Source organism: Triturus cristatus, chromosome 2_1 (genome assembly GCF_964204655.1).
Source record: "Triturus cristatus chromosome 2_1, aTriCri1.1, whole genome shotgun sequence".
Classification (NCBI taxonomy): Eukaryota; Metazoa; Chordata; class Amphibia; order Caudata; family Salamandridae; genus Triturus; species Triturus cristatus.
In genome coordinates, this window is record NC_140581.1 from 85,775,900 (window position 1) to 85,920,078 (window position 144,179).

The 144,179-nt window shown below is 45.7% G+C and overlaps 1 protein-coding gene across 1 annotated transcript; it reads left to right on the forward strand.

The window, feature by feature from the left end:
• Positions 1–16,038: 16,038 nt before the first annotated feature.
• Positions 16,039–92,087, forward strand: LOC146863800 (vomeronasal type-2 receptor 26-like). The gene is made up of 5 exons (XM_085636863.1): positions 16,039–16,114; positions 26,150–26,181; positions 26,307–26,543; positions 81,104–81,227; positions 91,183–92,087. The coding sequence occupies exons 1-5, from the start codon at positions 16,039–16,041 to the stop codon at positions 92,085–92,087; spliced, it is 1,374 nt and encodes a 457-aa protein (XP_085492989.1).
• Positions 92,088–144,179: the final 52,092 nt, after the last annotated feature.

A 144,179-nucleotide genomic window follows, 5' to 3' on the forward strand; every position in this document is an offset into this window, starting at 1 on the left:
CATTTTGTTCCTTTGTAAATTCAATGTTTTAAGTGTTACCACTTTATTCCAATCAAGATGGCTTCAGGTGTGCCATACTTTTGGCATAAGTAAGACTGTTAGCGCTCTAGTTGTTCGTTAGAACACTCTGTGACATTCTGTTATTGGGCTATACTTGGGCTACATCTGGGTGATATGTGTGCTTCTTTTGGGCTCTTTTGTCTCTGGTGGCCATTTTCGGAGACTTATTTGTTATGAAGTTTCCTATTTTCCTCATTTACTACAGTCTCCTCAGTAGGAAATACTTTCAGTTTTTTACTTTGATTCCATCAAGAAGACATTCAGATGTGTCACACATTCAGAATGTTAGCACTCTAGTTGCTTATTAGATCACTGTAGTAAAGCTACTGCTCACCAGGGAAGTCTGCTGCTGGTATTGAAAGTGCATGTTTCAGTCTGCATGTCAGAAATTTTTAATGAAATAGAAGAGGATTTGAGAAGTCAATCAAAATGTGACCTAATTTTTCTTTCTGCAGCACTAATCATACTTTCTATGGCAAAATGAACCCCCTCATTTTGTTCCTTTTTAAATTAAATGTTTTAAGAGTTACCACTTTATTCCAATCAAGATGGCTTCAGGTGTGCAATACGTTTGTCATAAGTAGGACTGTTAGCGCTCTAGTTGTTCTTTAGTACACTATGGGAAGCTGCAGTAGAACACAACGGAATCAATTGACAGTCTCTGCCCTTGTTGGATGTACATGTTTTACTGAGAATGTCAGACTTCATTCTCACATGACTGACAAAGATAATGTGAATTTAAAGAAAATATGCTCTCAGTTTAGCTTATAGATCACCTTCCAAACCTCTGTGGGAAAAGCATGAGAAAATAGTTTTCTCTCAAACATGATTCATGATATCACAGCAGAAGGCTTTTTCACATGGTAAGATCACCTTAGAACACACCACAATTCCTAAAATGAGTATGGTACCATCAACAAATGATTTATAATGTAACTACAGTCTTAAAACCTTCTATTAACTGCAATGCTTTTTTTATGAGGTGCTATCATGTATATTGGTCCCAAGATGGCTGCCAACACTTCTTGGATGAAGTACTGACAGACAATCAGATCTCGCGATGAGATGTGTGGTTAGGCTCCGCCCAGATATATCTATCTTTTTAACTCTAATTTTCTCAGGAACTACTGAACGGATTTACACCATTTAAGCAAATGGCACGAGTCTGAACTGAGGACTACCTCTTTGCCAAATTTGGTGTCATTGCGTTCAGCAGTTCGGGCTGTAGCTGCGTCAACAGGTCCTATGGGAAAATGCATGGGGAAAATGTGTTTTGGGACCCCCCCCTTTTGTCTCGGCCCCCGCTTGACGAATCACTGTGAAGTTTTCAGGATAGGAGCAGACTGGAGCTGGCCAAAAGTTTGGAAAATCTCGCGAAGATTCGTCAACCGGCGCCAACGTTATTCCAAATAGAATGTTGCGGATTTCCTATGGAAAATAGGTCCTAACTATAACTACCTACTGGCGACTGCCAGTAGGTAATATATATATGTATATATATAAATTCACTGAAAAAACCAAAGGTTTCGGGGGCGTTATAGTTAGGAATTGGCATTTAAAAAACCTTAGAAATTCACTAAAAAAAACATAGGTTTCAGGGGCGTTATAGTTAGCTGGACATTTCCCTCGTTCAAAACCCTAGAAATTCCCCCGTTATAGTTAGTTCAGCTAACTAATACTTGCGCCCCCGCAATGCACTGCTGATGACTTCACATATTACATCACTCATGACATGGTCAGTGACATCACTGATGACATCACTGATGACATCTCAAATGACATCACTGATGACATCACTGATGATGTCATCCATGTGATATATTAGTGCATCTTCTCACACCCTAATATAACCTTTGATACACTCACTCAAAATTTCAGATGGCCATTTTGAAAACCATAGATACCCCAATACCAATAACTATATACCCACTCATTGACTTTAGGTCTACATACATCTCCACTCACTCACCTGTACAGTCACTCATACTTACAGTCACTCCATACAGGACTATCATATGCATTTATACACCTATATAGACACTCACACACCGCCAATTATCCATTGAGGTACTGACACACCTAGTCAGTCATGCAAATAATTAATCACAGTCCAATTTACTCACCTATACAGTTAAACACACTCAAGTTCACTTACTCATAAAAATACTAACAAATTCTGACACTCTTATACAATTACTAATACAAGCACACACTCATCCATACAGGCACTCCCTCAATCACACACTCTCACATATAGATAGTTATATACTCTTACACACATATACACTACGTTTCACATATGTAGTTACTGACACATGTACAACTGAGATATACATTCAATCACTAACACACTCATACATACACTCACCCAACCATACAGTCCATCACAGTTGCACTCTTAAAACCATGCACCATAGAATCACCCACTCACACATCTATGCACAGAGTCACACACACCCTACCCACACAAACACTCAGGCACCCATACAGATACTGAGACAACCAATCAATAACCCATATATACACATTCATATAGGTATTCACAAAACCATGCAGCCACTTATACACCAACACACAGACACATACAGACATTCACACAGTTTAGTCACTAGTCTGCAGTAAGATACATTTAATGACTCACTTATAGAGTCAGTTACGCACCTAGAAAATCATCCATTCACACACTTGTACACCCACTCATTCTTCAACAGGCCTTTCAATATATATATTAAACATATTAAAACTTTACAGAAACACAGACTCACTGGATGACGTCATCAGTGATGTCATCAGTGATGTCATTTGAGATGTCATCAGTGATGTCATCAGTGATGTCACTGACCATGTCATGAGTGATGTAATATGTGACGTCATCAGCAGTGCATTGCGGGGGCGCGAGTTATAGTTAGCTGAACTAACTATAACAGGGGAATTTCTAGGGTTTTGTACGAGGGAAATGTCCAGCTAACTATAACGCCCCTGAAACCTATGATTTTTTAGTGAATTTCCAAGGTTTTTTAAATGCCAATTCCTAACTATAACGCCCCTGAAACCTTTGGTTTTTTCAGTGAATTTCAAAGGTTTTTTAAATTCCAATTCCTAACTTTAACGTGCATGAAACCTATGGTTTTTTCAGTGAATTTCAAAGGTTTTCTAAATGCTAATTCATATCTATAACTTATCTCTGAAGATATCATGTTTAATGATTTTGATTGGATTTCTATATTTTTCAAATTCATTGTGTCAATTTCATTAATTATCTTTTTTTTAAAATACTTTTTTATCACCATTTTTTAAACTTATTTTTTCAATTAATTCTTTTAAAAATTAAAAAATGTTATTTGAACTTAATGGGTTTTACAAACGTATTTTTTTATATTTTTCAAAATATTTTTTTAACTATATGTTCAAAACTGTATTTTATATATTTTTTTCAATGTTTTTGGATCCGCGCACCCTATGCGCACCGTTCTCGATCCCTATGTGATAGCATCCGCGCATGGTACGAGTTGGGTACGTGTTTAGTGCGCATTCGCAATGCGACAGGTACGCGACTCCCAGCCTATACGCGACACGTTCGATGTACGTAACGCGACGTTTTCGCGCTTCCGCGATGCGTCATCTGCGTCTATGACGCGGTGGGTGAGCGGATCCCGCGAAATATTTAACATTTAAAAAAACATATATATATGTATTTCATGTGAATATTAATTGAAGACAAACTCTAAACTAGTCTTAAAACTAATATATTTTTACATCTAATCCTAGATTTCTTTTTAATTGAATTTCGCGGATGCGTGCTGGGTGCGTGCTGCATAAGCGCAGGGTGCGCGGACCCCATGTGACCTGCAAAAAAAGAGATTTGATTGGTTCATTACACTTCCTCTTCTAACTATTGAAAGACCCCACCCATTTCAATCATTCTTCTTTGACCTTCTTTAGAGCACCATCTCTTTGGAGAGAAGAAGATTTTTTAGACTAAGTTTACACTTAACTCTAACTTTTTTCAACCAAAAATGGCTTCAGGGCAGCAGACATCACCTGCATCACCTCATACTTCTGAGGATGAATTTTTGCCGGAGGCACCACCCAAAAAACGTTTTTCTTCAGTGGTGTGGAAATTTTTTACTTTTCCTGAGGGGCAGAATAAGACCAATGCCACCTTGGTCACGTGCAAGATTTGCAAAAGAGTCCTATCAAGAGGGGATCCTAACAAGAAATACTCTTGCGGCACGGCAAGTATGATGAAGCACATGAGGACCCTTCATCCGAACAATCTTGCACGAGAAGAGTGCCGACGGATGAGAAACACTCCTGCTCCTGTGCCATCCACCTCATCGCAGCCGAGCACATCAAGAGTGCATCCATCAGCCCAAACCTTGGACATCCGTCCTCAATTTCAATTTTTAAAAGTGCTCTGCACTAACTGCAATAAGACTTTGTGCTATGGTGAGCAGTCGATCGATCTGATCTGCCGCCGGCAAGAAAGTCACATTTGCTAGGTTTTTTTTTTGTTTTTTTTTATTGTTCCCTGAAGTTCATTGTTTGGTTTCTCCTGGGTTTTTTGGGGTTTTTTTTTTTTGCAGAAAAACCAAAAAAATTAAAAACTGTTCAGAAAACCCAAAAAAAATTATAAAAGAAGAAAGAAGAAAAAAAAAGTTCTTGTAAGAACTAACTTTCCTGGTTTAAAAAAAGAGCTACATTTCTTTGTTAGTGTTAGTTTAGATGAATATATGTGTAGTATGTAATTGACTGAATGAATGCATTAGTAGCGTATGGTGAATGTTTAAGTGCAGAACTATGAGGAAGTGCTGCAGCATCACACAGTAACCTCTTTAACTGCAGTGTGCTGTAGTACTTCCGAAGCACAGGGATGCAACAGATGTACATAAATATGTTGCAAATCTATGCTTCTCTCTGCACGGCTGCTTAAATTGCAGCCATGTGGTGACACAGGTACCCTTGCACCATAGTGCAAGGATATCTGTGTCATGTGCTGTATGTTTTTCTGCAGGAAGACACACCTTCCTGCACAAAAACATTGAGAAAATGCATTTTTCTTCTTCAATGTATGCTGAACATTTCAGCATTCATTGAAGATATAAAAATGCGGAGAAATTAAAACAATTCTCCTTGTTTTGCTTTCCTACACCAATTTTAGAATGGTGCAGCATTCAGACACATATCGAGATTTATGATTTATGATAAATCTAGACATGTGTCTTGTTCTATGAGCATTAAGTGAAATCATGCACAACAACACTTATAGAACACCCTTTCAACACAAAGTGGTGTGCATGATGAGGTTATATTTACATGGAGTATAAAAAGTGCACAGAGTGCCTTTTCCTCTCTTTGTAAATATAAAAGAGTATCTTGCACAATAACTATGTTACCAAAAGTGACATATTTCCATTTTTAAATTTCCTTGCGAATGATAGAAGGTAAGCACAGAGTTTTGTCTGCAAAGATGTTCAAAGAATAATGATTGAAATGATTACGGTCCTTCAACAGCTAAAAAGGTGAAATACTATGAACCCCTCAAATCTCTTTTTTTGCAGGTCACATGATATCTGATTATGGTCAGATTTCAAAACTACATAAACAGAGTGTTTTTAGAAACGTGTTTCAACTTTGTAGCTTCTTGCAGGCCTCTTCATTCTGCATATTGAGACTTAGTTAAACTTACCTTCACAGTAATAGGAATAAAAAATGGTAGACATTTTTTTCTCTTTTTCATTCAAATATTAATTCATATAAATTGCTTATTTTAAAATTTGGATCTGTGAAAGAAAAGGAAAAAAAAATTATAACATGTAATAATACATTTTATACAACACAGCATAATTTCCACAAAGTCATTTTTTTGCCTTTTTTGCTGTTCTCAGAATATATTAAATTTCACTAAAAATAGTGATTTCAATCGTACTCATCACTTAACAGCGGGCAAAAAAAACACAATCTCAAAGATTGTTAAAAAAACCCAACATGCCATTCTCAAAATACAAATCACAGAAATATAAATATAAAATGCACACAGCTAACAATTTTTTTTAACTTTAACTTACAAAAACTGTAAATGATGTCGCTATAAAATATTCACCAAATCTAAAGTTGAATTTTTGGAGGATGCACCACGCCCACAACGTTTTCAGTGATGTGGAAATTTTCTACTTTTCTCGAGGGGCAAACAAAGACCAATACCACCTTTCTCATGCACAAGATTTTCAAAAGAGTTCTGTTACGAGGGGATCCTAACAAAAAATACTCATGCGGCACAGCAAGTATGATGAAGCACCTAAGGACCCTTCATCCAAACAATCTTGCACGAGAAGAGTGCAAACAGATGAGAAACACTCCTGTTCTGTATCTGTAAAAAAGAATCACAAATAAATGTATATTAATAACTTTCAAAATGATACTATTCCATTACTGTACAAACACATTTTATATAAATACTGACTAAGAAACTATGTCCCTGTACCACAAGTGTGACGATGGTTAAAACACTACATGCATAGTGCATACTACTTTGAAGCAGTTCATGCCTTAAAGCCTACCTCACTAAAACTCTACATGCTAACTGACTAAATGATTACAGTACTATAAGGAGACACACTGGGTGAGTGACAGGGTGTTTGCTAGAAGAGTATGAATACTAACGAGGGAATTGAAGATGTGAAACACAACTGTGTAGGTGATTAGAGAACTGCATCCATACTGCAGAGGCATTTAAAGCAGTCCATGTGCTAAGGCCTGGCTCACTGCATGACTACTTGGGTACTGACTGAATGATTAGAGTACAGCAAGGAGTGTGCCTTGGTGAATTTATAAGTGCTAGGCTTTTCGAACAGGGAATGGATTAGTACTTGGTACTGAATGGGTCACTAGAGGAGTGCAAAGGCAGTGACAAGATGTTTGCTGGACTGTATGGATACTGACTAAGAAATTGAAAGTGTGAAAGACAAGTGTCTAGGTAGTTAGAAGACTGCATGCATAGTACATAGGGGTTTCAAGCAGTCCATGTGCTAAGGCCTGGCTCAGTGCATGAATACTTAGGCACTGACTGAATGATTAGAGTACTGCAAAGATAATATCTTGGTGAATTTATAAGTGTTTGAGTTTTCGCACAGTGAATGGATTAGTACATGATGCTGAATGGGTCACTAGAAGACTGCGTAGGTGGTTAGAGGACTGCATGCATAGTGGATAGGGGTTTGTAGCAGTCCATATACTAAGGCCTGGGTCACTGGATGAGTACTTGGGTACTGACTGAATGATTAGAGTACTGCAAGGAGAGTGCCTGGGTGAATTTATTAGGGTTTGGCACAGTGAATGGATTAGTACATGATGCTGAATGGGTCACTAGAGGAGTGCAACGGGAGTGACAGGGTGTTTGCTGGAAGTGAATGGATACTGACTGGGGAATTGAAGGTGTGAAAGACAAGTGTGTAGGTGGTTTGAGGACTGCATGCATAGTGGATAGGGGTTTGAAGAAGTCCATGTGCTAAGACCTGGCTCCGTGCATGAATACTTAGGCAGTGACTGAATCATTAGAGTACTGGAAAGAGCGTGTCTTGGTGAATTTATAAGTGTTTGGGTTTTGGCACAGTGAATGGATTAGTACATGCTGGTGAATGGGTCTCTAGAGGACTACAAAAGGAGTGACAGGGTGTTTCCTGGAAGTGTATGGATACTGACTAGGGAATTGAAGGTGTAAAAGACAAGTGTATAGTATGTTAGAACACTACATGCATACTGCATAGACATTTGAAGCAATCTATTTGGTACTTAGAAACTGACTAAATAATCAGACTACTTCTAGGACAGTGCTTAGGTAAAACTTTTAAATTTTCAGTTCTGCCACAGTGAACAGAATAGTACATGGTACTGCACCTTAGTGTCAAACCCTGACTCATTTTATCAATGCATAAGCAAAGACTAGCTTCTAATGCTACTAAAACTTGACAACATGACAGGTTTTAAAAGAGTTATCTGCTAAAATATACACGATGTTACCAAATGCTTCTCTCACAGTGGTTCCCAAATGCACACAGACTCACAGTGTGATTCTAGACAACAACCACTATACCTAGGAGTTTACCAAAAATCATTCACTACTGTGGAAGTGGTAAGGGAACTGCACACAATCTTCATATTTCAGGACTGCACTTTTGTGTCAAAGCCTGACTCATTTAATCAAAGCATAAGCAAAGACTGGCTTCTAATGCTAATAAAACGTGTCAACATGACGGGTTTTAAAACAGTTATCTGTCACAAATGCTTCTCTCACAATCCTTACCCAAATGCACACAGACTCACAGTGTGATTTTAGACAATCAACACTATCCTAGGAGTTTACCAAAACTCATTCACTAGTCTAGATGAGTTAATGGTACTGAACACAATCTACATATTTAAGTATAGCACATCAGAGTCAAAGCATGACTCATTTAACCAACGCATAACCAAAGACTGGATTCTAATGCTACTAAAACTTCACAACATGACAGGTTTTAAAAAAGTTATCTGTCAGCAAATACATGATGTCACCAAATGCTTCTCTCACACTGATCCCAAATACACACTAACTCACACTGTGATTCTAGACAAGCACCACTATCCCTAGGAGTTTACCAAAACTCATTCACTGCAGTGCAAGTGGTAAGGGAACTGCACACAATCTACATATTTCAGGACTGCACTTTTCTGTCAAAGCCTGACTCATTTTATCAAATCATAAGCCATAACTGTCTGTCAAAGCCTGACTCATTTAATCAAATCATAAGCCATAACTGTCTTCTAATGCTACTAAAACTTCACAACATGACAGGTTAAAACAGTTATCTGTCAGCAAATACACAATGTTACCAAATGCTTCTCTCACAGTGGTTCCCAAATGCACACAGACTCACTGTGTGATTCTAGACAAACAACACTATCCCTTGCACTATACCAAAACACATTTCTTCATCTAGAAGTAGTACCACATTTTAGTATAGAAACATAACATAACTCATTTCACAAATTCATAAACAATGACTGGTTTCTAATTCTACCAAAATATAAAAACAGCACAGTTATCTGTCTGCAAACACATGAAAAACACAAATGCTTATCACAGAATGGTTTCTACATGCACACACACTGTCAATAAGATTGTAGAGAAAAAAAGTACCCCCTACACTTTAGCAGGAAAAATACATTAGTCTGATTAAAATCAAAATAGTCTACATACATCCCCTCACAATTAAATAACTAATCTTTCAAGTTCTTTTGTAGATTAAGAAGTACATCAGTCACTCACCATATTTTCTTTTACAGAATCTCTGCACTGTGCACCTCTCTGCAAAAACAAAGAATGGAAAAGTTTCCCTTTCATTTTCCACACATATACATGTAAACATCAAATCACAATCCTTCACATATAAACTCAAAAGCAAACACACATTTCTATTGGTTTAACATTTCAACCCTTTCCAACTGAAAGACATTTCAACCCTTCCCCCAATCTGCCTTCTGCCTGTTACCATAGAAACAGGTCATGGAACACTGCTCTAAGCACACAGGTCAGAAGTTCAGCACACAATGTTCCTACACAAGAGAGGAAGTGTGCTTCACTTTTCAACATATCAGCTAATCATATATAATGTTCCTTACAATCTGTTTTTGTTAACCAATAAGAATCATACCTTTAAAAAACAGAAATATACACCCTACCTTTCAGTGTACAAAGTAGTCATACAGCCAATGATTTCTTGTCTTTTTAAAAAAAAATTCAGTGGATCCGCGTACTCAACGCGATAGGATGCGCGCACTGTGCGCGCATTTCGCCGTTTTTTTATTTTAAAAAAGGGGGCCCCAGGGGGTCCTTCTGGGACCCCCTAAGCACCTCTAGAGGGTCAGAGTATTTCCACTCTGCCCCCTTTATATGCTTTACACACTTATTCCCCTTGCTTCTTCAGCCTCGCTTCTACCGAGGCAGAAAATGGCCGTCAACAGTTCCTGGTTTCGAATGTAGAGAGACACTCGACAGCCAATTAGCATTCAGTGCGCGATCGGGAGGGTGCCCGCTCGGTTCGGGGAGGGTGCGCGTACGGTGCGTGTACGATCCGCGGATCCTCCGCGGCCATAGATATTTATGTACTTTTAACTCTAATTTTCTCAGGAACTACTGAACGGATTCACACCATTTATCAAAAAAGGCATGAGTCTAAACTGAGGACTACCTCTTTGCCAAATTTGGTGTCATTACGTTCAGCGGTTCGGGCTGTAGCTGCGACAACAGATCCTATGGGAAATTGCATGGGGAAAATGCGTTTTGGGACCCCCCTTTTTTCTCAGCCCCTGCTTGACGAATCACCACAAAACTTTCAGGGTAGGAGCGGAGCGGAGCTGGCCAAAAGTTTGGAAAATTTCGCGAGGATTCGTCAACCGGCGCCAGACTTATTGGGAATAGAATGTTGCGGATTTCCTATGGAAAATAGTTCCTAACTATAACTACCTACTGGCGAACGCCAGTAGGTAATATATATATATATATTGTATTGCACCCAAAATGTACTTCTTTTGAGCCCACTCATGGCATTTTTCCCTCTTTTCCCCTCTACTACTCACATAGAAATGCCAGGATTGGGAATTTCCTTTTTTCACACATGGCACTCCAAATAAGAAGTAATATATATTCTTAATGCACATCCCATGTACCCAGGTCTGGCATTTTCCCCAGCATTCACAATCCAATTCATGAGTACTGCGTGTAAAGAAAACATAATTTTTTTAAAAAGCACACAACGTTACCACGGACACACTGAAAACTACAAATCTTCAGCTGCCTTCACAGTTGAATAGTTCACCACGATTACGTAGTGCGGCTGCACGCTACGTGTCATGTGGACGTGTCCACGCAGGCGCGACCTTGCCCCTCTCCAACCCGGAACAACTTCCAGATGCCCTTAACCAATATCGAGGGCGATCTGAAAGTGGCGCGAAAGCCTGGTAACGCAGATCGATTAGGTGTGCATACGTGGCGGGATCCTTGGTGTAGTAAGTATGCAGCAATACGGACGGCTAAGTACACACCATGAAGGTATGATGTGGCTCTGACTACCATCACAATTCTTAAGTAGCACGAGCGGCTTTCTTTTGTTTTCCCTGATTTTTTACTCACCTCATCGCCTTCATCGGACCGACACCAAAGTTTGACTAAAGGGCTCCCCTGCAGTGCTGTGATCCCTCATGAAGCAGGCACTCTCCCGAATTGGGCTGAGGGGATTGTGTAAATTATAAGTGTAACCTTGGTGACTGACCACACTGTTTGGTGTGTAGTGTGTGGTATAAGTGATAAGGATGTAGTGTGGAGGTACAATTCAACCGAATACACTTTCACTGCACTTGGACTAGTGACAGAATGCAAGTCATATCGCCACTTCACTGGATATTTTACAGAGCAAATTGCCCTGTTAGGATTTTGAATCAAGATCACGTATGAAATGGGTATGAAGTGTGATGGCTCCTACACACCCTCCCTGTTGGGTGTACAGAGCACATCACAGATGGGAGATATAAAATGCAAGAATTCTTTCGACATTTTTCCCTCTCTTCTTTTTCTCACAGATGGAGTAATGCAAACCTACAGGAAAACAAGATAAGTTGTCTATTTCCAGTATTTTTCACAAAGGAGCAGCTACCTGCCCTTGTCTATCTGTATATAGAGATAAGTAATATCCTGATTTGACAATAACCAGGGAGGACATGTTTGCCCTGAAGAAAGTCTGGGACCTTATTAGGCCATTTTTTTGGACTGAAACATGTTGGTACTAGGGTCATAGGACCATCAAACTCCATGTGACCCACATATTTCTTTTTATATTTTAATATCCCCTGCGGCTTCAGTAATAAAGGGATACCAGGATCTGCAGGAGGATATTTAATCTTTATTCCCCGGGGCCATTCCTTCCTAAGTGCTCCCTGAAACATGGTCGAGCCCACCCTGACCTTTAGGAGCCAGGGTAAACCGATGATGAAGCATGACACTACTAGAGTGTGTGAGGGTTTATATTAATAAAAAAGGAATTGCTTCCTTTCCCACAATCTAGTGGGTAACAACTGAGAGGTCTCCTTCATTCTTTCCTATTTCATTGCTTGGGGCTTTTAGACTGTGTCTATAAGCCCGTGGGGCACTACTTGTGGTATAAGATTTAGTACGGGAGGACGTATCCCCACAGGAATATCCTCTCTGCCCTTGCGACTCTGGAGGAGGTCCCCTTCTCTAGGTAGCTATAGTTTATGGATGTTGCACGAATGGCAGGCGCGAATAGTGTCTTTTACTAGGGTGTCTTTTCCAGGGAACCACACCTTGTTTCGGAGATGGGTCTTCGTTTTGGCTATCACCTGGAGCAAGGTTGACTACTCTCTTCTGCAGGCTCCGCGGAATCACTATAGTAGAACCACGCAGAATTACTCCGTGGGATCCTTCACTTAGCTTGCTCTGAACCCCCCATTAGTGTTCGCGCGACATTCTTTCATCCTCTGTCAAGCCCCGGGAACTGCTGCCAGCTGCGGTAGAGCAGCGTTCTCTTTAACCTGGTCAGCCCCTCATCGGCCGAGCTGGCATTCCCTACCTCTTTTTTTAGCGTGAGTGCTTTCGGGCAAGCTTCTTGAGACACCATCCGGACGAATTCCTCGGTGTGTTCCTCATCGGTGTCCGGCCAGTGCAGGCCTGATTGGATGTCGGGACAGGAGATCAGCGGGGTTGTTGACCCCACGGCGGAACACCACTTCAAACCGGTAGGCCTGAAGCTGGACTGCCCATCTCTCGATTTGGGGAGGTGCCAGCCAGGTGATACCCGCAAAGAGGGGTATCAATGGCTTGTGATCCATCACCACACAAAGCTCCTGCCCGAAGAGGTACAGATGGAAGCGATGGCATGCCCACTTAATCGCCAGTGCTTCTCTTTCAATTTTGGGCATAACTCATTTCGGTATCTGTCAGGGCTATGCTAGCGTAGGCTACCGAGACCCACTCCTTTGCCTACGTTTCTTGAAGTAGACGGCCCCTACCCCCACTGGACTGGTGTCCACTACCACTTCGGTGTGTCTGCTGGGCAGAAAATAAGCCATGACCGTCTTGTCAATGAGGGCTTCTTTGACAGCATGGAACAACGCGTCTTCTTTTGCAGTCCACTCCCACGGTGTTCTGGTTTTCGTGAGTCTTCGGAGAGGTTCAGAGCGGGACGCCAGGTTAGGGATTAAGCATCCACAGTACGTGGCCATGCCCTGGAAACTGCGGACCACCATGGGCGATGTGGGTCTCGGAGCAGAGCGTATGGCTGGGGCCTTTTTTGGTTCGACTTGGAGGCCGTTCCATGAGAAGATGTAGCCGAAGAACTCCACGGACTCCTGATAGAATGAGCACTTGGCTCGATGAAGAGTCAATCCACTGCCTTCAAGCCACTGGAGTGTGTTCCTTAAATGCACGTGGTGGTCTTCCAGAGTTTTTGAGAACCCAGGATGTCGTCACTCAGGTTGATGACCTCTTGTAACCCTGAGAGTGTCTCTCAGATGGCGTTTTGAAACACCACTGCGGCTGACGACACCCCGAAACTCAGCCTCTTGTACCTCCGCAGCCCCACGTGCGTGGCGAATGTTATGATGTTTCTGCTCTCCGGGTGAAATTTCAGTTGGTGGTAGCCTGCGTTGAGGTCCAGTTTCGTGAACCACTTGGCCCCATTGAGATCCGCCACAATGTCATCCATGGTGGGCGTGAGGTGCCACTCCAGCTTCACTGCCAGATTCGGAAGCTGCATGTCAACACTCAGCCAAATTGCTCCGGGTTGCTTTGGCTTGGGAGCAACAACCAGGGGCGACACCCATGGGGTGGGTCCCAAAATCTTCTCAATCACACCCAGCTGTTCTAGCTTCCACAATTCTTCCTCAACTTGAGGGCATAGATTAAATGGCACCCTCCGGTGCCGGAGCGCAGTTGGTTTGATCTTGGGGTCGATGTGTAGCTTGAACAGCTTTTCCTCAAGGCAGCCAAGCCCTTTAACCAGCATAGGGAATTTCTTGAGGATGTCGTGGGCATGTAGGTCGTGTACCTGGTTGGCAAAGAAGACCAACTCCAGGTCCACCGCCATGTGACAGCTAAGGAGTGTACCCCTCTTTACCTCGGTGACATGGAACCACATTAAGATGCGGTGTCCCTCGATGGCCACTTCAACTTCGATAACCCCTCGCAGGGGAAGCGGCTCGGTACCTCCATACGTATAGATTTTTGCTTTCGAGGGTGACAGTGGTGGTCGCGGGGATAGTCGTTCGTACTGTTACTGTCCGTGACATTTACCGAGGCTCCGGTGTATGTGAGCGCCTTGACTTTGAATCAAGCCACCGTGATGGAGCACATGGGTGGGGGTTCACAGCGTGGGCCATCCCGGCTCACGAACTATACTACGAAGACGTCATCAGCATCTGTGCCCAGTCCGTACCCCGGCAGGGCGGAATCCGTCTGCTCGCGTGGGTCTTCCAACGACAGCTGTCTGACTGCTGTCAACGTACCTTGCTGTCCTGAGGTGTTGGTTCTTGTTCTTCTGCTCCGACACACTTTAGCGAAGTGGTTTAGCTTCCCACATCAGAGCAGGTCTTGTCCCTTGCAAAACACTGGCCAGCTGGCGGGTGCTCGAGGCTGCAGTTGCCGCACGTTCCACTTCTCGCCGGCCTTCCGTCTCCACGAGGCACTACTGGGCGTCTCTGAATGACGTCTACTCTCTCTTCCTTTATCGCCAGTGGCCAAGTTGGTCCTGTGGGGTTTGGATGTCGGTTACGGGCTGCTTCCATTTCATCAGCCCGAGCATTCGACAGCTTGTGGGATCTTGCGAGCAACAAGATCTCATCCAGTGATATGCCCGGTTGCCTGTGTATCAGGCAACACAGCGTTACTGATTTGCAGCCCTGTATGATTTGTGCCCTGATTTCTTTCCTATGGTCAGGGACTGTACAGGAGCTCACCAGCTTCTGTATTCGGGTGTAGAAGACGTCTATCGATTCCGTCTCCCCTTGCCTCGCTTGGCGGAGCTTGAACCTCTCAAAATCGGGGTAAATGTGAGGGTCGAAGTGCCTGTTCAAGGCCGCCACTGCTGCGTCATAGTTGTCATCAGTCCAGTGTTCGGCCAGGTTTCGAACAGGTCATATAATTCGCCTCCCCCGTAGCACATGAGTAGAGATCTTTTCACCCTTCCACCGGTTTCTCTCATCCCCATGAAATAGTGGTCTAAACGGCCAATCCACGACTTCTAGTGCGACACGGCCGTGGCAGGATCAGCTAACTCACTGAACTGGGGCAGGGGAGCTGCTGTGGTGTGGCCCAGCTGCTGGGGGGCTGGGTGCAGGGCTTGCTGCGGGGCTTGCTGCGGAGCTTGCTGTGGGGATTGTTGCAGAGGTGCGGGGGCACCCACCCCATCACGCTTGGTGCACATGTGCGCTCAAGTTGGCTTGTGCTTGTTTTTGCCAATGCTTGATGGGGTCACTACACTACCTTCAGCGCTGTGGGACAGCATGGGATCTGGCACACCTGATGTGGATGTCCCCTCCTCCACGCAGTATTTCCAGTGCGCTTGCCTTGGCCAGTGCTTGTTGCCATGCACCTGACAGAGCTTGCTGTCATGCTCTATCCGTGCTGTCTTCAGGCTGTGCAGACTGTCATTGGAGGTGCTGACTCAGGGCAGGCGCGCATGTGACTCTGGAAGCGGCGTAAGGATACAGTTTTGTACTGCGTGTCCTTGCACCTCATCTCCCTTTGCCTGGGATAGACACGCTCGAGCGGGCCGCTCACTGATGAGCCAGGCCGTGCGCTAGCTCCCCGCGCCTCACTAACAGTGAAGGCACCGCAGCTTGAGCTTCTTATCACCGCTGTGCTCGCAGGGTGGGCACTTACAATCTGGGCTGTCTGTCGAGGCTACGCAGGGCCTGGGGCACGGCATCATGTGCACGCGGCAGACGATCAGTGCTGCACTTCGCCGCAACGGGCTAGATGATGGGCTCAACCTTGATGGCAGAGGTGTGGGTGGGACCAGCCTCGTCACCAATGTGGTGCTCCAGTATACCTCTGGGCCTCCGCCGTGGACAACGTAGGCCTAACACTCTGGACACACAAAGAACGCCACACAGACACAGTATTACAGTGTGGCCAAGACTGCGAGTGGTCATGCACCCTTTTATTTATACCTTCGGGCGAGCCTGCCCTCCAGGTGCATGCAAACTGCAACATGGTATAGTGCTGGCCAGGTGGCTCAGTCACTACATCTGTGTCTGAAAGTGCTACGAAGTGACTTGTTGGCACTATATTTAATTCTTATTTTTATGCTTTCTGTTTTTGATACGATATTCATCATAGTGACACACCTTTACTGTACACCTTAATGATCTCACACCTGTACTGCACTGTTTAATAATCTCTCACCTTTACTGCATGGTTTAATAATCTCACACTGCAAGTACCAGAATACTGGCAAAACAAGCATTTGCAATGCAATAGGTCTTGCATTTACGCAAGTTTAAGCTAATGGCATTGTAAATGACAATCCCTTTTATTTATGTTTTAAAAACTAAAATAAAAATAAAAGGAATTGTCATTTACAATGTCAATAGCTCAAACATGCGTCAATGCAAGACCTATTGCATTGCAAATGTTTGTTCTTCATGGGCGGCTAAATAAAGACCTTCTTCACACTATGTATCAGGCCTCCATTTAGACTGTGTCTGGCTAAACAGCAGAGGTTATGTATTATTTTAACGGCCAATGGATAAATAGCAGAGATTATGTACTATTTGGTTAACGGATGGGTAAACAGCCACTTCCTATTTTGACCAGCGCCTTTATCTAATAATTCGCCTATTAAGGAGCACCTTCAACCCTAGCCCAAGCGTCAAACATCGTCACCCCTGCTGTTCACTCTTTAGCTATAGGCATCTCACTTCCATTTCTACTCTATCAAGCTTAAACATAAGCTTCATCCCTCGAACACTGTTCTGTGTTTACTGCTGCGCCCTATTCTGGAAAGAGGATGGCGTGCAGGGCTCAACAAAAGCCGACATGTTATACTCTTAAACCAATTCAGCTACACACAAACTTTGCACGTTATGGCTGGCTTGTCTTCACAGAATGCACTGTATATATACACATTCATACATTAAATAAATCTGAAATGTGAATAACTGCCTAGCTTTTCTTCGTCAATGAAAACCGTCTAATTTCTAAGAATGCATTAATGTGCTAGGCACCAGCAAAACTATAAAGGCAACATTAAGTTGCCATATCGCTTGTAACCTAAAAGAGGATTGTTAAAAAAGAGGAATGTCTTCATGTACGGTTATTAGGTATCATGTGCCATTTTTGGCCCTAGATTAACTTATTTACTTATCTGCACCTATTCTCTATATCTTTGTTTATAATTGTGTATTCAGCTGCCCTGTCAGAAAAGAAGTTCCCACCTCTTTTTCTAGGCTCCCATATAGTTTAACCCTTGTGGGCAGTTGATGATAATCTTGTACTTTCACATATGCTAGTAGGCTTGGAACTGCTTTTAGGTTGGGGCAGGTTTATGATTTCTGTAAAGTCTTAACTTTGGGATAATTAGAATTCACCAGGAAACTTGACAAACCCAATACCATCACAAGGTTCACAAATTCATTGACAGTCAGAATTTTAATATTTTTCTTGCAAACATTCACAAAGGTAAACTTACACTTTTTTGTAAGTTTAGGATTGTTTGCTAGTCATGAAGGGATTTGCGAGTAGTGTCTTTAGCGCGGAGTCTCGTTAAGGTACTGCATAAAATGTACAGAGACTCAGCACTCGTAAAGATACTACTCGTACGTCCCTTTGTGAATAGCGAACTACCATAAACTTACACAAAAGTTTACATTTACCTTTGAGTATCGGGCCCAATATCAAGTGGCGCGACAATTACCCAGTGCTTTTTCAAATCACCATAAACATCATGCCGTTGTAGAAAAAATCATTTGCCTATCAAATTAAAATGTTCTCTTCTTTGCACACCCAAACTTCAGGCCCAAGCTGTTCAATGCAGTTTAACTTCCTACTGCCAGTTGATTGACAGTTTGTAAACCTGATGAGCTGTGTGCTTACGAGTGGGGCAATTTCACCCAGAGTAATAATTTTGCCCGCAGGTTCGCAAACTCCGGCACTGAAAATTCCAGGACTGGAGACCCTAAACGTTCTGGCAGATGCAGGGGCAGCAGGAAGCAGTACAGCCTAGCTCCCACCCTATCCTTGCAGCATTAGGGGGTGACAATGCTACCTCCCCGGTGAGACTCAAGCCTGCCGTCACTCCACCCTCGCTATCAACCCTCCCACCACCATACCACATTATCCATTTTCCTGCCACATTCGGTCAGTGCAGAGCTTGTGTGAAACGGTCTGTTTTTCTCACTGGAATCAGGGAAAAACACACTGGAAAGAGCACTGAATCTCTGGGTCTAAGTTACCATTCTTCATCCAGGGGCCAAAACTTGCGATCAGCAGATTTGGATGTGGGAATACAAGATGGATCAGAAAATCCAGCCAAACCGTATTCGAACAGGAAAATCTGTAGAACAAGTAATGTGTGTCAGATTCGTCAGTCACTTAAAAAGTCAGACAACTGAATCTTTTAATTTCAGCAGACAAGTTGATCTGTTCTGATCATTTTATTAAATTTCAGCTCCTAAAATCTTGAAGATACCTTCTATAAGAAGGCCTTTGATGGCTGAGCACAACATAGGGACCCAGTCAAAGTACACCATGAAGAGGAACTGCAGGTACCTCAGCTGTGATTTTTTCCAAATAGAGCTCAAAAGCACGACCGAAGATCTAATCCAGAGGTCTAACCCAACCTTTTATAGAGTGAGAGCTGCTTCTGCTCACGGCTCAAGGACTCAGGTGCTACTGTTGTTAAACAGTGACCACATATCTTAACATTACACTATGAACATCCTAGCCGGCCTATCAATAGTCACCACCCATGCATTTCAGACGAGGTTACCAGCAGAAATACCAGGAAAAACGTTTATCCTTATTAAATGCCTCCACCTGACTAATGAAGTAATAGCCAGAGCATCACATTCCCTTTGGCATAAAGGACATAACCTCACACACAAATGCCAACATTTATAGACACACTAACAGATGAATGCACATGAGGCTCTTAAATGTCTCAGCTCTGGATCCATACCCTGCTCGCCTTGGCTCTTTCGCTGATCTTGAACACAACATCTTTTCACTGGCTTCTGCAGTTCAATACTACAGCGGGTCAGCACTGCTTACTGGTCAGGGACTGCTAGCATCTTCATGGCCTGCTGTTCACACACTATGCCTGATTTTTAGAGTAGAGCCTACCACATGTCCAATCTTCTTCTGATTGAGTGAAGACATATGGTCATGTGGCACACCCCATAGGCCGACACAGGGTGCAGGATTCTTATCATGAAGTCCTGCCTTTGGTTTGGCTGGCTGACACTGTAAAGGCCATGAGATGAGTAGTGCTGCCATCTTTATAATTCACAGACCCTCTGGGGCAGATTTACAAGCCCCTTGCAACACTTTTACACCGCCGTTGCGTCACAAAATGCATGTAGTGATTGTTTTTGTGCAGGAAGGTGCCCCTTCCTGCACAAAAACAATCTCCCCACGATGCAGGCATCCTTGCACCAGGGTGCAAGGGTGCCTGCGCCAGCGCATGGCTGCAGTTTGTGTGCCAGCGGAGGGGGAAGCACAGAGATGCAACATATTCTTGTAAATATGTTGCATCCCTGTACTTTGGAAGTGCCGCAGCATTGCACAGGCAAAGGGCTTGCGGTGCCACGCTGCGGCACTTCCTCGTAGATCTACCCCTCTTTATATTTAAAAATCAATATGTCTATTTTTGGATGATATTAGTTTTAGAGATATTTTTTTCCTGAAATTTTTGTACTTTCAATTATAAGCATAAGAGCACGATATTGTGGTAAAATATTTTTGACATGGTATCTTTGTCAACGATATTGTTTACCAAAATATTGTACAAGCCATCCCTTTATATAGCACACAAGCTAGCTGAGAGGCAGCAGAGTGCTGTCCAAGTTGGAGTACAGTCAGTGTGTGATTGGAGGTCAGCGATTTATTACAACTTCTAAGAGGCATTTATTCAGCTCTTTGTTAAACTGATGCAGGGTTGGGTCAGTCTTGATGCATATGAGGATTTTGTTTGAGATCCTGGTTCATAGATGGATAAGACCTGTTGCTTTGTTCTTTCTCTTTTGCACTTCTTTATCTTCAGCCTGATGGTGTACTGACCACAGGCATGCCAAGAGACAATAGCGATGGTAAGCTCACCAGCCAAATAGGCAGGGTGCCAGTCACAATGGCCTATTATATGCGCAACTGGTTTTGAAGATGATGTGGACTCACAAGGGTAATCAGAAAAGTTCCATTAGTGTGGGGATGATATGTCTATAAGTCTTGCTGCTGCATTCAGGATGCCCTCAATAGGGGGGAATTCGTATTATGGGGTCATAGAGGGGGCATTTGTCACTATCCAGAAAACAGAATAGAAGGGCTTGAAAGGTGGCTTTGAATTTGCTTTCTGGAAGGAATTATGTCACTTTCTTTTGGTACTGGCTACCTTATTTTTCTGGTGAAATGTTTTTTGAGAGTGTCCAGGATAAATTTGTGTGACTTTGCATTGGGTGAAAGTTGGGGCTCAAATCCTCGCAGGTTCGCATAATTGAGCCAGGCTTTAAATAGTTGTTGTTTATTGCTGAGTAGGTTCCTCGCAATAGTTTCTTGCCGCCATCCCTAACTTTGCTGCTATTACATTTTTAACTTTTGTGGTTTTAAATAATTGAACTTTCATTTAATCTGTGTTTTTGAAATTAATTGTTGCCTTATTTGTATTTTTTGAAAACCGACTGACTTGACTGCACTTTACGGGGTCTGTTAGCCCCGGGTGGCCATTTTTCTTTTGCCACACGCTCCTCCCGGTCAGCGGTCTAGTCGCTGCACGCCATCCTGTTTCCTCTCTACTTAAGGGACAGAGATCGGACGTGCAGCGCCTGAGTAGGTTCCTCGCAATTGTATATTGCCGCCATCACTAACTTTGCTGCTATTACATTTTTAACTTTTGTGGTTTTAATTAATTGAACTTGCATTTAATCTGTGTTTTAGAAATTAATTGTTGCCTTAATTGTATTTTTTAAAACCAACTGACTTGACTGCACTTTACAGGGTCTGTTAGCCCCGGGTGGCCATTTTTCTTTTGCCACACGCTCCTCCCGGTCAGCGGTCTTGTCGCTGCACGCCGTCCTGTTTCCTCTCTACTTAAATGGCCCCGGAACTGACGCGCAGCAGAAGCGCGGAGCGGGCGCACCGCCGGCGCGCCGAAGGCAAGCCCGTCTGCGCCCGTCCGCGCCCATCTGGGACCAGGGGTCACGACCCCTGGCTAAATGAGTAGAGGATGCATATGTTACACTGCAAAAACTCTTTCTGAGTACCGCACTCTGTCGGCCCATGAATGTGTCCTACTTCATCCTATAGAAGCTGAAGCTGAAACTCTGTGCCCTGGCTGTAACTTTTCGTTTCGTAAACAGCTAGGTAAGGACTATAGCTCTCCTAATATGGGTACTGTTACAGATCAACTCGGGGGTTCTCAGTTTAAAGGCTATCCCACAACTACTATTTTTTTTTTAGTATCAATTGCTGCTCTCTTCCAAAACATAAATCCGACATTTTTGACTTCTTGATCAGTGAGCAGCCTGATGCCCTATTTCTGATAGAAATTTGGCTACAGGCTAGCTCGGGACCGGATATAGCTGCAGCTTTACCTTTTAACTATGTCATAGTACGGAGAGAGAGAAAATTTAAAAAAGGAGGGGGTATTGCCATAATTTTCAAAAAGTGCTACACATGCAAGGTTTATCTTCTTTGGGTTGTGAAGTGGGCGTATTACAGCTCTCTTTAAGCCCTAAATTCACCCTCTCAGGGATATTGGCTTATCACCCCCCTGGGCCATCCGGTCCATGGGCCTTATCAGGTCCCAGAGTTAATTGCCCCTTTTCTGCTTCCAATGCCCCCACCTTTAGACAAATGTCAGTCTCAGCCGTGGGTGCCATTCAGAATTGGATTCTAAAAGCGATTGAGGATTGTCTCCCATACTCAATCAAGAGATTAAATAACCATAGCCCTCCGACCCCCTGGTATACGGAGAGACTTAAAACTGAGAAAATTAAATGCAAAGTCTCAGAGAGACGTTGGAGGAGGGACTATGAGTCTAATGCCAAACTTGCCTATAAAAAAGCTAAAAGTGATTATCACTCGCTCGGCCGGTCAGCCCGGTCGGAATATGTCTCTTCTATGATCACTGGAGCACAGAATTGCTCCAAGACCCTGTTCAATATGGTTAAGGAATTATCTGGCTCAAAAACTCAGCCCATTCGTCCTAGCCTCAATGAGTCACAGTGTGACGATTTAGCTCAATTCTTTCTCAATAAGGTAGAAAAAATGTACTCTGAATTGAATAAGGATAAGCCGGCTAATACCTTTTACCTAGCACCCGTACTCCCGCAAACAGCCGATATTACTGATGCCAGCAAGGATAGGGTGCCGGCACCCTTGAAAACGTTGGCTTCTTGGTTGCCTTTAGACATGAACTCATTCATGCAGCATCTTGGAAGTATCAAATCTGGCTCCCTGTGCCATCCTCTCCCTACCCAAGTGCTGCAGCAGCTTGAGATGCCCACTCTCACAATAATCATGGAGATTTTGAATGCCTCCCTGCAGGAGGCATTTGTTCCCCCACAATGGAAACATGCCATGGTTCTTCCTCTGTTGAAAAAGGCCAAGGCGGACCCGGCTCAGCCCACTAATTACAGACCAATCTCTCTACTTCTGGTCTTTTCAAAAATTTTAGAGAGACACATTAACAAGCAGCTATCTAATTTTGTAGAAACTCAAAACTTTCTACACTTTTCTCAATCCGGTTTTAGAGCAGGTTTTTCGACACCGCCTGGATGGAGGAGGCACCGCTGCTCTTATACTATTAGATCTGAGCACGGCTTTTGACACGGTGTCTCACACCGTGTTACTGAAAGCTTTACACTCTCTGGGCATTACAGGTTTAACATTGAATTGGCTCGCTTCTTTCCTTACAGATCGATCATTCCAAGTTTTTTCCCCCACGGCCAGCTGTAAAAACTACTCCTCTCCCTATGGAGTACCCCAGGGTTCTATTCTTAGCCCGCTGCTTTTTAATATCTATGTCATACCTTTGGCAGATATTGTGGAAGAGGCTGGGTTGTTTTCTTATGCTGACAACACCTATATTATCTTTTCTCTCTTCACGGAAAGCGAGGCTGAGCCTTCGGCTCTCCACATAGGACTGCGCAAAATTGCATCTTGGATGCAAACAAACTTCCTTCAATTGAACGGTGAAAAAACATTCTGGGAAAAATAAAGATCTCTGGAGCAGCCAACATTGGCCTGCGAAAATGGGTAACCTGCCCCAGCCCGTCCATCATGTCCACAACCTTGGCTTCATTCTCAACGACCAACTCTCTATGCATCAACAAGCCGTTAAGGTTGCTGCAACCTGCTTCACCATCTTGAAATGGCTTAGGAAAATTGTGTGGATGCTACCATGCTCTACCCAAAAAACCATAGTCCAGGCCATGGTCACCTCTAGATTAAAAAACAGTACGAAATCTTGGGGTCTATGTACAAAACGTTGAAATGGTGTGACTAAGCACCATTAAGGCTTAGTAAGCCTAACGACACTAAACCAATGGCTATACCTCACGGCAAAAAACTGTGGGCATATCCCTTTTTAGGACGAAATCCCTCACTCACCAGAGGTGACATGCTTCATCATTTGGATTCTCCTCCCAAAGGAAACGCCTAGTTCCTTTGGGGGCTACAACTCCCTCTCTACGAGGGAGGAGCTCAGGGATGTTTTCAAACGTCGGTGGAGTTTGCTAAATCCACAAGTGATGAGTAAAGATAGTGTGAGTGAGGGCGCAGCGCAAAGAATAAAAAAATAAATGTGAGGAAGTGTAATTAAAACTGGCTAGGGAGCGTAAATAATGTACTTTATTCTAATACACCCTCTGCCAGAGTTAAAAAACAGTGCACCAGCGGTATAGATTTAAACCGCTTGGGTAGAGTGAAAAATAGTGGTCAACATGTTTCAGCCTGTAGCCCAACCGTGGGCGTGGCTTTCGTCAGGACCTCTAATGGTGCTGCTGCGTCAATATGTGAGTGATATAATCACAAAAAGGATACATGACCAGGATCTTAAATCAGTCCTTCTGTTCCTCTAGGAAACATTACCTTAGGGGAAAATAAACAAAACACAAGATAGTATATACATTCAGCTGTAAATCCATTATGTGATGCCAGAGGTAAAGTGCGGTAGATATAAACCAAAATCCAAGTCTTACCCGCAGTCTGCTGGGTAAGCAACCCACCTCAACCTGGCGACATCTCAGGAGGGGGGCATCGCTCTAGAAAGAAACGATGTACAAACCATTAGTTGGTCATGCTATACATAGGTCCCATTGAAAACATTGATCCAATTCTTGACCTAATGTAGAGATTCAGTCATGAGCATATTGTATGAACAAAGGAGCCCACATTGTGAGAGTAAAATAAAGAGGATTAATGACTAATCGCTCCCAATTGGAAAAAAGTAGCTCAGTGTGGCTCTCAATCTAGAGTCCAAACAACAGAACCATTAAAATAAGATAGGGAACAATAACAAGGGCATACATCTAAGAGAGATGTTCTTACTGTGAAAATGCACATCATAACCATAATGCCCAATATATTTATCCCTTCATATTGAATTACAATGAACCAATATGAAAGCATTCTTTTCTCTATAAATTTCTTTAGCCAAGAGTGTTAAATGATATGCCAAGTTTTGAAAAAATCAGCGTGCTACCAAAGCGAATCGCCATAGACAAAAAGCCCAAGGGTACAACAAAGCAAACGTCGTGTAGTCCACGCAAAAATTCACACCCAAAGCATGTGGTTATTCCAAACAAACAGTAAAGACTCGAAAGTGAGGACCACTCACCTCTCCGTCGGTACTCCGGGCTTTAAATGAGCTTGTGACCGGAGGTGAGGGTCCTGCAGGTGTTTGCAATTTTATACTTTGCAATAATTGCTAACGAGTAGAAACCGGTGTGGAAAATTCGTCACTTGAATAGCAACGCGCCAGCGCGAATCCGGAGACACTCACGTGAGTGAGGGATTTCGTCCTAAAAAGGGATATGCCCACAGTTTATTGCCGTGAGGTATAGCCATTGGTTTAGTGTTGTTAGGCTTACTAAGCCTTAGTAGTGCTTAGTCACACCATTTCAACGTTTTGTACATAGACCCCAAGATTTCGTACTGTTTTTTGATATATTGTGTGGGTATTAAATCTTGTTGTGGTCTTTAAAAATTCCCTAGGACCCCCTTGCTTTGAACTGTGTTGGTTGTTAGCACCTCTAGATTAGACTACAGTAACATTCTTTTTCTTGGATCCAATAAGGACGTGATCCGCAAGCTGCAGATGGTGCAGAACACCGCAGCCAGACTGCTCTGTCAACTTCCTAGAATGGCCTCTCCACTAGCTCAGGGTGGAGAACCGGATTAAGTTTGAAGCCCTCACTTTTATGTTCAAAATCAAATCTGGTACAGCCCCTCAGTATCTACAAGCTTTAGTACACCCCTATCAGCTACTGCGTTCTCTTAGATCCTCTACCCAGGCGAAAGTTTCAGTGCCAAGGATCAAACTTTCTCGTATGGGGGGCCACTCCTTTGTCTATGTGGGCCCTTCATTATGGAACTCTCTCCCCCTGTCTTTTCGCACTGAAACCACCTATGTGAAATTTCGCAAATTGGTAAAGAAGTGGCTATTTGATCAATAACTGTCTCTGCTTACTGATTCAAAAATCTTTTTATTCAAAATCTTTTCTTGCTCTGTTCTTCTCAGGCTGGCGCCGGGAAACCTCTGGGTAGCTGTTGCGCCTTACAAATTCAAATATAATAATAATAATAATTTTTCTTCGTGAACAGAAGGAATTCAGTTCCAATTTGTTATGTTTCAGGTAGGTCCTAGATATCCATATTAAGATGATGTTCAAGCACTGTTTGGAGCATTAGATGCGTAGAGCCGAGAAGACCTTCAAGTATAGTTGTGCAGCTACTTATCTCATATTTTGTGTTTTTGAAGTTGAACAGGTTTCTCCAGAATGTACATTTTAAGTCTGCTATTGGTGAAGAGATTATGTTCGATGACAAAGGTAACCTGCCGGCAAATTTGGATATTTTGAATTGGGTTTTCCTTCACAATGGGACAGTCTTAGCCAATCGGATTGGACACTTTGATCACTCGGCTCCTTCAGGTCAACAACTTTTCATCAACCAGAGCTCCATCATGTGGCATTCGGAGAGTCCTGAGATGAACAAGGTGAGTATAATATCAATTTGAGCACCATCTTGTGAGATTTTTACTGTTTTTTGTAACGGCTATTTATCTGGCCATCAGGCAAATAGTGAATTTTCTCTGCTACTTACTTTGCTGGCTCAAATGACACTATAACTAATTGAACTGAATGTATTTGGGAAATTATTGAATTTTCCAGTAAATCAGAGAAATATATATAGCTATCAAAGATAAAGAAGAAAATAAATTCACAGATTTGTATTTATTGACTTTATTACAAATGTTGCAAGAAATAAGGCGAGATTGCTATGTTATAGTAATTTGTAAAGTACACTATTACCCGCAAGGTTAATCTGGCGAGGCATTTTGTTACCTCCATTCTTGTGACCTATAGATTGATCATTTCACAGTTCCACTTTAATACCCATTTTCCAGACAGGGTATGTGGATCTATAGAGGTTTCAGAACTGATTTGTGATTCTCTCTCAATTATCATTTTCTGGCCTTAGCTCAGACAAGCCTTTGTGCTATATGATGGCTCTCACAGCAGTAACAATAGTGCTGGCTTCTAGCATAAGTTGTCAAAAACAAGGACATAATGAAGCATGAGATCTCAGTACTAGGCTGCTATCGGCCATCATGAGCAGTTATCTGGCACAGACAAATAGGCAGCCCTGTATAGAAACTGTAATACCTTTAACAAGTGAAACCTATGACCTACCCCCTTACTCCTATCATCTACCCTATGCCATCACTCAGGAAAAACTAATCAGTAGCCCTTTGCTACAAAGAACTTCACAGAATTTCTTTGGTAGTCTTTTCTCTATTATCTCACACTTCAATTCCAGGTCCACACCCTCCATCCACAGGGATGCAGTTAATACACACTCACTACTTAGGGAAGCTGTATCGACTTTCCATCACGTCATGCAAAATGCATCCCACTGGTGCATGCGGTTAGGCTTTCGTCACACAAGGAGTCTTACTACTACGCATTTGCTACATACCCATCGCACATACATGCACATGGAATGTCAGCACAAAGATCAGGGGGTCACTCATAATCCCCCCCCCCCTGGCCATCTGAGGAGATCCATCTGGAGTCTGCATCAACCCTTCTTCTGCTCATCATACCCTTCTTATGATCCTGCATTCCCTTTGCTGACTGCCCTAGCACTTTGGCCCCTCGTTAGCCTGTAACCTTTTTTCCTGATATCAGTCGTCTGAGTTTCTGAAACCCTTTCTGCCATCCTTTGCAGACCACCCTCATTTTCACCAATACACCTTTAAACTCCTATGCCAAATGTCAATCCTACCGCCCTCAGATCCACCCCCAGACTACTGTGCTTGCATCAGACAGCGTCTTCTATAACCCAGAGGTCAGAGTGTTACAGTACTGACTTTTTATTCACTTTGAGTGCTCCGATTGTTCAGCAAATACTTATCAATTCTATACATGGGCTGAAAAGGTGGGGGGGTTCTCAGCACTGGCAGCATAAGAAGTACTAATAAGGACCCTTTAGAAAAAGAATATCCTAATACATGTGGCCTTGACTCACATAGGTGTCCTTTCTCTCCCAGTCTACTTCCTTCTCTTGGTGAGGTCCTTTTCTTTAGACATTGGTCCTCCTCCAAGTCCGCCTTTTCTGGGCTGTGTAGATCCTCATCCTGGCCATGGTGGTCACACAGATACTGGTTTCCTGAATCTCGTGCTCCTGGATATAATCCTTTGTGAGCCTGGTCTTCCTGGCCCATTCTTGTATTAGCCATTCCTGGGATTCATAACATAGCATGTATTTGTAAAGCACACGTTCACCACTGACGGGGTATCATGGCTCTAAACAACAGATATTTATTGTTACCCAACTCAATAGTACTCATTTTATCGACCCCCGATGTATGAAAGGCTGAGTGGACCCACTGGGGTTTGAACCTGTGACCATGACGTCAAACACAGGCCCCTGCAGTGGATGCATTAGTCCACTGATCCACCAGACCCAGCTTCATGACCTTGATACTACTGATCCTCACCCTAATCCTCCTGGTCTTCTGGGTCCTTATGAACCTAGCCCTGTTGTCTTGGTTCTCCTAGGGCTGGAACTCCTAATGTTCCTGCTTCAGGTTATCTTGATTTTCCTTGCCCTGGGCCTTGTGGTTCACCTGGTACTGCATCCACCCCGTGGTCCTGGTCCTCCTCATTATGTGAGATGGATAAATACTCTTCATTCACTTTAAAAAAAACATAAGATGCAAGCTCATACATTTTATACATGTCAGATAAGAATAAAATGTATATACACTGCCACACGTATCAAAGTTTGCGTATCAATTCAATTAATAGTGCTTGTCATAAAATCTAAAAGAAATAGAAATGAAATGTAAATTTAAAAAATACATTGCGTTCAACCAGTGACGCTATAAAACCATGTTCAAGTATTGACGAAATGTAAATTCAAATCATGAATTAATAAAGTGCAGGTGCGACGAAAGTACATTGTACGCTTGCCAGTGTTAATAAAATAAAAGAGTGGAGCAAGGGCCATACTAAGAACTGTAATGCTATAGCATGTTAAAAAATCACTCCCTAGCACTATGCTCTAACAGAGCCCTCCTTCTTTGGTTGTCATGCAGACATGATACATATAAGGTTACTGGTTGCAAGTTGAAGTTGGACATAGATTTAACTCCTGTATGTCTCAGATAGAACAATGGATGAGAGCAAATTGCCTAAAGCTTAATGCAGGAAAAACAGAGGTTCTTCTTTTTGGAAAAGACAAATCCTTTTGGTCACCTAGTTGATGGCCACAGGACATGGGACTTTTACTCATACCACTACGGAAAGGAAGGAATTTAGGAATCATCTTTGATGACAAACTTAACTTTGAAGATCAAGTTAATGCTCTTGTTTCATCTGTGTTTTTTACCATGAATATAATCAAAAAAATCGGTCCCTATATTCCTGAAGATCTTCAAAAAAATGTGGTATTAACTTTAGTTCTAGCTAAAATTGAATATGGCAATGCCCTTTTCATTGGCATCCGGAAAAAATGGCAACAAAAACTTCAAATGCTGCAGAATGCTTCTGCTCTTCTCATAACAGGAATCCCAAAGCACTGCACAATATTGGGCATTATTATTTTCGCGCAATTTGTCCCGTTTAGTCCTCACAGGGCGATTAGATCTTCAGACGCTATGCTACTAACACTTCCAAGGATTAGGCAAGCAACTTGGGGAGGCAGGAGCTTCACCTTGAGGACTGCCAAGCTGTGGAATGACCTTCCAGTCAACATTAGAAAATGCTCAGATCTTTTTGCATTTCAGAAATTACTCAAGATGTGACTCTATAATCGATAGGGTGGCATCACCTAACCTTATCTGTACTACCTCTCCTTTTTTGAATGGCAGAACAACAGCACCAAGAGTCCTCAGGACAATCGAGCGCTACCCATGGCTTCTTTCCTGCCCATACTGCTTACTTTGGTCGTTTGGGTTGTAACTGTAGGAATTTTCTTGAAACCCAGTTGAGTTAGTTTTTTGGGGTATTTTTTATTTTTCAGAATGGCAGGGTTTTTGGGTACTGTCTCAGGTTGTGTCTCCCTCTCGTGTTCATATGTGACCCACAATGTGCCCTTAAATACACCCTATTGCTTCCCCCAACATGAATTGAGCCCTACTCCTTACTTGGGGACAGCCTACTTGAAGGGTTTCTATGTTAGCTGTGTCTGTGCTGTTGTCCTGAGAAATATCTGCCATACGGGGCTACTTGCATTGGCCATGGCTAGAGCTTTTTTGGGAGCATCCAAATTCTCCTCCACAACCCCAATTGCATCATGAATAGCCCCCCATAGTGTCAGTCAAATAGCATGCACTATTGTCAGCTGCATGTCACTTCTTACTTCTGGCACTAGGTGTAGTGGTTTCATCAGATTTCCTCTTGCCCATTCTAATTACCTGGTGCAGCTGGGGCATGCCCGCGCACGGCCTGGGCTATAGGAGTGCCGTTGTCAGTGTCGAGAAGGCTGACACCGCCTACCGCGCCGCATGGTATGCGTGGGGACCGAGTCCCACCCCAGCCAGCTGCCTGGAGAAAGGTTGCGGCATCTAGGGGCCTCTGGCGGCCCTGGTCAGTGTTAACCTTTGTCTTCCTTAATATGACTTCTTGGGTGGGTTATTTTGATTATAGTCTGGCTTCATTGGTTCTCATGGCCTTGGTTGTACTGGTTTCACCAGTCTGGTCCTAATAATACCCCAGCCCACATTCTAGTCCACCTACTCCACTGGGAATTTCAGGTCCTGGTCCCCTTGGTACTTACCTCTCTGGTCACCCCAGCCCTGCTTTTGGTCCTGCTTCTTCTGACCCTTGCAGTCCACCTACTCCTTCCCCATCTGGTCTCTGGTCTTAATGGCCCTAGTCCACGTGCTCTTGACCTTACTATATCTCCGGGTCCTTCTCCAAAAGGCCATCTTCCTCTTTGCCCTGGTACTCCTGCTTGTTGTCATCCTGGACTAACGTCATCCTTTTCTTAGCCATCTGGCTTGGTCATCATGGCTTCAGTCCTATTGGCCTTTTGTGTCCTCGTCCTCCTCGACCTGGTCTTTGCTTGCCCTGGTTTTCCAGGTCCTTATACTCCTGCCCTCTGTGACTTAAGCTTGTTTTTCTTCCCTCTGTTTTGCTTGGTTGTGGTCCCACTTGTCCTCCTTGCCCTGGTCCTCTCAGCACTTGTCCTGCTGTCTCTGTTTGCCTGGCCATCTCACCTTGATTCTTTAGGTCCTGTTCTCCTAGGCTTCATCGCTCTGTCTGGTTTGTCTAGCATTGGTCTTCATATTCCTGCCTCTCAGTCAGTGTTCTCTTCCTGGTTGTTTTCCCACTAGGCGTGATCCTTTTGTTTCTGCCCTTCATTGTTTGGGTTTTTGTGTGCCTAATCCTCTAGTTTCTGGCAATCCTAGTCCTTTCAAGCACATTCTCCTAGCTCTTCCTGATCCTCTTTACTCTCGTCCATTTGACTTGGTCCTTCTGATCCTTCTCATCTGATTACTAGTACATCAGTTATTGGTGCTGCTAGGCCCCTCGGTCTACCTGGTATCTGCATCCTGGCCCTCTTAGCCCTTGCCTACTTAACCCTGGCCTTACTAGTTTGGATAAGCCTTGTCCTCCTGGCACTGAACCTTGTCCTCAAGTTCCTTCTGGCCCTGCACCCAATAGTCTGGGCCCTCTTGTTCCTGGTTCTCTTTGTTTGAAACTTTCAGAGCCTCGTCATTATTATGGTCCTAGTCCTCCTTGACATCGATTCCAGTCTGCTTAGTCTTCCTGGTTCTGGTTGTTCTGGTCCTCCTGATCTTCCTCACCCTGGTCCTGCTACCCCCAAGTCCTGGTCTTTGTACTCCACTAGTACTCTGGGCCGTTGTCCTATGGTTATGCCCCCTCAGCACTCCTAGGCTTGTTCCTGGTCCTCTTGGTGCTGATCATTGCACTTATTGTGGTCCTTGTCCTCCTAGCTCTGGGATTGTTTGCACAACCCCTTTATCTTCCTTGCTTATTCTGGTCCCCTGGTTCTATTGACCTAGATCTGATCTTCCTGGATCTAGTACAGATCCTCCTGGCTCTGGTCTGCCTGCTGCTTGCTTCTACACAAACTCATTGTGGTCCACCTTCATATGGCACTCCTGGGCCTGGCCATCCTGTTGCTCATCAGCCTGGCAATCCTGTTTCTAGCCCTGTGGCCTGAAACCTCCAGGCTGTGATCATCCTTGTCTTGATGTCCCTGGTCCTGATCCTCCTTACCCTGGTCCTAGTACTCATGGTCCTGATTCTCTTTGCCCTTAATCTTCCTGATCCTTCTAGCCCTTTGTTTCCTGGTCCTCTTAGAACCTTTCCTTGTGACTCTGGCTTCCTGCGTCTCTGGTCTCAGCTCCTCGCATTCCTGACCGAGGTCATGCTATTCTTATTTTTTATAGTCCTTGTTCTTCTCAAGATCCTGTGCCCATTGCCCATATCCTCTTAGTCCTGTTATTTATAGTTTGGGTTCTCCTAGGCCCAGATCTCCTGGACCTGGCCCACCTGCCATCCTACTCTTTGTATCCTTTGTCCTGATCCTTCTTTGATCTAGATCCTCTTGCATCCTCCTGAGCCTGGTCATTTTGGTCCTGGTTCTCCTGGTCAGCACTGTCCAGTCCACTAGGGCTTCCAGATTCTGGTTGGCCTTATTACATCTCACCCTGGTCTTACTACTCACAAAGAGTATCTGTGCATAGAATGTGTTATAATGTTTTCTAAGCACGTTCCCACGCTTGGTGGCTGAAAAGGCAGTAGTCTGGTTGACTATAGCAATTCTTCACCCAGAATGTGTCCACAAATCATCTCCACATTCTTTTCAGAAGGAATGTATAATACCATTGCAGTGAACAAAAATTAGTCTCTAGAATGATTTTAATTAACTATGATTTCTTAAAATGCTCTTCTCACCGATAGGAACCGGAATGAGGAAGTACCCAAGAAGGTCTTTGTAAGTGTATGGCATGTCTGAGATGAATGTCAGAATGAATGTGATGAGCACCAAATAGGGGCTAACATAAGCGGTAAATACCCTACAAATGTAATGCTTATTTCTGTGAAGGATCCCAGTAATTTTGGTCATGACGAAAGTCAAGATACCCGGCTTGGCACAGGAAGGCAGAAACATGTTGACCTTCTTGGATATGGAGTGCATAATAGAACTTCTTCAATGTTAGAATCAAAAGTAATACTCTGATTGTGGGCACTCAGAGGCAATTTTGAAGTTCAGATCCCCAACCTTAGGCTATACCGAAAATACCATACAAAGAGCTCCCTCAGGTATACCTGCACAGATACAATACTAGTATAAGTGCAAGGACTTGATGATAAAGCATGCAACTGGTGTAAATTCCATTAGATGAGATTCCATAAAACAAATCAGAATGTTTCCCTTAACAATTAAAAAGAATACATTCGCCCTAGAGGAAGGTGGCCACTGTCTTATGTGATTGGATGGGATGCTACCATTGCCTGGAGTCCGTTTTTGCTTTATGGCCGACTAAATAAAGACCTGCTTCACACTATTTCTCTGGCAGCAGGTCATGTTGCTCATCATCTCTACTATTTAGTTTGTGTCCAGCTAAACAGAACGGATTATGTAGTATTTTGGTGCCTACCAGGCAAATAGCAGGGATCATATACTATATGGACCATGGAGGATTAAATAGTGACTTCCATTCCTAACTGTAAAGTAGGTCTATGCATATGTGTCTTTAATTGCATGTTGTGAGAATCCCACAGCTTGATTTGTAAAAGAATGAGTGCCAGTGCTAGTAAAAATCAGTGCAATTAATACCAATTTTGCATAGTCTTGATTTCATCTCAGGCCTCTTTAACCCACTACCAGTCTAACAGACACTACCACTACCAGACACTGCTGCCCTATATCTTACTCTTGCCGGTCCCTGCGTTCTCCCTTTGTGCTTTGTTCCATCTTTCTCTTCCTCCTTCTTTCTCATTTGTGTGTTTTTATATCACCGGCAACCATCGGTTCAAAATAAGCACTGGAAAATGTTCCTTCTGTTGAAATGGGAGTAACAGGAGACGTGTTTACCTATATTGATAGGTGTGAGTGGCAATGTACTGCTTGAATGACTGTTAGGGGGCCAGAGCTTTTTAGCAGTGAAAGGACATTTATATCTTGTATATACGCAAGAGAGTTGGCGAGGGATCTCACCCACAGTGTACCACTTGGAATAAGTGTGGCTCGCAAAGAGTGCACAGTGGCTTGAAATAAGGTGAGCAACTAAGCAGTGTAGTCATGAATTATGACAAGGGTGTTGGAACCAAGGAAACTCACACGACCATTTGTCTTGTTCTGGATTGGTTTTTCTTCACAGCACTGGCAAGCATAACACTCTGCATAAAAGACAGCACCTGGCATAAGGCTATTAACTCATCTTCATTAATTCCTCAGCTTTTATACATGGCCTACTGATGTGGAGTTACTCTCCACACGTCCTCTTCTCTCTGCTTCCCTTGAGGTAGTAAGAGGGAAAACCAGTGCTTCCTGTCTCCACCCAGGAAGTTCGTGGCATCTCACTTCTGTCTGGGCCAGCTAGACCGCTGACCAACTTATATAACAATGTTCTATCCTAGAGGACATGGCAACCATTGCACACCATAACAAGCAGAAGTTGGAAGCCAAGAAAACATTAAATTATGTCACCTATAAACAAGCATAGTTAAAGTTTAGGCAAATTAGATAACAACACAACTAATGTTTTCTGGAATTCCACTGTGCATGGACAGCTCCTCATTCAAATGTTTCCATTCTATCTGACTGAGAGGTGCATCACTACTCTTAGAGATAGTAGGCCTATGTTGTTGCTCATAGATGTTGTGCCATGAAAGCTTATCATTCACAATGTTTGTGGTACTCACATGCCAGCAGGATGAAGCTGAGATGTTAGTAAGGAGGTGCAGAGCTGGCATACTAAAAATGATGGGATGATGTTGCAGAGCAAAACTGTAACAGGCTGTAGCTCAGCAAGGGGACCGGAAATACAAACTCTCAATAGATGAAGGAGGATTGCCTGGTTAGGAGTTAGCTTGCCATATCTGATTTGAGGAGAGGAGGCAGTACAGCCTGACAACCTTACCATAGTACTACCGCACTAAACATCCTCCTTCCAATCAGTGCACACTGTTAGCAGACCTTTGAAGAAATCAACCCCAAAATAAGCATGCATCATTAGAAATACATAATGGGAAACTTGGTCCTATATTGTCATCTCAGGGTTCTGGTGACATTTACAAACCACTCAGACTTCAGGCTCTTGGTTTATGATGTCACCAGTCGAAAGGGGACACTTCTATTATGTGCCACTAACAATTTTGTACAGATCTGATATGATGCTATCCATTTGGACTCTGGCTATTGGTTTGTAACTTCATGTTTCCCTTTGTAACACATGTCATATTGTTGTCAGTCCAGCTAATCGCATAAAAGACCAGTTCTTTGTCTAGAGCTGCCACTGATTGTGCAGGTGCTGAGTCAGAGCTGTTTCTAGCACACTGATCCGAATTAATGCTAAGAGACAGTAAGAAAAATAGAAAAGTTAGCAATATTCAAACTAGCCAGGGGATGGTAAGAGGGGCATTTTGTAAGCTCTTTTCCGGATAAGAAGAGGTACTTTAATGCTTATCTAGTGCTACCAAGCACATCTATGCATGTTTAGGTGCTAGTATGTCTATTTATGTTCCATACAATTCCACTGGTAACTCTTTTGTTCCTGCGGTTTTCCACATAGCTAAGTCTGTGATTTATTTTCTGATATCTTGTACCATCAGCAGAGTGGGTAATTATTCTTAAATATTTTAACTGTTCAAGCCATATGTGACTCATACAAATAATCCTCCATCTTTTTTGCCGTACTCAATTTTAAGTTGTGTGCTTTTCATTTCATTACAGTTGTCTCAAAAAACTAAATATTGGGATCCACCTTGTGTCTGACCTTTTCTTGTATCCAGTGATGGACATGACAGAGACACAGCGATAGCTTAGATTAACTGCCTGGTGGAATTTGCATCAAGCTAGAGGTGGAGTTGAGTGACATCTGTATACATTTATTAGCCAAACTCATGAGATTTAAAGATCTTTGTGAGAAGATACATGTATGTGATGAAGAGCATTGGAGGGTAATGATAAGCCTTGAGGAATGCCACAGCAGATGTTGGTAAACCTGGATAAGATGGATGCCAGTTTAACCTTGTGATTCAAGATAAATAAGGTGAACCAGGAGATTACTATTCCACAAACGCCTGCACAACATTCAAGCCTATAAAGTAGGATTCAATGCTCAAGGGCAATGAATGCCTCCAAAAGGTCCAGGAGTATTAGACACTGGGAGATCTATTTCCACTCATTGTCCCTACCTGTCAATACCATTTAAGGCATGTAGACATGGTCACAGTAAAGGTTAAATGGCCCCCATATGCAGAGAGAAAGCTCCCTGCACACTGGGGCCATTTATGTTTTGTTCAGAGTAAATAAACCCCTGAACAAAATCCATTTCACTGAGCAAAACAATCTTATTCTTAAACACTCTGAAAGCGTTCACACCTAAAATGGACAGACACCCTGTCAGGCAGCTGGGGGACACTAAGTAGGGTGGATAGTCCTCCACCCAGGTGGTTGTGTGTAAAACATTGAGTTATTGGTTGAGCGGGGTGGAAACCCTTCTCAAGCAACAACCACAATCTTTTTCAGGTGAACCACAAAAGTCACCTAATTGACCTATGCTTAACCCTCTGGTAGCTTGTCACAAAGCAGCCAGGCTTAACTTCGGTGTAATGTGTAAAGTATGTATGCAGCACACTAACAGCAATAAAGTGAAAACACAACAGAAGAAAAATCCCAAAACAAATCCAGAAATTGGTTTAATTTCAATAATTAAAATGAGACCAAAACAACACAAATCCAAACAGTAGCACTGGAGATATTGAATGTGAAACATTTAAATTAAAATAGTGCCAACATGTGCAAATTGACAACTGAGAGTATTTGGTAATGCTGGACCACCACAAAGTCACAAGTTTAGCTTGCCCGAGTTGGAGTGCAGGCTAGGCACTGGTCCAAGTTTGGCCCACTGGGAGGTGGACATTATGTCCTTGGTACAGGGTCTGCATGGCGTTGCTTTGCAAAGCGTTGTGTTGTCGGTAACGATGAGGGTGTGTACCGAGGTTTTGCATCACTCTGCATTGGTTTTGATTAAGCTCTCAGCTGTGCTGCAACGCTTTGCCGTTCTTTTTCTTTTTTTTGTATCTCTTTATTGGCATTTTGTGATTATGTTTACATACACTGAAGGGTATGCAAAAAGAGCAGTAACAGTTCAGCTAATGATAAACAATGTTCAAACATCCTACAAGAATATACACCAAGTTATTTTCCCAGTAGGGCATGTGTCTAAATAAGGACTTCTGTAATGCATGTCAAACTTTCGAGACCCTAGTTGGTCCCTTAATGAAAATTCACAGGCTGATTGTCTGCAGTTGAAAAAACTTGGCCCAGCGCCAGAACACCGGGACAGTTGCAAGCCGGAGATTTTTATGCGTAACAATTCAAACATTAACATTACAGAGTGGCCAAGTCCATTCTCAGTCCTTAACAGCAACGACCCCCACTGCGCTCCAGCTACCCCTGAAGAGGCTTCCCTCCAAGCGCCCACATAGAGAACAAGCGCTGGCACGGGACCTGAGTGCACCCATCTCTTCTCCTGCCCTGTGTCCCCAGCTGGAGAATCTCCCACCGGGTGTGTAGTGAGCTTTAATGCCCCGAGTATGGAATCCCAGAGTTTCCTTAGCCCCAGCGCATCTTCTCTATTTAACGCTATGGTTTCCGCTTGTGCCCACACTAGGAGAGATTGTTTCCATGCCTTGTGATGAGGGGGAAGTTGGTGAGTGATTAGTCACTTGGCTGTGATTAGCCCCAGGTCTAGAAATCTGGAAGTTACTTTGTGCTTCGTGGATCAAGCGAACAGTCCCAGTATACATTCCTCCCAGGAGCCCAGTTCCACACGAGCTGTACATGTGGCAAAGCAGGACGTTATTTCCCACCAGTTTTGTAGTAAAAAGTGACTGGACCACAACATATGGAGGAGGTCGGCCCCCACTAGGCCGCAACGTTGGGCGGCCCGCGGAGTGCAAGCTGGAAGTACCCATTCAATGTATCAGGCGATAGACATGCCCTATGGATAATGTGATGTTGTATAAAGCGGAACCTAACGTTCCATGGAATTTGAGTAGCGCTTGCCAATACCATATCCCATTCTTTGTCCGCCCAAGGCTTTCCTCTTTCTCATCCCACTTGCCACGCAGGGAGGTGGGCGGGTCTTTGGAATGTGCTAGAAGTGCAGTCGTTAACCAGTGTAATATGTGGCGGACCGCCCCATCTTCTGCAGATATTGTACAACTGAGTGAGTCTGGGGCTTGGTGTCCAGGTCTTCCCAGGTTATTAGTGAGTTGTACAGCAGGGAATGAACCCTGGGATAACCTCTCATATGTCAGCAGCGCTCCATCCTCCAATAAATCACCTAGCGTCTGCATCCCTGCCATGTGCCAGGGTGTGAGCTCTAATCCCATTGTGACCACCCTACCCCTTGGTGTGCCGATTAGGGGCAGTGCCCGTGCCTACGGGGTCGTCTCCAGATTGAGATACAGACGACGCCGGTAGCAGCGATGGGCCAGAGCCAGCATTCTGGGCTTTGGTGTGGGTGCTCTGGCCATGCGATGGAACAGATGATGTCTGTGGGCCGGCCGGTGTCCATGTTACTAGCAGCTTAGCCGTGTCATCTAGCAGCAGGCCGCCAGCCATTTTGATACCCATTGTAATTGTGCAGCTAAATAATACAACACCAAGAAAGGAACTGCTAACCCACCCTGCTCTACCAGTGCATACAGTTTAAGTAAGTACACACCGTGTTGCCCCCTGTTCCAAATGGTGAACAGTCATAATATCGAATTTTTAATATCGAATTGCCAAAATATCGAGTTTTTATATAGAATGGAGGGAATATCGAATTGCAAAAAATAGTGGTGCAGAATATCGAAATTCAGGTATGAAATATCGATTGTCATAATATCGAAGTTAGTAATATCGACAGTCATAATATAGTTGAAAATATGTATTATTTTTGTAATGTATGTTTTAATTTTTTGGAAGTAATGAATTTTATGTTATTTAATTTTTGCGTAATTTAATTCCATTACGGGTTGTGGGTTTATAGGGGAATAGGGTGGGAAGTAATTTAATTATACTAAATTATGCTAAATTAAATATTAATTTGTAAGAATTATTAATTATTTTTAATTTAATATTGCGTTTTAGTTCTGTTGCGGCTTGTGGGTTTATAGGGGAATAGGATGGGAAGTAATTTAGTTGTAATTAAGTAAATATTTATTTTTATTTATTAGTATTGATAATTAATTTATTGTTATTTAAATATTAATTGGTAATTACTTTTTATTAATTGGTAATTACATTAATTTAATATTCGGAGTGGGTTGTGGGTTTATAGGGGAATAGGGTGGGAAATAATTTAATTGTAATTAAATAATTATTGAAAATATTTTTGTGTATTGATAATTAATTTACTGTTCATTAATTTTTACCCTCCCGCTATCCAACGCTTTCCTTACTGTTGCACTCACTGGAGTGGGAATAGTAATTTTTACCCTCCCGCTATCCAACGCTTTCCCTACTATTGTACGCACTCGAGTGGAAATAGAAAATTTCACCCTCCCGCTATCCAACACTAAAAATATTGAAAATGTTTTAATAATATTAATTAACATATATATCTATTAAAAAATAAAAATGCATGTTTATATATTTTTTATTTACATTCAATATTTATTAATTTTAAGGTTAAGTATTTCTAAGTAAGTTTTACTTAATTATATTTATTATTTCATTATTTTACATTACTTTTAAGACATTTAAAAAATTCGATATTTTAACAAACTATATTATTTACAACAATATTTTGGATCCAATATTTTTGTGCTTACTTGTTTGTAGATAGGAAGTCGATATTTTGTCATTCTATATTTTGTCATCGATATTTTGGCAGGTCGATATTTTGCTCCTCGATATTCTGTCAGTGATCCGTTCCAAATGAAGTCTCTGGTCCACTGTTCAAATTCTCGAAAGGTTTTGGCAAGGATGTATACCAGTAAGTTGGTAAAGTAATATAACATCCTGAGCAATACTATAATTTTGAACACAGCAATTCGGCCTATAACGGGCAATGGTAATGTTTGCCAAAATCTCATTTGAGATCTGTTATTGCTCTTGTAAGGTTGCCATTGTACTGCTCCTTTGACCATGAGTCCAGGATCCTGCGTTTGCATGAAAAAATGAATATAGGCAGGACTTCCTCCAATTCCCCTCAAGCCCCGACAGCAGCTGCAAGATCTCTGCAACCAAACTCGGCCCATTGTGGACGTCCCTCAAATATAATAACAGGTCATCTGCGTACAAGACACAACATGAAAACCATCTCCCAAGTGAATTTCCCAATCCTCTCCCCTACCTCGCGGTTCTGCTGCTAGGGGTTCCATCGCCAATGAAAATAACAAAGGCGATAGCAGACAGCCCTGTCTGGTACCCCGCCAATGGTTACAGGCTCAGAAATTTGTTGACCGATGCGGACCCTGATGAGGGGGCTCATATATAATAACCGCATGAGCTGCAGAAAACGTCCCTCAAACCCGTACTGGTGGAGAACCGAGAATAAGTAAGGCCACTCCAGCGAGTCAAAGGCTTTTTCCAGTTCAAGGACCAGGCAACCCGAGGCCAGATCAGAGGTGCGTACTCTTGGATTCCGAAGCTCCGCCATATATTGAGTGAAGTCTTATGGGCTGGCATGAATCTATTCTGATCAGGATGGACAAGAGATGGGATCAAGTGAGCCAGTCTTGCTGCAATAGTGCTGGCTAATATTTTGTAGTCGGTGTTGAGCATTGCTAGAGGTCTATACGACCCAGTCCTGTTTTCAGGCTTGGTTAGGGAGACCAGGAGCGCCTATTGCTGCGAGGCCGAGAGGCAGGATCCCAGAGCGCTGATTTCAACTGCGGCACTAAGAGTGTAGCGTAGGCCTTATAGCATTCAGTTGGTAGTGCATTTGGGCCAGGAGTTTTCCCCATAACTAGAGCGCGGATACCGGCATGTATTTCCTCTGATATTATTGGCTTATCCAGCTCTAGCCATTGCTCGGGACTGAGGCGGGGGAGCCCAACTGTGGTAAGATGCTGCTGTATCTCTACCAGGGAGACCATAGCTGTGGACCTCTATAGAGCATGTAATGAAGTGTGAATTTGTGAAGTATCTTGGTTTGAGATTAGAATACACCAGGGTGGCGCTCGGAAAGTGGATTTCTGTGATGGGAAACCAGGTGTCGTCTTGACGAATGAGCCAGGCCATCATGCGGCTTGCATGGTCCACCACAGTGTGCGTGCGGGCAGAATGTGACTTGTAATTTAAACATCTCAGTCTCTCCAGTAGGGAACTGAGCTCTGCTCTTTTAGCATTGTTGCATTTGGATTGTTGGGGATTCCACTATCTGGGATTGTAAGCGATGCAGCCCGAGTTTTATCTTCTTAAGGGCGGCTTCCAGGGATTTACGCATACCTGTTTGTGCTCCGAGACAGTGGCACTGTGTGACTACTTTAACCCTTTCGCTGCGGCGGGAATTCCGCCGCAGCGCTGGGGGGGGTTTGGGGGCAGCGCGGTGGCGCGGTGCTCATGACGGAACCGCTCCGTCATGAGCCGCGGTTGAGCTGTGCTCATGACGGAGTGGTTCCGTCATGACTCCGCCCACTGCGCTAATCGCCCTCACAGGCGGGGAATTAGCACCGCGTGGGCGGCGCGGCCGCCAACGGCCGCAGCATGACGGAACCACTCCGTCATGAGCACACGGCGACCGTGGCTCATGACGGAGCGGTTCCGTCATGAGTGGGGAAGGGGTTAAAAGAGTCGCACTCCAGAAGGCGCGTGGACACTGTGTGCGCGTTATCACTGAAGTAATTAGCGATAGCAGAGCTTAGAGCCTCTCGGAATGGTTGTTCCTCCAGAGTCTCAGGCTGCAAATGCCGTCTAGGAATGGCAGACCAGATTGTGTCCATGACAGCCACAGGTACTGCGGGTTATGATCTGAATGAGTTTTACCCATGTATCCCGTGTCAGCCATAGCTAAGGATATATAATTTGTGCAGCTCAGTCTGTCCAATCTCACATGGAGGCCGTGGGATCCCAAATAATACTCTGCGGTACTTCACGCCATTTCATGCCAGATTTGATTGAACCTTCAGATAGGCCAGGAGAAGTTCTCTCTGATGCCACAAAGGCTAGAGGACTAGCTCCAGCAGAGGACACCGGCATGTATTCCTCAGGCAGGTCCAGTGCAGCAGGTCAGCAGGGCAGTTGCAGGGAGGACTCTGGAGCTTGTTGTGTACCCGTAGCTCAGAACAGTAGGTCAGCGAACTGACCCTTGAAGTCACTCGGGGCTTCCTGGGAATACGGGGATGGTCTTGTTCTCCTTCAGAAAAACAGACTTCAAGCAGCAGGACAGTCCTTTGGGGATCTAGGCAAGCCTCTAGCAGCAGGGCTGCCCTCTGCTAGCAGCAGCGCAGTCCTCTAAAGGTTGAGGCAAGCCTCTAGCAGCAGGGAGTACCTCTGGGAATAATGCTGTCCTAGAGTCTTCCAAAGGTCTAGAAGTGTACTGATGAGTGACGCATGAGGTCCAATATTTATACATAGTGCTAACCTTTGAAGTGAGGGAACACCCTGGCCTAACCCCACATTGGTTCTGCAGATTATGGAAAGTTATTCCAATTCCCTGCTAAGTCTCCCTTTAGTCTGGGGTGACAAAGGCTTGTGTCATGTTCCTTTGTGTGTGTGTGCTGGAGGCAGCTCTTGGAAATGTAAGCAGGGCAGGGAAGGGCTCCACCCCACTGATACCGGCAGGATGGCCGATCTTGCCAACATCTAGTCCCCCTTTCTCTCAGTGTCTAGAAAGACTACACAAAGGTCAACTGCCAAGCTGTTTAGTCATGTGACTCAGGACACAGGCAGCAGGCACTAAATGGTTAGGATGAGAAAATGCCAACTTACTAAAAGTGGCATTTTCAGAATTGTGCCTTTAAACCAGAGTCTTAAATTACAATTCAATTCAATTTTCAATTCAAAAACTTTATTTCGGACAAAATGTCCTAAAAAGTACATCACAGAGCAAACATTTTAAATCTAAAATTCCATCATATTGTCAGTCATAGTTAGTAATATTAAAAAGCAATGATAGTTATACACACAATTTCAGATTATAAATACATTAAGTTTTGGGATATAGGATTTGGACAAAGATGACACAATTAAATTTGGAAAGTGCATGGTGCAATAAATACATACATTAGCTAAAAAAAGAACCTCTGTATAAAAGGAAGCCAAAAGTTCCTATTTATAAAACTATACATGAAGCAGAAAAACGGGTAATGGATTTACACATTTGCTACCGGGCAATCAGTTCATTATTACGAGATCTCAGATAAGCCCTTCTAGTGCACCACATTGAAAACAAAAAACCAGCCACCGAGTATACTATTGGAATGCCTGAGTCAGATTTCAGTATCCTAAATGCTTCAAGGCAGCGCCTACTGCCAAGATTCCTGCAAATCTGAGCCAACCAACGTCTCCTTGCATTCTGATAGCCAGAACAACTAAAAAAGACATGGAGCTCTGTTTCCTCAGGATGGTCACAAGCCGGGCACTGGGTCATTTGCTGGTCTCTCCACTTGGATGTAAAGCAGAGGAGTGGGAGTACCCCATATCTAAATTGTAAATAGAGCTTCCTAGCCGCTGGTGCAGTAATGAGATCTATTGCCAATTCAAAGCAAGGAAAATCTTTTATTTCTAAACAAACACTAGCACATTTCCCGATCCCAGAAGAGGTATTAAGTTGGGTTAGTCTGTAATCTTTGTAGCATGCCTTCATACGACCCTTAGATATTAACGGGCAGGCTGACTCAGGTTCAAGCCAGCAATCCCCTAAACCCATGCTGGATAAGAGGAATTTTATATGGTCAAGCCACGGAATTTTTACAGCACCCCGTGACCTCAGTACCTCTAATAATTCCTCCCTATAGGGTATGAGTTCGGGGAGGTCCAAAGGCGACGCCAATACATTATGGGCTTGAGGCTCGCTACTTCAGCTATTGGTATTATACCTGTGTCCAAACGTAACGGAACCAAAGGGGTACTACGAGGTAATCTAAATAACTGTCTTAAATATTGATTCTCCACCTGTGATAATTTTGTCAAATTTTGGTGGCCCCATAACTCTGCGCCATATAAAGCCCCACCTCTTGCTTGAGCCCTATAAATTTCAATTGCTGGACTAACAATTCTTTTACTGGACTTATTAAAAACCTTCATGATGCCTCCTGAAGATTGTGCTAGTCTTAGAGTAGATTTTGTGATGTGTGCCCCCAATTCCATGGACTCGGTGATTGTAAAGCCTAAATACACAAAAGATGACACTCTCTCAAGGGGTTTACCATTTAGAGATGGGTTGGGACGTGTACTTTTTGGACAATTAAATGCCATGAATTTGGTTTTTTGTAGGTTAATTTCTAAACCTCTGTCTCTGCAAAACATCTCAAATTTGTCCAGAACCCTTTGTATCCCCATAGGTGATTTGGCAACCAATAGGGTATCATCGGCAAACATCATTGCCGAGATTCTACGGGAAGCTAGCTTGGGGGCATCCAGATCTTTTTCTGCAAGCAAGGCATCAATCAGGCCATTGATATAAAGGCTAAATAAAGTTGGCGCGAGCACGCACCCCTGGCGAACACCACGATTAATCGGTATATGGGCTGTAAGATTACCATCATTCCCATACCTTATTTGCGCATAGTTGCATTCATGTAAGCGTTTAAAAAGTCGAATTAAATAAACTGGGACCCCCATCTCGGCCAAAACCAGCCATAATTTCTCCCTCCAGAAGGCGCGTGGACACCGTGTGCGCGTTATGACTGAAGTAATTAGCGATAGCAGAGCTTAGAGCCTCTCGGAATGGTTGTTCCTCCAGAGACTCAGGCTGCAAATGCTGTCTAGGAATGGCAGACCGGATTGTGTCCATGACAGCCACAGGTACTGCGGGTTATGATCTGAATGAGTTTTACCGATGTATCCCGTGTCAGCCATAGCTAAGGATATATAATTTGTGCAGCTCAGTCTTTCCAATCTCACATGGAGGCCGTGGGATCCCAAATAATACTCTGCGGTACTTCACGCCGTTTCATGCCAGATTTGATGGAACCTTCAGGTAGGCCAGGAGAAGTTCTCTCTGATGCCACAAAGGCTAGAGGACTAGCTCCAGCAGAGGACAGCAGGACTCAGGCAGGTCCAGTGCAGCAGGTCAGCAGGGCAGTTGGAGGGAGGACTCTGGAGCTTGTTGTGTACCCGTAGCTCAGAACAGTAGGTCAGCGAACTGACCCTTGAAGTCACTCGGGGCTTCCTGGGAATACGGGGATGGTCTTGTTCTCCTTCAGAAAAACAGACTTCAAGCAGCAGGACAGTCCTTTGGGGATCTAGGCAAGCCTCTAGCAGCAGGGCTGCCCTCTGCTAGCAGCAGCGCAGTCCTCTAAAGGTTGAGCGAAGCCTCTAGCAGCAGGGAGGACCTCTGGGAACAATGCTGTCCTAGAGTCTTCCATAGGTCTAGAAGTGTACTGATGAGTGACGCATGAGGTCCAATATTTATACATAGTGCTAACCTTTGAAGTGAGGGAACACCCTGGCCTAACCCCACATTGATTCTGCAGGTTATGGAAAGTTATTCCCATTCCCTGCTAAGTCTCCCTTTAGTCTGGGGTGACAAAGGCTTGTGTCATGTTCCTTTGTGTGTGTGTGCTGGAGGCAGCTCTTGGAAATGTAAGCAGGGCAGGGAAGGGCTCCACCCCACTGATACCGGCAGGATGGCCCATCTTGCCAACATCTAGTCCCCCTTTCTCTCAGTGTCTAGAAAGACTACACAAAGGTCAACTGCCAAGCTATTTAGTCATGTGACTCAGGACACAGGCAGCAGGCACTAAATGGTTAGGATGAGAAAATGCCAACTTACTAAAAGTGGCATTTTCAGAATTGTGCCTTTAAACCAGAGTCTTAAATTACAATTCAATTCAATTTTCAATTCAAAAACTTTATTTCGGACAAAATGTCCTAAAAAGTACATCACAGAGCAAACATTTTAAATCTAAAATTCCATCATATTGTCAGTCATAGTTAGTAATAATAAAAAGCAATGATAGTTATACACACAATTTCAGATTATAAATACATTAAGATTTGGGATATAGGATTTGGACAAAGATGACACAATTAAATTTGGAAAGTGCATGGTGCAATAAATACATAAATTAGCTAAAAAAAGAACCTCTGTATAAAAGGAAGCAAAAAGTTCCTATATATAAAACTATACATGAAGCAGAAAAACGGGTAATGGATTTACACATTTGCTACCAGGCAATCAGTTCATTATTACGAGATCTCAGATAAGCCCTTCTAGTGCACCACATTGAAAACAAAAAACCAGCCACCGAGTATACTATTGGAATGCCTGAGTCAGATTTCAGTATCCTAAATGCTTCAAGGCAGCGCCTACTGCCAAGATTCCTGCAAATCTGAGCCAACCAACGTCTCCTTGCATTGTGATAGCCTGAACAACTAAAAAAGACATGGAGCTCTGTTTCCTCGGGATGGTCACAAGCCGGGCACTGGGTCATTTGTTGGTCTCTCCACTTGGATGTAAAGCAGCGGAGTGGGAGTACCCCATATCTAAATTGTAAATAGAGCTTCCTAGCCGCTGGTGCAGTAATGAGATCTATTGCCAATTCAAAGCAAGGAAAATCTTTTATTTCTAAACAAACACTAGTACATTTCCCGATCCCAGAAGAGGTATTAAGTTGGGTTAGTCTGTAATCTTTGTTGCATGCCTTCATACGACCCTTGGATAATAGCAGACAAGCTGACTCGGGTTCAAGCCAGCAATCCCCTAAACCCATGTTGGATAAGAGGAATTTTATATGGTCAAGCCACGGAATTTTTACAGCACCCCGTGACCTCAGTACCTCTAATAATTCCTCCCTATAGTGTATGAGTTCGGGGAGGTCCAAAGGCGACGCCAATACATTATGGGCTTGAGGCTCGCTACTTCAGCTATTGGTATTATACCTGTGTCCAAACGTAACGGAACCAAAGGGGTACTACGAGGTAATCTAAATAACTGTCTTAAATATTGATTCTCCACCTGTGATAATTTTGTCAAATTTTGGTGGCCCCATAACTCTGCGCCATATAAAGCCCCACCTCTTGCTTGAGCCCTATAAATTTCAATTGCTGGACTAACAATTCTTTTACTGGACTTATTAAAAACCTTCATGATGCCTCCTGAAGATTGTGCTAGTCTTAGCGTAGATTTTGTGATGTGTGCACCCCATTCCATGGACTCGGTGATTGTAAAGCCTAAATACACAAAAGATGACACTCTCTCAAGGGGTTTACCATTTAGAGATGGGTTGGGACGTGTACTTTTTGGACAATTAAATGCCATGAATTTGGTTTTTTGTAAGTTAATTTCTAAACCTCTGTCTCTGCAAAACATCTCAAATTTGTCCAAAACCCTTTGTATCCCCATAGGTGATTTGGCAACCAATAGGGTATCATCGGCAAACATCATTGCCGAGATTCTACGGGAAGCTAGCTTGGGGGCATCCAGATCTTTTTCTGCAAGCAAGGCATCAATCAGGCCATTGATATAAAGGCTAAATAAAGTTGGCGCGAGCACGCACCCCTGGCGAACACCACGATTAATTGGTATAGGGGCTGTAAGATTACCATCCTTCCCATACCTTATTTGCGCATAGTTGCATTCATGTAAGCGTTTAAAAAGTCGAATTAAATAAACTGGGACCCCCATCTCGGCCAAAACCAGCCATAATTTCTCCCTCCAGAAGGCGCATGGACACTGTGTGCGCGTTATGACTGAAGTAATTAGCGATAGCAGAGCTTAGAGCCTCTCGGAATGGTTGTTCCTCCAGAGTCTCAGGCTGCAAATGCCGTCTAGGAATGGCAGACCGGATTGTGTCCATGACAGCCACAGGTGCTGCGGGTTATGATCTGAATGAGTTTTACCCATGTATCCCGTGTCAGCCATAGCTAAGGATATATCATTTGTGCAGCTCAGTCTGTCCAATCTCACATGGAGGCCGTGGGATCCCAAATAATACTCTGCGGTACTTCACGCCGTTTCATGCCAGATTTGATGGAACCTTCAGGTAGGCCAGGAGAAGTTCTCTCTGATGCCACAAAGGCTAGAGGACTGGCTCCAGCAGAGGACAGCAGGACTCAGGCAGGTCCAGTGCAGCAGGTCAGCAGGGCAGTTGCAGGGAGGACTCTGGAGCTTGTTGTGTACCCGTAGCTCAGAACAGTAGGTCAGCGAACTGACCCTTGAAGTCACTCGGGGCTTCCTGGGAATACGGGGATGGTCTTGTTCTCCTTCAGAAAAACAGACTTCAAGCAGCAGGACAGTCCCTTGGGGATCTAGGCAAGCCTCTAGCAGCAGGGCTGCCCTCTGCTAGCAGCAGCGCAGTCCTCTAAAGGTTGAGGCAAGCCTCTAGCAGCAGGGAGGACCTCTGGGAACAATGCTGTCCTAGAGTCTTCCATAGGTCTAGAAGTGTACTGATGAGTGACGCATGAGGTCCAATATTTATACATAGTGCTAACCTTTGAAGTGAGGGAACACCCATGCCTAACCCCACATTGGTTCTGTAGGTTATGGAAAGTTATTCCCATTCCCTGCTAAGTCTCCCTTTAGTCTGGGGTGACAAAGGCTTGTGTCATGTTCCTTTGTGTGTGTATGCTGGAGGCAGCTCTTGGAAATGTAAGCAGGGCAGGAAAGGGCTCCACCCCACTGATACCGGCAGGATGGCCCATCTTGCCAACATCTTGTCCCCCTTTCTCTCAGTGTCTAGAAAGACTACACAAAGGTCAACTGCCAAGCTATTTAGTCATGTGACTCAGGACACAGGCAGCAGGCACTAAATGGTTAGGATGAGAAAATGCCAACTTACAAAAAGTGGCATTTTCAGAATTGTGCCTTTAAACCAGAGTCTTAAATTACAATTCAATTCAATTTTCAATTCAAAAACTTTATTTCGGACAAAATGTCCTAAAAAGTACATCACAGAGCAAACATTTTAAATCTAAAATTCCATCATATTGTCAGTCATAGTTAGTAATAATAAAAAGCAATGATAGTTATACACACAATTTCAGATTATAAATACATTAAGTTTTGGGATATAGGATTTGGACAAAGATGACACAATTAAATTTGGAAAGTGCATGGTGCAATAACTACATAAATTAGCTAAAAAAAGAACCTCTGTATAAAAGGAAGCAAAAAGTTCCTATATATAAAACTATACATGAAGCAGAAAAACGGGTAATGGATTTACACATTTGCTACCGGGCAATCAGTTCATTATTACAAGATCTCAGATAAGCCCTTCTAGTGCACCACATTGAAAACAAAAAACCAGCCACCGAGTATACTATTGGAATGCCTGAGTCAGATTTCAGTATCCTAAATGCTGCAAGGCAGCGCCTACTGCCAAGATTCCTGCAAATCTGAGCCAACCAACGTCTCCTTGCATTCTGATAGCCAGAACAACTAAAAAAGACATGGAGCTCTGTTTCCTCGGGATGGTCACAAGCCGGGCACTGGGTCATTTGTTGGTCTCTCCACTTGGATGTAAAGCAGCGGAGTGGGAGTACCCCATATCTAAATTGTAAATAGAGCTTCCTAGCCGCTGGTGGAGTAATGAGATCTATTGCCAATTCAAAGCAAGGAAAATCTTTTATTTCTAAACAAACACTAGTACATTTCCCGATCCCAGAAGAGGTATTAAGTTGGGTTAGTCTGTAATCTTTGTAGCATGCTTTCATACGACCCTTAGATATTAACGGGCAGGCTGACTCAGGTTCAAGCCAGCAATCCCCTAAACCCATGCTGGATAAGAGGAATTTTATATGGTCAAGCCACGGAATTTTTACAGCACCCCGTGACCTCAGTACCTCTAATTATTCCTCCCTATAGGGTATGAGTTCGGGGGAGGTCCAAAGGCGACGCCAATACATTATGGGCTTGAGGCTCGCTACTTCAGCTATTGGTATTATACCTGTGTCCAAACGTAACGGAACCAAAGGGGTACTACGAGGTAATCTAAATAACTGTCTTAAATATTGATTCTCCACCTGTGATAATTTTGTCAAATTTTGGTGGCCCCATAACTCTGCGCCATATAAAGCCCCACCTCTTGCTTGAGCCCTATACATTTCAATTGCTGGACTAACAATTCTTTTACTGGACTTATTAAAAACCTTCATGATGCCTCCTGAAGATTGTGCTAGTCTTAGCGTAGATTTTGTGATGTGTGCCCCCAATTCCATGGACTCGGTGATTGTAAAGCCTAAATACACAAAAGATGACACTCTCTCAAGGGGTTTACCATTTAGAGATGGGTTGGGACGTGTACTTTTTGGACAATTAAATGCCATGAATTTGGTTTTTTGTAGGTTAATTTCTAAACCTCTGTCTCTGCAAAACATCTCAAATTTGTCCAAAACCCTTTGTATCCCCATAGGTGATTTGGCAACCAATAGGGTATCATCGGCAAACATCATTGCCGAGATTCTACGGGAAGCTAGCTTGGGGGCATCCAGATCTTTTTCTGCAAGCAAGGCATCAATCAGGCCATTGATATAAAGGCTAAATAAAGTTGGCGCGAGCACGCACCCCTGGCGAACACCACGATTAATTGGTATAGGGGCTGTAAGATTACCATCCTTCCCATACCTTATTTGCGCATAGTTGCATTCATGTAAGCGTTTAAAAAGTCGAATTAAATAAACTGGGACCCCCATCTCGGCCAAAACCAGCCATAATTTCTCCCTCCAGAAGGCGCATGGACACTGTGTGCGCGTTATGACTGAAGTAATTAGCGATAGCAGAGCTTAGAGCCTCTCGGAATGGTTGTTCCTCCAGAGTCTCAGGCTGCAAATGCCGTCTAGGAATGGCAGACCGGATTGTGTCCATGACAGCCACAGGTGCTGCGGGTTATGATCTGAATGAGTTTTACCCATGTATCCCGTGTCAGCCATAGCTAAGGATATATCATTTGTGCAGCTCAGTCTGTCCAATCTCACATGGAGGCCGTGGGATCCCAAATAATACTCTGCGGTACTTCACGCCGTTTCATGCCAGATTTGATGGAACCTTCAGGTAGGCCAGGAGAAGTTCTCTCTGATGCCACAAAGGCTAGAGGACTGGCTCCAGCAGAGGACAGCAGGACTCAGGCAGGTCCAGTGCAGCAGGTCAGCAGGGCAGTTGCAGGGAGGACTCTGGAGCTTGTTGTGTACCCGTAGCTCAGAACAGTAGGTCAGCGAACTGACCCTTGAAGTCACTCGGGGCTTCCTGGGAATACGGGGATGGTCTTGTTCTCCTTCAGAAAAACAGACTTCAAGCAGCAGGACAGTCCCTTGGGGATCTAGGCAAGCCTCTAGCAGCAGGGCTGCCCTCTGCTAGCAGCAGCGCAGTCCTCTAAAGGTTGAGGCAAGCCTCTAGCAGCAGGGAGGACCTCTGGGAACAATGCTGTCCTAGAGTCTTCCATAGGTCTAGAAGTGTACTGATGAGTGACGCATGAGGTCCAATATTTATACATAGTGCTAACCTTTGAAGTGAGGGAACACCCATGCCTAACCCCACATTGGTTCTGTAGGTTATGGAAAGTTATTCCCATTCCCTGCTAAGTCTCCCTTTAGTCTGGGGTGACAAAGGCTTGTGTCATGTTCCTTTGTGTGTGTATGCTGGAGGCAGCTCTTGGAAATGTAAGCAGGGCAGGAAAGGGCTCCACCCCACTGATACCGGCAGGATGGCCCATCTTGCCAACATCTTGTCCCCCTTTCTCTCAGTGTCTAGAAAGACTACACAAAGGTCAACTGCCAAGCTATTTAGTCATGTGACTCAGGACACAGGCAGCAGGCACTAAATGGTTAGGATGAGAAAATGCCAACTTACAAAAAGTGGCATTTTCAGAATTGTGCCTTTAAACCAGAGTCTTAAATTACAATTCAATTCAATTTTCAATTCAAAAACTTTATTTCGGACAAAATGTCCTAAAAAGTACATCACAGAGCAAACATTTTAAATCTAAAATTCCATCATATTGTCAGTCATAGTTAGTAATAATAAAAAGCAATGATAGTTATACACACAATTTCAGATTATAAATACATTAAGTTTTGGGATATAGGATTTGGACAAAGATGACACAATTAAATTTGGAAAGTGCATGGTGCAATAACTACATAAATTAGCTAAAAAAAGAACCTCTGTATAAAAGGAAGCAAAAAGTTCCTATATATAAAACTATACATGAAGCAGAAAAACGGGTAATGGATTTACACATTTGCTACCGGGCAATCAGTTCATTATTACAAGATCTCAGATAAGCCCTTCTAGTGCACCACATTGAAAACAAAAAACCAGCCACCGAGTATACTATTGGAATGCCTGAGTCAGATTTCAGTATCCTAAATGCTGCAAGGCAGCGCCTACTGCCAAGATTCCTGCAAATCTGAGCCAACCAACGTCTCCTTGCATTCTGATAGCCAGAACAACTAAAAAAGACATGGAGCTCTGTTTCCTCGGGATGGTCACAAGCCGGGCACTGGGTCATTTGTTGGTCTCTCCACTTGGATGTAAAGCAGCGGAGTGGGAGTACCCCATATCTAAATTGTAAATAGAGCTTCCTAGCCGCTGGTGGAGTAATGAGATCTATTGCCAATTCAAAGCAAGGAAAATCTTTTATTTCTAAACAAACACTAGTACATTTCCCGATCCCAGAAGAGGTATTAAGTTGGGTTAGTCTGTAATCTTTGTAGCATGCTTTCATACGACCCTTAGATATTAACGGGCAGGCTGACTCAGGTTCAAGCCAGCAATCCCCTAAACCCATGCTGGATAAGAGGAATTTTATATGGTCAAGCCACGGAATTTTTACAGCACCCCGTGACCTCAGTACCTCTAATTATTCCTCCCTATAGGGTATGAGTTCGGGGGAGGTCCAAAGGCGACGCCAATACATTATGGGCTTGAGGCTCGCTACTTCAGCTATTGGTATTATACCTGTGTCCAAACGTAACGGAACCAAAGGGGTACTACGAGGTAATCTAAATAACTGTCTTAAATATTGATTCTCCACCTGTGATAATTTTGTCAAATTTTGGTGGCCCCATAACTCTGCGCCATATAAAGCCCCACCTCTTGCTTGAGCCCTATACATTTCAATTGCTGGACTAACAATTCTTTTACTGGACTTATTAAAAACCTTCATGATGCCTCCTGAAGATTGTGCTAGTCTTAGCGTAGATTTTGTGATGTGTGCCCCCAATTCCATGGACTCGGTGATTGTAAAGCCTAAATACACAAAAGATGACACTCTCTCAAGGGGTTTACCATTTAGAGATGGGTTGGGACGTGTACTTTTTGGACAATTAAATGCCATGAATTTGGTTTTTTGTAGGTTAATTTCTAAACCTCTGTCTCTGCAAAACATCTCAAATTTGTCCAGAACCCTTTGTATCCCCATAGGTGATTTGGCAACCAATAGGGTATCATCGGCAAACATCATTGCCGAGATTCTACGGGAAGCTAGCTTGGGGGCATCCAGATCTTTTTCTGCAAGCAAGGCATCAATCAGGCCATTGTTATAAAGGCTAAATAAAGTTGGCGCGAGCACGCACCCCTGGCGAACACCACGATTAATTGGTATAGGGGCTGTAAGATTACCATCCTTCCCATACCTTATTTGGGCATAGTTGCATTCATGTAAGCGTTTTAAAAGTCGAATTAAATAAACTGGGACCCCCATCTCGGCCAAAACCAGCCATAATTTCTCCCTCCAGAAGGCGCGTGGACACTGTGTGTGCGTTATGACTGAAGTAATTAGCGATAGCAGAGCTTAGAGCCTCTCGGAATGGTTGTTCCTCCAGAGTCTCAGGCTGCAAATGCCGTCTAGGAATGGCAGACCGGATTGTGTCCATGACAGCCACAGGTGCTGCGGGTTATGATCTGAATGAGTTTTACCCATGTATCCCGTGTCAGCCATAGCTAAGGATATATCATTTGTGCAGCTCAGTCTGTCCAATCTCACATGGAGGCCGTGGGATCCCAAATAATACTCTGCGGTACTTCACGCCGTTTCATGCCAGATTTGATGGAACCTTCAGGTAGGCCAGGAGAAGTTCTCTCTGATGCCACAAAGGCTAGAGGACTGGCTCCAGCAGAGGACAGCAGGACTCAGGCAGGTCCAGTGCAGCAGGTCAGCAGGGCAGTTGCAGGGAGGACTCTGGAGCTTGTTGTGTACCCGTAGCTCAGAACAGTAGGTCAGCGAACTGACCCTTGAAGTCACTCGGGGCTTCCTGGGAATACGGGGATGGTCTTGTTCGCCTTCAGAAAAACAGACTTCAAGCAGCAGGACAGTCCTTTGGGGATCTAGGCAAGCCTCTAGCAGCAGGGCTGCCCTCTGCTAGCAGCAGCGCAGTCCTCTAAAGGTTGAGGCAAGCCTCTAGCAGCAGGGAGGACCTCTGGGAACAATGCTGTCCTAGAGTCTTCCATAGGTCTAGAAGTGTACTGATGAGTGACGCATGAGGTCCAATATTTATACATAGTGCTAACCTTTGAAGTGAGGGAACACCCATGCCTAACGCCACATTGGTTCTGTAGGTTATGGAAAGTTATTCCCATTCCCTGCTAAGTCTCCCTTTAGTCTGGGGTGACAAAGGCTTGTGTCATGTTCCTTTGTGTGTGTATGCTGGAGGCAGCTCTTGGAAATGTAAGCAGGGCAGGGAAGGGCTCCACCCCACTGATACCGGCAGGATGGCCCATCTTGCCAACATCTTGTCCCCCTTTCTCTCAGTGTCTAGAAAGACTACACAAAGGTCAACTGCCAAGCTATTTAGTCATGTGACTCAGGACACAGGCAGCAGGCACTAAATGGTTAGGATGAGAAAATGCCAACTTACAAAAAGTGGCATTTTCAGAATTGTGCCTTTAAACCAGAGTCTTAAATTACAATTCAATTCAATTTTCAATTCAAAAACTTTATTTCGGACAAAATGTCCTAAAAAGTACATCACAGAGCAAACATTTTAAATCTAAAATTCCATCATATTGTCAGTCATAGTTAGTAATAATAAAAAGCAATGATAGTTATACACACAATTTCAGATTATAAATACATTAAGTTTTGGGATATAGGATTTGGACAAAGATGACACAATTAAATTTGGAAAGTGCATGGTGCAATAAATACATAAATTAGCTAAAAAAAGAACCTCTGTATAAAAGGAAGCAAAAAGTTCCTATATATAAAACTATACATGAAGCAGAAAAACGGGTAATGGATTTACACATTTGCTACCGGGCAATCAGTTCATTATTACAAGATCTCAGATAAGCCCTTCTAGTGCACCACATTGAAAACAAAAAACCAGCCACCGAGTATACTATTGGAATGCCTGAGTCAGATTTCAGTATCCTAAATGCTTCAAGGCAGCGCCTACTGCCAAGATTCCTGCAAATCTGAGCCAACCAACGTCTCCTTGCATTCTGATAGCCAGAACAACTAAAAAAGACATGGAGCTCTGTTTCCTCGGGATGGTCACAAGCCGGGCACTGGGTCATTTGTTGGTCTCTCCACTTGGATGTAAAGCAGCGGAGTGGGAGTACCCCATATCTAAATTGTAAATAGAGCTTCCTAGCCGCTGGTGGAGTAATGAGATCTATTGCCAATTCAAAGCAAGGAAAATCTTTTATTTCTAAACAAACACTAGTACATTTCCCGATCCCAGAAGAGGTATTAAGTTGGGTTAGTCTGTAATCTTTGTAGCATGCTTTCATACGACCCTTAGATATTAACGCGCAGGCTGACTCAGGTTCAAGCCAGCAATCCCCTAAACCCATGCTGGATAAGAGGAATTTTATATGGTCAAGCCACGGAATTTTTACAGCACCCCGTGACCTCAGTACCTCTAATAATTCCTCCCTATAGGGTATGAGTTCGGGGGAGGTCCAAAGGCGACGCCAATACATTATGGGCTTGAGGCTCGCTACTTCAGCTATTGGTATTATACCTGTGTCCAAACGTAACGGAACCAAAGGGGTACTACGAGGTAATCTAAATAACTGTCTTAAATATTGATTCTCCACCTGTGATAATTTTGTCCAATTTTGGTGGCCCCATAACTCTGCGCCATATAAAGCCCCACCTCTTGCTTGAGCCCTATAAATTTCAATTGCTGGACTAACAATTCTTTTACTGGACTTATTAAAAACCTTCATGATGCCTCCTGAAGATTGTGCTAGTCTTAGCGTAGATTTTGTGATGTGTGCCCCCAATTCCATGGACTCGGTGATTGTAAAGCCTAAATACACAAAAGATGACACTCTCTCAAGGGGTTTACCATTTAGAGATGGGTTGGGACGTGTACTTTTTGGACAATTAAATGCCATGAATTTGGTTTTTTGTAGGTTAATTTCTAAACCTCTGTCTCTGCAAAACATCTCAAATTTGTCCAGAACCCTTTGTATCCCCATAGGTGATTTGGCAACCAATAGGGTATCATCGGCAAACATCATTGCCGAGATTCTACGGGAAGCTAGCTTGGGGGCATCCAGATCTTTTTCTGCAAGCAAGGCATCAATCAGGCCATTGTTATAAAGGCTAAATAAAGTTGGCGCGAGCACGCACCCCTGGCGAACACCACGATTAATTGGTATAGGTGCTGTAAGATTACCATCCTTCCCATACCTTATTTGGGCATAGTTGCATTCATGTAAGCGTTTTAAAAGTCGAATTAAATAAACTGGGACCCCCATCTCGGCCAAAACCAGCCATAATTTCTCCCTCCAGAAGGCGCGTGGACACTGTGTGCGCGTTATGACTGAAGTAATTAGCGATAGCAGAGCTTAGAGCCTCTCGGAATGGTTGTTCCTCCAGAGTCTCAGGCTGCAAATGCCGTCTAGGAATGGCAGACCGGATTGTGTCCATGACAGCCACAGGTACTGCGGGTTATGATCTGAATGAGTTTCACCCATGTATCCCGTGTCAGCCATAGCTAAGGATGTATAATTTGTGCAGCTCAGTCTGTCCAATCTCAAATGGAGGCCGTGGGATCTCAAATAATACTCTGCGGTACTTCACGCCGTTTCATGCCAGATTTGATGGAACTTTCAGGTAGGCCAGGAGAAGTTCTCTCACAAAGGCTAGAGGACTAGCTCCAGCAGAGGACAGCAGGACTCAGGCAGGTCCAGTGCAGCAGGTCAGCAGGGCAGTTGCAGGGAGGACTCTGGAGCTTGTTGTGTACCCGTAGCTCAGAACAGTAGGTCAGCGAACTGATCCTTGAAGTCACTCGGGGCTTCCTGGGGATACGGGGATGGTCTTGTTCTCCTTCAGAAAAACAGACTTCAAGCAGCAGGACAGTCCTTTGGGGATCTAGGCAAGCCTCTATCAGCAGGGCTGCCCTCTGCTAGCAGCAGCGCAGTCCTCTAAAGGTTGAGGCAAGCCTCTAGCAGCAGGGAGGACCTCTGGGAACAATGCTGTCCTAGAGTCTTCCATAGGTCTAGAAGTGTACTGATGAGTGACGCATGAGGTCCAATATTTATACATTGTCGGGTCAGGAAGTGAGCTCCGGAGAGACAAGCCAGGTCCACAGGAGCGAGGATAGGATCCCCACCCGCCCGTAAGGTAGATCCACCGGTCGGTACTAGCAAAGCCCACAACCGGAGAAAGATACCCCTAGGGAGGGAGGAGACGACAACAGGACCACGTGATCAGAAGGGCTGCAGGGAGCTGAAGGGATAATGCTGTAGCACAAAAAATAATAAACAGGAGAGACAAAAGACAAAGGGGACAGGTTAGTTCTGGACTGAGAGACGTCATGTGTGGAGTTCCCCTTTAACTAAAGACAGTTGTGTACCTCCTCATACTCACCGAGCGGGTTACATCTCCCAAATTTAAACAAGGTCCCAAACGCTGCTAGTTCTCCAGATGTAATAAAAAGGAAACAAAAGTTCTTTGACCCGGAGTTGGCATTCACTCGAGGTCTATGAAAGAATTCCCCCAAAACTCAGTCGTTGGGAAGCAGTGTACCGAAGACTCTTGGGAGTGTGATATGTAAACAAATTGTCTTCAGGAATATTAAATGTTCAAGCCACTTTCAGGGCTATCGGCATAAACATAGCACAAAACGTAAATACCGGACTCTGGATTTCAGCAGGCACGAAGGGTCCGTTGAAGACAGGGTTGTCGTCTGAAAGTCCGCTGGAAGTTCCTCTCAAGCAGAGAGAGCGTGTCAACTTCTAGTATGGTAACAGTGCGGGATAGACTCCCAGCGAAGGGGGAAGTGGTTCGCTTGTCGGGATCTTTGAGACGTTGAGGGTGTCTGGAGGCAGCCAAAGGATCCCGCTTTCATTTGCCGAAGCCTCGACAAACGGTCTTAGAAGGGTGCAGCGAAGGCAGACAAGCGTCCCCAGTGTCGGGACAGCGAGCGGCGTTGCAGGGTGCCGCGGAAGGAAGACAGTGTTCCCAGGGTCGGGAGAGCGGAGATGCGAAGGCAGACAAGCGTCCCCAGGGTCGGGACAGCGAGCGGCGTTGCAGGGTGCAGCGGAAGGGAACACGGGGAGAGAACTCAAGGCGTGGTCCAACACAGCGGAAGAAAGCCAAGCGTCGTAGCGAGGGAAGACGCCTGGTTTAAACGGACCGCGCAAGGCTGCATGGGAAGGCACACAACTCCACCCCCAGACTCATAGCATTATGGGTGACGTAGTGCCGAATGCGGGACAGTAGAAATAAGGCAAGAAGCTTGACGGGTAACAGTTCTCCCCCCTAAGGGCCGACCCACAGGACGAGGTTTATTGGGATGAAGGGCATGGAATCTCCTAACTAAAACAGGGGAATGTATATTTTCGGCAGGTTCCCATGATCTATCCTCAGGGGCATAACCCACCCAATCTACCAGATACTGCAACTTCCCTGCAGTCTGCGAGAATCCATGATTCGCTTCACTTCAAACTCTTGCTCTCCATTAATGATAACAGGGGGAGGAGGAGGTTCGGGATGGGAAGGAGGATCATATCGTTTGAGCAATGAGGTATGAAAAACGGGATGTATCTGGTACTCAGGAGGTAGCTCCAACTTAATGGCAACAGGGTTAACAAGACTCTTGACCGGGAAAGGACCTACAAAACGAGGTTCGAGTTTCCTAGGTCCTTCTAGTCGTAGGGTTTTGGTGGATAGCCATACCAAATCACCCTCTTCATAAGCAGGGGCAGGACGTCTACGTTTGTCTGCCTGTTCTTTCATGTGTTTCTTGGCCTCATGTAAATGAAAAGTGGCCGTATCCCAAATCTTATGCAGTTGTGTATGATGTTCTGTTACTGCGGGGATGTGTGTTAGTGAGAGAGGCAAGTGCACAGGTAACCATTGAGGGTGATAACCATAGGAGAAGAAAAAGGGCGACACCTGTGTAGAGGAGTGTTGGGAGTTGTTATAAGCAAACTCGGCCAGTGGAAGTGCTTGTACCCAATCACTAGTGACTGTAGACAGCAAACAGCGTAGGTAGGCTTCCATCGTTTGGTTTGTTCTCTCTGTCTGACCATCAGTTTGGGGGTGATAGGATGAAGATAGACGATGGTCTATTTTCAACACTTGGCACATTCCTTGCCAAAACCTGGAGATAAACTGGGGGCCTCTGTCTGATACAATGGTAGCAGGCAAGCCATGCAGCCGAACTATGTGTGTTATAAACACCTCTATGAGTTCTTTAGCAGTGGGCAGTTTTTTTAAAGGGATGAAATGTGCCATCTTGGAAAGCAGGTCTACTACTACTAGAATGGTGTTAAACCCCTTAGTGTTGGGCAAGTCGGTTACAAAATCCATACTGATGGAATACCAGGGAGAGGGAGGAACAGGCAAAGGGTGCAACAGGCCCGCAGGAGCGCAATGGAGAGATTTCTGTCTGGCACAGGTGGGACAGGCCGTAACATAGTCGCTTATGTCCTGAGTCATTCCCTTCCACCAGAACCATCTTTGACATAATTGTATGGTCTTTTCGCTGCCTGGATGAGCGGCCATAGGCAGGACATGACACCACTTGATGATTGTGGAACGCAGTTCTAGAGAAGGGAGATACAATTTATCCTTATGATAAAACAAGTGATCTACTATCTTGTTCTGTGGATTAGCCGTCCATTCCTCCTTAGGGAGCAAGGCATAGGCAGCGAGCAGTTTCTCTAAGAAGGAACCTTCTACCAACCCGTCTCCCACTGATGCGATCTTATGGTGTGGAATGATGAGAGGGGGGTTCTCTTGGTTGTGTTTTCCGTCTTTCCCTATACGAGAAAGCGCATCAGCCTTGCCTTGTCTTACTCCTGGACGGAAATTTATCACAAAGTTATATTCGCTAAAAAAGGACACCCACCTCATCTGCCTGGGGGTGAGGGCTTTAGCAGACTTAAAAAACTGGAGATTTCTGTGGTCAGAAAAAATAGTAATGACATGAGGGGAGCCCAGGAGATAATGTCTCCACTCCTGGAAAGCCCTCTTTATGGCCAGTAATTCTCGTTCCCCAATGGTATAGTTTTGTTCAGCAGCTGATAGAGTCTTCGAAAAATAGGCCACAGGGTGCAGAACTCCTGTTGTCGGATCTCTTTGGGATAACACCCCACCCACCGCGTACTGTGAGGCGTCAGCTTCGACATAAAACGGTTGGGAACTATCCACATGTCGCACAATGGGGGCAGCCACAAATTTCTCCTTTAGAGTTAGAAAAGCCTGTTCGGCGGCCTTGTCCCACTCGAAAGCAGTTCCTTTTTTCAACAGCCTAGTGATGGGAGTGATCAGGTCAGAGAAGTGATCTATGAACCTCCTGTAGAAGTTGGAGAAGCCCAGGAATGATTGCACTTCCCTAACCGTTGTGGGACTAGGCCAAGAAGTTATTGCAGAGACCTTAGCAGGATCCATGTGAATCCCCTCAGGAGAAATCACAAACCCTAAGAAAGTCACAGTGGTGACGTGGAAGAGACATTTGTCTAGTTTTGCATAGAGGTGGTTGTCTTGCAGGCGTTGGAGAATCTTGGTTACGTGTTGCTCGTGTTCTTCTTCGTTCTGGGAATATATAAGAATGTCATCGATATAGACTATCACAAACACATCAAGATAGTCTCGTAAGATGTCATTAACAAAAAATTGGAAAGCCGCGGGGGCATTGCATAATCCAAAGGGCATTACACAGTACTCGTAGAGGCCAAACTTGGTGCGCAGGCCGTCTTCCACTCATCTCCCTCCCTCACACGAATCAGGTGATAAGCCCCACGAAGGTCTAATTTCGTGAATATGGTGGCCTTTCTCACCTGATCCAAAAGGGAAGAGATGAGCGGAAGAGGGTACTGATTCTTCACTGTGACCTTATTGAGAGCGCGGTAGTCCAGACATGCGCGTAGACCTCCTTCTCGTTTCGGTATGAAAAATATAGGAGAGGAGACTGGTGAGGTGGAAGGGCGTGTAAATCCCTTTTTGAGCATGTCTTGCAGATACTCATATAAGTACTTAGTTTCAGGCTCCGTGAGCGCATATATTCGGCTAACCGGAAGATCTGCTCCCGGAACCAGGTCAATCCTGCAATTATACGTTCTATGAGGTGGTAACGTCACTGCCTTAACCTCATCAAACACGTCTTTAAAAGAACTGTATCTCGGAGGTAACACGGACGTGGAAAGAGTCTCAGTAGCGCAACAGAGCGAAGAGAGATCTTTTGGTGTGTCTTTATAACAATGTAAGATACAGTAATGGGAATGCAAAGTCACCCTCCGTGATACCCAGTCTATGTGAGGGTTGTGTACGTGTAACCAGGGTACTCCTAGGATGGCACCGAATGTGGGGGTATCAATTAAATCAAATGTTATGGTTTCTGAATGGCCATTGTCGCATATCATGGTGAGGGCGGGAGTTTGATAGGCAACTAAACCTGACGATAATTCAGTTCCATCTACCGCACGTACTTGTTCCGGTTGAGGTTTAGGAAGGAAATCTATGCCTACTGCTCTGGCCAATGTGATATCTAAGAAATTACCAGTGGCCTCAGAATCTAACAAAATGGGGAGTGTCTTTCGGTGTTGGGAGGGTGTAATCAATACCACATGCAACGTAAAGTGTTTGGGCACTAGACCCACGGTAGGAGCTATTGAGGGGGAGACTTGCATTACCAGAGGACTTGGAAGAGCGATCTCTTTATCTTCCAAGTCTGCTAGTTTTCCGACAATGTAAAAGCTCCGGTCTTTACCAATGGAGCCTTAAGGGGCGCTTTGGGTTTTGCCACACATTCTCTCGCGAAATGACCTCCTTTCCCACAATACAAACAAAGATTGAGTCTGCGCCTTCGTTCTTTTTCCTCGGGGGTTAGAGGGCCTTTTATTCCCCCTATTTGCATGGGTTCACTAACATCTTTCAACTCCTTCTTCTCTCCTTTCGGCAACACAAACCGTGGGTAATCTGCTTTGGTTTTTTCCCCTTTTCTTTCATTGAGGCGATGATCCAATTTTACCACCAAGTCAATGAAAGAGGCGCAATCTTCAGGAGGGGTCACTATTTGGGAGAGGACGTCTTTCAAGTCTTCCCGAAGGCCTCTATAGAAAAGAGACGTTCTCTTATCTTCGGGCCATTGAGTCTCAGCTATAAGCCTATTAAATGTAGTAATATAGGTCAAAAGGTCTTTGGAACCCTGTTTAAGACTTAAGAGCTCGTTATCGCTGGCCTGCATATACAGATGTCTGGCAAATAGACTCTTCATTCTTTCCTTGAAACCGGACAAGTCATAGAGTATAGGATCATCATTTTCCACTAACGGCACAGCCCATTGTGCAGCGTTACCCGTTAGATAAGAAATGATAAAAGCCACTTTGGCGGCATCATCTGGAAAGGATGCTGCTCTGCATAAAAACTGCAACTGACATTGGTTCATGAAAACACTGAATTTGCTACTCTCACCACTGAATCTTTCCGGCATAGCTAATGGAGTGGGGGTAGGGGATACCACGGTTACATTAACAGGAAGAGCCCCACTCCCCAAAGAAGAAGGAACAGCAGACGAGGGCGTAGGGACCCGAAATTGCGCAGGTTGTATATAATTTCTCTTGAATGTGGGAGTACTCTCTACTTGTTGGCGTGTTTTCATGATGTCTAATTCTGTAAGTAACTGTTGGTTTTCAGTTCGTAGTAGTCTAAGCTCAGATTGCAAGGCTACAACTACGGCCGTCAGGTCGTGCATAGTTGTTTCTGAAGGTATAGACCCAGCCAGAAGTGGGTCAAAGGCGGCTGCCTTATCCATCCTCGCTCAGGGGATTGAAAAACCGTGGGCTTGCCTTTCTGTCGGGTCAGGAAGTGAGCTCCGGAGAGACAAGCCAGGTCCACAGGAGCGAGGATAGGATCCCCACCCGCCCGTAAGGTAGATCCACCAGTCGGTACTAGCAAAGCCCACAACCGTAGAAAGATACCCCTAGGGAGGGAGGAGACGACAACAGGACCACGTGATCAGAAGGGCTGCAGGGAGCTGAAGGGATAATGCTGTAGCACAAAAAATAATAAACAGGAGAGACAAAAGACAAAGGGGACAGGTTAGTTCTGGACTGAGAGACGTCGTGTGTGGAGTTCCCCTTTAACTAAAGACAGTTGTGTACCTCTTCATACTCACAGAGCGGGTTACATCTCCCAAATTTAAACAAGGTCCCAAACGCTGCTAGTTCTCCAGATATAATAAAAAGGAAACAAAAGTTCTTTGACCCGGAGTTGGCATTCACTCGAGGTCTATGAAAGAATTCCCCCAAAACTCAGTCGTTGGGAAGCAGTGTACCGAAGACTCTTGGGAGTGTGATATGTAAACAAATTGTCTTTAGGAATATTAAATGTTCAAGCCACTTTCAGGGCTATCGGCATAAACATAGCACAAAACGTAAATACCGGACTCTGGATTTCAGCAGGCACGAAGGGTCCGTTGAAGACAGGGTTGTCGTCTGAAAGTCCGCTGGAAGTTCCTCTCAAGCAGAGAGAGCGTGTCAACTTCTAGTATGGTAACAGTGCGGGATAGACTCCCAGCGAAGGGGGAAGTGGTTCGCTTGTCGGGATCTTTGAGACGTTGAGGGTGTCTGGAGGCAGCCAAAGGATCCCGCTTTCATTTGCCGAAGCCTCGACAAACGGTCTTAGAAGGGTGCAGCGAAGGCAGACAAGCGTCCCCAGGGTCGAGACAGCGAGCGGCGTTGCAGGGTGCCGCGGAAGGAAGACAGCGTTCCCAGGGTCGGGAGAGCGGAGATGCGAAGGCAGACAAGCGTCCCCAGGGTCGGGACAGCGAGCGGCGTTGCAGGGTGCAGCGGAAGGGAACACGGGGAGAGAACTCAAGGCGTGGTCCAACACAGCGGAAGAAAGCCAAGCGTCATAGCGAGGGAAGACGCCTGGTTTAAACGGACCGCGCAAGGCTGCATGGGAAGGCAAACAACTCCACCCCCAGACTCAGAGCATTATGGGTGACGTAGTGCCGAATGCGGGACAGTAGAAATAAGGCAAGAAGCTTGACGGGTAACATACATAGTGCTAACCTTTGAAGTGAGGGAACAACCTGGCCTAACCCCACATTGGTTCTGCAGGTTATGGAAAGTTATTCCCATTCCCTGCTAAGTCTCCCTTTAGTCTGGGGTAACAAAGGCTTGTGTCATGTTCCTTTGTGTGTGTATGCTGGAGGCAGCTCTTGGAAATGTAAGCAGGGCAGGGAAGGGCTCCACCCCACTGATACCGGCAGGATGGCCCATCTTGCCAACATCTAGTCCCCCTTTCTCTCAGTGTCTAGAACGACTACACAAAGGTCAACTGCCAAGCTATTTAGTCATGTGACTCAGGACACAGGCAGCAGGCACTAAATGGTTAGGATGAGAAAATGCCAACTTACAAAAAGTGGCATTTTCAGAATTGTGCCTTTAAACCAGAGTCTTAAATTACAATTCAATTCAATTTTCAATTCAAAAACTTTATTTCGGACAAAATGTCCTAAAAAGTACATCACAGAGCAAACATTTTAAATCTAAAATTCCATCATATTGTCAGTCATAGTTAGTAATAATAAACAGCAATGATAGTTATACACACAATTTCAGATTATAAATACATTAAGATTTGGGATATAGGATTTGGACAAAGATGACACAATTAAATTTGGAAAGTGCATGGTGCAATAAATACATAAATTAGCTAAAAAAAGAACCTCTGTATAAAAGGAAGCAAAAAGTTCCTATATATAAAACTATACATGAAGCAGAAAAACGGGTAATGGATTTACACATTTGCTACCGGGCAATCAGTTCATTATTACGAGATCTCAGATAAGCCCTTCTAGTGCACCACATTGAAAACAAAAAACCAGCCACCGAGTATACTATTGGAATGCCTGAGTCAGATTTCAGTATCCTAAATGCTTCAAGGCAGCGCCTACTGCCAAGATTCCTGCAAATCTGAGCCAACCAACGTCTCCTTGCATTCTGATAGCCAGAACAACTAAAAAAGACATGGAGCTCTGTTTCCTCGGGATGGTCACAAGCCGGGCACTGGGTCATTTGTTGGTCTCTCCACTTGGATGTAAAGCAGCGGAGTGGGAGTACCCCATATCTAAATTGTAAATAGAGCTTCCTAGCCGCTGGTGGAGTAATGAGATCTATTGCTAATTCAAAGCAAGGAAAATCTTTTATTTCTAAACAAACACTAGTACATTTCCCGATCCCAGAAGAGGTATTAAGTTGGGTTAGTCTGTAATCTTTGTAGCATGCCTTCATACGACCCTTAGATATTAACGGGCAGGCTGACTCAGGTTCAAGCCAGCAATCCCCTAAACCCATGCTGGATAAGAGGAATTTTATATGGTCAAGCCACGGAAGTTTTACAGCACCCCGTGACCTCAGTACCTCTAATAATTCCTCCCTATAGGGTATGAGTTCGGGGGAGGTCCAAAGGCGACGCCAATACATTATGGGCTTGAGGCTCGCTACTTCAGCTATTGGTATTATACCTGTGTCCAAACGTAACGGAACCAAAGGGGTACTACGAGGTAATCTAAATAACTGTCTTAAATATTGATTCTCCACCTGTGATAATTTTGTCAAATTTTGGTGGCCCCATAACTCTGCGCCATATAAAGCCCCACCTCTTGCTTGAGCCCTATAAATTTCAATTGCTGGACTAACAATTCTTTTACTGGACTTATTAAAAACCTTCATGATGCCTCCTGAAGATTGTGCTAGTCTTAGCGTAGATTTTGTGATGTGTGCCCCCCATTCCATGGACTCGGTGATTGTAAAGCCTAAATACACAAAAGATGACACTCTCTCAAGGGGTTTACCATTTAGAGATGGGTTGGGACGTGTACTTTTTGGACAATTAAATGCCATGAATTTGGTTTTTTGTAGGTTAATTTCTAAACCTCTGTCTCTGCAAAACATCTCAAATTTGTCCAGAACCCTTTGTATCCCCATAGGTGATTTGGCAACCAATAGGGTATCATCGGCAAACATCATTGCCGATATTCTACGGGAAGCTAGCTTGGGGGCATCCAGATCTTTTTCTGCAAGCAAGGCATTAATCAGGCCATTGATATAAAGGCTAAATAAAGTTGGCGCGAGCACGCACCCCTGGCGAACACCACGATTAATTGGTATAGGGGCTGTAAGATTACCATCCTTCCCATACCTTATTTGCGCATAGTTGCATTCATGTAAGCGTTTAAAAAGTCGAATTAAATAAACTGGGACCCCCATCTCGGCCAAAACCAGCCATAATTTCTCCCTCCAGAAGGCGCGTGGACACTGTGGGCCCGATTCACAGAACAAACTTAAGACTAAATCCTAAACTTAGTACCATTCTGGTATTCACAGAATGCACTTAGTACTTCTGGTATTCACAGAATGAACTTACTACTTTTGCTATTCACAGAATGAACTTAGTACTTTTGCTATTCACAGAATGGATTTACGACTCCTAAACTTACGTCCACACTCGGGCCGGAAATTCCGGCCCGGAGGCGGAGCTTCCGAGCCGGAGGCGGAGCTTCCGGGCCGGAGGCGGAGCTTCCGGCCTGGAGGTGGGGATTCCGGCCGATTTAGCTATGGCTGAAATCTCCACCTCTGGGCCGGAAGCTCCGCCTCCGGCCCGGAAGCCCCGCCTCCGGCCCGGAAACCCCGCCTCCGGGCCGGAAGCTCCGCCTCCGGGCCGGATTTTCCGGCCCGAGTGCGGACGTAAGTTTAGGAGTCGTAAATCCATTCTGTGAATAGCAAAAGTACTAAGTTCATTCTGTGAAGAGCAAAAGTAGTAAGTTCATTCTGTGAATACCAGAAGTACTAGGTGCATTCTGTGAATACCAGAATGGTACTAAGTTTAGGATTTAGTCTTAAGTTTGTTCTGTGAATCGGGCCCTGTGTGCGCGTTATCACTGAAGTAATTAACGATAGCAGAGCTTAGAGCCTCTCGGAATGGTTGTTCATCCAGAGTCTCAGGCTGCAAATGCCGTCTAGGAATGGCAGACCGGATTGTGTCCATGACAGCCACAGGTACTGCGGGTTATGATCTGAATGAGTTTTACCCATGTATCCTGTGTCAGCCATAGCTAAGGATATATAATTTATGCAGCTCAGTCTGTCCAATCTCACATGGAGGCCGTGGGATCCCAAATAATACTCTGCGGTACTTCACGCCGTTTCATGCCAGATTTGATGGAACCTTCAGGTAGGCCAGGAGAAGTTCTCTCTGATGCCACAAAGGCTAGAGGACTAGCTCCAGCAGAGGACAGCAGGACTCAGGCAGGTCCATTGCAGCAGGTCAGCAGGGCAGTTGCAGGGAGGACTCTGGAGCTTGTTGTGTACCCGTAGCTCAGAACAGTAGGTCAGCGAACTGACCCTTGAAGTCATTCAGGGTTTTCCTGGGAATACGGAGATGGTCTTGTTCTCCTTCAGAAAAACAGACTTCAAGCAGCAGGACAGTCCTTTGGGGACCAAGGCAAGCCTCTAGCAGCAGGGCTGCCCTCTGCTAGCAGCAGCGCAGTCCTCTAAAGGTTGAGGCAAGCCTCTAGCAGCAGGGAGGACCTCTGGGAACAATGCTGTCCTAGAGTCTTCCATAGGTCTTGAAGTGTACTGATGAGTGACGCATGAGGTCCAATATTTATACATAGTGCTAACCTTTGAAGTGAGGGAACACCCTGGCCTAACCCCACATTGGTTCTGCAGGTTATGGAAAGTTATTCCCATTCCCTGCTAAGTCTCCATTTAGTCTGGGGTTACAAAGGCTTGTGTCATGTTCCTTTGCGTGTGTGTGCTGGAGGCAGCTCTTGGAAATGTAAGCAGGGCAGGGAAGAGCTCCACCCCACTGATACCGGCAGGATGGCCCATCTTGCCAACATCTAGTCCCCCTTTCACTCAGTGTCTAGAAAGACTACACAAAGGTCAACTGCCAAGCTATTTATTCATGTGACTCAGGACACAGGCAGCAGGCACTAAATGGTTAGGATGAGAAAATGCCAACTTACTAAAAGTGGCATTTTCAGAATTGTGCCTTTAAACCAGAGTCTTAAATTACAATTAATTTTAGTGTAAACATGACATTCCTACTCCCTGCCAATAAAAGGTAGCACCTATTAAATCTAATGAGGTTGCTCAATGTTATTCTATGGGAGAGAAAGGCCTTACAGTGGTGAAAAACAATTTAGAAGTTTTTCGCTGCCATGGCATGTAAATCTTAAGGGAACATGTCCAACTTTTTAAATACAATTCACCCTGCCAAATGGGCTATTAAGGGCCTACCTGGGAACCACAGGATACTGACTCCCTGTCTTTAATTCAATAAATACTAGTATTTTAACTCCTTTTTGACTCCATGTTGATTTAAAGAACCATCAAAGTTTTTTTACTGACCCTCATACACCCTATTGGTGTCATGCTTCATCATCAGGTCTCACCTCAGTCCCTAAAAACCAGAGTGGGCTCAACCGTATTCCAGGGACAACTTTGAATATTTTTTCTGACAGGGGGAGATTAAAGATACACCTTTAATCACTTCCTATGGAGACATCAACAATATTCCATCCCACACATTGATCATTCCACCAATAGTGGATTTGGTTTTGAAATTAAGAAACTAGTAGACATCATTTGCACCTCCTGCTAGGGCAGCTAACTGCTATGACCAACTTCTAAACTCGCAATTCTACAGAACCAATGAAGAACAACCACCTCCCATTATAGATTACTTTGAAGAGACCTAGGTTAGATGTATGTCCTGTTCAGGGCACCAGATTCCACTGACCCTGGTCGAATGTCTATGACAGTGCACTAAATCACAAAGTAAAAATGAGCCATGCAGTCGAACGGTGGCATAACTTCTTTAGAAGAAGCCACTCCACTCTGTGTTAATTTTTTTTTTTTAAACATATTTTATTAGGTTTTTATAGTACCACTTGGGCAAATGCCCGACATAATCCAATTGGAGACAAAGTATTGATAAGTTACCAGACATGGGAATATCACTGGGTACAGATCGTATATATAACAAAAGGGAAAAAAACGAAATCTTAACGCAGACTTTCTCTCCCCACACACAGTGGCAAGCAAATTTCAATACACTTGAATACCCAAAGGGATAAAACAATACGTCATACATTATGGCCCACAAACATCTCATGGAGCTGCTTCTACGGGGTGTGCGAAGGAAGAGGATAAAGGTCAATGCCCCCGTATGTAGCCTATCAAGACCATATTTTCCTATGTTTTTGGGGGCAACCCCTCGCTTGAAATATTGCCATCTCGGTGCCCATGCATTGGTCTAGCTCTTTTCACCACTTTCCTATTGTTGGTGGAGAAGTTTCTTTCCATAATTGGGCAATATCACGTTTGGCGATTGTGAGGGCAAGGAAGAGTAAGTGATGTTTATATTGGTTCCCGCCTATGTCCTCTGTGCCATGAAGCATAAACAGTCTAGGATCGTGTGCAAGATCCCAGGACAGCATCTCTTTAAGGCAGGCCGATACCCTACGCCAGAAGGGCTGTAATGCTGTGCAACTCCATACCATATGGAGAAATGTCCCCTCCTCCCTGTCGCAGCATAGGCACTGAGGGGATGCAACTACACCCATCTTCCAGACGAATACGTGTGTAATACACATGATGGACATACTTAAACTGAATAAGGCGGTATCTGGAGCCTACCGCGGTGCCCCAGGGACTTGCTATCACCTCTGCCCAGTCATCGTCTGTCAGGTCTGGGATGTCATCCTGACACGCCTTCCTCGTTTTATGAAGAGTTGTGATGGAGTGTGGTGTCAGTGTTTGGTATATCTGTTGTATTTTGTATGCACCTATATCGCCCATAAGGAGGCGGCCTTATATCAGATGGAATTCAGGGAGGTCAGTTAGGTATGCAAGTGAGGGGGTAAGAGCATGGTGTAATTAGAGGTACCTGTAGAACTGGGTTTTTTGGCGATTAAACTTCTCCTGTAATTGCTGAAAGGATTTTAGGGTGGTGCCCTGCATAACGTCTCCTAGCGTGGAAATACCAATCTAGTCCCACTGGCGGAACCCCTTCAATGCGACCATCTGGCATAGATAATTATCATTAATTTATGTGGTTGGGTGTGCACTCCCTTTTTTTTAAAAAAAACTTCTCTTATTGTTTTGCCTATTTTATCCTTCGGGTGCTGCAGCAAGACAAGGGCTGTCAACTCTTGCTGTATTTGAAAGATTTGTTTTTAACAAGTACTAAGACTTGTGTGTGCTGCGCACTATTCACTTGGTGCTAACACCACTCATTTAACATTCAATGTTTGTTCTGATAGTCACTTTATTCTTTTTATATCAAATCAATTTCTTAACTGATAAAACTGTATGACTGTACATCTCATTTGGTCAATGCAATATATACATCAATTCTCATTATGTACTTGTTATACACTTTTTTGTAGAAAGGACCAATGTTCTGTTAACAAAATCATGCTATTTTTAAATTTTGCCCAATGTATTTCGGGACATAAAAAAGTCCCTTCCTCAGGGGACAATCTGTAAATGTTTGTTAACAGAACATTGTTCCTTTATACAAAAAAGTGTATAACAAGTACATAATGTGAATTGATGTATATATTGCATTGACCAAATGATATATACAGTCATAGGGCCCGATTCACAGAACTAACTTAAGACAAAATCCTAAACTTACTACCATTTTGGTATTCACAGAATGCACTTACTCATTTTGGTATTCACAGAAGGCACTTACTCATTTCGGTATTCACAGAAGTTAGGAGTCCTAACTTTAGGACTCCTAAATGCCTTCTGTGAATAGTGAAAGTCTTAAAATTTGGATTTTTCTCAGTTTAGTAGTAGTATAGTTAGGACTCCTAACTTTAGGACTCCTAAATGCCTTCTGTGAATACTGAAAGTCTTAAAATTAGGATTTTTCTCAATTTAGTAGTAGTAAAGTTAGGACTCCTAACTTTAGGACTCCTAAATGCCTTCTGTGAATACCGAAAGCCTTAAAATTAGGATTGTTCTCAGTTTAGTAGTAGTATAGTTAGGACTCCTAACATTAGGACTCCTAAATGCCTTCTGTGAATACCGAAAGTCTTAAAATTAGGATTTTTCTCAGTTTAGTAGTAGTAAAGTTAGGACTCCTAACTTTAGGACTCCTAAATGCCTTCTGTGAATACCGAAAGCCTTAAAATTAGGATTTTTCTCAGTTTAGTAGTAGTAAAGTTAGGAGTCCTTTGGACAGACCCATGCCGCCAGGGGTTCTACCGCCAAGGCAAAAAGAAGAGGGGACTGGCGGCAGCCCTGTCCTATGCCTCGACTGATGGGAAAAAAGGGAGAGCAAGGACCAGTAATACACACTGAGGCCATAGGTTCTGTATAGAATAGGCGCACGTTTGCTAGAAAGCGTGGACCGAAATTGATCACTTCCAACAGTTGGAATAGATACTCCCAGCTAAGAGAGTCGAAGTCCTTGTCTACATCTGCCAGGAGTAAGGCTGTGGGGCGACCCAGCTCTGGGGCCAATGCCATGGTGTTATGGACCCGACGAATGTTGTGCCGAGTGGCTCAATGTGGCATAAAGCCTGATTGGTCCTAATGGACCAAATCTTGGATGCAGGTCCGCAAGCAATCCACTAGAACCTTCCTCAGTAGCTTGAATTTGAAATTGATTAGGGAGATGAGACGGTATCAGGACGAGTCATCTGGTGGGCGGCTGGGCTTTAAAAAGAGGACAATTTCAGTTTGGCGCCAGTCCTGAGGCAATAGTTGCTTCTCGAGGGCCTCATGTATTGTTTCCAATAAGTACGGGCCCAGCGTGGCCATATGAGAGCGAAGGAACTCCATAGGGAACACATTGCGACCCGTAGCTCAACCTGCTCCCATCTCGGTCAGCATAGCTGTTGATTCATCTATTGTAATAGGGGTGTCTAATTGGTCTCTCATCTGGTCTGATAACCGCTGAGGGGGAATATCCCGTATGAACTCTGTTATGAGATCCTCCGAGAGCTGTCTCTCTGGGTGTATAGAGTGGAGAAATTATGAGCAAATTCCTCCACCACTGCTGCAGGGGATGTATGAAAGGCAAGTCACTACCCCTGATAGTTGAAACTGTGGCTGGGGCTTGCCTGGCTTGACAGAGTCTGTGTAACATGTTGCTGGATTTGTCCCCCCACTGATAGATTCGATATTGAGACGCCAACCAGATTTCTTTTGCCTTCTCTGTAAGGTGATGGTGTAGCTGTTGTTGCGCAAGGGACTAGTTTCTCAGAAGGGTCGGATTAGGATCTAGCGTGTATTGTGTCTCAAAGGATATACTCTGTGTTAATTTATTGAAATATTACAAATGAAACACAATTACCAGAATTTACATCAAAAACAATCTTTGACCTAGAATAACACCCTAAACTATCCAAACAAAACAAATTTACAACTTTCAAGCTGAAAACGTACAAATACATGATTCTGAAAATGACCAAGTTAGAAATATTTTAAATAATTAAAAAAAAAGAATAAATTAATCTTCCGAAAAAAATTCATCCTGCATCAAAACATACAACCCAAAATAAAACATTAATTTAAAGGGGCAAGGCGATGGGAAACATGGCTGCTTGAAATAAGAACTCCATGTGATGCAGCTGCTTCAGCTCAATCCAGCAAGTCCCCCGGCACAATTCGCAGGCTGAAATACCAGTCAGTGGATGGCTTGATTGTGCCTCTGTGAAGAAGGTGTGGCAGCAGACTGAAGATGGTCAGGTTATTTATCCCCAACTGAATGGGCAGTGGCAGGGGTGCCCCTTGGAGTTCCAGCACTAACATTGTTTTTGACATTTGTTGACATTGAAGGCAGCCTGTGCTCACGCCGCCGTGATGTTGGAGCAGCTGGTCTCACCAGTCTGACAAGATGGCCGATTAGGACCTTGCTTCTGAAAATGGCGTTGAACGCCTTGAGATAGAAGTGAACGTGATCACAATTAGACCCATCTGCCATCATAGACCGTTTTGGTGGTACATCTTCTAACCGACAAAATAACATCCACCACATCTCTGAGCAGAGCGACACTATCTAAGAGGATGGCCCTGCCCTCTTGCTCTACGCCCTGCATAGGATCCCAGACTCCTTTTTCAGTACTATCGAGGGGGAACAATGCAGCCTACTGTGGGAGGGCGGTAAGCCTTGGATAGCATTGCACAAGCTACAGCGCAGGGTATACGAGGGCGGGCTAGTGGTCTCGGACATTCGGAGCTACTAACTAGCGTCCCAATAGGTGAACATTAATGGCTGGGTCTTTGCGCCACAGACAGAACCAACATATAGGATAGATGGATATGTGATGGCGAGCGAAGGGCACCTAGCGGCCCTCTACCGTATGCAACAGGGGAAACTGCTGCTACCTCACACACAAGAGGTTGTACGAGCGTGACTATCAACCACTAAGCTGCTGGGGTGGGACTCGAGTTTGACTTAACACACAGAACTTTGGGAGAGCAATGGACTAGGCGATGTGGGGCGCCTGCAGGGATTTCACAGGTGGAGCCTGATTGGTCTGGACACCATCAGGGATGTATGGCGGGGTGGGAGATTGCTCACCTTCATGGAACTCAAGACTGTATATCAAAGGGCTGGCACAGAACAATTCTGTTGCTTACAATTAAGGCATGCCCCACACCGCTACATACCAGAAGGAGAATCCCTAACTGACTTTTCCCATCTAGAGGACCGACTACTACTCGACCCTATGCTAGAAAAAGCAACATCCCTAACCTATTGGAAAATTATGAATAATCTGTCAGATCCCCTAGTCTCACTGAGAGCCACCTGGGAATCTGACCTGGGGCTACTGAAAGACGACGATTGGCAGGAGGTAATCAAGATCCCTGGAGAGGTTGCCATTTGGGCAAGATTTAGATTGATCCAACTGAGAGTCCTGCACAGATCATACACCCCTCAGACGCTCCATCACAAACTGGGTTGGTCGGACTCAGACCACTGCATCAGGGGGTGCGGAGGGACAGGTTATTTCTTCCATATTATCTGGGAGTGCCCTAAAATACAACGCTACTGGACTCGGGTCATGGGAGTGATGTCTGAAGTGCTGGGCACACACATACCTCTAGACACTCACTGGCACTTACTGGACATCACAGGTAAGACCAGGTGGTCAGCTCACATGAAAACCTGGCTCGCTTGGCCTTAGGGGTGGCCAAGCGCAACATATCCAGATTGTGGGGGCACGGGAACCAGAAAAGCTCTCCAGCTGGAAACAAGATTTAGATTGGTGTTGCCTGGCAGAAAAAGCTGTCTACCAAAGTTGGGGATGCCCCAAAAAATGGGGGAAAGTATGGGGTCCACAGGAAAAGTACAGATCCTAGATAGACGAAGATATGATTGCTGGGGAGGGAGCGAGCAATAGCCCCACAAAAAACAACTGGGGGACCGGCGATCCCTCTCTGTTAAATGTAATATATCCTTGTTCTAAGAACTGCTGATAGCACCAAATGTGGTCACTGATTATGATGATGGGATGTTTGTTTGTTTAATAAAAAGAATTTAAAATAAAACATCCACCACTTCAGAGGGGAAAGAGACAGAACTCAGGTTGCCCCATTCAATCTCCAGACATGATGGTGCAGGCTTTAGAAGTTTGGGTGTAGAACCTGGCCCTGCGAAAGGAGACGGAGACTGAGCGGAGGGCACAATGAGAGGTGAAGGAGGTCTGTGTACCACACCCTTCATGACTAATCCAGGGCTATTAATATGATTCAGGCCCGGTCTTTGGGATTCTCCCTCAGCACTGGAGAAATCAAGGATAGGATAAGGGGGAAATGCGTAAAGCAGCTGGAAGACCCAATTGAAACACACCCCATATGCTCCCTGCAATGAATACTGGAGGCTGCAGAATGACGGGCAGTGCGTGTTATCGTGAGTGGTAAACAGGTCTATCTGAAGAGTCCACTACAGCCAGAAAATGTGCTGAACCACTTTCGAACGGGGACACCACTCGTGATCGGCTGAATATTGCCGGCTGAGGCTATCCACACATAGATTTAGAACTCCCAGTCAAGTTATTTGCCATGATGCAAACTTGATAGTCCTGAGCCCAGGACCAGAGTCACAAGCTTCTCTACAGAGACAATATGACCCCACTCCTCCCAGTGTGTTTCTGTAACACATTGCGGTAGTATTGTCTGTCAAGACTTGAACTGACTGACCGCAAATGGAAGGGATAAAAGCCTCGAGAGCTACGTGTATTGCCCGCAATTCTAACAGATTGATATGCAACAACCTTTCCTCTGGACAGCAAAGTCCTTTGTCCTCTAGATCCCCCCAGATGAGCTTACCTCTCTTGGGTAGAGGCAACCGTTATTACTGTGGCCACTGAATGTGGAGGGTGAAACAGCTACCCTTGAGACAGATTGCTGGGCACACCTCACTACTGCAGGTCTGCTGCAGTGTCTCTGGAGATCATTGCCTACTATTGAGATCTCCATTGCGCTAACACCACGGCACCACTGAAGCCAGAGTGCATGGTTGACCAACAGAATGCAGGAGTCTAACAGAACGAGCACGTGCAATACCTTCAGGACTGGAACTAAAGCTCTTTTCTGAAACAGCAGAGTCATAGCCTGAATGTCCTGAATCCTCTGAGGAGGAGGGAAGGCAAGATTCACTGTAGTGTCCAGTACTGCCCCTATGAACAGGGTGCGCTGAGCGAGTCTAGGTGAGACTTGCACACATTTATTGAAAAGCCCAGGCTGTACAACAATTGCGTTGCAAACTGCAAATGGCGAAACACCATCTCTGGCGACTTGGCTTTGATCAGCCAGTCGGCCAGATAAGAGAATACTGGTATTCCCCACCTTCTGAGATGTGCCACAACCATTGCCATCACCTTTGTGAAAAGCCATGGTGCGCAAGTTAGACCAAACAGGAGGACCACAAACTGATAATGTTGAGACCCCCACTACAAAAAGGAGATACTCCCTATGCGATTTCAGAATGGGTATGTGAAAATATGCATCCTGAAAATTGATCAAAAACATCCAGTCTTCCTTCTCCAGCTCAAAAAGCACCTGTGCCAGGGTCAGCATTTTAAGCTTTTGCTGTTTGAGGAACAAGTTCAAAATCCTGAGGTCGAGGATCAGCCATAAATGACCATCCTTTCTGTGAATCAGGAAGTATCAGGAATAACATCCCTGACCCCGTTGCTGTTCTGGAACCAATTCCACTGCACCCTTCTGAAGAAGAGTTTGTACCTTCTGTTTTCTGAAAAAAAACCTTGTTGGGGAGGAAAGGGAGGGGGACACACCTGGAAGGGGAGGGCATACCCATTAACTACGATATTTAAAACCCAAAGATTTGTTGTGACAGACCTCCAGTGAAGCAGAAAATAGGCCAATCGTCCTCCCACTGGGAAAGCATGCTCTAAGACTGTGAAGCTAGGGCTGTATTCCTGCAGATTTGGCCGGGGAGGAAAAAGAGGAGGAAGACGATCGTTGATGGGCAGTTCCACACTGACGACCTCTGCCTCATCCCCTATAGCTCCTGTAAAGAGGAATCTATTCTATTTTCCAGAATTTGTAAAGTGCATGGTTACCCAAAATCAGGATTGAAGGACTACTGCTGTTGCTAGTACTGACTTCTCCCTTGACCAAACTCCCAAAACCTAAGGCATTGTCTATAATCCTTAGGTTGGGACTGAAGGCCCAATGACCTCGCATTCGCCTTGCTTCGCTTAAACCTCTCCAGAACAGAATCAGCCTTGGCACCGAAACAGCCTTGATCCCTCAAAAGGCAAACCCAGCAATGTCGCCTGTATATCCAGCGAGAAGCCTGACCCCCTCAACCAGGCATGTCTCCTTGTGGCAAAAGAGGAACCCATTACCCTCGCCACAGAGTCAGATGCGTCCAGGCCTGACTGTATCACCTGATGGGCAGCAGCCTGAGTGTCATTCAAGAGTTCAGAAAAATGTTCCTGGAGATCCCAAGACAATTTTGGTACCACATCCCTTGCTGACTCCAGTACTCCAGTAATGCATGAATATAGCACCCCAATAGACACATAGCGTTAGTGGATATCAGGGCCATACTACCAGAAGAGAAGACTCTCTTAGCCAATTGCTCCATTCTTTTCGAATCCCTGCCAGCTGGAGTTAAAAGAATTAAAAAACAACAAGAAATCCTTGGGTCTGGGATACCTGGGCAAACAGACAGAGGCACTTACAGGTTATCTTGCGGAGCTTGTGGGGGAATCCCTTTAAGGACGAAACCCCTCACACACCGAAGGTGGCATGCTTCATCATCTGGGATTCTCCTCTTGGCGGGAACGCCTAGTCCCACCAAGGGCTACGACTCGCTCTCTGAGGGGAAGGAGCTCAGGGATGTTTTATTCCTAATCCGTTTAGGATATACTAAATCCTGCAGATGAGAGGAGCAAGGATGGCTTGTGCTGATAGTGGGCCGGAAAGCCTCCTAAAGACTAAAAAAGTGGACCCATGGGGCAAGCCGGCATACCAGATGGAGTTGCAGCCCTTGCAAAAATGTAGCATTTAAGAAGGTTAACGGATCTGACCCCGGAGCCAGGAACACCGGATACTCCTGTTCTTATCCAGAAGGCACAGGCGGCGGCTGTGGAACAACCAGATCTAAAGCTGGCTCCGGTTAAGGGCGTCCAGCTGGAGTCACAGCTCTTGGAGTCAAATGTGATGCCAGAGCAAACGCAGGAGATCTCACCTAATTCCCCATGAGTCCGAGGACCTGGGAACATCAACTCTGGTGTAACATCTCTTGAAGAGCGATGGCAAGAGCTATGACGTCGCTTCTTCTTGTGCTTCTTTTTGGAAGTTTTCGAAGAGTGAGGAGACGGTGACTCCGATCGAGGCTGAGACCATCAGCAACATCTCTTTTCCTTTTTTGCCTTTGCCATAAATAGTTTTGCCACCCTTTCCTTCAAGGCTTTCGGATTCATCCACTGACATGACAAACAGGCCTCAACATCGTGATCTGGATAATCATCGTGTGTGTCAGTAATCGACATTTGACCCTCGCATTCCGGTTTGGATCCAGACTTACTCAGAGGAAATATCTTCACTTGCAACATCGTTGAACCTATAACGATGGAAAAAATCTCTTACAATTAGGAGAGCCTCGAAAAACCGTTAGACGTTTAAGGCGCGGAAAAAAGGGAACTGATGTCAGCCCGAGAACGAGGTCTGCTTATGGCTCCAATGATGTCCCACGGAGTTGCGTGCGGAGCAGTAGAAACTTTATAGATTGTAGACAGGCAAACATAGTTTTATATAACATTTCAATACCTCCTACTTAGCCATACACGATACAAGCGGACTAGTGCCACATGCGGGCGTATTTGCAGTGCTGCTATGAGAAGGTAATTACCAGGTATACATGCATGTTTGTTATACATTGTGTTAAGCATGTAAACACAAAATTGACCCACTGCAGAGTCTTGCTACACGTCCAAGTGGCTAAAAAGGACTGTAAACTAAAAGTTAGATCGTGTATGGCTAAGAAGGAGGTATTGAAATGTTATATAAAAACTATGTTTGCCTGTCTGCAATCTATAAAGTTTCGCCAATTCAAAGGCTATTGCAGGCGGTATATACCGGGTGTCATATCGAGTGAGAGAAACTCGCATTGTTTGTTTTCAACATTACAGAAATAAGTACTTGAATATCATTATTTTGTTTTACACTTTGTTTTTACATTGTTTGCACCAAGGTATCATGTATTTATTGATTCAAAAGCATGAGTCTGTGACCCGTTCCAAAATGGCTGCTATGTTGACAGTGTGGACCAGGAAATGCGAAAGTACTTCTTTTATGTTTACATATCTGTATAAATGCACGTTTGGTTAAAATGCATACATCGTGTGAGCAAGACACTTTTTCGTGTCGAAACGCGTAGCGAGTGTTTATTAATAAATAATTGACCTCCGAGAGTGCGTTTTTCTTGGACAATTCGACATTGGTTTAACCGGCTTTGGGTTCGCCGGCCAACGCACCACCTGACGAGGGATTGATCCCAGAAGGACCCGATTTTGACTGTTGCTAGATATATATATATATATATGTATAGAGAGAGAGAGAGAGAAAAAGAGAGAGAGAGCGAGATGTATATATAAAATTTTATTTGGAATTCAGAAAGACACAAAAACATATTAGTATCAAAACTAATCAGAACACGTTACTCGGTGATGTGCAAATGATAAATATTTGAGAAACCTGATTGCAAAACATTATCGTTAGTATGCCGTGTAGTTTTATCAGTACTGCATGTCAGTTTTTGCGACGATTTCAATGGAAAGTGTGCTGAATGCAAATAACTTTAGTAACATATTTAGTAAAAGTGAACATTGTCAAGCATGAACCACACCATGGTTTAGTAAGATATGTAGTAAAAGTGACACTTTTTAAAGATGAACTGAGAAACATTCCTGGCCTGCCCTGATGAAATTGCTGTTAGTGCACTAAGAGGCAAGTCAGGAGTCATGTGTACCTGATATGTGGACAGGATTTGTATTATATGCAAAGGAAAGGTTTAGTCAATTAAATAAAACAAGAGTTTTCGTACAGCAGACATGCTGAAAGTAAATATTTGAAGGTGCTCTCATGTGGCTCTGTAAAATGAGATATTTGCCCAGAGTAACACAATTTGAGACTAGATTATGAGTCAAGAGCATTACAGTAAGGTCAAGTAGATTATTCAAATTACTAGACCTGAAGGTCTGGTAACATTTTTATGATTTTTCGAGACCTGAGGAGTACTACTTCAGAAACTCATAAAGGTCTTTGTAAATCAGCATCCTCATCTCTAAGACAAAGGTGAAACATTATTGTGTTAAGAAAGATATTATGATTTATTGTATCCAAATTGGCAGACAAATGGTATTTCCGTATGCCACTGCTTGGTCTATGCTTTTCTATTCTGGCTCAGTGGAGAACAGTTGCGGTTGCATACCTTAATATTTTAGATCCAAATACACATCCGATTTACCTAATTGTCATCTTAGAAATTACAAAGGCCCTCAGTAGTTATCTTACAAAGTGCCTTGTTTTCACCTGATTTGACTAATAAGGATTGATTAGAGAACGAGGATGGAGCGTTAAAAGGAATATTGATTTATTTGTCATGAAGGAGTGTTCGCCAACTAAACTATTGAGGCCTAAGAAGCAGACTGGTATCCTATATGTGGGTCACAGGGTTCATGTTGAGCAGTTCTTTCACTTGATATGTTGTGTTCACTGAGTTTCATAGTCCTTATTTATTTTTTCTTCTTTGGACCTTTTATTCGAAGATTCCCCGCTCTGTCTGCAGTGAGAGCTGCCTTCCAGGGTCCCGCAAAGTCCCAATAAAAGAGAAGCCTGTCTGCTGCTTTGACTGTGTACCCTGTGCAGAAGGAGAGTTTTCCAACATGACCGGTAAGTGAAACCTTTACATCTAACATCGCCTATCCAGAATAGACATATATAGCTCTTAAAATTCATATACAGTAAAGCAGAGCCACAGGGGCCTACTTCTAATACACGGATACACATATGAATGACAGACTGCATGTCAGCAGTGCGATGGGATGTAGGGTTCGTAATCCGGTGCAGAGGTCTTTTTTGTGGTGATAATAGACTCTTTATTTCTTTTTTTTTATGTTTGAAAAGCTTTATTTCAGGAAGATAATAGTACAAAGATATCAGCAACAATACAAATACAGTTAAATAGCATAAAATGGCCAATATCATAAGCAATGAGCAAAAGCATTTTATAAAGATTTTTAAGGGAAAAACAGGAGAAAGGGGGAAAGGGGAAGGTGGAAAAGAAATAAAGAGGAAAAAAGGAAAAAAGGAAATGATGCAATGCAATATGAAAATACAATAACATGCTTTAAAAGTAAGTGCTGTAGGCGAAAACAATAGTCAAATAGCAAATACAAGAGCAAATATAACAAGAAATAAATCCTGTAGTGATATTGCAAGCAAAGAAGATGTAAATTCCTCAAGGCTGGTCAAAATTTTCTGCATTGGTGCATGATAGTTTCTTACGAACCATCCGGTCCAGATAAGAGGTAAGCGGTAACCAAAAGAGATCCCTATTGTGGGCGGGATTACAGGAGGAAGCAAAAGCAGACTCTTTATTTCTAACCATGGTAAACATTAAAAACCGTGACTACATGCTTTCACAAGCGAACCAGACATATAGGTGGGGTGCTCGAGTCCAGTTGAACTCCTTTCACAAACTCAGCATCTCTGTATAGATCATGTGAATATTCAGATATTTTTACAGCTCTGCATTGATTCTTCTGCCTTTCTCTATAAGGGTTTTCCTGGACTCCAGAAGGAGCCAGGAGAGTTTCTGATATGTAGGTCTGACTGTTCATCACTTTTTTTGTGGTTTTATCTTCACTTTTGGTACTGAGAATTAGTTTTGCTGATATTTTATTTTTCTGGCAATGCATATTCTGTTCTGATTTATTTTCTAGCGAACATTGGGGCAGATTTATGTTTCCTGGCGCATCCCTGCAAATCAGCAGGGATGCACCAGGGAAGATGCGTCACGCAAGTTTGCCCTTGCGCCACCGCAGATGCGCCGCATTTACAGCGCAGTGCATTGTGGCGCAAGGACAAGCAGATGCGTGACGCATCTGCCGGCGTAAGGTTGGCGCAGTGCTGAAGTTGCGTCGCAAGCGCGATGCAACTCCAGCACTGTTCCAACCTACCCTATCCCTAACATGGTGCGTCACGCCTTACGCCTGGATTTGACGCACCAGCGTCGGAAAAGTGACTGCGTGAAATCTTGTAGATTTCACTGCGTCACTTTTCCGAGGCTTTTTCTGACGTAACGCCCACCCTGCATACATTAAACCTGACGCAGGTTTAATGTGGCGCAGGGCTTTACAACGTGACGCATCTCCCTAGATGCGACACGTTGTAAATCTGGCGCAGGATGGCGCTTGCTTTGCGCTGCCGCTGCATCACAAAAGTGACGCAACGGCAGCGCAAAAGTGGCGCACGGGGCTTGTAAATATGCCCCATTGTTTTGCTGTGGGGATTCTCTGGTAGGAGTAAGAAAATCCCTTACTAGCTGACTGACATTGGCAGTTTCTGAACTCTGGTGCACTGCTGTCCAGTCCCAAGTGTGGGCATTCTGACCCCAACAACATGGTAAACTTGGATAATCCTAACTAAAATATTTTACTTTCCAGTAAAGCCATAACATATGGTTCGGGAAAATACATCAATTGACATTTAAGTGCCGCCTGGTGACTGCAGCACATGCTGTGCCATCCACTGGTCTGACAAAGGAGAATATTACTTAAGTATTACACTTGTAGCCTGACTGCTGCAACCTTTAGACCTGGAGGTGACCCGCTACCCTTTTTGACAGGAATGTACCCTAGTAAATATTAACCCCTTAGACGGCATTATGGCCCACAAGTTAGGAACCCAATTATTTTAAAGAGGGACATGCAAGAAATTAATGCTGGCATGTTCCTACAGTGACTGCTCCTATGAAGAAAAAAAGTTTAGATATATTATTAACTCTACTATCTTTAGTTTGGTACAGATACATTATTTTTCTAGTTTATTTTCTGGAAAGGCATTCCAAAATTTGTGACTGTCATCTTGGAACAGTAAATAAAGGATAAGGTATATACAAAATCACACCAAGATATTAAAAGATAGCTGCTCACGCATTGGCTCGTGTGCTGGAGCACAGTGACTATTTTGAAACTATATTTTCAAAAGTACACCAAACATCATTCCAAGGTGGCTACTCGTTTATGTGCATGTATGTGCAGGTACAATTCCATCCTTGGAATTTTTTACTTTGAACAAAAACCATTCACAGATGTCTGCTAAGGCATTTTCATACATACGCATGTACAGGTGGCTATCATGGAATGGTTTGGGCTGTAAACTATGCCTAAACAAACAAGGATTATTATTTTAGTCAAATAGAGTAACATTGGCTGAAAATGTTGTGGAAGACATTTTTATAACTTTAGAAGTATTGGCACCTCTACATCTTCTATGACAGTCAGTCCCTCCCAAGACTTCTGTGATCAGATTGCCTCTTTTCTGAGGAAACAATAACTGTGAAAAGAAACCCAGTTTCCCATAAAACAATGCTTTTTTTGTCCTGAGGGTGGACCCCTCGGGAAATAGTGAGCAGTCCGTGCAGGGTGACGGCCCCAGGGCCATTCAGGGCTACACTCCAGGGGGGGCGGTGACGTGTGGCCCTACTCCTTTGTTATTCTTGGGCCTGACACAGGGAGGTGGTACTCCCCGGGACCCGTATCAGCCATGCAGAAGGTTGCTGCATGCACCCCCTCATCATATATATTAACATATGACCCAGAGACCTCACCCACGTAGGGGCTGAAAAACAAACAAGCGTGGGAGATTGCGCTTTTTTTCCAATTTTGCTGCAAATCCGTGACTTCACCCTGAAATCGCAGAAAAATTGAAAAGAAAAATTATTTTTGGCCAAGACGGAGTCCCTAGGGAACCCCAACACCAGGCCTAGAGAGTCAGGGTATTCCTACGCTGTCCCCTTTCCTTTATTTGCAATTTTCTTTTGGGACTTTGCTGAATCCAAGTTCCAAAATGGCTGCCAACACTCCCTGGTTGAAGTGTTGGCAGCAAATAATATCTCAGCATGAGATATACAAATTTGTTTTTCCTGCAATATCTCAAAAACTACTGAACGGATTTACACAAAATCATACAAATAACTCTTTCTGGACCAAGATCCAGCTTTCTGCCAAATTTGGTGTAATTCTGTTCAGCGGTTCGGGCAGTAGTCGTGTCTAAAATCCCTATGAGAAATTGCATGGAGAAAACGTGCTTTGGGAACCCCACCTCTTTTGCTGGGCCCCCATTCGACAAATCACCCCAAAACATTCCAGGCAGCAGCTGAACTCAGGTGCGTGCTTGTTTTGAAAATTTCCTGAAGATTCATCAAACGGCGCTAAAGTTATTAGCAAAACTAAAAAAGCTTTTCCTGTGGAAAGTAGGCCCTAACTATAACTACCAACTTGCGACGTCAATAGGTGATATATATATAATATATATATCTATATTTAAATCCTGAAAAACCTGAGAGCCATAGTAAATTCTGATCCAACTTATCCTGTAGTTCGACACTTTAAACAGTTCCACAACAACGATCTCAACTGTCTCAAATATTTTGTTATCGACTTGATACCTAGGTTGAGGTGGGGAGGTAAACGAGAAGCACTGCTTAGACAACTAGAAAGTCGATATTTATTGTATCTAGATACTAGAATGCTCAATAGGTTAAACCTTGCGGAGGACTTACATCATTTTTTGTGGAAAATAGGGAGAGGAGAGAGATAAATATTATCAGCAATAATGATTGATCGTGTAACTGTGAACAAGTAAGTAACCTAACCGCAATGCTTTGAATGTTGTAAACATGTTTATGGAAACAGTTGTGAGATAAGTCTGACCACAAATACTATTATTGTCAGTTTCAATATATTCTGCTATTAATTTTTGCATTTCAGCACGTAATGCACTTTTAGCACATATGGTTCTTTATTACAAAGGAAGGAGACCAAAAGAGACTACATAGAAATAACAACCAATTACACAATTTGGATTTTACTGTTGAATCAAAACATTGCCTAGATCAATACCTATTTAGCCAACACATATAGAATTGGCTAACAAACAATGCGTGAGGTACCTCCCAATTTAGTTTAAGATAGCCACAAGATAGGGGTCAATGAAATATCATTGTCCAGTGGCAATTTAATTATGAATCATGCCAAAGCTCACTTTGGGCCCAATTGTCAAAGTATGAGACAACTAACGTATAAAATATTCTTTTTTCAACAAAACATATTTTGGATATCAATAGTGTTTAGGTCGAGCCTCGATCAACCTGTTGTATCCTCTTCTATGGGCCCTGTCCCACCCACTGATTGCCATTGGTTGTTATCTGCGGCATTCAGAAATGCTGACCTGTTATTGGGGCATTTCCGTAAAAGTCCCTCCTTTGCGTGTTTAGCTCTCTTTCTGGCAATTTCACTCAGAGAACATTTTGTATGGCCATCACACAGTACAGCATGTGATGGCTCCTCCTCCTGTATAGACATTGCAGCCCCATACACAGCTTGGTTCCCTCCCACCTCACTGTTCCCAGGTGCAGGCTTTTTTAAGTGCTCCTTGATTTTTCTCATAGCTTGGCACGGCCGCGCCTTTGGTTTATTATGTTTTTTAATTTGTTGTTTCTTTGTGTTCGTGGAAAGCAGGGTTTCTTGTTTAAACATGTCGCTTTGCTTCCAAACTATGGCATTAGATCTAATGAACAGTGCTTTTTTTTATTTGCATTGCAGTGCAGCGCGCTTTCACTGTTAACAATAGCGGCCTTCTCCATACCTCCCGGCCCCGTCCTCCAAACCTTCCATGTTGCCTCTAGATTATAGCGTTAAATAAACAGTGCTTGTTTGTTTTTACAGTGCTTGTTTTTATTTGCAGCACGCTTTCACTTTTAACAATAGCGGCCTTCTCCATACCGCCCGGTCCTGCCCTTCAAACCTTCCATGTTGCTTCCAGACTATAGCTTATAAACAGTGCTTGCTTTTATTTGCAGCACATTGCAGTGTGCTTTTACTTTTATATACGGCCTTCCCCATACAGCCCGGTTCCGCTCTCCAAACCTTCCGGGGCTCGGTCACTTCCTTGCAGTCTGCCTGCTGAAGTTCCTCGGCCCCACCCCTCTGCCAAGCGCATTGTTTACCTTTGCATTTTATGGAAAGGGATGTCCTGGTCTCCGCTCACAGCTCCTGCTTTTGGCCTCCCCCCGGGCACTAGTTACCATATGCTGTAACACTTCATAAATCCCAGACACTGGTCTACATTCTTTGTGTTCTTCCTTGACCACATTTAAAATGCATTTAAAGCATTAATTTGTAGCTATTGTTGCAGGCACAACAGCTACGTACTTCTTTCATCGCATTTCCCTAACCCTAATGGCATTATTGTTTTTTTATTTTATCTTTTATGAATGCAGCTACAAACTTTCCTAAACGTATTTACACGATTTTTTTTCCTAGCTAGTGTTTCAGGCATCACAGCTATATATCTTTGTGTGAATTGTTTACACGCCCCAGCAGCCACGGCCGCTGCAGGTAAGAGGGATGGGATGGTGGGGCCAGGTGAGGGGGGGTTTCGAGATAAGACCACAAGAGAAAATGCATTATTTTTTTAATTTTCCCTTGTGGTCGTCTCTCGAAATCCCTCCTCACCTGGCCCCACCGCTCTTACCTGCAGCAGCCGCAGCTGCACCCCTGGCTCTACATGCACAGTAGCACAATCTTTACCTACTATAATACATTTCTTTTACTGTTTTGGGTTTGTTTATATGGCACTAGGGGTCTCAATGCACCTTCTCATACTTAAATGCCTCCCCAAATATTATGCATTTGAGTGTGTAGCTATGGACTTCCCCAACTGTCTCCGGTGACTTTTTATTAGTCCCGGGTTGTAACTGCACTTTGATATACGTACACCATATAACATTGTTTAATTATGTTACAGTGCGTACCGGCTCTTTAACCCCTTCGATGCTCATGACGGAATGGTTCCGTCATGAGCATCAGTACCCCTGTGCTCATGACGGAATCATTCCGTCATGAGGCCAGGGGCTCGAAATCCCTCTGCTGCAGACAGCAGAGGGATTTCTATTTCACCCCTGTGACCTTATGAGCTGGGGAAGAGCATCCCCAGGCCCCCTCCCTGGTTTCTGTGCCATGAAGATCAGCGTGCACGTCGCGCTGTCGTCATTGCACAGAAACCGAAACTTTCTATCTCAGCCCCCCGGTAACCGTAGGAAGACGGGAGCGGTATCGTTGGAAAGGGGAGAATCTCCCCTTTGCAATGGTACCCCTCCACAGTGGATCCCTGCTTGGGGATCGCTCCAAGAGGGTGATCCCCAAGTAGGGATCCACCCACTAGACACCAGGGAGGGGGGATCGGCCCCTTGGGCAATGGCCTTCGCTCCCCCCATAGAGAAATGGGCTAAATTCAGACTAAAGCCCACTAAACGCCAGGGATTTTTTTTTGCACCATTTTTTTAGGGTGGGGGCTGCCCGAAACGGGCACGCCAATGCCCCCACCCCTCCCCCACAAAAATTACAGCCTTTCTGCCCCCCTGGGGCAGATGGGGGCATTAGCCCCCAATCTGCCCCGCCGGGGTGAGGCAAAAAGCCCACTAGACTCCAGGGTTTTTTGTGGACAAATTTGAATTGGGGTGGGGCTGCCCAAAACGGGCATGCCCATGCCCCCACCCCCGCAAAAATTACAGCCTTCCTGCCCCCCAAGGGGCATATGGGGCAGTAGCCCCCAATCTGCCCCCTGGGGGGGGGCAAAAAGCCCACTAGATGCCAGGGATTTTTTGGGCAAATATTTATTAGGGTGGGTGCATTATTTTCCCGTTTTTGGCAACCCAACCCCAATTAACATTTGCTCAAAAAAATCCCTGGCATCTAAAAGGCTTTCTGTCCCCCCTGGGGGGAAGATGGGGTCATTAGCTCTCAATCTGCAGCCCCGGGGGCAAAAAGCCCACTAGACGCCAGGGATTTTTTTGGGCACATTTTTATTAGGGTGGGGGAATTGGCATGCCCGTTTTTGGCAAACCCCACCCTAATTAAATTTGCTCAAAAAAATCCCTAGTGTCTAGTAGGCTTTCTGTCCCTCCTGGGGGGCAGATGGCGGCATTAGTCCCCAATATGCACCCCAGAGGGGCAAAAAGCCCACTAGTCGCCAGGGATTTTTTTGGGGCAAATTTGAATTAGGGTGGGGGCTGCCCAAAATAGGCATGCCCATGCCCCTACCCCCATATGGGGCAGTAGCCCCCAATCTGCCCCACCGGGGGGGGCTAAAAGCCCACTAGATGCCAGGGATTTTTTGGGGAAAATTTTAATTAGGGTGGGGCCTGCCCAAAATGGGCATGCCAATGCCCCCACCCGCAACAATTACAGCCTTTCTGCCCCCCCTGGGGGAAGAAGGGGGCAGTAGCCCCCAATCTGCCCCCCCCGGGGGGGGGGCAAAAAGCCTACTAGACGCCAACGATTACACTGGCTTTTTTTATGTGTGGGGGTGGGGGCTACCCAGAATGGGCGTACCAATGCCCCAACCCCCCAAAAAATAGCCACAGTGTTTCTGTGCCCCTTGGGGGCATATCGGGGCAACCCCACCCCCAATATCCCCCCCAGGGCGGCAGAAAGCCGACTAGGCACAGATTTGTTTTTAGCAATATGCCTACCTGTCGATTTTGGGCCCTAGCGCAGCTGGCACATAGGGAAACCTAGCAAACCTGTACATTTTTGCAAACTAGACACCCTGGGGAATCCAGGATGGGGTAACTTGACTGGCTCTCGCCAGATTCTGTTACCCAGAATCCCTTGCAAACCTAAACATTTGTCCAAAAAAACACATTTTCCTCACATTTCTGTGGTGAAAATTTCTGGAATCTGCGTGGATCCACAACATTCCACCCACCCCGGGTTCTCCAGAAAAATGGAACTTCACTTGCGTGGGAAGGCCTAGTGCCCGCGACAAGAAACGGCCCAAAACGCAACGTGGACACACCACATTTTCACAGTGAAAACTGACCCTTTTTTTGCAAAGTGCCGAGCTGTAGATTTTGAACCCTAGCTCTGCCGGCACCTAGGGAAACCTAGCAAACCTATACATTTTTTAAAACTAGACACCCAGGGGAATCCAGGATGGAGTGACTTGACTGGATCTCACCAGGTTCTGTTACCCAGAATCCCTTGCAAACCTAAAAATGTGTCTAAAAAAACACATTTTTCTCATATTTCTGTGGGGGAAAGTTCTGGAATCTTCATGGATCCACACATTTCCACCACATAATTTTACTACACAAATACAATGCACACCACACACAAGTACACAACTAACAAATACAAAACACACTTAATTCCACTACACAACACATACATACACTACACTAAAAAACAAAACACATGCATATAAAACAAGACCATTTACGTCAACTTCTCTAACTTTAAACAATGCAAGACCTATTGCATTGAAAATGCTTGTTTATCCAGTTGTTATAGAAGCGTCTTAATATCATGCACACATATATATCTATATATTGTTTTAGAGATTTTGTTAGGTGAATCAACTCGTGCTTATGTATTATGAATATTTATTTTTATATGTATTCATGTTTTACCTGCCAAAACAACATATTTTCTACATTGTCATTTTTTACATTGTAACATTTTACATTGCAATTTATTCTCTAATTTCGTGGTTGTAATATGCATTTCGAAGGACGTGACAAATAGGACACGAACCTACAAGGTAGTCTGTTTTCTACAGCTGAACAAACAATATTTCCAGTGATTATTGTTTACACTGAATCACGTGGGTTAGCTGGTAAAAATAAAAAAAAAGACGCTTCTAGAAACAATGTATATGTGAGCAAGGCCAGGCAACTCTGTAATTTAAATAAATGCATTGATGAATTTGGAGTCTGTGCCTGAACTTATTGAAGGATTCTGGGATGGGACTTTGGATGATCATATATCTCGCAGATTACTCCTTCTCAATGCGCCCTTTTCCACATGCGCGAAGAACGAGCACGAACCACTAAAGTAAAAAGTAAACATTTTTCTGAGGCATTATTTGTACAAATGACCTTAGAAACCAAGGAGGATCTCAAAAGGTTCCCATCACTGTAGGGATGTTGGTTTTTAATGGAGTGGAGTGTGACTATCTAGCCTTGATATTCCAATTCTAAGTGTGTCTCATTGATGAAAAGTTAATTGTAAAAACCATATAGATTTATTCAACTTATTATCAATAAGTTTGTTGTCTAAAGTCATAGGTACATTATAGTCTTATAGGTAAGCTATAGTCCAAACTTATAGTTAGGTGAAATGAGTAATGGGTAATTGGCTCAGATATTGTAGTGCCTGAGTGGCTACAATATTTTACTACTTTGATGGTATCAAATCAAATGATTTGTGTTTTCTTTGTGTGTAATTGTGTTTTAAATTCTAAATAAAAATATAAGTGTTGCAGTTTGAATATAAACATTGTGGTTGAAGTATTCACATTCATATTAATGAACAAGGCAGGCAGTTCAGAAACATACCCACATTTCATATAACTATAATCAATGAAATGTGCCAAATGTGGTTATGAAATGAGTGCACTGTGATAACCAGACTTGACATAAATACTCAAGCAAAGGTCTAAAATGTGCAGCAGAATTCAGTCTATTTCTTCTCAGCAATATCTTCTCACCATGTAATGCCTCACAATCAACAATTAAAATAAGTGAAGTATTAAAAAGTGTTTCATTATTTTATTGTAGACATGGAAAACTGCCTGAAATGCCCGGAGGACCAGTGGTCCAATGATAGGAAGGACGGCTGCATCCCCAAGGTCATAGTCTTCCTTTCGTACGGTGATAGCCTTGGAGTAAGTCTGGCTGCTATCGCCATTATGCTCTCTGCGGCCACCCTTGGAGTACTGGCATTCATTGTGTACCACCGCAACACCGCAATAGTGAGGGCCAATAATCGGGATCTCAGCTACGCACTCCTCGTCTTCCTAATGCTGGCCTTTCTATGTTCCCTCCTATTCATTGGACATCCAAATATGGTCACCTGTATGATCCAACAGGCATCATTTGGGATCATCTTTACTGTTGCTGTGTCCTGTGTATTGGCAAAAACCATCACTGTAGTCATTGCCTTCAATGCAACCAGACCTGGAAGCAGGTTAAGCAGATGGCTGGGACGTCGGGTATCTGGTGCTTTTGTAACTGTGTGTACACTGGGGCAAGTAGTGATATGTCTCTCTTGGTCACTCACCTCTCCACCACACCCTGACACTGATATGCAGTCTGAAATTGGGAATATGATCCTGCAGTGTGCCCCAGGGTCTACAGGTGCCCTCTACACCGTGATTGCTTACATGGGCATGTTGGCATTTGCCAGCTTCACTGTGGCTTTCCTAGCCAGGAAATTACCCGATAGATTCAATGAAGCCACGCTCATCACATTCAGCATGATGGTGTTCTGCAGTGTCTGGGTCTCCTTCATCCCTGCCTACCTCAGCACCAAGGGCAGGTACATGGTGGCCGTGGAGATCTTCGCCATCCTGGCTTCTAGCTCTGGGCTTCTGGGCTGTATATTTATCCCGAAATGCTATATTATTCTGCGTGGACAAGTTGTCGACAAGAAAACACATGCTACCTTAAAGATTCACTTGTAGGCACACTTCGGATGTTGTAAACTGAGACACCATTTCATATTGCAGCATTTTTAGAGGAATCTAAGAGGGCATTTAAGTTTAGACTCAGCAAGATTTAGTTCAGAGTATACAAGATTAAAACAGCACCTGTCTCCTAGCCCAACTTTTTATATGTTTTCATTTAGGTTTTATAAATCTACATTACTATTCTCTTATGAGCTCAGCGAAAACAATGTGAGAGTTTTCAGCAGTGGCCTGTGGCATATTGGCCGATGCGGTTGTATATGAACTCTTAATTGCTTTAACAAACTAAACAGGGGTACATATGCAGATGGAAAATATGCTTATGGAACCTGGTACTAGCAGTCTACCCTGCCGTGCAATGTAGAGAATCTGAATTCATATGTATTATGTAATCATCAGTTCACTTTGTACTAATGACGCTTGGTATTTCTAGGATACACTAAATTCAAGCAAAGGAAAACTAATCCCACCAACTTATTATCTGGACCTTGAATTGTGGTGCTTTCATATTCTGAGGATCAGCATTTGGGTCATCTGTGCCTGCGAAGGCATGTGTTGTCTTGTGGCTCGACTTTGGGGGGGAGGGAGGGAGCGATTCATCTAAGGTAGTACTGATAAGATATAACTAAGCAATTTGAGACTGAGTTGCTTGCTGAGGGACAGAGAGGAAGGTAGTGGGGGGGCACTGATTTTTGTGGTCAAGCCCACTGGGATTCTCAACTCAGTGCATCATGGCCTCCAACTCTTCAAATGGGACTGTATCTGCCGTCAGTGGCCCCTGAAGTGCATTACTACCGGGGGCCTATTAATGGATGGGCCACTGATGTATGTGATGCCAGGGGTCATGTATACTCTTACCTGGCGCCAAGCTCAGCAACGACAATGAAATCATAATAAATATGGTGCATGAAAGAGGTGAGTAAGGAGCGTTACAGATAGAAAACTGAAGACAGACTCAGTGCCCAGGATACATAGATATAGTTGCAAAGCGACCCCATCTGAGAGGCGCGAATGGTCACCGAGTTGTTAAAGGAAGCAACACAAAGAGGATAAATAACACACTGAAGAAAGCCACACCTTGTACTAGGATATATGAGTATGCCAATCATATACACGGTGCCCAAAGCACACAAATCAGTGACAGATGCGCCACTTTACAGTCTAATATCAGGCAAAGCCTGACTGTTGCATCTCAGTATATGCGTACAATCGTGCAGTGTGTGTGTGTGTGACACAACATAAAACATGCCATGGCAAACCCAGAGCAGATAAAGATCGGTGAGAAAGACACTATGCACCCTAAATGTGTAATTATAGGGAATGCCAAAGCAAAAACCGTTCCTGTTCCGCCGCCTATAAGTCCTACACAACACAACACATTAAAGAACCGACCTTTTGTTTACTTGGATGATATCCATGGCCTGGCGGAAGGAGAAGTAGGGTGAGGCTGAACACACTAAAGATGGGATGGGAGGGTGTTCTTGGCTCCATAGCTTCAGCAAGCTGTGAGATGTGCGGTGAGAGGGACACACTAGGAAAAGAGGCTACCGAATGGATCACTGGGGGCGACTCAGAGAAACACAAAGAACCGCTGTACCATGCACCACAAATGAGCTACGCCGAGTAAAAAACACACAACTGCACACAAAATGGAAGGTAACGCAATCATTAAGTTTCCACCCGCGTGAGCAAAGCCCGGTAAGGTATATGTGAATTAGATATATGGACACAGCTAATGCCGACAGGTATCCCTTTATAAGTGTCATCTCATCCACATGTTCCTGCAATGTCCCACTAGCTGAGGGGTACACATTCTGGCCCCTGACTTGTTAGGCCCACGCTGGGGCTCGCAGCTGAGGTGCCATAGAGGGGTGGTCTTCGCAGTACGTTTGGTACTCACATGCCGGCAGGATAATTCTGAGATGGCAGAAGGGGACACTCTGGGAAGCTAGAAATGATGGGATGATAGAGCAGAACTGTGACAGGCTGTGGTTCAGCAGCTGGGTTGGAAATGAGACCGAGAACCACCTGGTCACAAGTCAGCTTGCCTTATCTGATTGGAGGAGGGGAGACAGTAGAGTCAGATGATACTGGCACAGTGCCATTGTGCTTTCCTACATATGATTCTTGCATACTGACCAACATAGTATTTTGGAGAGAGGTGTGCCTAAAATGTGCCTTAAAGCTATCATCCAGGTTCACCATGCCCTTCAGGCCGAGCCATGGAGAGCCCGATGGTTCATGGATCTACACTGACTGCATGAGACCGGGTCATTCTTTGTAGTGTCTGGTCCTAACCCTTCAGCACAAGAGTGAGCCAGGTGCCTAACCCAGGTGTTCAAATACTGTGTCATTGATGGTGGGTGAGATCCTGACACAGCTGACTCTCTACTGCAAATCCGCCACATATCTAACATGAGTCATGGAATACCTCCTCACCAAGAACTCAATGGGTATGCACTTTGAGCACATTGTCTAGCACCACCAAGAATGTCAAGAGAAGCGCTGCTAGTGAGTGGCTGCTTGGATTTACACCAACTATGACTAATTAGGAATGTAAGCCAGGTCTCACACCAGTTCTAAGCTGCACCTTCGACCAGTGGGAGCTCTGTGCTTGGTACAGATGCAGAATCACAACACGACTGTGACCAGGAGTGCATGTGTGTCTCGGAACAGGCCCGGACTCTGAGGATGACAACACAACTGACAGGAAACAGATAAGAAAAACGTACCGTTTTCTAGAGCCCTGCTTAGATAAGTGCTAAGACAGTGAGTGGGCGATCTGAAGAGATCAAATCAGGTACTTTATCATGAAAACGTAGAAATCCTGATCACATCACATGACAATGGTGTTACTGTGGGCTGCCCTGGTGGGATACAGAAGCTGAAAAGTAGATTCCAAATATTCCCATGTCTGCTTTCACTGGACCTTAGAAGGATGAAAGTCCAGTTCAGGCCTGCTTAGGGCCCGATTCACAGAACTAACTTAAGACAAAATCCTAAACTTACTACCATTTTCGTATTCACAGAAGGCACTTACTCATTTTGGTATTCACAGAAGACACTTACTCACTTCGATATTCACAGAAGTTAGGAGTCCTAACTTTAGGACTCCTAAATGCCTTCTGTGAATACCGAAAGTCTTAAAATTATGATTGTTTTCAGTTTAGGAGTCCTAAAGTTAGGACTCCTAACTTTACTACTACTAAACTGAGAAAAATCCTAATTTTAAGGGTTTCGGTATTCACAGAAGGCATTTAGGAGTCCTAAAGTTAGGAGTCCTAACTATACTACTACTAAACTGAGAAAAATCCTAATTTTAAGACTTTCGGTATTCACAGAAGGCATTTAGGAGTCCTAAAGTTAGGAGTCCTAACTATACTACTACTAAACTGAGAAAAATCCTAATTTTAAGACTTTCGTTATTCACAGAAGGCATTTAAGAGTCCTAAAGTTAGGAGTCCTAACTATACTACTACTAAACTGAGAAAAATCCTAATTTTAAGACTTTCGTTATTCACAGAAGGCATTTAGGAGTCCTAAAGTTAGGACTCCTAACTTCTGTGAATACCGAAATGAGTAAGTGCCTTCTGTGAATACCAAATGAGTACGTGCCTTCTGTGAATACCAAAATGGTAGTAAGTTTAGGATTTTGTCTTAAGTTAGTTCTGTGAATCGGGCCCTTAGACTTTAACACGCAGACACATTTTCTCCCCTTTGAGCTGCGCCCGACCGCGCTTCATTGACACCTTCTATAGGGGGTTTGCGTTTTTCTGGTGTTAGGTCAGCAGTTGGAAAGGTGGGTGTAAGACTAGACAGGGAGTAGGATTTGCCATCAGGCGACCCCATTAACTGAAACCAACTGGTCAAACTCCCCAATAAATTAGGGCCGGTACACTCCCCAGTACAGCTCCAGTGACTGCAATGCAAGGGTGCGGTACTAGACGAAAATACTCCACTCTACGCCTGGAGGACGAGTCACCATTGATCCAATTAACTGCGGATTCCTGTAGGATAACATTGTCCACAGGGCTCAATACTATATTATCATTCACTCTTAGAAGAGACCCGGTCCCCTGAAAAATGAGTTTCATGCTAGTGCTTATTTTTACTGTTAAATTTATTTCTTTGGCAAATAAAGATATTTTCCTTTGACAGGTTATAGCACTGACCGGACATTCGCCTGTGTTTTACAATATTTACCTGTTAAATACAGCTGAACATCAGATTACGCTTCAAGCCTTCAGTACACAGTCAGGCGCTCCTTCTTGGAGTAAATTCCCATAAAGGAATGTTCTTCTGAGTAGCCTCTCGTCTTCTGGGATTCAGTGTAAATAGGTAATGAATGTCACATTGATTGGCACGTGCTACAGTACCTCCCTCCCCCTGGGACCTGGAGGCCTAGACATCATTCTCAGACTAAATGCAGTGGGTAGAATGAGCTCTGAAGTGAGTAGGTGTAGAGGGGGCTGGTGAGACACAGGCGGCTGCATCTGTTTTTAGTGCAGTTTGCGCTGCTGCAGCCATGCTTGACCTACAGAGAGTGGGAAATAGGCTGGCCTGTTGGTGCCGTCTTTGCTATTCACACGTTTGGGAACATTTTATATTTAAGGTATGGACGGGTGGAGACATACACCACTAAATATCATGTATCTTCTCAAATCTTCTCCAAATTCTAACAGGATTCGAAGATAATATTTTAATACTGTACCAGATTACGCCATTTGAAAGGGGAGGAGCCAAACATGTTTCTGTTCAATAGGGGCTTAACATACAAACATTTGAAGACCAATACTCATTTCCATGCACTCGCAGAAACTCGTCGCGGGCTGGCAAAAAGGCAGTCTTTTGAATGGGTAAAATGCTTAGATGTTCATGGCAAAGACATGAATCCCTCAGACAGTCCTAGATGTTTAAAGCCTTTGACGAATTGCCTTTCAACCAGCACCCAAGTAAACAAGCATTTGCAATGCAATAGGTCTCGCATTCACGCGAGTTTGAGCTATTGGCATTGTAAATGACAATGCCTTTTATTAATGTTTTGGGTTGTAAGACATAAATAAAAGGCATTGTCATTTACAACACTAATAGCTTAAACTCTTGCAAATGCGAGACCTATTGCCTTGCAATAAAGAGCATGCTTGACCGCTTTGTAGATTGTAAATATCAGAGGACGAGACCGGCCGGTGATGTCTTCAAAGTAGTGATAAATAGTGCAATGAAGAAGATGTGTAAGTGTTGTAAATTACACAGACACAAAGTGTGAAGTGAGAGTTACATATGATCCGAGCTATAAACTCTAAAAAAGTGCTCCAACACTTTTTGCTCTGTGATTACACTGTCGCGGCTCCGGAGGAAGAGCGGGGGGGGGCTATTTCCTGCCCTTTCCGTGATTTGAGTGTGCAGTATGGCATTGACTAATGTCGTTCCTATCTTTGGAATAATAAAAAACACTCCAACTGTAGTAGGGCCCTGGCTTTACCTCCTGGTGCAGGGTGGGCTGTTCTTTATGGTAGGCATGGAGGGAGGGAGGGATGGTCTCAGCTGAAGATCCGGCCACGTAATGTGCCCCTGCTATTACTAGTGAGTGAGAGGCGCTGAGGTATTAGTATTGGTGCTCGTGGTGGTGGTATTGGTATTGTTGGTGGTATTGCTGGTGGTGGTGCTATTGTTCGTAATGGTATTGGTGGTGGTGGTATTGGTAGCAGTATTGGTGGTGGTGATATTGGTGGTGGTATTGTATTGGTGGTGATGGTGGTACTGGTATTGGTGGTGGTGGTATTGGTGGTGAGGGTAGTATTGGTGGTGGGGTGGTATTGGTGGTGGTATTGGTGGTGGGGGTATTGGTATAGGTGGTGGTGGTGGTGGTGGTATTTGTGATGGTATTGGTGGTGGTGGTATTGGTGTGGTGGTACTGGTGGTGGTATTGATGGTGGTGGTGGTATTTGTGATGATATTGGTGGTGGTGGTATTGGTAGTGGTATTGGTGGAGGTGGTGGTATTGATTGTGGTGGCAGTGGTGGTGGTGGTATTGGTGGTGGTTGTATTGGTGGTGGTGTTGGATTGGTGGTGGTGGTATTGGAGGTGGTGGAGGTATTAGTGGTGGTGGTGGTGGTATTGGAGGTGGTGGAGGTATTAGTGGTGGTGGTGGTGGTATTGGTGGTGGTGGTAATGGTGGTGGTATTGGTAGTGGTGGTGGTGGTATTCGTAGTGGTGGTATTCGTAGTGGTGGTATTGGTAGTGGTAGTGGTATTGGTGGTGGTATTAGTGATGGTGATATTGGCGGTGGTGGTATTGGTGCTGGTATTGGTGGTGGTGGTCTTGGTGATGGTATTGGTGGTGGTATTGGTATTGGCAGTGGTATTGGTGGTGGAGGTATTGATGGTTGTATTGGTGTTGGTGGTATTGGTGGTGGTATTAGTGGTGGTGGTATTGGTGGTGGTATTGATAGTGGTATTGGTGGTGGTGGTATTGGTATTGGTGGTGGTGATGGTATTGGTAGTGGTATTGTGGCGGTGGTATTGGTGATGGTGGTATTGGTAGTGGTGGTGGTGGTGATATTGGTGGTGGTATTGGTGGTAGTATTGACTGTGGTTGTAGTATTAGTGGTGGTATTGGTGGTGATGGTGGTATTGGTGGTGGTATTGGTGGTTGTGGTATTGGTGGTGGTATTGGTGGTGGTGGTGGTATTGGTGGTGGTGGTATTGGTATAGGCGGCGGTGGTGGTGGTGGTGGTATTTGTGATGGTATTAGTGGTGGTATTGGTGTGGTGGTGGTGGTGGCGGTATTGCTGGTGGTGGTGGTGGTATTTGTGATGATATTGGTGGTGGTGGTATTGGTGGTGGTGGTATTGGTAGTGGTATTGGTGGAGGTGGTATTGGATTGGTGGTGGTGGTGGTATTGATTGTTGTGGCAGTGGTGGTGGTGGTATTGGTGGTGGTGGTGTTGGTATTGGTGGTGGTTGTATTGGTGGTGGTATTGGATTGGTGGTGGTGGTATTGGTGGTGGTGGAGGTATTAGTGGTGGTGGTGGTGGTATTGGTGGTGGTAATGGTGGTGGTATTGGTAGTGGTGGTGTTGGTATTGGTAGTGGTGGTATTCGTAGTGGTGGTATTGGTAGTGGTATTGGTGGTGGTATTGGTGATGGTGATATTGGTGGTGGTGGTATTGGTGCTGGTATTGGTGGTGGTGGTGGTGGTCTTGGTGATGGTATTGGTGGTGGTATTGGTATTGGCGGTGGTATTGGAGGTATTGATGGTTGTATTGGTGTTGGTGGTATTGGTGGTGGTATTAGTTGTGGTGGTATTGGTGGTGGTATTGATAGTGGTATTGGTGGTGGTGGTATTGGTGGTGATGATGGTATTGGTAGTGGTATTGTGGTGGTGGTATTGGTGATGGTGGTATTGGTAGTGGTGGTGGTGATATTGGTGGTGGTGGTATTGGTGGTTGTAGTATTAGTGGTGGTATTGCTGGTGGTGGTGGTGGTGGTATTGGTGGTATTGGTGATGGTATTGATGGTGGTATTAGGGGTGGTGGTATTGGTGGTGGTGGTATTGTTGTTGGTGGTGGTGTTGTTGGTGGTGGTGGTATTGGTGGTGGTGGAGGTGGTGGTATTGGTGGTGGTGGTGGTATTGGTGATGATATTGGTGGTGGTGCAGCGCATGCCCGGCCTGTAGTAAGAGAAACTCAATACAAGTAAATAGTGCTTACAGACTAAATAACAAGTCGCGTGTAACAACCGAAGTAAAGGGGCCAGTAGCCATGGGAGGTTACAAATGAAGAGAAGGCCATACTAAGGAGGGACTAACAAGCCTATTAACGAATCCGAAGGCAGCATTCACAAAAGACAATGACACAAGCCAATGAAAAATAGGGGCGGAGAGTGGGTGGGTCTTCTCTCCCATAATCTACTACAGCAGTCTCGGAGAGTAAGCAGCGGATGCGCACTGCCGCTAGGCTCAACCTAAAAACACCAAAACCAAGCTTTCCTGACTGGGATGAAAAAGCACTGAAAACGTTTTACGACATGTTTCAGTGTAGGCAATAATGACAGTCCTGTTAAACCAAGCATTTGCAATGCAATTGGACTCACATTTGCGAGAGTTTGAGCTATTGGCATTGTAAGTGACAATGCCTTTTATTTATGTGTTTTGAAAATCTGCAAGCGGTGCATAAACACGCACTTTGTACTTACAGTTCTTGCTTACGAGAAGAAAGGCCGGCAGTAAAAGAGGCGCAGTTACTGCCAGCCTTGCTTCTCGTAAGCACAGACTATAAGCACAAAGTGAGTGTTTACTCACCGCTTGCAGGTTTTCAAAGCACATAAATAAAAGGCATTGTCATTTATAATGCCAATAGCTCAAACTCTCGCAAATGCGAGACCTATTGCAATTGCAAATGCTTGTTCATCATAAGTCCGGCCAAATTTCACTAAATTTGGTACGTTTGTAAATTGTTCCAGTTATTGGTTTTACAAATCTGGTCACACGAACAGGAATGTACTTGATGTTCTAAACCTCTGAATTCAGTAAACAAGTGCTTCTGATGCTCCTTAACACTTTCTTTCAAACTTTAAAGCTGCCAAACATGAAACCAAGGGGTTAAAAGTCCATGCATACAGTTTAAAACAGAAAAGCTGGTTGTGGAAAAGGCAAACAAGTAGGCTTACCTGTGCTTAACCACCTCCAATCTGTGCTTAGAAATAAATCAAATGCTGGCAGAGCACACCATGCCGAAACATTTGATGTAACCAGGTCGAGACAGGCTGCTTTGAAAAACAAACAAGAAAAAACAGCGCTATGGGATACAAACAAGTGTGCTTTTCAAGCTCCCGATGTGGCGAAGCATACAGAGCTGACGACCTTGTGCCTGAGGAACCGGGTTGGGGTCTCAGCGTCAGCTCTACAATAAACATGCCAATCAAAACAAATGAAATGAAACTCATAACAAATCGATTCAAATAAACAATGGGGAATCAAAACCAAATAGTAAAGGAAACTAACGGTGCCGTTGCAATTAAAAGAAAACAAGCCGGCCAGGCAAGGGGCGTTTGGTCATTACACCATGATGGCATTGCACTTTTCTTTATTCCCAAACCCATCCTCTTATTAATATGCATTTTACTGTATTTCCATCCGAGTTTGTTTACAGTTGAAATTTTTTTATTAATAATGTTCATATGACTTCAGCCACTGTTCTTCTGACATCTGGGTTCCCAGGGTTTAGCGGTCGGTGGCCTTGGATGTGGTGGTCCAATCATGGAATCATTCTTCCAGGGAAAGTAGCGGTCACACATGCGCAGAAGGCTTTCATTCAATCACTCGGGTTATGGCAAGAAGGCCCAAAATATGAACGAAAGAGAAAATATTAATTCAAGAAATAAATGATTTCACTGTATACCACCTATCTCTACTCTATTTCCCTTTATTCATTAGTACTTTCCCTGCATTAGCTCTTAGTAAATGAAGAGTTTTCTAAATAGCAAAGCAGATGCAATGCATGTGGGTATTGAAGATGCCATGTTAATGCATTCTGCTCATGCACAAGAGATTCCCTCCAAAGCTGTTAAACGTCACATAACGTCACATAACGTAGATACAATTGACCCATGCGCAGTAAAGTTTTCCCTGTTAGAGCCACGCTTTTAGTCCGCTATCCGTATTACTGGTTAGAAAACACATAGGCAAGCTTCTCTGACTTATTTAAGTAAATGTAATATGCAAGGATTAATCACAAAACACAATTAATAATTCATGTTAATAAATTAAAACAAGCTAATTGAGTCCAAGCAAGTCTCTCATAAACAAGTCCTTGCTCCATCAATCCCCTCTCTGATGGCATCTTATGCCATCATAAACTACCCACCCTAAAACAGATACCAACTTTCAGTATTCTCTAAACTCCAATTCGGTTTCCACTTTCCCTTCTTTCTCATTAGTCTCAAAATATTTCATGTCTTTTTAAAGCTTGCCTCTCTTTTCCTCCTTCTCTGTTTCATCATTTTCCCTCTTTCTTTTCCTTCCTTTTTCATTTATTTTATATTTTCTTCTCCTTCTACTTACACTTACCCCAAATCATTACTGTTAACGCTATTATTGTCACGCCTACTAGGGGCAAAATTATTCGACCTAAAAGACTTTTCCCTATATTAGTAAACCAAGTCCACTTTCTGTTAATCTCTCCCGCACACTGTCAAACTCCAGTGGTTTCAAAATGTCATGAATTTTCGTAATGTTCTTTATGTGCCCTTTGCTTTCTTTACTTTGGTCAGGAATGTAAGTGCAACAATGTTGAACTTTCAACATTCCACAGACTCCGCCCTCTTTTGCTAATAGGATGTCTAGTGCGAGACGATTTTGTAAAACCATTGATCTAATTGCAACCATTTCTGTATTGATCATCAAGAAACCTCCAGCAGTATCAGTCGATAGACGATCAACTACTGTTGATAACTGACAAATTCTACGTGAATTTAGTATGACTCCCAATGAAGGTATTATTGCACTAAATATATCACCTACAATTTCTGAAAAACGATCTCTCTTTGTTCGTGTTAGTCCATTAGCATTTTCATTGCTTCCAGTGATTCTTTTTATGTGATACATTTTCGGAAATACAATCCCCAGGTAGCATCTTCCATACCACTGTGTAGGTAGCTTAAAATAAGCATTATCACCAGACACATAATAAATCCCAGGAAATACTGAATCAGTTCCCCCTTTTAGTTCCCAACCTCTCAATATTAGGAAGTTATGTTCACATTCACTGGAACCAATAAATATGGTATTGTAATCTGTCTTTAATTTATGAATGCAGATCTTCCCTTTCTTTACAAAGTCCAGGGACATCGCAGCATGAGCCTTGCCAGCGGTATAAATTCCCTCCCTTTCAGCCCATGTTGGAACATGAGTTTCTGTTCAACAGCTTTCTTTTGGAAGTCCTGCCTTCTTTCCTCAACTAAATTCAGGAAAATCCTTTTCCTCTTCACGTAATATACATGTTGAATTGTTTTTATGTGCTTTAACTAAATCTATAGACTTCATCGTCAGGAAGAATTCACCCATGAACTGTGCACTCTGAGCACTAAGTACGGGATTCATGTTCCTTCGAATAGGAAGTTCTGAAAATACTACATCTAAATTTGAATATTAATACTGTAATTTCCCAGTTGCATAAAACGGACTTACTAATACACTGCATGATATACCATATGTCAAAGATATGTGATGATATGTGACTCCCTCTGATACTGACGCTGGTAATTTCATACAGACATAACAATCACTAACTTCCATTGTGTCAACATACTCTATTAATAACTTTGTGAAGTCATTTAATGATGTGTCATTATCTGTCACTGTGTGATGGAAATCTGTCTCATCTATTGCTTGTAATTCTACCATATCTCTTTTATATGTAGCTGTATTCTCATTAATGCCTGTGTCATTTTTCTTGTTTGTTGTCATAAGTAACGGAAGTGCTACTGTTAAAAATAACCATTATAGTATCACTATTATAACACTACCTATGAATGCTTTACAACATCTTTGTACACAATTTCATTTCGGTTGCTCAGTAACTCTGTTTCTTGCCATTTTAATCCGAGAGTATAATTTTTCCTCTTACTTTAGCACCCAGAAATTTCAGAATTTAATTTAATGAAATCTCACTCTATTTCTTTCACCAGTGTAGGATTCTGATTTTCAGATTCCTCTCTGATGTCCAGATTCTCAATCTCTTCCAACAGAATGTAGGGCCATTCAGGGCCTTGATATTTATTGTTCAGAGTTTTCAATCTTGGACTTCTTCGTAAGTTTCTCCCTTTCTTTTGTCTTGTCTGGGTTTGACTTGAGATCTCATTCACTTGTTCTGGCTTTTCAATTATCCTTTTCAGAACACTCCTCCTGGCCAGTTGTCACCTTTTCTGGCTCTTTTTATTTGTACTGCACTTTCACCCTCTTTGGCTTTATTCAATGTTCTTTTATTATTATAAGGGTTTGGCACAATTTGTTTTGTTTTAGTTGACTCACTTTTTATCTGTTCCTATTCAGGTCTTTTGTTTATTATCTCATCCCCCAAAACGTGTTCTTCTTCTTCTAGCTGGTCCTGTTTGGGACTGTTTTTAGCTTGTTCTTGTCCTTCTTCTTCCACTCAAATATGTTCTTCTTTTCCTAACGTGTCCTGATCGGGTATTACTGCAATTTGCTTGGCTGCTTCCCAACCATGTTCTTCTTCTCCTAACAGTCCCTCCTTAGGATTGAAAATAGTTTCAGTTTCATCTACCTGAGTATGTTCTTCTTTCACTGTCTGTTCCTGCTCAGATTCTGGATTTGCTTTGTTCTCTTCTTCCTGAGGGTGTTCTTCTACACCTATCTGGTCCTCACTTTCGTCCTGTCTGTCTAATCTTGTTCTGCTTCTTGTCTGGACAATTACTTCAGGTATATCAATTTCTGCTATCCATCCCTCCTGGCTTGTGCTCGGTTCTTCCAAGTCTACTATTTCAGAATTCATCTCTCTAGATTCTTCAACTTCACAACCTTCAGCAACTTAAACTGTCTCAGTCAGTTGTTCAATCTCAGAAGGGGCTGGTACCCGTTTGGTATGACTAGAATGAATCCAATTGGGTAATCCTGCACACTTTACTGCAGTGGTAGTAACCAGTATGACTTGACGAGGATCACCCCACCACGTTTTCCTGGCATATTTCTTCACTACCACCCAGTCTCCAGGATTAAAATCATGTGCTTGCGTTGGCTACCTGGCAAATGTGTCTTCTCCAACCTGGTGAGAGACAGAGCGCACTAGGTCAGCCAATCCTTTGCAATAGTCCAATACCAAATCATCATTTATACTCATCAATTTATTTCCAGGAATAAATGCTTGTCTTGTTGCCCTTCCCATGATGATTTCGTGGGGACTCAGTCCGGCCTTCCTATCAGGTATACTTTGGAGTCCCATCAACACAAGAGGCAATGCATCTGGCCATGACAATGATGTGGCTGCACACACTTTAGCCAGTCTCGATTTGATTGTACCATTCATTTGTTCAACCACTCCAGAAGCCTCTGGGCGGTAAGCACAGTGCAGTTTCTGATCAATTTTGAATGCTTTACAGAATAATCGAATCCCCTCATTGTTAAAATGAGGTCCTCTATCAGATTCCAAAGTAACTGGGAAACCGAAACGTGGGATCAGTTCCCTCAACAGTAATTTAGCAACTGTGAGACCATCATTTCTTCCAGTGGGATATGCCTCCACCCATCATGAAAACAAACACACTATAACAAGGACATACTTCAGTCCTTTACATGGAGGTAACTCAATGAAGTCTAACTGTAGTCTCACAAATGGACCTCCAGCCTTTCCAATTTTTCCCCAACTGACCACTGTTTTTCTGCCTGGGTTTTTCTGTTGACAAATTAAGCATTTCTGGCAAAGGCTCTCAGCGACCACCCTGAACTTTGGATTATACCAAGTCTAATCATGGCATCCCTGCCTACATGAGTGCCACCATGATACAACCGGGCCATTGGGGAATGTAAGCAGTCTGGCATAACTGGTCTACCGTCAGGGTATTCCCATACCTCATCTTCTGCTCTTCTGGTGCAACCTGCCCTTAACCAGATTTCCTTTTCGCTCACCTCAACCTCATCCTGTAACTGCCTCACCTCTTACCATGTTTTTGGAGCTGAGAAAAACATAAGTTTGCATCTGTTTTCACTGGTTTCAATTTTTTGATTCAGTGCCATATTAGTTTTTGCACAATATTTGGCAATTTGGTCAGCATATCGGTTACCGGCCGTCACATAGTCATTTCCTGACTGGTGAGCAGCACACTTGACCACTGCTACTTCTTTTGGCAACTGAATTGCTTACAAAAGCTCTTTGACAATTTTCCCATTTATTATTGGAGATCCTGAAGAAATCAGAAATCCCCTCTGCAGCCAAATCTGGCCATAGGTGTGCACAATCCCAAAACCATATTGACTGTCAGTAAATATGGTTATCCTCCAATTTCCCCCAAATGTGCATACTTTATTCAAAGCCATCAATTCAGCTACTTGTGCAGACTTTACTCCTGGTAAATGGGATGCTTCAATTACACGTGAACTTTTGCAAATTACATAAGCAGCATTAAGTCCTCCTCCCTCAATTCTCAGGCAAGAGCCATCTACAAATACTTGTGATCTGGGTCTTTCAGGGGTTCTTCCCTAAGTCAGGTCGGGGCTTTGTACACAGCTCTGTCACATCTAAACAATCATGATCTATTTCATCCATCCCCTTTTCACAGGCGGGATCTGGCAGTAGAGTTGCTGGGTTTAACACACTACATCTCACTACTGTCATGTTTTCTGCTCCCAGAATCACTCTTTCGTACTTAGTCAACCGACTGGGAGTAAGGTGATGAGTTTGAGTTCTTGTTAGAAGAATCTCAACTGAATGTGGGATGAAAACTTTAACTGTATGTCCCATCACAATAGGTTCACTTTGGTCTAAGCTCATACAAGTAGCAGCAACTGCCTTTAAGGAGCCAGGTAGAGCTGAAGCTACAGGGTCTAAAGTAGCAAAGAAATAGGCACTGGACGTCTGCTCAATCCATGCCTTTGAGTCAAAACTGAAAGTGCACAATTTTCTCTTTCACAACAGAATAATGCAAATTCTTTTGTGTAGTCAGGAATGCCTAAAGCAGCTGCCTCACACAGACAGTCTCGTAATCTCATAAATGCTTCAACACATTCATCAGGCCAAACAATTGGGTCATTTGCACATTTTCAGGTCATTTGGATTGATGGTTTTGCCAACAAGGAAAATCCCATAATCCACTGTTTACAATATCTAACTACTCCCAGAAACATTCTCATATCTCTTTGAGTGTGAGGTAGTGACTTTTGTTTTATTATTTGTATTCTTTCTGTAGTTACTTTCCTGACTCCTCTTTCTAATGTGTGGCCTAAGTATTTTACTCCTTGTTTACAAAACTGCAATTTTTCAGGAGATACTTTATGTCCTCCTTCTGCCAAATGATTCAGCAATGCAATTGAGTCAGTGACACAGTCCTCGCGAGTCCTTGATGCCACCAGCAGGTCATCAATATACTGCACCAGGACTGACTTTCGGGGCATGACTAGTGTTTCCAGACACTTTTTCAAGATTTGGTTAAAGATTGAGGGACTCTCGGTATACCCTTGAGGAACTCGGCACCATGCCAATACACGGTCATCAAACGTAAAGGCAAAAAGATACTGACTATCTGGATGCAAAGGAATAGAGAAAAAGGCTTGGCACAAATCAATTACTGTAAACGAGCCGGCATTCCAGGATATCTGATATAAAGTCACTGAAGGATTTGGTACTACTGGACAACAAGGCACCATAATTTTATTTATTTTTCTCAAATCCTGTACTACTCTGTATTTTCCACTAGGCTTTTTAGGTCCTATTATGGGCGAATTGCAAGGACTGCTCATTATTTCCTTTAGAATGCCTTGTTCAATCATCCACTTAATTTCCAAAGCAACTCCTGCTTTTACTTCTGGACTCATCTTGTATTGTCTAGTGTTTGGGTAAACTGCACCTTCTTTCACAGTTACTTTTACTGGATCTACGTTTGCCATTAATCCAATTTCCTTTCCTGTAAAATCCCACACTTCTGGGTTCACTGTGGTTCTCAACTCTTCTGGTAATTCATTTGGAGTCATCAGAGAAAACAGTTCATTTGTTTCGGTACCTTGTTTGGCGAGCATGACTTTATAGATAAAGATCTTCATCAGGGATTCGAAAAGCAACACCATTCGGTGTGCAATAGATTGCGCAATTGATTTTGCACAGCAGGTCTCTACCTGACAAATTTACAGGACTGGAATCACAAACAATAAATCGATGCATATCTTTGAAATTACCAATATGCGCCTCCATTGGCCTTGTAAGTGGGGTTTTAATTTGTTGGTTTGAAACACCAACGACTTGGATACTATCTCCAGAGAGGGGTAGGTTTGGGATGTCTGCTGTTCTCACAGTAGAACGGGTAGCACCAATATCCAATAGAAAAGTGTTATCATTACCTTCCACTTCCCCATCAATAAATGGACCTGAGTGATCTACCGGCAAGGATGCGCCAAGTACGCACTCCTCTTCCTCCCCTCTCAGGCACCGTCAATCATCTAAGTCACTGTCATTACTTTTCAAAAGATATTGTGAAATCACAGAATTTTTCTTACCACTTCCTCCTGGAAATCCGGCATCCGTACCATGTTTTTGAGGGTTCACAAAGTTTGGCATAGGAGGTGGAGGCACCTGATACTGTGGATTGACTACCAGCTGTGGCTGATTCACAACCCCTTCAGTCTGTGTCTGTGGGTTTAAATTTTGATTTGGCCCATTATTATTCTGAATATTCTTACACTCATTTCTCCAATGTCCAAGCTTTCCGCATCCATGACATGCAAACTTCCTTTTTGCTCCTCTCTATTTATTCTTCCTCTCAATTTACCACCATTCATTCCCTGACCATTCTGGTTCAACTCCTTGTCAGTCTCTGCATTTAATTTTAATTCCTGCTGTTCTGATAATTTCACTTGTGCCCGCATCATCTTCTCTTTTAACTTTTTAAGTCTGGCCTCATTATTGTCGCCACAATATTTGGCGTACTTTAAAATATCATCAATGCTTTTGATTTGCCAGCAAAGCATATGCAGCTGAATCATCTGACTAATCTTTGGTATCAAGCCATACGCAAACCGATACACAAAATGTCCCAAGTCCTTATTGCCAATATTCTCAAAACCGCCGTACTGCTTGAACACCTGTAACAGCCTCTCATATTAGGCATGTACAGACTCATTTGATTCTTGAGTTGTACTGTCTATCTTTACCCAATCTGTCTCTTTTGGGGAATTTTTCCTTTTAAGAAAGTAATCACTTGGTGATACTTTTTCATCACATCATCTGAGGGTGCTCCAGTTTTAGCATCTCTCGGATACTCCTCACTTGGCCAATCAACTGTGATTCTACACTCTCTCCACAGATCTGCAGGTACCGCAATGTCAAACAAACCATCCAGGTCCTTCAACAAAACCTTTGAAACCTTCACAAACCTCTCAACCTGCTTGTACCACTCCACAGGTTTTTCTCTCAATTTCTGGAAATCAGTTGTAAATGACAAAATATCCTATCTGCTCCATGGGACATGTACATATCCACCACCATGTACTTTTCTTATGGGACGCAACCTCTCTACCTTTTCTGTGTCTTTCACTAAGAAAGCAGATGTTGACGCTTCCCTAGCCTTTGCTTCCTCCTTCTTTTTTGTCCACCTAGTTTTCCACTTGTCCATATCTCCCCACTTCTGCAAAATGTTCATTAGCTCTTTTACTTGTAATTTTCTACCAGACACATTCATGTTTTCCAAATCCTTGTCTGTGAATTCCATTCGATAGGGATTTTGAAACACCTTAGACGTCCCTATGTCTACTCCAATCTCTGAAGCCATTTCCATCAATTTTTCATGATACAGCTTTGCATTTCGTGGAATACTCCTACATACAAACAACAATTCTTCTTCATTGTAATCATTCAATCTCCATAATCCCACATTTCCAGCAATCATTTCCTCTAACTCCACTTTCAATTTAAAAATGTCTAAAATCTTTGGGACTGAACTACGTCTTTCTATTCCCTGTGACCACCTTTCCAAATCTTCTGGGGTAACTGCTGCTGTTCTTTCAGTGATTGGAGGTGCCACTGTCCCTCTTTCCCTCCCATGATCAGGTAAACTTCTTTTTGGTGTTCCAATTACTGGTTCTCATATAGGGAGATCCATTGACGACATGACTGAACTGCACTCACTGATTTGATCTTCCGTTATTGTTATTTCTGTTCTGGGGTTGCTTGTTGGGGCAGGTACAGTATGAGAATTTTGAACATTCGCTTTATTCCTGAATAATGATATAACAGGACCTTAGAAATGAGCTTGCCTCCTGCTGAAGTCTCAAGGCCAACAGACTTCACCCACCAGCTCCCCAAGAGTTCTTTTGAAGTGCCTGCAGTTGTGCTGGACTTTTTGAGGACTTGCGTGTCGCAAGGAGCTGGAAGCGAGACTCAAGAACAAGAAGCGCGTCGCCCAACTGCCGCTGCCGCTTCACATCACGAAGCGCCTCGCATCGCTGGAGAAGAGGGTCAACGTAGCATCAGACGCCGCCGCACCTCTGGGAAGGATGTCGCACGGCCTGTCGCGGCTCATCGCTGGAGAGGAGGATCGGTGTCGCATCAGGTGCCGCCGCATCTCCGGGAAGCATGTCGCAGGGCCTTTCGCGGCTCATCGCCGGAGAGGAGGATCGACATCGCATCAGATGCCACCGCATCACCGGGAAGAGTGTCGCAGGGCCTGTCGCGGCTCGCATCGTTATGGAAGCAACTCGCATCACCAGGGGAGAGGATCGACATCGCATCAGATGCCGCCGCATCACTGGGAAGTGTGTCGCAGGGACTGTCGCGGCTCGCATCGTGATGAAACATCTCGCATCACCAGGAAAGAGGATCGACGTCGCATCAGGCGCTGCCGCATCACCGGGAAGCGTGTCGCATCAAGAAGGAAGCGCCATCTTTGTTTCTTTGCACCGGAGCTTCAACGCATCACCGTCCTTGCAACACTTTCTTTGCCCTGCGTGTCGCATCTTAAGGTACATTGAACTCTGAGTGTCACATTTACCATCTTAAGAGAACTAAGCTAAGTCTACAATTTTAAAGTAGCAGTAATGTGGATTTGTGTCGTTTGTGGTCTTGTGATAAGTCTTTATAAAGAATACTTATTTTTTATATTAAACCTGTGTGGCGTCCAGCTGTAGTGTTGTCACTTGATTACTGTATGTGTTCATAAATGCTTTACACACTGCCTCTGAGATAAGCCTGCCTGCTCGTGCCAAGCAACCAAGGGGGTGAGCAGGGGTTATTTTGGGAGTGTACCCCCTTACCCTGAGTAGACGCAAGGGTCCCTATTTGTCAAAGGCACCTACCTCTGCCACCTAGAGACTCCCGAATCTAACAGTGAGCAAATAAACAATGGATTTATGCCCAGATCTCTGTACTGGGGTGATTGTATGACATTGTTCTGCATTTTGCCCATCAACAGTTTTTTTTGCATTTGTCACCCCTAGTGGGACGGGTATGCCCAGACGTGGGTCCCGGGCTCTCCATGCCACTGGAATCAAGCTATCCTGGCTGAAGAGGGGTGAAACCCCAAAACCGGCCCTAGGATGCTTGTTTCCAGTCCAGGGAGGACCTGGCTTGGCAGTTCTGGCTGGACTGTTCCCATGAGGCACAGGGTCAAGACTGATTTGCATATGGCTGGGTTCAAACTGGAATGGCATGGTGAGCAAATAAACGATGGATTTAGACGCAGATCTCTGTACTGGGGTGAATGTATGACATAGTTCTGCATTCTGTCCATCAACTGTTGTTTTTGCATTTGTCACCCCGAGTGGGACGGGTATGCCCAGACATGAGTCTCGTGCTCCCCATGCCACTGGAATCAAGCTATCCTGGCTGAAGAGGGGTGAAGCCCCGAAACCGGTCCTAGGATGCTTGTTTCCAGTCCAGGGAGGACATGGCTTGGCAGTTCCGACTGGACTGTTCCCATGAGGCACAGGGTCAAGACTGATTTGCAGATGGCTGGGTCCAAACTGGAATGGCATGGTGAGCAAACAAACGATGGATTTAGGCCCAGATCTCTGTACTGGGGTGAATGTATGACATTGTTCTGCATTCTGTCCATCAACTGTTGTTTTTGCCATTTTGTTTGTGGTATCCATTTTAGTTAGCCATGTGTTAGCCTTGTGCTTCTTTCGTCTTTACTGTTGTCTGCTTTTCTATTCTGCTTGGGTCATCAACTACAGTTAACTCCTTCAGTACTGAGCCAGAGCACTGCGCATGCTTAGAAAGGCCTGTAGCTGCTAGAATGCACCTGTCGTAGACTGTAACTGTCAGGCTATTCCAACTGAAGTAAGTAGTACATCTCCCCTCCCACTTTGTTGACCAAGCAATTTCTGTATGCCCATGTTAGTCAATAACTATTTCTGTATATGCGTGTACCTCCCATGTGAGACCCCATGCTTACTCAACTGTAAACAGAGTATATAACACCCTTGGTTTCTGTATTCTATGGACTACCTCCTACAGTGGCCTGAGGGTATTGTATTGACGTAGTCCCACTCATGTGAGATTAATAAAACATGTTATTTTGATATTCCAGCTTCCGTGCCAATCTCTACTTTGTTGGTTTAAGGACCAGTGGACAGATAAGGGTGAACCCCTGCACTGGTGGGCCCCTAAAAAGGCCCATTTCCACAAGTATCCCTCTTCGGAACGGCTGGGACTGAATTCCTGTACACCGTGTTGACTTGCAGTTGCCAAGGCTTGTTGGATATGCACTCCAGAGATCTCCAGGCTACAAGAAGCTCGAGCCTCCAGCATCTCTACCTGTAAAGATTAGCATCCTCACTGCATCCTCTGCACTGCGGGCCTTCATCTTTGGTGAGCTGCTTAAGGTCCTCTTGCGACTCCTGTGCCTCCGGCCTGTGCATACTCTTGAGGGTTTTCTCTTGCATCACTGGGCTCCCTTGCTTGCCCGGGTCCTGCTCTGACTGTCCTGCTTCTGGTGATTTCCTTGAATCTTGCTGGTCACAATGTTGCTCCTTCTCTTTCCACCTCTGTTGCAGCTGCCAAGGCTTGTTGGTGCTCCTGCCGGACACAGACCCCGCCCCCCTGGTTCTCGACTTCCGATGTGGGAGAGCTTGTGCACGGCTCCTGGGCTTTCTCAGCATCGCCTGGTTCTCACAGCTGCAGTGACACTGTCACCGCCATCACTCCTGGATCTCCCGACATCAGTGGGAATTGCTCTTCCGTGCCTCCTGCTCACCTCCGAGTGGCAAAGACTCTGTCCCCTCTGCTTGCAGGGACTTCACTTCAAGAATCCACCCTTGGATTCCACCGGACTCTTGCACCTTCTTCGCCAGCGGCATCTTTACTGAAGTCCTCCATTGTGGTCAACGGTGGATTCTGACATCACTACGCATCTGTGCTCCCGGTTTCCCCAGTGTAGGTATCCTTGTTCCTGGGGTATCGTCGGGTGTGGTGACCATCCAACCATCTGTCTTCCATGGAGTTTCTTCAAGGTCTATGGGGAAGGGTCCTTCTTCTTCAAAACTGCAACCGTGTCTTTCCCGTTGATTTCTAGTGAGTATGCGACTGTGTTTGCACTCTGCGCACAGCATCAGTGGGGTTCCTGGGTACTTACCTTGGGTGGTTCCTTGGGTCCCCAGCTCTTCTGATTCTCCTGGTCCCGACTTGGGTCGCAGTTTGCATTCCACTTTTTTAATATATGGTTTGGTCTCCTGGAGACCACTGTGTATTGGGCTTCTTATCTATTTGCAAATTAAGTATTGTTGTGTATTTGTGTCGATATCTACGGGTAGGAGATATACCATTGTGTTAGTAAGTGTTGTATAATGAATGGACTATTTTTTTATACACTGTGTAGTTCTTTTTCATTTAAACTACACTATATGATTAGATCTGGTACAGGAAGCTGCTTAACACTCCTTCTGGATAAGTCTGAAGGCTTCCCTCCACAGCTACCTCTTAGAGAGCTTTCTAAGGTTGTCTAGACCACTGAAATCCCCACAAGGGTTGTCTGGATTTGTGCAAGGTGCTTCTCTTAAAGAAGTATGCACCATATACTAAGCCAATGTGGGGAAGGGCACTGTTTTGCAAGTTACCCCCCCCATACACACTTTTTCCCTGACACTTGATGACCTGGTGTGCCCTGGGTCCCTCCCAATCAGGTTCTCTGGCCTGTATTCTTTCCCAAAGCTGTACCTTTCTACCCACAATTGGCACATCTCTGGCCACAGGTAAGTCCCTTATAAAAGGTACCATGGGTACCAAGGGCACTGTGACCAGGTAAGGCCTTGAAGGGCTGCAGCATCTATTGTGCCACTCTTAGGGGCCCTGCATCTTAACACCCACACACTGCCATTGCAGGCTCTGTGTTTTGGTGCAGAGAAAAGTGAAGATTTGACATGGCACTCATCCCTGTATGCCATAACTGCAATTCACTGCGTGTGGCATAGGTAAGCCACCCCTCTAGCAGTGTCTACTTCCATTCTTAGACATTGTAAGTGCAGTAAAGCCATAAAGAGTATATGCTCTGGGAGTTGGACATTACGAACTCCACAGCTCTATAATGGCTTTACTGACAACTGGGAAGTCCTGTAGCAAACTTCTCAGCATATTTAACCCACGCTGATGCCAGTGTGGAATTTAACGTAAAATTCACACAGAAGGCATCTTAGAGAGGCCCTCTGAAAAACTACCAACCCTGTTGTGATCCCTGAATGGCTGCCCGCTATTTGCCACTGATGGAGCAAGTACACGTAGAAAAGAGACTTGCTTGGAAGCGATCCGCTTCTTTAACTTACTAACAAGTTACTATAAGTGTTTTGTGTAAAACTAATGCGCACCACATAAATACTTGGTTTAGTGAAGCTTGCTTATGTGTTTTCTAATGTGAATAACATGAACAAAGGACTAAAACCGCTTTACAACAAGAAATCTTTACTACGCATGCGTCAACTGCAGCTACGCAGTATGACAAGCTATTGCTTGGAGGGAAATTCTTGCGCATGAGCAGAAGACACTAAGATGGAGTCTTCAAGACTCGCGTGCATGGCATCTGCTTAACTGAAACAAAAACAAGTTATTTTACTAATGCTAATGCGGGGAAAGTATTAATAAATAAAGGGGAATAGAGTAGAGATGAGTGGTCTACAATGAAACCATTTATTTGTGAAATTAATATTTGTCTTTTTGACTTTATTACTAGTGCGCATCTCCTGTATAACTGAAGTAAGCTGAGTGATGTGACGACTACGCATGTTCACTGGAAGTTAACCCGGAATGATGACATAGATGTTCAGCGGGAGCCAAGGTCGCAAAGTGTCCTACCCTGGGAACGGACGGTGAAAAGTTCAACGATGTAGACTTGTATTCAAACTGTTAAAAAAAAATTACAAATGAAACATGAATGCAGGTGTGAAATAAAATTTTGAATAAAAATTGAGGGGATGGGTTTGTGAACAATGTTTGATTAGATTTAGATGACATGTAAGCATGGTGTGATGATCATCCCCCTTGCCTGACCAATTAGATCTCGTATATTTTACGATATTGAAACATTAGTGGGTGGTACATGAAGAACGAAAGGTATAATTGAGATAGCTTTAGTTAGTTCGTTGGATCGGGAGGACACAGATGCTGTGAGTCTGAGATGCTGATGCTGGAAGAGATGCTGTGAGATGCTGATGAAGAAGCTTAATGCAGAACCTTTTATTCTAATTTAATTGGGTTAGATAAGAAGATCGCGGAAGAATCTTGAGGAGGAAGAGAGTGTCAGAGAGGGGTGCGGCGCAACCGTCGGTATTCTAGAGAGGTCAACTATCCTGTCCTGAGTCCTGTCCTGAAGTCTTTGTCGCCTGCTCTTTCCCGGGGGACCCTTACCAGCCCTTTGGCCAGGGGGTTGGTCTTCACACCATTCTTGGTAATTATTATCTCATGTCATTTGTAGATGTTCTTTTCTCTCTGTCCTCTCCCTTTCTGAGCATTGATCATTGCATGAGTCCGAAGAATGTGTTTGATGATTAATCAATTTAATTTTCTCTCCTATGAATGAGGGTGACTATACTGTATTTTTGAAGTGGTTCACATGCATTTAATTTAAATAAAGGTTTTAAAACTTCACGAGTCTGTGGTTATTTACTTTAAATGAGTAAGATAGAGTAAGTGTTAATTTTCACCATCAACTAGTTCAACTAATGGTCCATCGACCAGAGGAAATACCTTTTTCATCAGTGAAAGGTCAGTTAGGAGTAAAAAATAACTAATCCTAATATTGTGGAAATTACAAACTTTGACTCCAACGGTTTACTCAATTGTGTGGGTATTTATTGCCCAGGTGAGTATATGGTAGTGGAGTATCTGTTGTTGGTACTCCGCTGGATCACCACGACCAGACAGGTTTCTGAGGAAGAAAGAAGACCGACTGAAGAGCTGTGCCCGACCCAGGAAGAAGAGGAAACAGACTAAGACTTACAACACAGAGCCCAGACCCAGGTGGCTGCGCAGTTCGGCACCACTCTGCATCTGATGCTCACGGCCCAAATTCGAGTGGCCCAACACCACGTGGAGGTCTCTCCAGCAATCCTGACCTGGGATCTGGTGATTCCAGCCCTCCTGCAAACTTCAAGTTGACGCCTGCATCCTCAACATGAAGGGTCCTCCCTACCGCAAACAATGCTATTGAAAAGACCCTACGCCAAAAGACACCCTGGCACCTGATGTCCCATGTCCTTGGGTGGCCCAACCGACAGTGTCCAGGCATCCCCCAATAATCCAACATACCCCTCCCGTCGGTGGTCACCTCCAGGAAGCCTCCCTGTACGAGCCTGCAGCATCCTTTCCAGACCAGAGATCCCCAAAGAAATTTGCAGGGCGCCCGATGTCTCCTTGGCATACTGCATCCAGCCGCCTCTGTATCGCTGGTGGTGCCGATCCTCTGCTGATTGTTGGCCCCTGCAGTGCTGATCCCAAACCCAGGAGCTTTCGTCCTACAAGCCGTGGCCTGCTCATGATCAGGCCCTGATCAAAGGCCCCTTTAGCCCTATTGGCTAACATTGAGCCCCTGCACCCAGCTGCCCAGTGCAGCTGGTGGTGCAATTTGAGTGTCCAACTGGACCTTGGGAAACCTTGGTCCTAACCCCCAAAAGTCATACTTGTAAGTCATTTACTGACCTGTAAACTGTTAACACTCTTTTTCCCATAGGAACCAATGTTACAAGTTTTCTCTTCCTAAAAATGTGTTCACCTGTCTTTTGTATGAAAGAAAGGTAACTGAATTTTAAACCTAAAAAAGTCGTACTTACCTGTGTATTGTAGGACCATCTGTGTGATATCTAGTCATACCACCCAAGTAGTCAGTGTAATCCAAAAGTAACACAAAAGTAATCCCAAGTAATTTAAACCATTTTTAAAGCATATATAAACCTGTAAATATTGAACACACATTTTGCCTACCTGTACCAGGTCGTGCTTGGTTCTAGAAATAAAACCTAGGTATACTTTTTTTACACTTACCCAATTTTTCTGAATTCTGAGTATGTGTAATCAGTCCTTGATTGAGTGTATACGATAAATGCTTAATACACCCTCCTGATAAGCCTAACTGCTTGCCCACACCACCAGAAAGAGAGCTGTTAGTGATCATCTAATTTAGCCTGTGTGATACCTCTAGGGATCCCCTGGACTCTGTGCACACTACATCTTACTTTTGTATAGTATGTACAGAGCCAGTTTCCTACATTGGTGGGTCATCAATGGGATCTAAGACTTTGAATCTGGTGGACTAACTTAGTCAACACCTAATCACACAACGAGAATCCAAAACTTGACTGTTGTACAGCTCATAATGAATTGATTATTTTTTTCAAATTCTTTAAAAGTCTTGTTAGGACCTTGTATTAAGTCCCTGGAGTATTTTTTTAGAAACTTAAATGTTAATTAAGTTAGGGGAGAAGTACTTGGAACTGTTTTGAGGTCTTCTGAAAAGAACCCCACTTTAGTAAAACAATGAGCAACCCAAGATACGATGGCTGTACTGCTGGACCTCACCCCTTACTCCACCCTAGAGGTTAGAGAGTTAAGGCTTCTCTGTAAAGCTAAACAAATACAAACTGGGCCCAATCCTACCAGGATACAACTTCAGGAGTCCCTGGCAGGGCATGCAAGGGTCCACCTCCACTGCTGAAGGTGAGGACCTTCAGGGAAATGGGGAAGGTAGTGAGGGTGATGAGGTCTTAAACCACCTACCTCAACTACTTAAGGAGGATGGGAACTTTGCGCCCTACTCTCCAAACCCAAAGAGTACAAGATATAGATAGTACAGAGGTAGGGCTTACTCTATATCAGACAGTGAGGACATATTCACTGAGGAGAACCACCTCTTAGCAAGGGTGGCCAAAAGACTGGAGCTAGAGACTAGGCTCCTGGAGCCAGAAAAAGAGAGCATATATGGGCTTAGGACCCATCAATGGTTGCATAAATTCACAAAATCAAGAGAAGAAAGGATCTTATGATTCTAAAATCCCCAAAGGGGTTGTTCCTAAATTTGTATATGGTGATGACATCCCCAAGTAGTTCACAGCCTTTGAGATGGCTTGTGAAGCCAGAGAAGTGAGGAAGACTCACTGGGAGGAATTCCTTTGGCAACTGTTCTCTAGTAAATGCAGAGACAGACTCCTGACACTTACTGGGGCAGAAGCTGAGTTTTATGAACTCATGAAGGTTACCCTGATTAAGGGATTTTTACTCACAACTGAGGAGTACAGAATAAAATTCAGTGAGGTCTCAGTGTCAGTCCTGGAAGGAATTTGTAGACAAGTCAGTAAAAACACTAAGTGGCTGGTTGAATGTAAATAAAGTGCAGGATTATGAGGGCCTTTCTAATTTGTTTATGAAGGAACACATTTTAAGTAACTGCGTCAAGGAAAAGTTGCATCAATATCTGGTAGACCTAGGTCCAATTTCTCCCCAAGAATTGGGAAAGAAGGCGGACAACTAGGTCAAGACAAGGATGACCAAGACAACCACTGGGGGTGACCAAAAGAAAGGGGTTACAAAACCTTCCCAAGGGAAATGAAGGTGAGAAACCCAAAGACAAAAGCCAATAGTCTTCTAAAGGCCCCTAAACTCCTGTCCGGGGGATAGGCCCAAGAACTTTTCCCAGCCCACTAGTGGGTATAATGAGAAAAACTTTGATCCTGCTGTTTCCACTGTAATAAGAAGAGACACCGAACTGGCATTCCAGCCTGTCCCAACAAGAAAGCCCATAGTCCCCCTTCAGCTAAGCCTGGAATGGCAAATCTCCAGATGGGATAAGTGGTGTGCCCTGGGCAAATCAGTGTGCACACAGAAGCTACACCAGTCTCCTTGGGTGAGGTAGATATGGCAACCCTAGCTATATGGCTCACAAACTTAAATAAGTACCTGCAGCAGCCCATGCTCAATGGGTCACGTGTAGAAACCCTGTGGGGTACAGGAGCCAGTGTCACTCTGGTGAGAGAATCACTGGTTTCCCCAGGACAATCCCTAACTTGGAAATTCTTCCCAGTAATCAATGCTGAAGCTGACACTGTAGTCCATTCCCTGGCTATGGTAACCTTAGACTAGGAAGGGTTGCTGGACTGAAACAGGTAGTCATCTCTCCAAAGCTACCAGCGCCTTGTTTGCTTGGAATTGATATGGAGATCTCAGCATGGGCTGAGGTAGAAAGAAGGACCCATGCAGCAATGCTAAATATCCCTGAGGTAGTGTGTGTAAAAACCAGAGCGCAATGCCTAGCACAGGGGGAAATAGGAGAATTGGAGCCTGAAATGATGGTCCAACCTTCCTAGAGAAAAGGTAGGAAGACTGGTGATAGAGCTTCCACACAGCAAAAAGATCAGGACCCCTCTCTTCAGGGACAGGACAAGTCAGCCCCAGAGAGAACTGAGCCCATAGAGCTTAAACCGTGCGAGATAGAGCTCCTGGGACCGGGTGGGGGTGGGGCTTCTAGGGAACAGCTGTTCCTTGGGCAGCAGGTCTGCCCCACTTGGCAAGGCCTGAGGCAGCATGATGCTGCACAGGATCAGGGAGATGTCAGTGGCTCCCACAGGGTCTATGAGGCCAGAGACCACGAACCTGGTGCCACTGGGAGAGTGGAAGTGCCTCAGTTGTATAGAGAGTTTCTGCTCACATTGGCCCATGACATCCACTTAGCTGGACATCTGGGCCAAGCAAAGACTTGTCAACCACTTGTATTGGCCTCAGATGAAAAGGTGAAGGATTTTGTATGCTCCTGTGTCACCTGTCAAGCCAGTGGCAAGACAGGTGGACACCCGAAGGCCCCCTTAATTCCACTACCAGTGGTTTGGGTACCCTTTGAGAGGGTATGAGTGGATATAGTGGGTCCACTTGAACCTCCCACAGCCTCAGAGAACAGATATATACTGGTGGTAGTGGATCATGCCACCAGATATCCTGAAGCAATTCCCCTTAGGTCTACTACACCCCCTGTCGTAGCCAAGGCTCTCATTGGTGTCTTGACCAGGGTAGGGTTTACTAATGAGGTAGTTTCAGACCGACATAGGAGAAACTCAGGTCCCAAAGCAAGATATGGTGGGCTATGTACTAGGCCTTCGTTCCAGGATGGCAGAGTGCATGTAGAACACATCCAGAAATCTTGAGGCCAGCCAGGAGCTCCAGAAGCTCTGGTATGACCAGAAAACTGCACTGGTGGAATTCCAACCAGGGCAACAGGTGTGGGTTTTGGAGCCAGTGGCACCAAGGACTCTCCAGGACAAATAGAGTGGCTCTTACCGTGGCCTAGAAAAGAAGAGTGAGGTCACCTACTTGGCAGACCTGGGCACTAGCAGGTCCCCCAAAAGGGTGATACCTATGAACCTCCTGTAACTCTTCTGTGACAGGGCCGATGTAACCATGTTGATGGTTACTGATGAGGGTCAGGAGACAGAAAGTGAACTTCTCCCTGACCTCCTCTCTTACAGCTCCAAAGATGGGTCAGTGGATGGAGTTGTCTATTCAGACACCCTCTCTGCCGAACACAGGCTGACTGTAAGCAAGTCTTACACCAGTATGCTAAGCTCTTCTCCTTGACCCCTGGTCAGACAAACTGGTATACCCATGATGTGGACACTGGGAACAGTGTACTAGTCAGAAACAAAGTCTATCGACAGTCTGAGCAAGGTAATGAAAACATTAAGGCTGAGGTCAGCAAGATGCTGGAGTTGGGGGTCATTGAGCTTTCTGAAAGTCCCTGGGCCAGCCCAGTAGTCCTAGTCCCCAAACCTCATCCACAGAGAGAAATTAGATTTTGTGTGGACTAAAAAGACCTCAATACTGTCACGAAGACAGTTGCACACCCCATCCCCAGAGCTGATGAATTGATAGATAAGTTAGGGGCTGCCAGATTTCTCAGTACCTTTGACATGACTGCAGGGTGCTTGGAGATTGACATGGCCCCTGAATCAAAAGAAAAGACAGCATTCTCCACCCCTGATGGGCATTATCAGTTCACTGTTCTGTCCTTTGGTTTATAAAAATGCCCCTGCCACCTTCCAAAAGTTAGTGAATCAAGTCCTTGCTTGGTTGTAAGGCTTTAGTGTAGCTTATACTGATGATATTGCTATGTTCAGCTCTTTCCTGGCAGGATCACGTGGTCCAGCCGGGGAAGGTTTTACAGGCACTGTAGACTGCAGGTCTAACTATCAAGGCATCCAAATGCCAGCTAGGGCATGGAATTGTTATATACTTGGGCCACCTTGTATGTGAAGGCCAAGTTCAACCACTCCAACCCAAAATCCAGACCTTTCTGAATTGGGAAGCTCCAACCAACCAGACCTAAGTCCGGGCATTCCTTGGCTTCACTGTGTACTACAGGAGGTTTGTGAAGGGGTATGGATCCATTGTGACACGCTTCATAGAACTCACCTCCAATAAGATGCCCAAGAAAGTGAACTGGACAGTTTCTGTCAAAAAGCGTTTGACACCCTAAAGGAGGCAATAGACCAGTGTATTTTGTGTTTTTTGCATAGTTAACCCCCACTTTTTGCCTAATACATGATGCACTTGGACTTGGTGTGCCCCACGTCCCTGCCATTCAGGTTTCCAGGGCTATAATTATTTCCCAAAGCTGTACCTTTGTACCCCCAATTGCCACATTTCTGACCACAGATAAGCCGATTGTAAAAGGTACAATGGGCACCAAGGCCACTGTAGCCAGGAAAGGCCTCTAAGGGCTGCAGCACCTGTTGTGCCACCCTTAGAGGCCCTGTACCTTAACACCCACACACTTCCATTGTAAGCTGTGTGTTTTGGTGCAAAGACAAGTAAAGAGTCGACCTGGCACACATCCTTGAGTGCCAGGCCTACCATCCACTGCCTATGGCCTAGGTAAGCCTTCCCTCTAGCAGGGTTCACTAGCCTAACGTGAGGGTACAAAGCCATGAGCCCTGTACCCCTATTAAGTCCATTCTTAGATATCGTAAGTGGAGTAAAGACATAAAAAGTATATGGTCTGTGAGTTGGTCAGTACGAACTCCACAGCTCTATAATGGCTTTACTGAAACCTGAGAAGTTTGGTAGCAAACATCTCAGCACATTAAACCCACACTCAGGCCAGTGTGAAATGTAATGACAAATGCACACAGAGAGCACCTTAGAAATGCCCCCTGAAAAACGACCAGCCCTGGTGTGGTCTCTGAATGGCTGCCTGCCATTTGCCACCACCATACATGTTTCTGTGCCCCTTGGTAGGCAGCCTCCGCTCTCTGGGTCCAGAGACAAAGCCAATTCTGGGCACAGGTGCCATGCCTCCTCTACCGGGATCTGTTAGGTCCACGAAGGGAAAGCTTCAAAGGCCTGCCGCCTTTGTAAGTTGTCCCTGCCTTTTGCTGCCTCCAGCAACTGGCTCCCACCCGTTCTGACTCCCACTTTGGACAGGAGAATTGGTGGGAAAAATGAGTTAGGAGGAGAGATGTGCCGACCTTTGCCAACCTGAAAGGGGGAGGCGAGGTGAAGCACACCTCTCCGTCCCCTCCATCTTGGAGATGAGGGGACCCAGCCAATTAGGAAGAGGCTTATGCCTCCCTCCCAGTGGAGGGTGGCATAATAGGGGGTGTACCGACTCCAAGGAAGGGACCCATTGGTCCCAGCCTGGAAGTCCCTGTGACACCCCTATATTTAGTATTTAGGGTGACTCTGAACCTTGCCTCCTCAGATTCGAGTAAGAAAGACGGACCGAAGAGCCAGGAAGAAGAAGACACCATCTGCTTTGGCCCCAGCCATACAGGCCTGTCCCAACTTCAACCTGTCTACAGCAGAAACTGTGGCGTGTCCAGCAGCCAGCAGCCCCCCAGAGCCTGGTGGACCTGCCCTGCACTCACCCAACAGACTCTGTCTCCAGGATTTGCTTATCAAAGAATCCAAGGACAGAGCCCGGATCCAGACGGCTCCGCGGTTCTTTACCTCTCTGCACCCGATGCCAATGGCCCAAACCTCGAGAGGTCTCACACCACGAGGAGGTCTCCCCAGCGATCCTGACTTGGGATCTAGTGATCCCTGACCTCCCACAAGCATCAAGCCTACGTCTGCAGCCTCAACCTGAAGGGTCACCGCGACCGGAGCTGGTAAAAAGACGCAACGCTAAAAGACACTCCTGCACCCAACGCCCCACGGCCTTGGATGGCACAACCAACGGTGCCCTGGCATCCACCAAGAACCCAACGTACCTCTCCAACTGGTGCCCACCTCCTGGAAGCCTCCCTGACCGAGCCTTCAGCATCTTTACCAAACCAGAGATCTCCAGTCAAATCCAGAGCACCCCGACGTCTTCTTGGCACTCTGCACCCGGCCGCCCCAGTGCCGCTGGTGGTGCAACTCCTGTGTCTTAATGAAAGGGTTTCCACTTGCCCTTGGAGGGCTCGGGGGGTTTGAGCCCCACCTGGGCTTCAGGCACGGGGCAGCGAGGGTGGCCCGGGACCTTAGCCATGGGGCTGGCTGGAGAATGGAGCCCAGGGCGGGAGCGCCTGACCCATTGCCCAGCATGGCCCGGTCAGAGCTCCTGGGCCTGGACGCACAGACAAGGTGTCCCCAGGCAGCAGGACCCTGTCCATGGCGCTTTTCCACGCGGTGGGCGGAGGACGGAGCCCTGGCTCGGGGGGTACCCACCCCCAGGCCTGCTGTGGCCCCGGTTTGAGCTCCTTGACCCAGCCAAGCAGGCAAGCCTCCTCAGACCCGCAGAACCCTTTCTTGTGTGCTCTGGCATGCAGAGGGGCTGAAGACAGAGCCCAGGACAGAGTCGGGCTCTGTCTGAGTTGGGCTGAGAACTGCCAGACCCCAGGAGGGAGCTTGTGGGCCATGCAGTGTGCTCGAAGACAGAGCCCAGGATGGGGGCCCCTACCCCTTGGCTCACTGGGGCCCGGGTCGAAGCTACTGAACCAGGCCAAGCAAGGGACATCTCTCCAGGCCCGATGGCCCCTGTCCCGGGTGTTTGGCAGTGTGGCAGGCTGGAGGATAGAGCCCAGGGCAGGGGTGTTCACCCTGGGGTCTGGCCGGGGCCCAATCGGACCTCCTGGGCCTGGTCACGCCAGCGAGGCCTTCTTGGGCCCGTGAGAGCCACTGCCAGGGGCTTGGCCATGCGGAGGGCCAGCAGACGGAGCCCTGGATGGGGAGGCCCCCACCCTGGTGCCCACTTGGGCCCCGGTCAGAGCTTCTGAATTAAGCTAAGCAGGGGAAGCTGTCCCGGTCCCATTGCAGGATGTCAGGCTAGACGGCGGAGTCCAGGCCCTGGTCAGAGCTCGTCGAACAGGGGAGGCTTTCCTTGGGGCTTGGCCATGTGGTGGGCCAGAAGACGGAGTCCAGGATGGGAGGCACCCACCCAAGGACCCGCCAGGGCCCTGGTCGGAGCTTCTGAACTAGCAAAGCAAGGGAAGCCTCCCTGGGCCCGATGGACCCCTGTCCCAGGCCCTTGGCAGTGAGGCAGGCACAAGTGTGTCCTGGGTACCCTGTCCATAGTAATGAAGAGGAAGTCTACCCTCCTTTCCTGTAATCTGTGCGCTCCAAGCTCCAAGTGACAGAAGGGACCGAAGACACGCACGCACCCGTTCTCTTGGAGCCCTGGCTGGGCTCAAGGTAGCAAACGAGTCCTGATTGAGACTTCCAGGGCAGCCCGGCCATCTGGTCACCCCCCTAGTAGAAAGCATGGTGTGCAACCAAATGGCGAGGCTCAGGGGACTCTGCGGCCCGGGTGCTCGGAGCAATAGCTATGCCTCAAGCATGGAGCTGTGAGGAGGGCCCTGCCGGAGCTTCAGCCCAAGGCCCGCAGGCACCTTATCACGCAGGCGGAGCGGGGGAGGCCTTCCCAGGTGAAGGCTTACTGGGCCCAGAAAAATGATAACACTTGTTCTACCATTTTTGTTCCCTTAGATGTTGAACCCTAGCTGAACCAGCACCCACGGAAACCTAGACAACCAACCCTCTCAGGAGGCCGTGATTTTACATTCCTAGCCCCCATCTTTGGAATAAACTTCCCCTACACCTACGATAGTGTACTGCCCAAAACAATTTTAGGAAATTATTAAAAACGTAATTATTTTAACCTCTAGGCTATTGAGCCAGACAGGTTTTACCGAACACGCCGCAGAAGTCAAAGCACCCACAATGAGGATACTGATCAAACTAATGCCCAACAATAGACAGTGAGAAACCATTCAAAATATTGTCTTGGCTTAATAGCAGCACAACGAAACAAAATTAAACCTGTGGAATTAATATCCCATGAAGATCATCGGGCTAGTTTGTTTGCCTATCTGAACCAGTTATGAGTGACGGTGTCATTTAACCAGACAGCCTCTGATAGAACGAGAAAGCCCTATGTCTGGAAAGGGCCTCTTTAAAATCAATCTGTGGTCGACTCGTATCCGGTCTTTTTACCGTACGAATCGTACAAGTGCCGTACAAACTGCCAACTACGATTCCCATGGGAAAAAGTCCATACGAATCGCATTGGGAATAATTCCCCACACGTCCTCGGGTCGGAAAATGTGTCCGACACGTCCCCGGACGATTTACCGTACAAATGTGAAAAGTGAAGTCCGACCGCGCAAGTACGATCCATCCCGTGCGTCCGATGTTACAACCGGATGGAAAAAACACCGTCTTCACCGAACTCCTATAGCAACCATGGAGACACGTGCCCGCATACGCGCCCAACACCCCCCCCAGCCCCCGTATGTACGCGCCCAACCACCCCCCCAGCCCTCGTATGTACGAGTCGAACCCCCACCCGTGTATGTACACCCGTGTACGTACGAGTCGAACCCCCACCCGTGTATGTACACCCGTGTACGTACGAGTCGAACCCCCACCCGTGTATGAACACCCGTGTACGTACGAGTCGAACCCCCACCTGTGTGTGAACACCCGTGTACGTACGAGTCGAACCCCCACCCGTGTATGTACACCCCCGTACGTACGAGTCGAACCCCCACCCATGTATGTACACCCGTGTACGTACGAGTCGAACCCCCACCCGTGTATATACACCCGTGTACGTACGAGTCGTACCCCCACCCGTGTATGTACACCCCCGTACGTATGGCCCGTAACCCCACCCGCGTATGTATGGAGCGTACCCCCACCCTAACAGTGTATGTATGGACCGTACCCTCACCCGCGTATGTATGGAGCGTACCCCCACCCCAACAGTGTATGTACGGACCGTACCCCCACCCGCGTATGTATGGAGCGTACCCCCACCCCAACCGTGTATGTACGGACCGTACCCCCCACCCGTGTATGTACGGAGCGAACACACACCCCACCAGTCTAAGTACGGAGCGCACCCCAGGCCCCAACACCAGCACCCTCACCCAACATCGCACATGTACGAGTCGTACCAAGCCAGAGACAAGGACAGCACTGTACAACAAAATGGCCGATGTACGCACCGTACAGACGCTAAAAACACACGTACACAACCAGGACAAAGCAAAACAACACAAAGCCACAAAACATGTCCAACAAGCACAAATACAACCTATTCACTGACCTGCAACTGCCAAACTCCCAAACAGAGGCCCAAAACACAACCACTCCTTATAACACACCCACCCAAACTTCAAACACAGCCACACCCACCAATGGACCAATAAAAAGGCCCAACACACACAAACCATGATCCTTTGCAACAGACCCACTGCTGCCAGACCACACAGAGAAACAACTGCACCATACTACAACCTCCACTACACCTTACACCTGCACACCTTCACACAACCACCTTCATAAACACCCCCTCATCACATTCACACACCTGCACAACCACACCCACACACCCACAACCATCCACACCCACACCCCCCCACAACCATCCAAACCCACACCCCCCACAACCATCCACACCCACACCCCTCACCATGCCCACTAACAAGAATCCAAAGTTCACTAGCCAAGAGTTGGAGGTCCTTGTCGACGAAATCCTCAGAGTCGAGCCACACCTCTTTGGAACATTGGTCAGACAGACCAGCATTTCCGAAAAAACAGCCATGTGGCAGACGATTGTCGATGCTGTGAATGCTGTTGCGTCCACCAGAAGGACCAGGCATGAATGCCAAGCCAGGTGGTACGATCTGCGGAGGACGGTCCGCCGCAAAATGACCGACGACCACAACCAGGCCAACATCACTGGAGGAGGGCCGGCCCGCAGACGCGTACAATACCATCTCTGGGAGGAGAAGGTGATGGCCATACTGCCGGTGGTGGCAGTGGAGGGAGTAGAAGGACTCCGAGAGCCTGGTGAGTACACAAACAACTCACCTCACATGGGGGAACGTCATCCACAACCAAACTCACAATCATGCACGCAACCACCCCAAAGCTATCGCATGACTCAACCACACTCCATAAACACGCACATGCCACTAGCGCCACCATGCCCCATGCACCCAGCTGGACAATGCCAAGTCACAGGCCACAGAAAACACCAACACAAGACACGGTAACCCGGATGGCGGGAGTGTGGGCCTCAAAAATCACATAGTGCAACTCAGAAGCAGACAACAATGCCCTCTGCCCATATGGCCTAGGTCACAGCCAGACAAACAGTGTGTCCCCACACAGTAAAGACTTGCCTGCAAATGGCGGACGCCTTGCAGACATGGGGGTGAAGGCACTTTTTGCACATGACAGCAGCCAATGAACAGCCAACACTGTGAAAGAGTGGCAGCACACACCACCACAGCAGCAGCGCAGACACAGACACTACACCCAATGGGTGCCTGGAGATCAGAAACAAACTCACATGAACAAGCCAAGGGCCATTCAAAGATCTGCAAAAAGTGTGTGCCTAGGAAGCTGGGCTGAGGTGACAGAGGGTGACTCACAGAGGGAGGGAGAGGGGGAGAGAGAGGGAGGGAGACACAGGGAGACGGACAGAGGGAGGAGGCTGACACAGGGAGGGAGGGAGAGGGGGACAGAGAGGGAGTGAGAAAGGGATACACAGGGAGACCAATTCAGCCTTGGGTGGTGTGGGAATGTCTGCTCGTCAGCAGGTGGACTGCGTGCATGTAGACAAGGGTGGCCAGTGCCTGAATCCCCCTCTCTTCTCCATGGCAAAACACTGGGCCATGTCTCAACCTGTGCACGAGCGCAACGCCAGCTACCTGCATTATATAAGTGTGTGGAACAACTCCATGTGCCCACATACAGTGCAACATGGAAGGCGCCAATGCTTGGCTCGCCACACCTGCTCACTCCACTGCTGACTGCAGTCACAATTGACGCAGCAAGTAAGACTGTGTCACACATAGGTAAAGTCTCAAAAGCTGTGGCCAAGGGACATACCCATGCACAAGTGCACTGTGAGTGGAATGCAAGACATATCCAAATACCCAGAGGAAATGTGCCAACTTTGAAACGAATGAAACATGGATGTTGCATGGAACAAAAATAACATAGTCTCTCTCACACACAGGTCAACATCGTGGATCACCTCCCAACACTGGGGGGGAAGACTCACAGGACCCGGCTCTGCGGGATGACGATCCCACCGGCAGCGACGACTCTAACCACTTTGTGGACGACCCCGACCAACCTGGCACCTCTGGTGTCCAACCACCTGCAGCACCTGCGTCAGGTACAACTGGGCCAACCACCACCCCCACTCCTGCCACATCCCAACGCAGCCAGGCTGACCAGGAGGAACACGGTGTACCGGGAACCGAGAAGGAGGCAGGCGACAACGCAAATGCCCCCCCTCAGGGGTCCCGGAGACCCGATGTGCCCACAAGGGCAGGCCAGGTGCAAGTGGGCAGGGGTGGTGGGAGTGGAGGACGGCGGAGGCGCGAGCCTGACCAGTTGGCTGCGGAACCGGTATATTCCCATGTAAGAAACATCCTGGACACATACCGGCAGGACACCACGGGCATGAGCCAGGTTGTGTCCACCCTCAACGAGATGAAGGGGACCCTCGAGGAGATCAAGACCCAGCAGGCCCAGCAACATGCGGAGCAACATGCCTGTCAACTGCGACACCAAGGATGGATGGAGGACAGACAGGCTGAGCTCGTGACGGTGCTCACGAGAATTAACCGTTCACTCCGTCGGATAGCCGACAACATGGGCAACCCTCCCTGTGCCACCAGGCGAAGAACATCACCACCCACAGGGAGGGATCAGGAGGAGGAGGATACATCCGACGGAGCATCCCAAACATCGTCACGGCCTGCTTCTGAGGGTTCCCGCAGGAGGGCGGGTCGTCCACGGAAAAGACCGTGAGGGTCGGCGCAACAGCACTGTTGGACTTGGCCCTTTTTTCCTCATTTTTTTTTCGTTTTTGTAATGTTAAGGTGCAGGTGCTTACTTCGCCCAAGATGGCTGCCACAGACCCCTGCTACTGCAGGGTGGTCGTTTTTCATAGTAGCACCCTAGCTGCCAGGAGCTGGCTGGGACCCACAACAATGTTGCGACACCAGCCCGCCTTTTTGTCCCATAGGTAGAGTGGGGAAGCTCCTGGAATATGCTGGAACCTTCTAGAAGGGAGGTGGGGTTTTACTTTTGCCGCCTTGGCTAGAGGTCACCTGACCTAGGGCTACTTAAGAGTGGGAGGGAAACTTTTGTGGTGAGTTGGCCATTGGGGTGAAGCAGAGCTGGAAGAATCCACCAGGAGTGTAGGCGGTAGGGCCTAGCCAGGGACTTATGCCTCTGAGAGTGACAGGATTTAGGTACTGCCTCTTAAGTGAGTGAGGTGCCCTGTGAATCCCACTGATCTTGCCCAGTAGTAGGAGGACCCAGAGACTCTCTGCCAACCTGACTAGGAAGGACCTAGTCGCCCTCTCCATCCCTACCCCTGTAACAGAACCCCTTAAGGGCGCCAGATACATCTGCGCCAAAAGACTTCATCTGTCAACTGAGAACTGAAATCTAACTTTAAGAACTGAGACTGCATGACAAGAGCGAGCTGTAAGCCTTGAATGCCAGAGCTGAGACTGCGTGTCCAAGCTACCCTAGTGAACAAAATACTAAGCCGATTGCCAAGACACCGGGGATCGACCAGGTACCAGCGCTGTGACCCCCGCGCTTCCTACCCTGGTCTGGGACCCCCGGCAGCGTGCTCCGCTGAGCATTGTACCCCATCCTTAATTTGAGCCCCCCCCCCCTGCGACGACGAAGCCAGCGCGCTCACCGCTGCGGCCTGGAGGCCTGGAGGAGTGCCCTGCTGTGTCGCGAGGCCCAGGAGAAGCCCGGGGCCCCGTCGCTGCCGTCGCAGCCGAGTGAGGAGGTGTGCAAGGTCGGGCCGAGTTCCCCCAACGTCGTGAGGACGGACGCCTGCTGACGCCGAGACGGAGGTAAGCCCGGAGGCCGAGATCCCCCCTTGTGCGCCCCCTGCTGGTCCGGAAACCGCACCGCACTTGGCCCGGGTCGTCCCCTCCGTGGGAATCCCCTCCCCTGCCTGCGCGACGGAGAGACCCCGCCGAGGGATCCTGTCCGTGTCCCCCCTTCTGTAAGACTGAAAGCGGTGCGACGTGAACTGCACCGGAGCATAGGGACCCGCTCCGCAAGTCCGGTCAGTCTCCCCGCTGGAAGCCGCCTAAAGAACTGACTAACTTTACCCTCGTGTGGCGCTTCCCGCCACCGACCCTGCTTCCCCAGCCGGAGCGACAAGGAAATGCGAGTAGCGCCTGTGTTATATGCTCTACTCGAAAGTAATTGTTTGCCAGGAAATGCGAGTAGCGCCTTGTGTTATATGCTCTACTCGACAGTAATTACCTCACAAGAAAATGCGAGTAGCGCCTTGTGTTACATGCTCTACTCGAGAGTAATTGTTTGCCAGGAAATGCGAGTAGCGCCTTGTGTTATATGCTCTACTCGACAGTAATTACCTCACAAGGAAATGCGAGTAGCGCCTTGTGTTATATGCTCTACTCGAAAGTAATTGTTTGCCAGGAAAATGCGAGTAGCGCCTTGTGTTATATGCTCTACTCGAAAGTAATTGTTTGCCAGGAAATGCGAGTAGCGCCTTGTGTTATATGCTCTACTCGACAGTAATTACCTCACAAGGAAATGCGAGTAGCGCCTTGTGTTATATGCTCTACTCGAAAGTAATTGTTTGCCAGGAAAATGCGAGTAGCGCCTTGTGTTATATGCTCTACTCGAAAGTAATTGTTTGCCAGGAGATGCGAGTAGCGCCTTGTGTTATATGCTCTACTCGACAGTAATTACCGGCCAAGGGATGCGCGTAGCGCATTGTATTATATGTTCTGCACGAAGGTAATGCCATACCAGGATCACGAGTAACGTATTGTATTATATGCTCTGCTCGACTGTAATTACCTGCAAATGGTTGCGCGTAGCGCTTTGGTTTATATGCTTTACTTCATAGGATCAGGGGCCATCGATTACGAGGAGCGCTCAGGTCCACAGGCGCCATGTTAGTGAGCCCGATGTGTCCCCGTTCAAGTATCATGCTTAGTTAGACGGCTCGTTCAGGGAAAGACTTCACGTAAGCGCGCACAGCGCTAGAACAAGGTTAGGCACTGCATGAATATCACCCAGAGTGTCGAATGTAATGTTATGATGGTATTATAAGTCATGTATTGCCTTGTTATTTCCTGAACTGCATCTGACCAGCTAAACTTGGATAAACTTGAAGTATTTGCATAATTTGAACGGTGTGGCGTCCCTTATTGTGTGTGTCCCTAGTCCATGAGAAGCGTGTGGTGTATGGTTGCTTAACACATCGCCCTCTGGTTGCCCGACCGGCTCGCGCCACGTTACCGCCCATAGGGCCTGGTGACCCCAGGTTCCTACAAGCACCATCTCCCAGGACACCTGGCCTGGCACCTGGCCCACTGGACCAACAGCAGCACATCAGCAAATGACATTCTCTGCCACATGGACTTGCTGGTCACTGTCTGACCAATGTTGACAAAGACTGTGGCATGGACTCTGATGATTTCCAATGGCAAGGACACCAACTCCCCCAGTGAACTTTGGATTCCACACACCCGGAAAGCCCCTCTTGTCATACCTCCCCCCCAACACGTACCCCAACACAAATAAAAACTTACACAATCAAGAGATGATGCCTACATTTTGCATTATTACCTTACATGTGTCTTGTAAAGTCTAACCATGCCTGAGTTCTCATATGACTTCAACCATCCATACCCTGGGGCCTGAGTCTGGCACAGGACACACATGGGTCACAATGTATTAGGCAAGACAGACATGGAGCACCATACACACCCGTGATGGGCCCAACCAGCTGAGGGGGTGGCCGCACAACCGTGCCGACAGAAATATTGAGTACAGCAACAGTCATGCGCAGAGGTCAGGGATCATGTGGAGTGCCGTGGGGGGCACCCAGGTATGTGTAGACAGGTGGCAGAACCATGTCCTGCAAGCTTGAGTCAGGTGGATGCAGAGAATGGTGGCCTGGCCAACGTTGGATGCATGGGGATGGCACATGTCACAATACCCACACAGTCATGGACATCATGCACAATACAGAGTCTAATCCCAGACAAACAGCTTGCATCTTGCTACTCTACACATAGACACATAGCCACTATCACTGAAAACCATGCCAGACATGCCGTATGCACCGTGGCAACACACCAGCATTGAATGAGAAGAGGCACCTTGGAGGCATAGGGACACCTTTATTAGTCATGTATTCCGGAATGCAGAGGCAACTCGGAGTACACATACACAGGTCATGTGGAGTAACATGTGGGTCCAACACTGGCACCCCCCTTCTGAACCACAAATGCTTGATAGCCATGGAACTGGCACACAAGTGTCGGGTAACAGCTAAACACCCCCTGCTGCTCACAGAGAGGCTGCCATACACCATTGATCCTCTGATGTGGAAGTCCCACACCATGTCAAGCCAATGCAAACCGTATGTGTCCGAGGGCAGTGGTACACACATTGATGCCATCATCACAATCCACTATCCCATTACAGATGACTGTCAACAAGTCTGACCATCTATTCAGGTGTATCCAGCTACATGTAATGTGTCCCATGGTGATGCGACATGTCTGCAGAGGAACCAAACATCGACAGGGGCAGTGTGCACACATCGTAAACAACTGCCACACCCAATACACCCCTGATGCATCCCTTACCCTAAGGAGACTTCCCAACTTGTCCGTGCGTGCAACGCTGAGTCGGCACACGATGACGTGTCCATGAGGAATAGCAGTGCCACAACAATGCAACCAGTGGACGGCATGCGCAAGTACCTGGGGATGAGAGACACACAAGAAGTCAGCCACAAAAAGCACATCCACTTGCATGTGCATGTACTCGACACATGTAAGGATGACAACATGCTAGGTCACAATTATGACTGTGGAAATACTCATCACTGGCACCATCACTCGAGTGACACATCCACACACACCTCTGACTCACGTGGCATACATGCAGATGGACACACACATCGCAACACATGCCACACGGGGACCAATGCGTGCACACTCAGACACTGGTACTCACCACTAAGCGAAGAAGTCGCGTATGAGCCGACTCCGGATGTCCTCTTGTGGAACCACATCCTCCACATCACTAGCCCCATTTCCAAGCCCTTCGTCTTCCACGGGTGGATGGTCCTGATCATCTTGATCCAGGATGAGTGGCACAGCTTTCTCAACTGCCATGTTGTGCAGCATGCAGCAGACCATGAAGATTTTGCAGACCTTCGCCGGGGCATATGGGAGGGCGCCGCCGGTCTTGTGTAGGCACCTGAATCGGCTCTTTAGGAGGCCAAATGTCCTCTCTATCACTCGCCTTGTCCGGCCATGGGCGGTGTTGTAGCGGAGCTGGACCGGCGTTCTGGGGTTGCGGAGAGGTGTGATCAGCCATGGCATGTTGGGATAGCCAGCGTCCCCTACATGGAAACCACATGGACATAAGTAGGACAGGAGAAGCGGTCGGGCTGGAAGTCTACGCAAAATACAGGACAGACAGAGTGTACCCACCAACAACACATGCTCGTTCGTTGCGCAGCTGCGTCATCATTTCAGGCACCCTGCTATGCCTCATGATGTAGGCATCGTGTGCTGATCCTGGAAAACGAGCACAGACATGTGAAATCACCATGTTGGACAGACACACCACAAGGGCATTGATGGAGTGGTAGTGCTTGCGATTCCTGTACGCTACCTCCTGTGCCTGTGGTGGTACCAAAGCCACATGTGTCCCATCTATGGACCCAATGACATGGGGCATCCCTCCCAGGGCATAGAATCCACGCTTGACACCAGTCAACTGTTCAGGAGTTGGGAAATGGATGAACTCATCCAGGTGAAGCAACATGGCCTCTAAAAAATCATGCAGCACACGGCTGAACATGCTCTGGGACATGCCACCAACATGAGCTATGGTATATTGAAAGGTACCCGTGGCAAGAAAATGTAGGGCTGCAATTACCCTCAGCTTGGGTGTTCAGTGCCGTAGGATACCCGTGCAGCGGTTGCAGGTGTGGTGCCAGCCTTGCAACGGTTGGGGGAAGCGGTAGCAGCGTATACAGTCATTCTCCCGCATGTCAGCCAAGTCCGGAATTGGTCGGGGAAGAGGCGGCGCTCTGCAGTAATTTGGAAGTGACAATGAAGAGTGAGTGCACTACAACAACAATTTATATGTACTGAGCACATGTTAATCTGTCAATACACATATGCTACATAGGGAGTCAGGTATGTGCTACATGCCCTGGACACGTATGGCTGCCAGGTGACACTCCTACCAAGACCCAGCTACACACGGAGATTGTGAACCTCCACATCCCATGGCATGGGACTAGCTGTGTCCCAGTGTAAGTGAACAGCCAGACGCAATACAGGAATGACATACATCAACATATCAGCAGAAGTAGGATGTTGATTGCAGAGACAGGTAGGGTAACACTAGAGCCACAGGTCACATGACATTACACTAGGACAGCCCACACACCTTGCCATGAAGGTGTACATGTCATGACTGACCACACATACATTGAGAGGATGCAGACAGGTCCTTGTTACGCTACTCCGTGTCCCATGCATACATACACACCTTACATCCGATACCACATGTGGCCTGGTGTGCATAACAGTGTGCCATGGCCATCTACACACAGACACATGTTGGTTGCAGCAACAGCAGATGCTTTTGAGGGAACACCAACATCAAGCTAATGTGAACACACCACACATACATGACATAGTCACATCGTGCACCGTGGGTAGTCACATGTCTGGTGTGGTAACCCCTGTAGCGGGCATCAGGGGACACTTGCGTGTGTTGTTGACGGTGCCATGCCAGTGACGCTCATCTCAAGTGTGCTGTACGACATGCACACATGTCAAAGGAGTGAAGGGCATGTCTGGCACATAGTGCACCGTCACACATAACATCTGTACACATCTCATCATACATCTATTGCCTTCACAACTCAGGAGTAATGTGCCACATCACAGCCTTTCACACCTGTGCCCCACACATGTAGTACTGCACAGACAATGCCTTGATGTCCATCCATGGACAAGTATGTCAGCTCTATTCCTTTCTGTGTGCTGCCTGTCACCACTGTTATGTTTGTAAGGCACCGTACATTCGCTCTGAGGGCGTGTGTACGTTCCCTATCACTATGGGAGTGCTGCCGTAGGCCTACCCATAGTGATGAGCGTACAGGCGTGTGTACGGTCCGTATCACTATGGGTACGCATACGCGAGCACACCCATAGTGATAGTGAGCGTACAGGCGTATGTACGGTCCGTATCACTATGGGTACGCATACGCGAGCACACCCATAGTGATAGTGAGCGTACAGGCGTGTGTACGGTCCGTATCACTATGGGTACGCATACGCGAGCACACCCATAGTGATAGTGAGCGTACAGGCGTGTGTACGGTCCGTATCACTATGGGTTTGCTCGCGTATGCGTACCCATAGTGATACGGAGCGTACACACGCCTGTACGTGCCATTGCTATGCATTTGGGGTGCCCTAGGGCCCCGGAACACACCGTACCTGTGTGTGAATCTCCAAATTACATAGGGGACACATGAGGGACAAGTATAAAGCCCTACATGCATGCTGGTTGTCATGGAGACCAAGTTTAAAGTTTGATTTTTTTTCAGCAGGTGCCCAGCAAAAGTCGGTTTGAATGAATCTACTAAGTGGTTGTGGAGTTTACATCATGCTCAAGAAAAAAAAAGAGCAAAGCCACTGACTGTGCTAGGTTTAAAGGGATTGGAGGAAACATAGGATGCAAATGTGAGTGACCAATCACTCTGTACTCCTGTGCATGAAACAGGCCAGCAAGGCAGATATAAGGCAGCCAGGTCCCATGAGAGAGCACTTGCCTGCACATCTTTTGATTCTACAACACTGCTGCTGCTCGTGATTCCCTGGCACCATGTCAAGGTCTGTGGAGAGGGCCCAGCCTTTCACCCTGGAGGAGAATCTGGCATTGCCGGATGTGATCCTCCCACAGTACCCCATGCTGTATGGGCAACCAGGGTTTCAGGTGAGTGCAGAGTCCACTAGCACAGACTGTGTCCCTTTTTTGTGACTGGGACTTCTGGCATTGTGTCCAGGTGTGACACACATGCATTGTACTGTAGAGTGGGTCCCAGGGGGGGGAATGCCTGATGTCTCCCAGCCAGAGCATGCTGTGGTGCATGTCTGCCGTCCTCACTTGCATTGTGTTTACTGTGACAATCACTGCATGGTGCATGCCACATTCTGCCTGTCTAATCCTCCTGGGAATGTTGCCTCTACAGTCCTCATGTGATTATGTGGTCAGCCCAGTGTGACAGGTGACTGTACCCACAGATGTGTGTTAGTTCAGTGTACCTGTGCTGAGAGTGTCCACATGATGTGTTCGTATCCTGGACATCGGTGTGTGTGTAAGTCCCCTGTCATGTGGGTGGGTGCATATGTGGAGTGTAGCACCCAAGCTGCATGAGGGATGGATATACCCTGCCCATCTGATGCGAGCAGGGAGCAGTGCTGTGTGTCTGACGTGCGGAGCCAGCCCAACACCTGTGAGCCCCCCCAGTCTAGTGGCACATGTGCAGAGTGAGGTTTGTAGCTGCATTTGGCAATGGCAGGTGAATGTCCTGTGCCTGTGTGTGTCTGTGTACTCTGCTGAGGTAGCGTCAGTGGCCTGTGGCATGTGACTGCTTTGAGGTGCTGCACATAATCCTGGTGTACCTTCTGATGCACAGTGTGAGTCTGGATCATTTATTGTGTCGTACCCCTCATGCCACCTGTGTACTTTCAATGACACGTGGTGCATTTGCCATTACACAGAGAAAAATGTCCCTATGACAAAGGTGCAATGCTTTGGCTGCATACTATGCCTTGTTAAAACCAGCAAAATTGTTCTAATGTGTGTCTCTGTGACATGTGGCAGGTGTATTGATGTAGTCTCACTTTTTCAACCCCACAGGTAGGCGCCGCTGCCAAGGAGCAGATCTGGAGGGATGCCGTCAGTGCCGTGAGGAGGATGGAGGGTCGCAAGCGGCGCCTGGCCCAGGTGAGAAAACGCTGGCAGGATATCCGGTGCTGGACGCGGAGGATCGCACGGGTCCTGCTGGGGGACTCACCTGTGAGCCAAAAGAACCATGGGCGCCGCCGTCTGACCCACATCCACAAGCGTGTGCTGGCGGTGGTCTTTCCAGACATGGACAGGCGCTTACGGGAGAAGCAGCAGCAGGAAGGGGGTAGGTACATATGTGTTTGTTGTGTGTCACCAGCATTTGCAAGTGCGCAGTTGCATGGATACACTGCCAGTGTTTAAATGTGCGGTGCAGGTCCTGTCACCCACAGTATAGCGGTGCTGTCCTTCCTCCCTTCCCCTCCTTGCCATGTGTTCCCTGGTCTGTGTGTAGTCACTCTTTCACAAGGCCATCTGGGCTGGCAGTTTATCCACATGACCAATGCTTGCAGAATCATGTGTGGGGGTGGTGTGTAACACGTTTTGGGACCTTGCCTGTGCCCTGTCCAGTACAGTACTTGTGGGGTCCATGTCAATTGGCACTGATGCTGAGTCCAGACATAGGAGTATGTCTCTGAAGTGTAATGCCTTACAGCAAGCATGTCCTATGTTGTGGCCTGTGACATGATGTGCATGAGTGTGCGATACGCAGAGTGCAGGGATGGTGGCCTGTGTTGCAGTCATTACCATTCAGGACCATGGAATATTGTGGCCACTACTGTCCCCTGGGGCATATTTTGCTAGGTATCATGTGTGTCATCACAATATGTGGACACTCTCAGTGTCTACAGCATAGGATGTGCTCTGTGCCATTGTCCCCTGGCACCATGTATCTTTACGTAACGTGTTCTACAAGTGTCCACTGTACAGCCTGACCTAATTTTCCTCGTTCATACTCGCGGTGGCCAGTGCCTGTGTGTCTTGTTACAATTACTGATGATGGCCATTTGTAAATGAGATCGTTGTACAGGCGCACATGGGGTATTTTGGGTCCAATATGGGTTTCTGGCAGCCCATGTGTATTTCTCCCAGACTAAGAGATGCAAGTGCTTCCTGTGTCTCATCAAATTGTCTCATGTAGGGGGTGGTTGGTGCGGGCAAGGCCTACATGTCGACACCTGAAATCTCATTGCTCGGTCTGGCCAGTGTGTGATGTTTGTCTGGACATACACTCAAGGTGCAGTGTCCCATTCATGTTGGGCATGTCTTTAAGTATTACCTTTGCAGCATGTGCCTCAAGTTCATGGAGATGGTCCCTGCTCATCCCTAGTTACGGCAACGCTGTGTGGTGCAGATGCAGTGCTGGATTGGCCCCAGAGCCTGGCTCCTCTGTCCAATTCCATATCATGTCATTTGCAAATGTGTCATGCTCTCCATAGTTTCTCAGTGGCATGGTGGGTGAACCAACTGTGTGTTGCAGGGCCTATATATGTACCTTGTATTGTAGATGTTACTCATCTTTCATTTCAGGCTATGCACTGTAACCTATGTAGATTTGACTCATGTGACATATGTATACAGGTGTCTGATTAATTCCTGTTTATTCACCTTGCCCACAGCATCGTCGGGGGACACGGATGGAGACACCGGCACGGACCGTGCGGAGGGACCGGGCACCAGTGCCAGCAGTGACACCTTAGCTGGCACATCGAGTGGAACTGAGGCCGAGGGGAGTGAGCCGGAGGACCTGTCCACTGCCACCACAGATTATGAAGCTGACGGGTCCGAGGCTGAGCACTCCGAGGGGGCGGAGGCTGCTCCAACAGCTGACAGCAGCACAACATCTCTCCCCGCCCCCTCCATTGCCATCACCGGCCTCCCACTTGCTCGTGTCCCTTCCTGGCGTGCTAGGTCACCACGTGTCTCCTTCCTGCCAGGCACCACACTCCCTGCCCCTGTATCCACTGCTGCCGCCAATGCCGAGTCTGTGGACATCCTACGGCAGTTGCAGGTTGGTCAGGCTGCGATGCTTAATGTCCTCCATGGCCACAGCCAAGTGCTCACCAACATGGAGGCATACTTGGAGGGCATTTCAGCATCGCAGGCTGACCAACGCAACTTGCTGCGGTCTATTGACTCGACACCGTCTGCAGCAGTGGGTCTCCTGCAGCACTTCGTCCCACCCCCTACCCATGCCCCATCCACACTTCCCACTCCCATGCCTGTCCCACGTACACCCAGACGTCAGCATGCACACACCCCACCAGACACAGGCACCACACCAGCAGGGAAGGCAAAGCGCACACCTCCTGCCACGCACATACAGGGTGAAGTTGGCACACCCTCTGGGTTGGGGGGGAAACGGAAGACACGCAGCCAAAGTGGGAGTCCACATTCCTCACGACCACCACCCTCCAAATCCACTCCCCTCAGCTCTCCTGGCCAAGAGTCGGACACAGGGTCAGTCCTGCCCAGTCTTTCCATCAGCCCCAGTGTGGCACCACCCCGCAAGCGGTGGAGGCAGGACACCGGCAGGGGAGTTGAGTCCCCCCCCTGTCCACACCCCCCCCCAGTAGCGCTGCGACCCATCCCTGTGACCCCCCCCCCTCCTTGGGGCCTGTGGTTCCTTCGGGTGCAGGGGAGACGCTGAGCGACCTGGCAGTAGTGTGCCGCGCCGTGCTCGAATCCACCTTTGGCGCTGCCCCACCCCCTGTGTTGGAGTCGTCCGTCCCTGCACCCACAACACCTACCCTTGCCCCTCCTGTCCCTGCGGTGCCTGGTCCTTCCCCCCAACATGATGCCCCCCCCCCCTGTGGAAGACAAAGGAGTCTGACTGTGCAGGCAAGCTAGGGGACACACGTACCACTGTGTCCCCCATCCGGATTGGAGTCATGGACTGCCCTATGGGCCTTGTATATATTGACATTTATGATGATTATTACTTACATCCTGCTGAATAAAGCAATTTGTTTTTTCATTTGAACACTACTGTTTATCTGGTATTGCTGTTGGTGGACCTGCTCCATGATTTTGGGTGGTGATAATGTGTTGGGTGTGTGGGAAATGTAGTCTTGTGCTGGTCATAGGGTGGACCCTGGTATCTGTGTGCCATCACAAGCTGTTGGCTACATTACTTTGTTCATGTAAGCAGTTACTGCATGGTGACATCGTCCCAAGGTGTGTTCCTTCCTCTGTGTAACCTGACATCTTCCCTGCAGGGTGTTTCCACTATGTGGTGCTGAGCTGTGTCTACATCAGCTGGGGGTGTGACGGACTCCTTCAACTTTGCACATGCATGCTGAGCGATGTCTCCACCTGCATCATTCGTGGCATCCTTGGTGATCACTGTACTTGTGTATGTAGACTGTTGACAAGACTTCATGTGGACATGTTCTCTTTTAGGCGCTATGCATGTGTGTACTCCCAGCCTCGCACACATGTGGTACATGTACTGCAGGGTCTTTGTGCACCTGACTGACATTTGTGGGCATTGTATCTGTGGGTACTCCACCCTTTGCGTTCCATGGGCACTGCTGGGAGGACTCTGCACCCACCCCTCCTGCGTCTGAGCACTGCTGGGAGTGATAGGCCACCACCCCTCCTGCGTCTGGGCACTGCTGGGAGGACTCTACACCCACCCCTCCTGTGTCTGGGCACTGCTGGGAATGATAGGCCCCCACCCCTCCTGTGTCTGGGCACTGCTGGGAGGACTCTACACCCACCCCTCCTGCGTCTGAGCACTGCTGGGAGGACTCTACACCCACCCCTCCTGTGTCTGGGCACTGCTGGGAGGACTCTGCACCCACCCCTCCTGCGTCTGGGCACTGCTGGGAGGACTCTACACCCACCCCTCCTGTGTCTGGGCACTGCTGGGAGTGATAGGCCCCCACCCCTCCTGTGTCTGGGCACTGCTGGGAGGACTCTACACCCACCCCTCCTGTGTCTGGGCACTGCTGGGAGTGATAGGCCCCCACCCCTCCTGTGTCTGGGCACTGCTGGGAGGACTCTACACCCACCCCTCCTGCGTCTGGGCACTGCTGGGAGGACTCTGCACCCACCCCTCCTGCATCTGGGCACTGCTGGAAGGACTCTACACCCACCCCTCCTGTGTCTGGGCACTGCTGGGAGGACTCTGCACCCACCCCTCCTGCGTCTGGGCACTGCTGGGAGGACTCTGCACCCACCCCTCCTGCGTCTGGGCACTGCTGGGAGGACTCTACACCCACCCCTCCTGCGTCTGGCCATGTACGCTCCATACATACACTGTTGGGGTGGGGGTACGCTCCATACATACGCGGGTGGGGGTACGGTCCGTACATACTCTGTTGGGGTGGGGTTACGCTCCATACATACGCGGGTGTGGGTACGGTCCATTCATACACGGGTGGGGGTATGGTCCGTACATACACTGTTGGGGTGGGGGTACGCTCCATACATACACGGGTGGGGGTACGGTCGGTACATACACGGCTGGGGGTAAGCTCCATATATACACTGTTGGGGTGGGGGTACGCTCCATACATACGTGGGTGGGGGTACGGTCCATACATACACTGTTGGGGTGGGGGTGCGCTCCATACATATGCGGGTGTGTGTACGGTCAATTCATACACGGGTGGGGGTACGGTCCGTACATACACTGTTGGGGTGGGGGTACGTTCCATACATACGCGGGTGGGGGTACGGTCCATACATACACTGTTGGGGTGGGGGTACGCTCCATACATACGCGGGTGGGGGTGCGGTCCGTACGTACCCGTGCCCACGCTGTGGAGTGCTTGTGCGGCCCGTACCCAGGCCTTTGGCACATGGGTACGGGCCGTACCGCCATTGTTGGGGTGACGTGGGTGTGGGTGTGGTACGACTCGTACCCACGCTCTTAAGGCGTGGGTACGGTACGTACCTGTATTGTTGTGTTGCCGGTTCGCGTCGTCGCCCACTTCCGTTGTGGCGGACGCTGGCGTTGCTGGACACGCCCCCACACCCTCGAAGTGACCAGGGCCTGGAGGTCAAGTATGTCCAGGGCATGTGTGCTGTGTGACTTGGGTGGGGGTTTTGTGTCCTGCCCCTGCCCCCCCCCCTTTGCCCCTGGGTGTTGTTCTGACCTTCTGCGGCGTCTGCGTCGGTACCTGTAGAGGAGGTCGACTGCTATGAGGGCCGGGATGACACGTAGGTTCAGGTCCATGTCTGTCCGTCGCGTACAGGTGCTCCTTGTGCGTGTCGTCCTGATTTCCCGGCAGTTTTTGGCTGCCGGAAAATATTCTCCGCGCGGGATGACGTCGGTGCGAATCGTATTTCCTGGTTCGTGGAACGCAGGCTGCATGCGTCCCGACGTCACGTTGGCGCTTTTCCGGATGTCATTTGTATGTTTATTTTCCTCGGTTGGTGTTTTGTACGATTCGTACGGAAATAGTGTTTCCGTGCGAATCGTACTTGCATGTTTGTAAAGTTTTGCAACCGGGTACGAGTCGGACGGAGAATACGCTCCGACCGACGGTTCGTACCCGGTTTCTCCAGGATCCTAATCGGCACCTATATATTTATGATACCCCTTCTATTCTTCGGTATAAATGTTACCCTTAATACAAGGTCGTGAAGAAGGTGGCTGCAAATACATTTTACCCACCGAAACGTACGTCGACCTGACCTTTTGGATCCCCAGGAGGCAACGCAATCATGGACACTAAATGAAATGTCCTCTCCATGTGCTGAATGGTGTATGCCTTTCAAACTGGGTGAAGTATGAATGTATGAATGCGTGAGTGTGGTTAGTAAGTTTATGATGTTCAGTGAGTTAGTTGTGGTTTGAGGCTGACCATAGTATGGGGGTTCTTTCTTGCAAATAGGTATAACTATTTATTACATTTTGAATTATTGAATCACGGCTAAACAGAAAAATATTTTTTCCTCTGTATAAAAACTAAAAAAGAAGTATGTGTATTTTGAAAATGATTTTACTCTCTGAAATTTTTTTTTATGTTTTTTATTTTATAAATCAATAACAATAATTACATGTATAAAGCAGTGTTGTATTTGATGTATTGACATAAGCATAGGGACTGCCCAGTGAGCTTTTCTAGCCGGAATTGAAGAAATACAGGTCGAGTGGGAGCGCTCTTGGAGCGTTTTTGTCAAGTTTTTTGGCTCCCCCCCCCCTTCTCTCAGACCTACATTTCAGTCATAGGGGGTACCTACTGTATATTACATAAACCTCTAGGCTTCTGCCTGTCTTTTTTGTTCTCGCTGCGGCAAGATATCCCTTTGCGGGTGATTCATGTGCATTACAAAACAAATAAATAAATCAAATAAAAATAAAAATAGGGCTATCTAAGGTAGGCTGACTTGTGTGGCTCTCACCAAAATGTTATTACCCAGAATGCCTTGTAAACCTGAAACTTTGACGATAAAAAAACATTTTCCTCACATTTCTATGACGGAAGGTTTTGGAATCTGCAGGGAGCCACAAACTTCCTTGCACTCCGCATTCCCCCAGGTC

What these genes read in the sequence shown, in the direction of transcription:
- LOC146863800 (XM_085636863.1), top strand. Translation starts at nt 16,039, where the DNA reads ATGTGCACGCGGCAGACGATCAGTGCTGCACTTCGCCGCAACGGGCTA. An exon ending in TCCAATTTGTTATGTTTCAG is followed by an intron (nt 26,182 to 26,306) that starts GTAGGTCCTAGA and finishes GTGTTTTTGAAG; the next exon opens with TTGAACAGGTTTCTCCAGAA. An exon ending in AGAGTCCTGAGATGAACAAG is followed by an intron (nt 26,544 to 81,103) that starts GTGAGTATAATA and finishes TTTTATTCGAAG; the next exon opens with ATTCCCCGCTCTGTCTGCAG.